Source organism: Catharus ustulatus, chromosome 31, assembly GCF_009819885.2.
Source record: "Catharus ustulatus isolate bCatUst1 chromosome 31, bCatUst1.pri.v2, whole genome shotgun sequence".
NCBI lineage: Eukaryota > Metazoa > Chordata > Aves > Passeriformes > Turdidae > Catharus > Catharus ustulatus.
The window spans coordinates 1,312,738-1,434,633 of record NC_046251.1 but is presented as its reverse complement, the minus strand read 5'-3'; the positions used below and the strand labels follow the sequence as shown (position 1 = coordinate 1,434,633).

General features: G+C 52.2%; 3 protein-coding genes across 3 annotated transcripts; 1 reads left to right on the top strand and 2 right to left on the bottom strand.

Moving 5' to 3' along the window:
* Positions 1–2,237: 2,237 nt before the first annotated feature.
* PFDN5 (prefoldin subunit 5) lies at positions 2,238–8,789 on the bottom strand. Its single transcript, XM_033083421.1, has 6 exons — positions 8,670–8,789; positions 7,038–7,140; positions 6,469–6,500; positions 5,538–5,612; positions 4,295–4,400; positions 2,238–2,462 (listed from the first exon to the last, which is right to left on the bottom strand). The coding sequence occupies exons 1-6, from the start codon at positions 8,739–8,741 to the stop codon at positions 2,386–2,388; spliced, it is 465 nt and encodes a 154-aa protein (XP_032939312.1). The 5' UTR covers positions 8,742–8,789; the 3' UTR covers positions 2,238–2,385.
* A 1,332-nt stretch (positions 8,790–10,121) lies between these two features.
* ESPL1 (extra spindle pole bodies like 1, separase) lies at positions 10,122–78,176 on the bottom strand. The gene is made up of 33 exons (XM_033083096.1): positions 78,032–78,176; positions 76,124–77,173; positions 74,604–74,708; positions 73,932–74,052; positions 72,832–72,968; positions 71,457–71,559; positions 69,159–69,249; positions 67,969–68,307; positions 66,241–66,400; positions 63,411–63,549; positions 61,075–61,214; positions 59,242–59,376; positions 57,486–57,602; positions 51,109–51,280; positions 47,904–48,029; positions 46,121–46,277; positions 44,548–44,657; positions 41,485–41,930; positions 39,778–40,995; positions 37,879–38,169; positions 36,708–36,975; positions 36,539–36,625; positions 32,328–32,541; positions 30,353–30,618; positions 27,198–27,325; positions 25,547–25,669; positions 23,982–24,143; positions 22,350–22,511; positions 21,317–21,421; positions 19,785–19,891; positions 18,252–18,335; positions 13,634–13,798; positions 10,122–10,863 (listed from the first exon to the last, which is right to left on the bottom strand). Exons 1-33 carry the CDS (start codon positions 78,113–78,115, stop codon positions 10,662–10,664), a joined length of 7,314 nt encoding a protein of 2,437 aa, XP_032938987.1. The 5' UTR covers positions 78,116–78,176; the 3' UTR covers positions 10,122–10,661.
* Positions 78,177–91,583: 13,407 nt separating this feature from the next.
* FIGNL2 (fidgetin like 2) lies at positions 91,584–105,949 on the top strand. The gene is made up of 2 exons (XM_033083082.1): positions 91,584–91,652; positions 103,785–105,949. The coding sequence occupies exon 2, from the start codon at positions 103,796–103,798 to the stop codon at positions 105,947–105,949; it is 2,154 nt and encodes a 717-aa protein (XP_032938973.1). The 5' UTR covers positions 91,584–91,652; positions 103,785–103,795.
* Positions 105,950–121,896: the final 15,947 nt, after the last annotated feature.

The following is a 121,896-nucleotide window of genomic DNA, read 5'->3' as shown; positions in this document are numbered from 1 at the left end:
TGGCGTTGGGGACACGGGGGGGACAGAAGGGACAGCCAGGGGGACACACACGGGTGGCACAGGGGACATGGAGGTGGCATTGGGGACATGGGGGTGGCACTGGGGACATGGGGGGGACAAATGGGACAAGCGGGGGACACACACGGATGGCACAGGGGACATGGGGGTGGCACTGGGGACAAGCAGGGGACAGAAGGGACAAGGGGGGGACAGAGGGGACAGCCGGGGGTGGACACACGGGTGGCACTGGGGACATGGGGGTGGCATTGGGGACACGGGGGTGGCATTGGGGACATGGGGGGGACAGAAGGGACAGCCAGGGGGACACACACAGGCGGCACACGGGACATGAGGGTGACATTGCGGACATGGGGGTGGCACTGGGGACACGGGGGTGGCACTGGGGACATGGGGGGGACAAATGGGACAGCCAGGGGGACACACACGGGTGGCACTGGGTACATGGGGGTGGCATTGGGGACAAGGGGGGGACAGAGGAGACAAACAGGGGACACACACGGATGGCACAAGGGACAGAGGGATGGCACTGGGGACACAGGTGGCACAGGAGACAATCGGGGGGGACACAGGGGTGACACAAGGGACAGCCAGGGAGGGACACAGGGGTGACACAAGGGACAGCCAGGGACGGGGGTGGTGGCACCTCCAGGCTGGCCAGAGATGTCCCCACAGCTTTTGTGTCACGGTTTGTCACCTCCCCCCCCCCCCGCCCGTGCTGGCTGTCAGCAGGGATGGTGACAGTGACAGTGACAGCGACAGACACCCCCCGGCTGTGCAGGGACACTGCCACCCCCGTGGGGACACGCTGGGGACACTGCTGGCACTGGGGGGGGCAGCAGAGCCCCCCTGCCCGAGCCGGGTGGGACACAGGAACCCGCGGGCCTGTCCCCAGCTTGTCACCACCCCGGTCCTGGCCCTGTCCCTGTCCCTGTCCCCAGCCCTGTCCCTGTCCCCAGACTGTCACCCGTCTTGTCCCCAGATTGTCACCATCCTCATCTCCATCCCCATTCCTGTTACCAGCCCTGTTTTTGTCCCCATCGCTGTCCCCTCCTGTCCCTGTCCCCATCCTTGTCCCCATCCTATTTTTGTCCCTGTCCTCATCCCCAGCCCTGTCCCCATCCCTGTCTCTGTCCCTGTCCCCTCCTGTCCCCATTCCCACTCCCATCCCCATGCCGTCCTGTCCCTGTCCCCATCCCCGTCCCCACTCCCATCCCTGTGTCCTTGTCCCTGTCCCCATCCCCGTCCCCTCCCGTCCGTGTCGCTGCCCCTGTCCCTGTCCCCATCCCTGTGTCCCCATCCCCATCCCCATCCGTCCGTGTCCCTGTCCCTGTCCCCTCCTGTCCCCATGTGCATCCCTGTCCCCATCCTGTCCCTGTCCCTATCCCCGTCCCCTCCCGTCCATGTCGCTGTCCCTGTCCCCATCCCTGTGTCCCCGTCCCTGTCCCCTCCCGTGCGTGTCGCTGTCCCCATCCCTGTCCCTGTCCCCATCCCGTCCCCATCCCGTCCCCATCCCTGTGTCCCTGTCCCTGTCCCTGTCCCCGTCCCCTCCCGTCCCTGTCCCCATCCCTGACCCTGTCCCCTCCTGTCCCTATTCCCATCTCCATCCTGTCCCTGTCCCCATCCCTGTGTCCCTGTCCCTGTCCCCGTCCCCTCCCATCCCTGTTCCCATTCCCGCCCCTGTCACCTCCTGTCCCCATCCCTGTCCCTGTACCCATCCCCATCCCCGTCCCCTCCCGTCCGTGTCGCTGTCCCTGTCCCCATCCCCATCCCCATCCCTGTCCCCTCCTGTCCCCATCCCCGTCCCCGTCCCCTCCCGTCCGTGTCCCTGTCCCCATCCCTGTGTCCCTGTCCCTGTCCCCTCCTGTCCCCATCCCCATCCCCGTCCCCTCCCGTCCGTGTCGCTGTCCCTGTCCCCATCCCCTCCCGTCCCTGTCCCCATTCCCATTCCTGTCCCTGTTCCTGTCCCCTCCCGTCCGTGTCGCTGTCTCCATTCCTGTCCCCATCCCTGTGTCCCCGTCCCCTCCTGTCCCCGTCCCCTCCCGTCCGTGTCGCTGTCGCCCCCTCGCGGTCACTGCCGGGAGCACGCGGCTGCCGGGGTGGGGCTCAGCCCCGACACGACCCCCCCGGGTCTGTCCCCAGATGTCCCCAAATGTCCCCAAACGTCCCCAAACCCACACCCGGGATCCCGCGGAGCCCCAAAACCGCCCGGAGCCCCCTGGAGCCGCCTCTGCTTTATTGCAGGGACTGGTACAAAACGGGGAGGGGGATTTGGGGTACGGGGGGGGGGGGGGTGCACCCCAAAACACTCGGCAGATTTTGGGGTGGGGGGGCTGCACCCCCAAACCCCCCCCGCAGGTTTTGGGGTCACGCCTTGGGTCCTGCCGGGCCCCCCTGAGGCGCCGTCAGCTGCTGCAGCTTCTGCGACATCATCTCCAGAACAGCTGGGGGGGAGCACGTCAGGGACACCCCGAAAACGGGGACATCCCAAATGGGGACACCCCGAAAAAGGGGCATCCCAAAAACGGGGCATCCCAAACACGGGGACACCCCATAAAAGGGGGACCCCAAAAACCCGGACACCCCAAAAACGGGACACCCTGAAAACGGGGCACCCTGAAAACGGGGACACCCCAAAAACGGGGCACACCAAACACGGGGCACCCCAAAAATGGGACACCCCAAAAACGGGGAAACCCCATAAAAGGGGACACCCCATAAAAGGGGATACCCCAAAAACGGGACACCCCAAAAACGGGGATATCCCAAACACGGGGCACCCCAAACACGGGGCACCCCAAAAATGGGGCACCCCATAAAAGGGGATACCTCAAACCCGGGACACCCCAAAAACGGGACACCCCAAAAAAGGGGGCACCCCAAAAACGGGACACCCCGAAAATGAGGCACCCCAAAAACGGGGCACCCCAAAAACGGGGCACCCCAAAAACGGGACACCCCAAAAACGGGGCACCCCAAATGGGGACACCCCAAAAACTGGATACCCCAAAAACGGGGCACCCCGAAAACGGGGCACCCCAAAAACCCGGACACCCCAAAACCGGGAACCCCAAACACGGGGGCACCACAAATGGGGACACCCCAAAAACGGGGCACCCCAAAAACGGGACACCCCAAAAACGGGGAGGGGGGAAAGGGGGGGAGCCCCAAAACCAGGGAGGGGATGGGAGAGGAACCCTGAGATTGGGGGAAGGGGGGAAAAGGGGAGACCCCAAAACCAGATTGGGGGGGGACCCCAAAATTAGGGAGGGGTAAAGGGGGGGAGCCCCAAAACCAGGGAGGGGCAAAGGGGAGACCCCAAAATCAGGGAGGGGGCTAAGGGGAGACCCCAAAACCAGATTGGAGGGGACCCCAAAACCAGTGAGGGGCAAAGGGGGACCCCAAAATTAGGGAGGGGGGAAAAGGGAAACCCCAAAACCAGATTGGAGGGGACCCCAAAACCAGTGAGGGGCAAAGGGGGACCCCAAATCCTGGGAGGAGTTAGAGATGGGGGGAAAATGGGTTTGGGGAGGGGTCAGGAGGGAATCTGGGACCAAGGACCCCAAAAGTGGGGAGGGAGGGCAGGGGGGGTTTGGGGGTCTCAGGGGTTTTTTGGGGGTCCCTGGGGGGTCCCTGGGGGATCTCAGGGGGTTTCTGGGCTTCCCAGGGTGTGTTTGGGGAGGTTCTGGGGGATCTCAGGGTGTGTTTGGGGTTCCCAGAGGGTTTCTGGGGGATCTCAGGGGGTGTTTGGGGTTCCCAGAGGGTTTCTGGGGGATCTCAGGGTGTGTTTGGGGTCCCCAGGGTGTGTTTGGGGTTCCCCAGGGGGTGTTTGGGATCCCCAGGGTGTGTTTGGGGTTCCCCAGGGGGTGTTTGGGATCCCCAGGGTGTGTTTGGGGTGTCAGGGTGTGTTTTTTGGGGTCCCCAGGGTGTGTTTGGGGGGGTTCTGGGGGTCCCCAGGGGGCTCTCAGGGGATTCTGGGGTTCCCCAGGGTGTGTTTGGGATCTCAGGGTATGTTTGGGGTTCCCCAGGGTGTGTTTGGGGTCCCCAGGGGGCTCTCAGGGGATTCTGGGGTTCCCCAGGGTGTGTTTGGGATCTCAGGGTGTGTTTGGGGTGTCAGGGTGTGTTTGGGGTGTCAGGGTGTGTTTTTTGGGGTTCCCCAGGGTGTGTTTGGGATCTCAGGGTGTGTTTTTTGGGGTTCCCCAGGGTGTGTTTGGGGTGTCAGGGTGTGTTTTTTGGGGTTCCCCAGGGCTCCCCCAGCCCCTCGTGGGACACCCACCCTGTTTCATGGCGTGCTTCTCCTGCAGGGCCGGTTGGATTTTCTCCATTTGCCGCGTCAGGAATTCGATTTTGCGCTTGAAAAACGCCCGGGCGTCGTCGGCTGACTGGGGAGGGAAATGGGAATGGGAATTGGGAAAATAGGGAAATGGGAATGGGGAATTGGGAATGGGAATGGGGGAATGGGAATGGGAAAGGGAAATGGGAATGGGGATGGGGAATGGGAATGGGGATGGGGAATTGGGATGGGAAATGGGAATGGGGAATGGGGAATGGGGAAAATAGGGGAATGGGGATGGGGAATGGGAATGGGGAATTGGGATGGGAATGGGGAATGGGGAAATGAAATGGGAAATGGAAATGGGAAAGGGGAATTGGGATGGGGATGGGAAATGGGAATGGGGATGGGAATGGGGAATGGGGAAATGGGATGGGAATGGGAATGGGAATGGGGAATTGGGATGGGGAAATGGGAATGGGAATGAGGAATGGGGAATTGGGGAATGGGGAATTGGGATGGGAAATGGGAATGGGGATGGGAATGGGGATGGGAAGGGGAAATGGGAAAGGGGAATTGGGATGGGAAGAGGAAAAGGGGGATGGGGATGGGGAATGGGAATAGGGATGGGGAATGGGGAAATAAATGGGGATTGGAAATGGGAATGAGAACAGGGGAATAGGAAATGGGGAAATAAATGGGGAGATGGGGATGGGAAATGGGGATGGGAATGGGGATGGGAAAGGGAATGGGGAAGGGAATGGGGATGGGAATGGGGAATTGGGAATGGGGAATGGGAATGGGGATGGGAATGAGGAATGAAAATGGGGAAATGGGGAAATGGGAATGGGAAAATAGGGGAATGGGAAATGGGAATGGGAAATGGGAAACAGGAAAGGGAAATGGGGATGTGAAAGGGGAATGGAAAATGGGGAAATGGGGATGGGAAATGGGGAATTGGGATGGGAATGGAGAATGAGAATGGGGAAAGGGAAATGGGAAAGGGGAAATGGGGATGGGGAATGGGGATGGGGAATGAGAAATGGGGAAATGGGAATGGGGATGTGAAACGGGGTAAATAGACTGGGAATGGGGACAGAGAGGAAATGGAAATGGGGAAAATGGAGAGGAATGGACGAGAATGGGGGAAACAGAACAGGAATGGGGAAATGGGGTGGGAATGGGGTGGGGAAGGTGGAATTGGGGGTCCCAGTCCCCCCCAAAGCCCCCCCAGCCCCCTCCCCACCTTCTCCACGTAGTAACCGGTGCCGACGTCCACCAGGACCGTGCGGACGTCCTGGAGCTTGCCAGGCACGTACATCTGGGGGGGGTCAGGGAAAATGGGGGTACAGGGTGGGGGACAGGGAAAACGGGGGTACAGGGCTGGGGGACAGGGAAAATGGGGGGTCCTATAGCTGTGGGGTCAGGGAAAATGGGGGCACAGGGTGGGGGACAGGGAAAATGGGGGTACAGGGCTGGGGGGGCTCCTAAATCTGGGGGAGCAGGGAAAATGGGGGGTCAGGGAAAATGGGGGGTCCTAAATCTGGGGGGGGGTCAGGGAAAATGGGGGGCATGGGGTGGGGGACAGGGAAAATTGGGGTACAGGGCTGAGGGGCAGGGAAAATGGGGGGTAGAAAGGGCTGGGGAGCAGGGAAAATGGGGGGCACAGAGGGTTGGGGGGGGGCTGCTAAATCTGGGGGATCAGGGAAAACAGGGGGTCCTAAATCTGGGGGGTCAGGGAAAATGGGGGGCAGGGGGCTGGGGGTCAGGGAAAACAGGGGGTCCTAAAACTGGGGGGTCATGGAAAACAGGGGATCATGGAAAATGGGGTCACAGGGATAGGGGGTCATGGAAAATGGGGGGCAGGGGGCTGGGGGGGCTCCTAAATCTGGGGGGACAGGGAAAATGGGGGGTCCTAAATCTGGGGGGGGTCAGGGAAAACAGGGGATTATGGAAAATGGGGTCACAGGGATGGGGGGTCATGGAAAATGGGGGGGCTCCTACACCTGGGGGGACTCCTAAATCTGGGGGGGTCAGGAAAAATGGGGGGCACAGGGCTGGGGGGGGGGGTGCTCCTGCATCTGGGGATCATGGAAAATTGGGGGTGTGGGGCTGGAGGGGCACAGATCCCTCCCCAGGATGGATTTTGGGGGGTTCCAGGAGCAGGAAAAGGATACAGAGCTGGTGAGAGGCACCAGGAGATCTTTCCCTGTGGAAAAAGGGGGGGAGGTCAGGAGAGCTCCAGGACACCCCAAAATCCCTCTGGGGTCTCCCTGGGTTTGGGGATCCCCCTCAGAATTTACCTCCCCCCTTCAGGATTTGGGGAACCCCTCAGGTTTGGGGATCCCCATCAGGATTTGGGGAATCCCCTCAGAATTCACCTCCCCCCATCAGGATTTGGGGATCCCCCCTTCAGAATTTTCCTCCCCCCTTCAGGATTTTGGGGCTCCCATCAAGATTTGGGGACCCTCCCCAAACTTTTGAACCCCCCTCAGGATTTGGGGGTTCAATAATAATTTAGGACCCCTCCCCACATCAAGATTTTGGGCGACCCCACAGATTTTGGGGAGGATTTGGGGCCCTCCCATGAAAATTTGGGCTCCCCCAGAACTCAGGGATGTTCCACAGCATTTCCAGCTCCCCATTGGAATTTGGGGGCTCCCTCCAGATTTTGATCAAGATCTGGGGAACCCTCCCAGGGGATTTTTTGGGGAGGATTTGGGGTTTTTTTTGGGGGGTCCCTCACCCTCGTTGCCCTTGTGCAGAACGTTCAGGCACTCCTTGGACTCCACGAATTTGGTTTGCACCATCTTGAGCTGGGCCAGGGATGAGGACAGGAATTCCACCTCCTGTGGGGGGAATTTGGGGGGTCCTGGGGTTTGGGGGATCCTGGGGTTTGGGGGGAGACCCCCAGAATTTCGGGGGAAACCCCAGGGATTTTGGATTTGGGATTTTTTTGGGGCTGGGGGTTCTAAAGGGGGGTGACCCCCACAGGGTTGGGAATGGTCCCAAAAAGATGAGGAGGGAGAAAAACGTTTTTTTTTGGAGGGGTTGTAACTGAAATTTGGGGGGATCCCAAGTCAGGGGGGCAGCCAGGGCCTCCCCAACTGCAGAGACCCCCCCAGACCCCCCCAAATTCCCCTCCTGAGCCACCCCAGGCCTCGGGACCCTCCTTTAGAGCTCTGAGACCCCAAAATCCCCCAAGGCCCGGCCTCAGCCAGGACCCCCAAAAAAACCCTCAGACCCTCAAAAAACCCTCAGACCCCTAAAACCCCCCAGACCCCCAAAAAACCCTCAGACCCCTAAAACCCCCCAGACCCCCAAAAACCCTCAGATCCCCAAAAAACCCTCGGACTCCCAAAACCCCTCAGACCCCAAAAAAACCCTCAGACCCCCAAAAACCCCTCAGAACCCCAAAAAACCCTCAGACCCCAAATCCCCCCAGACCCCCAAAACCCCCAAACCCCCCGGGATCCCCTCAGGACCCAGCCCCAGCCAGGACCCCAAAAAAACCCTCAGACCCCCAAAAAAACCCTCAGACCCCCAAAAAAACCTCAGACTCCCAAAAACCCTCAGACCCTCAAAAACCCCCAGACCCCCAAAAACCCTCAGACCCCAAAAATCCCTCAGATCCCCCAAAACCCCCCAGACCCCCAAAAAACCCTCAGACCCCAAAAACCCCCCAAGGTCCGGCCCCAGCCAGGACCCAAAAAAAACCCCCAGACCCCCAAAACCCCCCAAATCCCCGGGATCCCCTCAGGACCCAGCCCCAGCCAGGACCCCCAAAAAACCCCCAGACCCCCAAAAAACCTTCAGACCCCAAAAAACCTTCAGACCCCAAATCCCCCCAGACCCCCAAAACCCCCAAACCCCCCGGGATCCCCTCAGGACCCAACCCCAGCCAGGACCCCAAAAAAACCTTCAGACCCCCAAAAAACCCCCAGACCCCCAAAAAACCCTCAGACCCCAAAAACCCCCCAAGGCCCGGCCTCAGCCAGGACCCCCCAAAAGACCCCCAGACCCCAAATCCCCCCAGACCCCCAAAACCCTCGGGATCCCCTCAGGACCCGGCCTCAGCCAGGACCCTCAAAAAACCTCCAGACCCACAAAAAACCCTCAGACCCCCAAAACCCCCCCAGACCCCCAAAACCCCCGAAATCCCCTCAGGACCCGGCCCCAGCCAGGACCCCCCAAATCCCCAGAATCCCCTCAGGACCCCCCAAACCCCCAAATCCCCAGAATCCCCTCAGGACCCTTCCCAGCCCCTCCCTGCTGCAGCCACACTCCCCCCACAGCCCCCCCACAGGACTCCTCGCTCCTCCCGACCCCCCAGCCCTTCCCCAAACCCCTTTCCCAAGTCCCTCCGAGTTCCCCGGACCTGCTCCAGCTGCCCCTTGAGCATCTCGAGCTGCTGCAGCCCCAGCTCCCCCACACTAACGGTCTGCGCCATCTTGAGCCGCCCGCCCTCAGCCGGGGGACGGGACAGTGAGACAGCGCCCCCTGCCGGCCGGGAGGACCCGGAAATGGTGCAGTGAGACAGTACCCCCTGCCGGCCGGGAGGACCGGAAATGGGACAGCGAGACAGCGCCCCCTGCCGGTCGGGAGGACCCGGAAATGGCGCAGAGAGACAGCGCCCCCTGCCGGCCGGGAGGACCGGAAATGGGACAGCGAGACAGCGCCCCCTGCCGGCCGGGAGGACCGGAAATGGGACAGCGAGACAGCGCCCCCTGCCGGCCGGGAGGAAAAGGAGGGGTCCAGGAAAAATTTGGGGGGATCCAGGAAAAATTTGGGGGCTCTAGAGGGATTTGGGGGGGTCCGGGAGGGATTTAGGGAGGTTCGGGAGGGATTTAGGGGTGTCCAGGAGAAAATTGGGGGGTCCAGGAAGGATTAGGCAGGGGGCACAGAGAGATTTGGGGGGGTCCAGGAAAAATCTGGGGGGCTCTAGAGGGTCTTGGGGGTGTCCAGGAGAGATTTGGGGGGGTCCAGGAGAAATTTTGGGGAGTCCAGGCAGGATCTGGGGACCCAGGCAGGATTTGGGGAGGCCCAGAAGAGATTTGGGGGGTCCAGGAGAAATTTGGGGGGGCTCTAGAGGGTCTTGGGGATGTCCAGGAGAGATTTGGGGGGTCCAGGAGAAATTCTGGGGGGTCTAGAGGGGTTTGGAGGGGTCCAGACAGGATTTGGGGAGGCCCAGAGAGACTCAGCAGAGCTCAGTGCAGAGGCAGCAGCTTTATTGTTGCAAAACAGGCAAATAAACATAAATTTTTTAAAAATTTAATTAAAATTTTTATTAAAATTAAGGCAGTTCAAACCCTCCCCTCCCCTCCTCCAGACACCCCAAAAATCCCCGCGGGGGTGGGGACCCCCAAAATCACAAAGGGGGGACCCCAAAGGCCACAAGTGGATCCCAAAAGTGATGGGGGACCCCCAAATTCCCCCAAATTCTCCCTTATAAATAACGGGGGGACCCCAAAAATAACCGGGGCTCCCCCCAAAGTTCACTCCAGGCAATGGGGGAGACCCCAAAGGTGACAGGAACCCCCTAAAGGCAAAAAGAGGACCCCAAACCTTCACTCCAGGATATGAGGGCATCCCAAAATTAACAAGGGGACCCCCAAAGCTGAGCCCAGGTGAGTCTGGGGTCCCCAAAGGTGACAAAGGAACCCTAAAGGGTGAGTCTGGGGACACTGGGAGACCCCAAAGTTCAGCCCAGGTGGGTCTGGGGGCACTGGGGGGACCCTAAAGGTGACAAAGGGACCCCCAAGCTCAGCCCAGGTGGGTCTGGGGTCCCCCAAGCTCAGCCCAGGTGAGTCTGGGGGAGCAAACCCTCAGCCCAGGTGAGTCTGGGGGTCCCCCAAGCTCAGCCCAGGTGGGTCTGGGGGTCCCCAGAGCTCAGCCCAGGTGGGTCTGGGGTCCCCAAAGCTGAGCCCAGGTGGGTCTGGGGTCTCCCAAGCTCAGCCCAGGTGGGTCTGGGGTCCCCAAAGATGACAAAGGGACCCCCCAAGCTCAGCCCAGGTGGGTCTGGGGTCCCCAGAGGTGACAAAGGGACCCCCAAAGCTCAGCCCAGGTGAGTCTGGGGTCCCCAAAGGTGACAAAGGGACCCCAACCCCTCAGCCCAGGTGGGTCTGGGGTCCCCCAAGCTCAGCCCAGGTGAGTCTGGGGTCCCCACAGGTGACCAAGGGATCCCCAAAGCTCAGCCCAGGTGAGTCTGGGGGCACTGAGGGGACCCCAAAGCTCAGCCCAGGTGAGTCTGGGGGCACTGAGGGGACCCCAAAGCTCAGCCCAGGTGAGTCTGGGGGTCCCCCAAGCTCAGCCCAGGTGGGTCTGGGGTCCCCCAAGCTCAGCCCAGGTGGGTCTGGGGTCCCAGCCCCCCTCAGCACAGACTCACTGGCAGCCCATAGGCCACGGGGGCGGCTCCAATGAGCGATTTGAGTCTGGGGGCTTGGCGGGCCTGGGCCAGCTGGGCCAGCAGGGGGGTCCCAGGACCCCCCCCCAGCCACCCCCGCAGCAGAGCCTCAGCCAGGCGGTCCAGGTCCCGGTCTGTGACATCCCAAAGGTTCCCCAGCACCAGGGGGCTGCAAAATGGGGAGGGGGGAGATGAAAATGGGGGTGGGAACAGAGAGAGACCCCAAATATACAGAGAGAGACCCCAAATAGAGACCCCAAATACACAGAGAGGGACCCCAAAATGGGGAGGGGGGAGATGAAAATGGGGGTGAGAACAGAGACCCCAAATAGAGAGACCCCAAATACAGAGAGAGAGACCTCAAATACACAGAGACCCCAAATACACAGAGACCCCAAAATGGGGAGGGGGGAGATAAAAATGGGGGTGAGAACAGAGAGAGACCCCAAATACAGAGAGAGATCCCAAATACACAGAGATCCCAAATATAGAGACCCCAAATACAGAGAGACCCCAAATACACAGAGAGGGACCCCAAAATGGGGAGGGGGGAGATGAAAATGGGGGTGGGAACAGAGAGAGAGACCCCAAATACACAGAGATCCCAAATAGAGATCCCAAAATGGGGAGGGGGGAGATAAAAATGCGGGTGAGAACACAGAGAGAGACCTCAAATACAGAGAGATCCCAAATAGAGACCCCAAAATGGGGAGGGGGGGACAAAAATGGGGGATGAGAACAGAGACCCCAAATAGAGAGACCCCAAATACAGAGAGAGAGACCCCAAATACACAGAGACCCCAAATACACAGAGACCCCAAAATGGGGAGGGGGGAGGTCAAAATGGGGGTGGGAACAGAGAGAGAGACCCCAAATACACAGAGAGATCCCAAACAGAGACCCCAAATACAGAGAGACCCCAAATAGAGACCCCAAATACAGAGAGAGAGACTCCAAAATGGGGAGGGGGGAACAAAAATGGGAGTGAGAGCACAGAGAGAGAGACCCCAAATACAGAGAGAGACCCCAAATAGAGAGAGACCCCAAATACACACAGACCCCAAATAGAGACCCCAAATACACAGAGAGGGACCCCAAAATGGGGAGGGGGGAGATAAAAATGGGGGTGAGAACAGAGAGAGACCCCAAATACACAGAGATCCCAAATAGAGATCCTAAAATGGGGAGGGGGGGGACAAAAATGGGGGATGAGAACAGAGACCCCAAATACAGAGAGAGACCTCAAATACACAGAGACCCCAAATACAGAGAGATCCCAAAATGGGGGGGGGGGGGGGTGGTGAGAGCACAGAGAGAGACCCCAAATAGAGAAAGATCCCAAAATAGAGAGACCCCAAAACGGGGGGTGAGAGCAGAGAGAGACCCTAAACACAGAGAGACCCCCAAATACACAGACCTCAAATACACAGAGAGGCCCCAAATACAGAGAGACCCCAAAATAGAGAGACCCCAAAATGGGGAGGGGGGGCACAAAAATGGGGGGGTGAGAGCACAGAGAGACCCCAAATAGAGAGAGACCCCAAATACACAGAGACCCAAAAATGGGGGGTGAGAGAACAGAGAGAGACCCCAAAATGGGGGGGAATGGGAACCCACAGAGTGACCCCAAATACACAGAGAGAGACCCCAAAATGGGGAGGGGGGGACAAAAATGGGGGTGAGAACAGAGAGAGACCCCAAATAGAGAGAGACCTCAAATACAGAGAGACCCCAAAACAGAGACACCCCAAATACAGAGAGACCCCATATAGAGACCCCAAATATTGGGGGGTGAGAGCACTGAGAGAGACCCCAAAATAGAGAGACCCCAAATAAAGAGAGACCCCAAATAGAGACCCCAAAAATAGGGGTTGAGAGCACAGAGACCTCAAAACAGAGACACCCCAAATAGAGAGAGACCCAAAACAGGGGGGTTGGGAACCCACAGAGAGACCCCAAATACACACAGACCCCAAAAATGAGGGGGGTGAGAGCATAGAGAGAGACCCCAAATACACAGAGACCCCAAAATAGAGAGACCCCAAACACAGAGACCCCAAAATGTGACCGTGAGCACAGGAAGACCCCCTCCCCAAAATTAAAGAGTCACCCCAAAGTCCCAGAGAACCCCAAGAACTGAGCGCTCTGAGATCCCACAGCCCCCCAAAGCCACCCCGAAAGTCCCAGAACCCCCAAAACTCTCCCAAAATCCCAAAATCACCCCAGAACTAAAGACCCAGAGACCCCAAGGCCCAGAGCTCCCCCAAAACTGAGCACACAGAGTTCCCAAAGTTCCAAAACCCCCCAGGGAACCCCAAAACTCAGCACCCAGAGCCCCCAAAGCCCCCCAAGAACCCAAAATTCAGCCCCCAGAGCCCCCAAAGTCCCCAGAATCACCCCAGAACTCGGCACTTAGAGCCCCCCAAGCCCCAGAACCCCAAAAGCTCCCCAAAAGTCCCAAAACCACCCCAAAACTCAGCACCCAGAGCCCCCTAAAGCCCAAAAGTCCCAAAACCACCCCAGAACTCAGCACCCAGAACCCCCAAAGCCCCCCAAGAACCCAAAACTCAGCCCCCAGAGCCCCCCCAAAGCCACCCAAAAGAGTCCCAGAACCCCCAAAACTCCCCAAAATCCCAAAACCACCCCAAAACTCAGCACCCAGAGCCCCCCAAAGCCCCAAATCCCCCCAGGAAACCCCAGAACTCAGCACCCAGAACCCCCAAAGCCCCCCAGGAACCCAAAACCCAGCCCCAGAGCCCCCCCAAAGCCTCCCCCAAAAGTCCCAGAACCCCCAAAACTCCCCAGAAATCCCAAAATCACCCCAGAAATCAGCCCCAGAGCCCCCCAAAGCCCAAAAGTCCTAAGGGAACCCCAGAACTCAGCCCCTAGAGCCCCCCAAAATCCCAAAGTCCCCCCAGAACTCCCAGCCCCGCACTCACCACCCGGCCAGGATGAATTTGAGGACGGTCCCGGTGGGTTCCAGCCCCCCCCGGGGGGCGAGGGCGGCGCTGGAGCAGCCGAAGAGCAGCGAGACAGCGCGGCAGCGCAGGCGGGACAGGGAGAGCCCGTCCAGGAGCCGGGCACCGGCACCGTGACCGGCATAACTGCACCCAAAATAACCCAAATCAGCCCTAAAACTGAGCCTAAACCAGGCTGTGACCGTCCAGGAGCCGGGCACCCGCACCGTGACCGGCATAGCTGCATCAAAAAAACCCAAAAAAACCCAAATCAGCCCTAAAACTGAGCCTAAACCAGGCGGGACAGGGAGAGCCCGTCCAGGAGCCGGGCACCCGCACCGTGACCGGCATAGCTGGGGAGAAAATCCCAAAAAAAACCTAAATCAGCCCTAAAACTGATCCTAAACCAGGCGGGACAGGGAGAGCCCGTCCAGGAGCCGGGCCCCGGCACCGTGACCGGCATAGCTGGGGAGAAAAAAAACCCAAATCAGCCCTAAAACTGAGCCTAAACCAGGCGGGACAGAGAGAGCCCGTCCAGGAGCCGGGCACCCGCACCGTGACCGGCATAGCTGCATCAAAAAAACAAAAAAAAACCCTAAATCAGCCCTAAAACTGAGCCTAAATCAGGCGGGAGAGCGAGAGCCCGTCCAGGAGCCGGGCCCCGGCACCGTGACCGGCATAGCTGCATCAAAAAAACAAAAAAAAAACCTAAATCAGCCCTAAAACTGAGCCTAAACCAGGCGGGACAGGGAGAGCCCGTCCAGGAGCCGGGCACCCGCACCGTGACCGGCATAACTGCATCAAAAAAACAAAAAAAACCCCAAATCAGCCCTAAAACTGAGCTTAAAACAAACCCCAACAGGGAGAGCCCGTCCAGGAGCCGGGCACCCGCACCGTGACCGGCATAGCTGGGGAGAAAATCCAAAAAAACCCCCAAATCTGAGACTGAACTGATCCTAAATCAGCACTAATACTGATCCTAAATCAGCCCTAAAACTGATCCTAAATCAGCCCTAAAGCTGACCCTGAATCAGCCCTAAAACTGATCCTAAATCAGTCCTAAAACTGATCCTAAACCAGGCAGGACACGGAGAGCCCGTCCAGGAGTCACGCACCAGCGCCGTCACCCATGTCACCAGCTAGATCCCAAAAAAAACCCCAAACCCCCAAACCCGACCCCAAATCAGCCCCAAATCCCTCCAAAACGCAACCTCAGATCAGCCCCAAACCCGACCCCAAATCAAACCCCAAATCCCCCCAAAACCTGACCCCAAATCCTCTCTCAATCAGCCCCAAACCCAACCCCAAATCTTCCCCAAACCCTGACCCAAAAACGCCCCCCAAACCCCCAAAATCCCGACCCCAAATCCCCCAAACCCTGACCCCAAATCCCCCCCAAACCTGACCTCAAATTCCGATCTCAAATCCCCCAAATCCACCCCAAATAAACCCCTAAACCTGACCCCAAATCAGCCCCAAATCCAACCTCAAACCTGACCCCAAATCCCCCAAACTCAACCCCAAATAAACCCCTAAACCTGACCCCAAATCAGCCCCAAATCCACCAAATCCAACCCCAAATAAACCCCTAAACCTGACCCCAAATCAGCCCCAAACCCGACCCCAAATCCCCCTAACCCTGACCCCAAATCAGGCCCAAATCCAACCCCAAATCCCCATAAAACCAACCCCAAATCAACCCCTAAACCAGACCCCAAACCGCCCAAATCCAACCACAAATAAACCCCCCAAAACCCGACCCCAAATTCCCCCAAAACCCAACCCCAAATCCCCCAAACTCAACCCCAAATAAGCCCCAAAACCCAACCCCAAATCAACCCTTAAACCAGACCCCACATCAGCCCCAAATCTCCCCAACCCTGACCCCAAATCCAACCCCAAACCCCAACCCAATTCAGCCCCAAACCCAACCTCAAATCCCCCCCAAATCCCGACCCCAAATCCCCCAACCCTGCCCTCAAATCCTCTCTGAATCAGCCCCAAACCTGACCCCAAATCCCCCAAACCCAACCCCAAATCAACCCCTAAACCCGACCCCAAATCAGCCCCAAATCCTCCCAAACCCGACCCCAAATCCTCTCTGAATCAGCCCCAAACCCTGACCCAAAAACGCCCCCCAAACCCCCAAAATCCCGACCCTAAATCCCCCAAACCCTGACCCCAAATCCCCCCCAAACCTGACCTCAAATTCCAATCTCAAATCCCCCAAATCCACCCCAAATAAACCCCTAAACCTGACCCCAAATCAGCCCCAAATCCAACCTCAAACCTGACCCCAAATCCCCCAAACTCAACCCCAAATAAACCCCTAACCCTGACCCCAAATCAGCCCCAAATCCACCAAATCCAACCCCAAATAAATCCCTAAACCCGACCCCAAATCCCCCCGAAAACCCAACCCCAAATCCCCCAACTCTGACCCCAAATTCCCCCAAAACCCAACCCCAAATCCCCCAAACTCAACCCCAAATAAACCCCTAAACCTGACCTCAAATCCCCCCAAACCCAACTCCAAATCCCCCTAACCCTGATCCCAAATTCCCCCCAATCCCGACCCCATATCAGCACCAAATCCCTCCAAAACCCAACCTCAAATCCCCCCAACCCTGACCCCAAATTCCCCCAAAACCCAACCCCAAATCAACCCCTAAACCAGACAACAAAACGCCCCCAAACCCGACCCCAAATCAACCCCAAATCCCCCCAAACCTGACCCCAAATCCCCCCAAAACCCAACCCCAAATCAACCCCTAAACCAGACACCAAATCCCCCCCAAATCCCCCAAACTCGACCTCAAATCCCCCCCAAATCTCCCCAACCCTGACCCCAAATCCAACCCCAAACCCCAACCCAATTCAGCCCCAAACCCAACCTCAAATCCCCCCCAAATCCTCTCTGAATCAGCCCCAAACCCGACCTCAAATCCCCCAAACCCAACCCCAAATCAACCCCTAAACCAGACCCCAAATCAGCTCCAAATGCCCCCAACTCTGACCCCAAATCCTCTCTGAATCAGCCCCAAATCCAACCCCAAATCAGCCCCAAATCCCTCCAAAACCCAACCTCAGATCAGCCTCAAAACCTGACCCCAAGTCAAACCCCAAATCCTCCCAAACCTGACCCCAAATCCTCTCTCAATCAGCCCCAAACCCGACCCCAAATCAACCCCTAAACCAGACCCCAAATCAACCCCTAAACCATACACCAAATCCCCCCCAAACCCGACCCCAAATCAGCCCCAAATCCAACCCCAAACCGCCCAAATCCAACCACAAATAAACCCCCAATCCCAACCCCAAATCAGCCCCAAATCTCTCCAAAACCCAACCTCAAATCCCCCCAACCCTGACCCCAAATCCCCCAAACCCAACCCCAAATCCACCCCAAATCAACTCCAAATCTGACCCCAAATCTCCCCCAAATTAACTCCAAATCAGCCTCAAACCCGACCCCAAGTCAGTTCCAAACTCAACCCCAAATCAACCCCAAACCTGACCTCAAATCCCCCCAAACCTGACCCCAAATCAGCCCAAATTTCCTCCCAAACCTGACCCCAAATCCTCTCTGAATCAGCCCCAAACCCAACCCCAAATCCCCTGAAACCCAACCCCAAATCAACCCCTAAACCAGATCCAAAATCCGACCTCAAATCAGCCCCAAATCCCCCCAAACCTGACCACAAATCCTCTCTGAATCAGACCCAAACCTGACCCCAAATTAACCCCTAAACTCGACCCCAAATCAGCCCCAAATCCTCCCAAACCCGACCCCAAATCCTCTCTGAATCAGCCCCAAACCTGACCCCCAATCTTTCCCAAACCCTGACCCCAAATTCCCCCCAAACCCGACCCCAACCCTGACCCCAAATTCCCCCCAAACCCGACCCCAAATAAACCCCTAAACCAGACCCAATATCAGCCCCAAATCCAACCCCAAACCTGACCCCAAATCCCCCAAACTCAACCCCAAATAAACCCCTAAACCAGACCCCAAATCAGGCCCAAATCCAACCTCAAACCTGACCTCAAATCCCCCAAACTCAACCCCAAATAAACCCCTAACCCTGACCCCAAATCAGCCCCAAATCCACCAAATCCAACCCCAAATAAACCCCTAACCCTGACCCCAAATCAGCCCCAAACCCGACCCCAAATCCCCCTAACCCTGACCCCAAATCAGGCCCAAATCCAACCTCAAACCTGACCCCAAATCCCCCAAACTCAACCCCAAATAAACCCCTAACCCTGACCCCAAATCAGCCCCAAATCCAACCCCAAATCCACCAAATCCAACCACAAATAAACCCCTAAACCCGACCCCAAATCCCCCCGAAAACCCAACCCCAAATCCCCCTAACTCAACCCCAAATAAGCCCCACAACCCAACCCCAAATCAGCCCCTAAACCAGACCCCAAATCCCCCTAACCCTGACCCCAAACCCCCCCAAACCCGACCCCAAATTCCCCCAAAACCCAAACCCAAATCAGGCTCAAACCTGACCCCAAATCCCTCCCAAATTAACTCCAAATCCCCCCCAAATCCCAACCCCAAATCCCCAAATCCCCTTTGGTCTCTCACATGTAGAGGTCGCGCTCCCCCAGCGCCTCCTGCAGCTGCTGCGGGGTCGGGGCCGCGCCGGTGACCCCCAGCCAGCCTGGCTCGCTGGAATGGGGCAAAAAATGGGAAAATTGGGAAAATTAAAAATGGGGTGTGAGTCCCAGCCAGCCTGGCTCGCTGGAATGGGGCAAAAAATGGGAAAATTGGGAAAATTAAAAATGGGGAAATTGGGAAAAATGGGAAATTAAAAATGGGGTGTGACCCCCAGCCAGCCTGGCTCGCTGAAATGAGGCAAAAAACGGGGAAATTGGGAAAAATGGGAAAATTAAAAATGGGGTGTGACCCTCAGCCAGCCTGGCTCACTGAAATGGGGGGAAAAACGGGAAAATTGGGAAAATTGGAAATGGGGTGTGAGCCCCAGCCAGCCTGGCTCGCTGGAATGGGGCAAAAAACGGGAAAATTGGGAAAATAAAAAATGGGGTGTGACCCCCAGCCAGCCTGGCTCGCTGAAATGGGGGGAAAAATGGGAAAATTGGGAAAAATGGGAAAATTAAAAATAGGGAGTGAGCCCCCCCAGCCAGCCTGGCTCGCTGGAATGGGGGGAAAAACAGGGAAATTGGGAAAATAAAAAACAGGAAAATTGGGAAAGAATTTGGGGTGTGAGCCCCAGCCAGCCTGGCTCGCTGGAATGGGGCAAAAAATGGGGAAATTGGGAAAAATGGGAAAATTAAAAATGGGGTGTGACCCCCAGCCAGCCTGGCTCGCTGGAATGGGGCAAAAAATGGGAAAATTGGGAAAATTAAAAATGGGGAAATTGGGAAAAATGGGAAATTAAAAATGGGGAGTGAGCCCCAGCCAGCCTGGCTCGCTGAAATGGGGCGAAAAATGGGAAAATTGGGAAAATTAAAAATGGGGTGTGATCCCCAGCCAGCCTGGCTCGCTGGAATGGGGCAAAAAACGGGGAAATTGGGAAAAATGGGAAATTAAAAATGGGGTGAGAGCCCCCCCAGCCAGCCTGGTTCGCTGGAATGGGGCAAAAAACGGGGAAATTGGGAAAAATGGGAAAATCAAAAACGGGGAAATTGGGAAAATAAATAATGGGGCAGGATTTTGGGGTCCCTGTTGTGGTTTTTGGGTTCCCAGGGGATAATTTGGTGTCCCAGGGGGATATTTTGGAGTCCCAGTGAGGACTTTGGGGTCTCAGAGGATATTTTGGGGTCCTGGGGGGATATCTAGGGTCCCAGGGCAGATTTTGGGGCAGTTTTTGGGGTTCCAGGGTAGATTTTGGGTCCCTGGGGGGATATTTTGGGGTCCCAGTGAGGTTTTTGGAGTCCTGGGGGGATATTTTGGGATCCTAGGGAGGTTTTTGGGGTCCCAGAGGGATACTTGGGGTCCCCAGGGAATATTTTGGGCTCCCATAGAATATTTTGGGGTGGATTTTTGGGGTGGATTTTGGGGGTGGATTTTTGGGGGTGGATTTTTGGGGGTGGATTTTGGGGGTGGATTTTGGGGGTGGATTTTGGGGGTGGATTTTGGGGTGGATTTTGGGGTCACCTCTCGAACCAGGCCCGGAATCGCTGCTCGGTGCCGCCCAGGTCGCGCTGCGGGTTCAGCACGTAGAACGCGCGGGAGGGATCCACGCCCCGCTGCAGCACTGAGCCCTGCAGAGAAAAACATGGCACAGGTGTGCTCAGGTGTGCCCCAGGTGTGCTCAGGTGTGCTCAGGTGTGCCCCAGGTGTGTGTCCCTGTCCCCAGGTGTGTGTTCATGTCCCCAGGTGTGTGTCCCTGTCCCAGGTGTGCTCAGCACGTAGAACGCGCGGGAGGGATCCACGCCCCGCTGCAGCACTGAGCCCTGCAGAGAAACATGGCACAGGTGTGCCCAGGTGTGTGCCCAGGTGTGTGCCAGGTGTGTGCCAGGTGTGTGTTCAGGTGTGTCCCCAATCCCAGGTGTGTCCCTGTCCCCAGGTGTGTCCCTGTCCCAGGTGTGCTCAGCATGCAGAACGCGCGGGAGGGATCCACGCCCCGCTGCAGCACTGAGCCCTGCAGAGAAACATGGCACAGGTGTGTCCAGGTGTGTCCCAGGTGTGCACAGGTGTGTGTCCCCAATCCCAGGTGTGTCCCTGTCCCCAGGTGTGTGTCCCTGTCCCCAGGTGTCCCCAGCTGTGTGTGTCCCTGCCCCAGCTGTGTGTCCCCCTGTCCCAGCTGTCCCCAGGTGTGTGTCCCTGTCCCAGGTGTGTGTCCCTGTCCCCAGGTGTGTGTCCCTGTCCCCAGGTGTCCCCAGGTGTGTGTCCCTGTCCCAGGTGTGTGTCCCTGTCCCCAGGTGTCCCCAGGTGTGTGCCCCTGTCCCCAGGTGTGTGCCCCTGTCCCCAGGTGTGTGTCCCTGTCCCAGGTGTGTGTCCCTGTCCCCAGGTGTCCCCAGGTGTGTGTCCCTGTCCCCAGGTGTGTGTCCTTGTCCCCAGGTGTGCTCACCTGCTGTCCCAGGCCGTAGCTGAGCAGGAAGCGCAGCCTCGGGTGTGTGTCCCTGTCCCCAGGTGTCCCCAGCTGTGTGTGTCCCTGTCCCAGGTGTGTGTCCCTGTGCCGTACCTGCTGTCCCAGGCCGTAGCTGAGCAGGAAGCGCAGCCCTGGCAGGGGTGTGTCTGTCCCAGGTGTGTCCCAGGTGTGTGTCCCTGTCCCCAGCTGTCCCTAGGTGTATGTACCTGTCCCCAGGTGTGCTCACCTGCTGTCCCAGGCCGTAGCTGAGCAGGAAGCGCAGCCCCAGGGGTGTGTCCCTGTCCCCAGTTGTGTGTCCCTGTCCCAGCTGTCCCCAGGTGTGTGTCCCTGTCCCCAGGTGTGTGTCCCTGTCCCCAGGTGTGTCCCCCTGTCCCAGCTGTCCCCAGGTGTATGTCCCTGTCCCCAGGTGTCCCCAGGGGTGCTCACCTGCTGTCCCAGGCCGTAGCTGAGCAGGAAGCGCAGCCCCAGGTGTCTGTCCTTGTCCCCAGCTGTGTGTCCCTGTCCCAGCTGTTCCAGTTGTGTGTCCCTGTCCCCAAGGTGTCCCAGGTGTGTGTCCCTGTCCCCAGGGGTGTGTCCCAGTCCCAGGTGTGCTCACCTGCTGTCCCAGGCCGTAGCTGAGCAGGAAGCGCAGCCCCGGCAGCCGCGTCACCGGAACGTTCCGCAGGGTCCCGGTGCTCTCCCAGGGGAGGCGCTGCAGGTGCTGGGACAGAAACACGGACAGGTGAGGGGACAGGTGAGGGACAGGGACACGGACAGGTGAGGGGGGAGGAAGAGGAGGAAGAAAAAGGAAGAAGAAGAAGGAAAAGGAAGTTGGAGAAGGGAGAAGAGGTGGAAAAGGAAAAGAAGGAGGAAAAGGAAAGGAAAGTGGGGAAAAGGAGGAAAAGGAAGTATGGAGAAAAGGATGAGGATGAGGAGGGCGTGAGGAGGAAGACGAGGATGGGGAAGGGGAGGAAGACAAGGAGAAAGAAGATGAAGATGAGGAAGATAAGGAAGGAAGAGGAGGAAAGTGAGTAAGTGGTGAGGAAAATGTGAGGAGGAAAATGAGGAAGGTGAGGATGATGATGAGGACGAGGAAGGTGAGGAAAGTGAGGATGAGGAAGGCGAGAATGATAAAGGTGAGGAAGATGAGGTTGATGAAGATGAGGATGATGAAGATGAGGGTGAGGAAGATGAGGATGATGAGGGTGAGGATGATGAGGAAGATCAGGATAAGGATGTTGAGAGTGAGGATGCTGAGGGTGATGAAGGTAAGGGTGATGAAGATGAGGAAGATGAAGATGAGGATGCTGAGAGTGAGGAAGATGAGGATGGGGATGCTGAGGGTGATGAAGATGAAGGTGATGAGGATGAGGATGCTGAGGATGAGGATGATGAGGGTGATGAAGATGAGGGTGAGGATGAAGATGAGGATGCTGAGGATGATGAAGATGATGGTGATGAAGATGAGAGTGAGGATGCTGAAGGTGAGGATGCTGAGGATGAGGAAGATGAGAATGGGGATAATGAGGGTGAGGATGATGAGGATGCTGAGGGTGATGAAGATGAGGGTGAGGGTGATGAAGATGAGGAGGATGAGGATTCTGAGGGTGATGAAGATGATGAAGATGAGGGTGATGAAGGCTCCCCACCCTGTCCAGCAGCAGCACCAGGGTCCCGGTGCCGCCCCCCGGCCGCTCCCGGCGCCGCTCCAGGGCCTCGTCCAGCAGGAGCCGCGCGCGCAGCGGCCGCGCCGGGCACAGCGCCACGGCCAGAGAGGGGACAGCGGCGGGGGACAGCGCCGGCAGCACGGCCTGGGAGAGAGAGAGAGGGGTTAGAAACAAGAAATGTGGGGTCAGAAACTCGAAATGTGGGATTGGAACCACAAAATGGGGGGTGAGAAACTCGAAATGTGGGATTGGAACCCCAAAAATGTGGAATTGGAACCACAAAAGCAAAGGGTCACCACCCCAACTTCCAAACTCCCAAACTCAAAACGCCAAACTCCAAACCCCAACTCCCAAACCTGAAACCCCAAATCTCAATCCCCAAACCCCCAAAATCCAATCTCCAAACCCCCAAATCCCAATCCCCAATCTCCCAAACTCAAATCCCAAACTCCAAACCCCAAGCCTGAAACCTCAAATCTCAATCCCCAAATCCCCAATCCCCCAAACCCCCAGATCTCAATGCCCACTCCCCAAACCCCTAAATCCCAAACCCCCAAATCCCAAACCCCAAGCCTGAAACCCGAAATCTCAAATCCCAATCCCCAAATCCCAGTCCCCAAATTCCCAAGCCCCAATTCCCAAATCTCAATCCTCAAACCCCCACACCCCCATATCCCAAACCCCAAACCCCCAAATCCCCACTCCCCAATCCCCCAACTCCCAAACCCCCAGACCTCAATTCCCAATTCCTCAAACCCCCAAACCCCATAACCCAAACTCCCAATCCCCAAACTCTCAAACCCCCAATCCCCAAATTCCCCAACTCCCAAACTTCAATCCCCAAAACCCCAAACTCTCAATCCCCCAGATCTCAATCCCCAAACCCCAAATCCCCAAACTCTCAAACCCCTAATTCCAATCCAGAAACCCCCAAATCCCATACCCCAAAATCTCAATCCCCAAATCCCCAATCCCCCAAACCCCAATCCCCAAACCCCCAAATCTCAATTCTCAAACCCCCAAACCCCAATCCCCCAAACCCCAAATCCCAAACCCCCAGATTTCAATCCTCAATCCCCCATATCCCAATCCCCAAACCCCCAAACCCCAGCCCCCAAATCCCGCTCCCCAAAACCCCCAGATCTCAATCCCCAAGCCCCAAATCCCCAAACTCTCAAACTCCAAACCCCAATCCCCAAATCCCCAATCCCTCAAATCCCCAATCCCCACTTCCTAAATCCCAAATCCCCAAACCCCAATCCCCAAACCCCAATCCCCCAATCCCCCGTCCCCTAATCCCCAAACTCCAAATCCCAAACCCCCAGTCTCCAAACCACCAAATCCCCAAACCCCCAAACTCCAAATCCCAGTCCCCAAACCCCAAAATCCCAAACCCCAGTCCCCAAACCCCCAGATCTCAATTCCCAATCCCCAAACCCCCAAATCCCAATTCCAAATCTCAAACTCCAAACCTGAAACCTCAGATCTCAAACTCCAAACCTGAAACCTCAGATCTCAAACCCCAAATCCCAAACCCCCAAACCCTCAATGCCCCAAAATCCCAAATCCCAAATCTCAATCCCCAAATCCCAAACCCCAATCCCAATCCCGTACCCGCAGCAGGGCGGGCTCGGGGCTGTCCCAGCCGCACTCCCGCAGCTCCTGCAGCAGCTGGGACAGTTCCTGCTCCTCCAGGGGGGAGCTCTGGGGGTCCTGGGGCAGCAGCAGCCCCCTCCAGCACCCCAAAACCTCCGAGTCCAGGCTCTGGATCAGGCTCTGGCGGGGAGACACACAATGGGAATGGGATCCTGGCCCCAAAAACTACGGGAATATTCACAGGAAATCATAAAAGGAATCCCCAAAGAATCCCACAAGGAATCCCCCAAAAGAATCCTAAAAGGAAATCCTAAAAGGAATCCTAAAAGGAAATTCCCAAAAGGAATCCCCAAAAGGAATCCCACAAAAGAATCCCGAAAGAATCCCACAAGGAATCCTAAAAGGAATCCTAAAAGGAAATCCCCAAAAGGAATCCCAAAAGGGAATCCTCACAAGGAATCCCCAAAAAGAATCCCACAAGGAATCCCCAAAAGGAATCCTAAAAGGAAATCCCCACAAGGAATCCCCACAAGGAATCCCCCAAAGGAATCCCAAAAGGAAATCCCCACAAGGAATCCAAAATGAATCCCCCAAGGAATCTTAAAAGGAATCCCCTAAAGAAATCCAAAAGGAAATCCCCTAAAGGAATCCTAAAAGAAAATCCCCTAAAGGAATCTCCAAAATGAATCCCACAAAGGAACCCCACTAAAGGAATCCCCAAAAGGAATCTCCAAAGGAATCCCCAAAGGAATACCCCAAAAGGAATCCCCTAAAGGAATCCAAAAGGAAATCCCCTAAAGGAATCCTAATAAGAAATCCCCAGAAGTAATCCTTAAAAGGACTCCCCAGAAGGGAATCCCAAAGGGAATCCCAGGGTGGGTTATGGGGTGGGTCAGGCCCCCTTCTCAAGGGATTTTCCTGATATTTGGGGGTTTGGGAAAGTGGGAATCCCACAGAAAATCCCACAGGAATCCCAGGAAAAATCCCACAGGAAATCCCAAGGAAAATCCCATAGGGAATCCCAAGGAAAATCCCACAGGGAATCCCAAGGAAAATCCCATAGGGAATCCCAGGGAAAATCCCACAGGGATCTCAGGGGAAATCCCATAGGGAATCTCAGGAAAATCCCATAGGGAATCAGGAAAATCCCTCTGGGAATCCCACAGAAAATCCCACAGGGAATCCCAGGGAAAATCCCACAGGAATCCCAGGGAAAATCCCACAGGGATCCAAGGAAAATCCCACAGGGAATTCCAGGGAAAATCCAAAGGAAATCAGGGAAATCCCATAGGGAATATCACGAAAATCCCACAGGGAATCAGGAAAATCCCTCTGGGAATCCCATAGAAAATCCCACAGGAATGCCAGGGAAAATCCCATGGAAATCAAGGAAATCCCACAGGAATCCCAAGGAAAATCCCACAGGAAACCCAGGGAAAATCCCACAGGGATCCCAGGGAAAATCCCATGGGAATCAGGGAAATCTCAGGAAAATCCCACAGAAAACCCCACAGGGATCCCAGGGGGCACTCCCAGGCTGTATTTTTGGGGTTTTCCTCTGAGTTTTGGGGTTTTCTCCCCACCTGCATGCGCTGATCCAGGCGGGATCTCCGCTCCCACCACTCCCGGCGCTCGGTGCAGGCGTTGGCCTCGCGCTGCTCCCGCTGGATCTGCTCGAATTCCCGGAGAATCCCGCTCAGGGGGGCCTGGAATGGAAATGGGATCAGGGAATCTGGGTTTGGGGTGATCCCTTTTCCTTGATCCCAACCCCTGGGATTTAGGGTGACCCCTTTTTTGGGATTCTGGCCCCTGGGGTTTGGGGTGACCCTGCTGCTCCCGCTGGATCTGCTCGAATTCCCGGAGAATCCCGCTCAGGGGGGCCTAGAATGGCAATGGGATCAGGGATTCTGGGTTTGGGGTCAGGAATTTGGGGTTTGGGGTCAGGGATTCTGGGGTTTGGGTCAGGGAATCTGGGATTTGGGGTCAGGAATTCTGGGTCTGGGGTCAGGGAATCTGGGTTTGGGGTCAGGGATTTGGGATCAGGGAATCTGGGATTTGGGGTGATCCCTTTTCCTTGATCCCAACCCCTGGGATTTAGGACGACCCCTTTCTGGGATTCTGGCAATCTGGGATTTGGGGTCAAACCCTTTTTGGGATTCTGGCCCCTGGGGTTTGGGGTGATCCCTTTTCCCTGATCCCAACCCTTGGAATTGCAGGTGTACCTCACCCCAGGGAGAAGAGGAAGAAGAGGAGGAAGAGGAGGAGGAAGAGGAGGAAGAGGAGGAAGAGGAGGAAGAGGAGGAAGAGGAGGAAGAGGAGGAAGCCGCGATCCCAACCCTGGAATGGTCGGGGATCCCCAGCCCAAGAGGAGGAGGAAGATGAGGAGGAGAAGGGAAATGAGGATGAACAGGACAAGGAGAAGGAGGATGAAGACAAGGATGAGGATGAAGATGAGGACAAAGAGGAGGATGAAGATGAGGAGGAGGACAGGGGTGAAGATGAGGATGAAAATGGGGATGAGGAGGAAGATGACGACAGGGAGGAGGAGGAGGATGAAAACAAGGATGAAGAACCAGGATGAGCACGAAGAGGAGGATGAGGATGAGGGCAGGGATGAAGAAGAGGATGAGAAAGAAAATGAGGCTGAGGAGGAGGATGAAGAGGAGGATGAAGACAAGGATGAGGGGAAAGAGGATGAGGAGGACGAGGACAGGGATGAAGATGAGGATTGATGAGGAGGATGAGGAGGACAGGGATGAAAAGGATGAAGAGGATGAAGGTGAGGATGAAGAGGAAGATGAGGACAGGGATGAAGAGGATGAAGAGGAGGATGAGGATGAAGAGGATGAAGAGGATGAAGAGGAGGATGAAGAGGAGGATGAAGAGGAGGATGAGAATGAAGAGGAGGATGAGGAGGAGGATGAGAATGAAGAGGATGAGGACAGGGATGAAAAGGATGAAGAGGATGAAGGCGAGAAGGATGAGGATGGAGAGGATGAAGATGAGGAGGAGGAGGATGAGGAGGATGAAGAGGAGGATGAGGACAGGGATGAAGAGGATGAAGACGAGGATGAAAATGAGGATGACGAGGACAGGGATGAAGAGGAGGATGAGGAGGATGAAGAGGACAGGGACAAAAAGGATGAAGAGGATGAAGAGGAGAATGAGGATGAAGATGAGGAGGATGAGAATAAACATGAGGATGAAGATGAGGATGAAGAGGAAGGCCCCGACCTGGCCGCGCTCGGTGGCGATGCGCACGCTCAGGGGCTCCGAGCCGCGCTCCAGCCGGGTCAGCAGCAGCGTGTCCCCAACGGCCCCGGGGGTGGCACTGACCAGGGACAGCTGGCACACGGTCACACCTGGAGGGGACACCCCAAATCCATCACCATCACCCCAAATCCCATCATCCATCACCCCAAAATCCATCACCCCAAATAAATCCATCACCCCAAATCCCATCACTATCACCCCAAAATCCATCACCCCAAAATCCCAAATCCATCACCCCAAATCCCAAATCCCATCACCCCAAAATCCATCACCATCACCCCAAATCCATCACTATCATCCCAAATCCATCACCCCAAATCCCATCACCCCAAATAAATCCATCACCCCAAATCCATCATCATCACCCCAAATCCATCACCCCAAAATCCCTTCACCATCACCAAAAAATCCATCACCATCATCCCAAATCCATCACCCCAAATCCCATCATTATCACCCCAAATCCCTTCACAATCACCCCAAAATCCCAAATCCATCATCCCAGATCCATCACCCCAAATCCCATCACTCAAACCACAGTGACCCCTGTGGGACACCCCAAATCCCATCACTCCAAATCCCATCACCCCAAATAAATCCATCACCCCAAAATTCCAAACCCATCACCCCAAATCCCATTCCAGGCCAAACTCCAACCATTCCCACCCCATCCCAGGTCACCAAATCCCCACACTGGGAATTTGGGATTTCCCACACTGAAAATTTGGGATTTCCCAATCCTCACACTGGGAATTTGGGATTTCTCATTTCACACAGGGAATTTGGGATTTCCCAATCCTCACACTGGGAATTTGGGATTTCTCATTTCACACAGGGAATTTGGGATTTCCCACACTGGGAATTTGGGATTTCCCAATCCCCACACCATAAATTTAGGATTTCCCAATCCCCATACTGAAAATTTGGGATTTCCCAATCCTCACACTGGAAATTTGGGATTTCCCACAGCAGGAATTTGGGATTTCCCAATCCCCACACCAGGAATTTGGGATGTCCCAGCCCTCAAATTGAAAATTAGGGATTTCCCAATCCCTAAAGTGGGAATTTAGGATTTCCCACACTGGGAATTTGGGATTTTCCTGTCCACACTGGGAATTTGGGATTTCCCAACTGGAAATTTGGCATTTCCCAATCCCCATACCAGGAATTTGGGATTTCCCAATCCCTAAACTGGGAATTTGGGATTTCCCACACTGAGAATTAGGGATTTCCCAATCCCCACACTGGAAATTTGGGATTTCCCAATCCCCACACCATAAATTTGGGATTTCCCACACTGGAAATTTGGGATTTCCCACACTGGGAATTTGGGATTTCCCATTCCACACTGGGAATTTGGCATTTCCTACACTGGAAATTTGGGATTTGCCATTCCACACTGGAAATTTGGGACTTCCCTCCCTGGAAATTTGGGATTTCCCACACCAGGAATTTGGGATTTCCCATTCCACACTGGGAATTTGGGATTTCCCACACCAGGAATTTGGGATGTCCCAGCCCTCAAATCGAAAATTAGGGATTTCCCAATCCCTAAACTGGGAATTTAGGATTTCCCACACTGGGAATTTGGGATTTCTCAACCCCACACTGGGAATTTGGGATTTCCCACACTGAGAATTAGGGATTTCCCAGTCCCCACACCATAAATTTGGGATTTCCCACACTGGAAATTCGGGATTTCCCAGTCCACACACCATAAATTTGGGATTTCCCAATCCCCAAACTGGGAATTTAGGATTTCCCATTCCCCACACTGTGAATTTGGGATTTCCCAATCCTCACACTGGGAATTTGGGATTTCCCATTCCCCAAACTGGGAATTTGGGATTTCCCACACTGGAAATTTGGGATTTCCCAGTCTCCACACTGTGAATTTGGGATTTCCCAGTCTCCACACTGTGAATTTGGGATTTCCCAATCCCACACTGGGAATTTGGGAAATCCCACACTGGAAATTTGGGATTTCCCATTCCACACTGGGAATTTGGGATTTCCCACACTGAAAATTTGGCATTTCCCAATCCCCACACCATAAATTGGGATTTCCCAATCCCCACACCATAAATTTGGGATTTCCCAATCCCCACACCATAAATTTGGGATTTCCCACACCAGGAATTTGGGATGTCCCAGCCCTCAAATTGAAAATTAAGGATTTCCCAATCCCTAAACTCGGAATTTAGGATTTCCCACACTGGGAATTTGGGATTTCCCAATCCCCACACTGGGAATTTGGGATTTCCCAATCCCCACTGGAAATTTGGGATTTCCCAACTGGAAATTTGGCATTTCCCAATCCCCACACTGGGAATTTGGGATTTCCCAACCCCTAAACTGGGAATTTGGGATTTCCCACACTGAGAATTAGGGATTTCCCAGTCCCCACACCATAAATTTGGGATTTCCCAATCCCCAAACTGGGAATTTAGGATTTCCCATTCCCCATACTGGGAATTTGGGATTTCCCACACTGGAAATTTGGGATTTCCCAACCCCCACACTGGAAATTTGGGATTTCCCACAGCAGGAATTTGGGATTTCCCAATCCTCACACTGTGAATTTGGGATTTCCCACACTGGAAATTTGGGATTTCCCATTCCACACTGGAAATTTGGGATTTCCCAGCCCCCACACTGGAAATTTGGGATTTCCCAGCCCCCACACTGGAAATTTGGGATTTCCCACAACAGGAATTTGGGATTTCCCAATCCCCAAACTGGAAATTTGGGATTTCCCACAGCAGGAATTTGGGATTTCTCAGCCCCCAAACTGGAAATTTGGGATTTCCCACAGCAGGAATTTGGGATCTCCCAATCCTCACACTGGGATTTCCCACACTGTGAATTTGGGATTTCCCACTCCCCACACCATAAATTTGGGATTTCCCAATCCCTAAACTAGGAATTTAGGATTTCCCACACTGGAAATTTGGGATTTGCCACACCATAAATTTGGCATTTCCCAATCCCCATACTGTGAATTTGGGATTTCCCAATCTCCACACTGGGAATTTGTGATTTCCCAATCCCACACTGTGAATTTAGGATTTCCCACAGGGGAAATTTGGGATTTTCCATCCCCACCCCGCACTGACCGCTGGGAATCCTCTGCAGCTGCTCCTGGAACTTTTCGCGCTGCTCCGGCCCCAACCCCGAGGAGCTGAACTGGAAAAGCTCCTGGAGCTGGGCCAGGTGGGACTGGGAGTGCTGGGAGTGCTGGGAATCCTCTTGGGGATTTTGGGAATTTTGGGAATCCTGCAGGGAGAGGCCCTGGAGCTGATCTGAGATGTCCCCTCCGGTGTCACCTCCGGTGTCACCTCCGGTGTCACCTCTGGCTGCTGCTGTCGCTTTCCTCTGCTTCCTGTGGGGTCACCCCAAAATCCCTTCAGGTGGGGCTGGGGATTTGGGAGTGGGATTTGGGATGAGGATTTGGGGTGGGGAATGTGGGATGAGTATTTGGGGATTTGGGAGTGGGGATTTGGGAATGGGAATTTGGGGATTTGGGGACAGGGATTTGGGAATGGGGATTTGGGGACTTGGGGTGGGGGATGTGGGATGAGGATTTGGGAATGGGAATTTGGGGACAGGGATTTAGGAATGGGGGTTTGGGGATTTGGGGATGGGGATTTGGGGATGGGAATTTGGGGATGGGGATTTGGGGACGGGGATTTGGGAATGGGGATTTAGGAACAGGGACAGGGATTTGGGATGAGGATTTGGGAGTGGGGATTTAGGAGGGGGATTGGGGAATGGGATTTGGGAGTGGGGGTTTGAGGATTTGGGAATGAGAATTTAGGATTGGGGATTGGGGGACAGGGGATTTGGGAATGGGGATTTAGGAGTGGAATTTGGGAATGGGCATTGGGGATTTGGAGACAGGGATTGGGGAATGGGATTTGGGAACAGGGATTTTAGGAATGGGGGTTTGAGGATTTGGGAATGAGGATTTAGGATGGGGATTTGGGATAGGGATTTGGGGACAGGGACAGTGGGATGGGGACATTGGATTGGACACTGCAGGGCTGAAGGATGGGGGTGGGTGTCCACATGGAAGGGGACAAGGACACTGGACAGGGACACTGGACAGGGACACTGGGAGGGGACACAGGACAGGGACACTGACACTGGAAGGGGACACGGACTTGGACAAGGACACAGGACAGGGACACAGGACAGGGATGGAAGGTGACACAGCACAGGGACAGATGGGGACACAGGACAGGGAAGGTGACACTGGCAGGGACAGTGGAAGGGGACAAGGACACTGGATGGGGATGGGGACAGTGGACAGGGACACAGGACAGGGATGGAAGGTGACACAGCACAGGGACAGATGGGGACACAGGACAGGGAAGGTGACACAGGACAGGGACACTGGAAGGGGACACAGGACAGGGACACTGGAAGGGGACAGGGACACTGGACAGGGATGGGGACACAGCAGAGGGACACAGGACAAGGAAGGTGACACAGGAAGGGGACACAGAACAGGGAAGGTGACACAGGACAGGGACAGTGGAAGGGGACAAGGACACTGGATGGGGATGGGGACACAGCACAGGGACACAGGACAGGGATGGAAGGTGACACAGCACAGCGACAGATGGGGACACAGGACAGGGAAGGTGACACAGGACAGGGACACTGGAAGGGGACACAGGACAGGGACACTGGAAGGGGACAGGGACACTGGACAGGGATGGGGACAGTGGACAGGGACACAGGACAGCGATGGAAGGTGACACAGCACAGGGACAGATGGTGACACAGCCCAGGTGACACTGCCCAGGTGACACAGTACAGGGACAGATGGGGACACAGCACAGGGAAGGTGACACAGGACAGAGACACAGCCCAGGGACAGACGGTGACACAGCCCAGGTGACACAGCCCAGGTGACACAGCACAGGTGACACTGCCCAGGGAAGGTGACACAGCACAGGGACAGACGGTGTCACAGCCCAGGTGACACAGCACAGGGACAGATGGGGACACAGCACAGGTGACACAGCCCAGGTGACACAGCCCAGGGACAGACGGTGTCACAGGCCAGGTGACACTGTGACTCACCGTGCCCTGCCATGGACCATGGCCAGCAGCTGGTGGCGCGTGGTGACACTCAGGGACTCTGCCAGCAGCCCCGCGGTGGCCACACGGTCCCTGTCCCCAAGGGCCAGGGCCAGCAGCTGGCACAGCTGGGCATAGAGAGAGCCTGGGGGACAGTGACACAGCCAGGCCAGCGCCTGGCGCAGCAGGGACAGCACGGCCTGCAGGGAGGGGACACCTGGGGACAATGGGGACAGAGAGGGGACAATGGTCAGTGGGGACAGAGGGGACAATGGTCAGTGGGGACAGTGACACAGCCAGGCCAGCGCCTGGCGCAGCAGGGACAGCACGGCCTCCAGGGAGGGGACACCTGGGGACAATGGGGACAATGGTCAGTGGGGACAGAGGGGACAGTGTCCAGTGACAGCACGGCCTCCAGGGAGGGGACACCTGGGGACAATGGGGACAGAGAGGGGACAATGGTCAGTGGGGACAACATCCAGTGGCTGCACGGTCTGCAGGGAGGGGACACCTGCGGACAATGGTCAGTGTCCAGGGAGGGGACAATGGTCAGTGGGGACAGAGGGGACAATGGTCAGTGTCCAGGGAGGGGACAATGGTCAGTGGGGACAGAGGGGACAATGGTCAGTGTCCAGGGAGGGGACACCTGGGGACAGAGGGGACAATGGTCAGTGTCCAGGGAGGGGACACCTGGGGACACAGGGGACAACGGTCAGTGTCCAGGGAGGGGACACCTGGGGACACAGGGGACAATGGTCAGTGTCCAGGGAGGGGACACCTGGGGACACAGGGGACAATGGTCAGTGGGGACAACATCCAGTGACTGCACAGTCTGCAGGGAGGGGACACCTGGGGACACAGGGGACAATGGTCAGTGGGGACACAGAGGACAGAGGGGACAATGGTCAGTGTCCAGGGAGGGGCAAATGGTCAGTGGGGACAGAGGGGACAATGGTCAGTGTCCAGGGAGGGGACACCTGGGGACAGAGGGGACAATGGTCAGTGGGGACAGTGTCCAGGGAGGGGACACCTGGGGACACAGAGGGGATATTGGTCAGTGGTGACAGAGGGGACAATGGTCAGCGTCCAGTGACCACACAGCCTGCAGTGAGGGGACACCTGGGGACACTGGGGACAGTGTCTAGTGACCACACCACGTCTAGGGAGGGGACAAATGGGGACAGGGGACACCTGGGGACAGAGTCATCATTGGTCAACCCCAGATCAGACCCGAACTCCCCTAAAGATCCATCCCAAAATCCAACCCCAAATCCCCCCCAAGTCCAACCCCAAACTCCAACCCCAAATCACATCCAAACCCCCTAAAAATCCAACCCCAAATCAGACCCAAATCCAACCCCAGATCCCCCAAAACCCAAACCCAAATATCCCCAAACCCCAACCCCAAATGCCCCCAAACTCCAACCCCAAATCAGATCCAAACTCCCCTAAAAATCCAACCCTAAATCCCCCAAAATCCAACCCCAAATCCCCCCAAAACCCAATCCCAAATCAGACCCAAATCCAACCCCAAATCCTCCAAATCCCCCAACCCCAAATCTCCCAAAATCCAACCCCAAATCCCCCCAAAATCCAACCCCAAATGCCCCAAACCTCAACCCCAAATCAGCCTTAAATCCCCCTAAAAATCCATCCCAAAATCCAACCCCAACCAGCTCCAAATTCCCCAAAACCCCCAACCCCAAATCCCCCAACCCCAAATCCCCCAAAATCCAACCCCAAATCCCCCAAAACCCAACCCCAAATTCCCCCAAACTCCAACCTCAGATCCCCCAAACTCCAATCCCCAAATCCCCCAAAATCCAACCCCAAATTCTCCAAACTCCCATCCCAAATATCCCAAATCCCCCTAAAAATCCATCCCAAAATCCAACCCAAATCAGCTCCAAATCCCCCAAACTCCAACCCCAAATCAGATCCAAACTCCCCTAAAAATCCAACCCCAAATCCCCCTAAAAATCCAACCCTAAATCAGACCCAAATCCAACCCCAAATCCTCCAAAATCCCCCAACCCCAAATCCCCCAAACTCCAACCCCAAATCACATCCAAATCCCCCTAAAAATCCAACCCCAAATCAGACCCAAATCCAACCCCAAATCCCCCAAATCCCAATCCCAAATCCCCCCAAACTCCAACCCCAAATCTGCACCAAATCCCCCTAAAAATCCATCCCAAAATCCAAGCCAAACCAGTTCCAAATCCCCCAAATCCCCCAACCCCAAATCCCCCAAAATCCAACCCCAAATCCCCCAAAATCCAACCCCAAATGCAAAATCCAACCCCAAACTCCAACTCCAAATCAGATCCAAACCCTCCTAGAAATCTAACCCCAAATCAGATCCAAATCCAACCTCAAATCCCCCAACCCCCCACCCCAAATCCCCCAAAATCCAACCTCAAATCCCCCTAAACTCCAACCCCAAATACCCCAAATCCCCCCAAACCCCAAATCCCCCAAACTCCAACTCCCAATCAGCTCCAGATCCCCCAAACTCCAACCCCAAATCCCCCAAACTCCAACCCCAAATCCCCCAAACTCCAATCCCAAATCCCCCAAAATCCAACTCTAACCCCTCCAAAATCCATCCCCAAATCACATCCAAACCCCCTAAAAATCCAACCCCAAATCAGACCCAAATCCAACCCCAGATCCCCCAAAACCCAAACCCAAATATCCCCAAAACCCAACCCCAAATTCCCCCAAACTCCAACCCCAGATCCCCCAAACTCCAATCCCCAAATCGCCCAAAATTCAACCCCAAATTCTCCAAACTCCCATCCCAAATATCCCAAACCCCCCTAAAATCCATCCCAAAATCCAACCCAAATCAGCTCCAAATCCCCCAAACTCCAACCCCAAATCAGATCCAAACTCCCCTAAAAATCCAACCCCAAACTCTCCTAAAAATCCAACCCCAAATCCCCCAAAATCCAACCCCAAATCAGACCCAAATCCAACCCCAAATCAGACCCAAATCCCCCAACCCCAGATCCCCCAAACTCCAACCCCAAATCCCCCAAACTCCAACCCCAAATCACATCCAAACCCCCTAAAAATCCAACCCCAAATCAGACCCAAATCCAACCCCAAACCCGCCAAAACCCAACTCCAAATCCTCCAAATTCCCACCCCAAATCCCTCCAAATCCAACGCCAAATCTGCACCAAAACCCTCTAAAAATCCATCCCAAAATCCAACCTCAACAGCTCCAAATTCCCCAAACTCCAACCCCAAATGAGACCCAAACTCCCCTAAAGATCCATCCTAAAACCCCAACCCCAAATCCTCTAAACTCCAACCCCCAATCCCCCAAAATCCAACCCCAAATCCCCCAACCCCAAATCCCCAAATCCCCCAAACTCCAAACCCAAATCCCCCAAAATCCAACTCCCAATCAGCTCCAGATCCCCCAACCTCCAACCCCAAATCAGACCCAAACTCCCCTAAAGATCCATCCCAAAACCCAACCCCAAATCCCCCAAAATCCAACCCCAAATCCCCCAAAATCCAACTCTAAACCCCCCAAAATCCAACCCCAAATCACATCCAAACCCCCCTAAAAATCCATCCCAAACCAGACCCAAATCCATCCCCAAATCCCCCAAACTCCAACTCCCAATCAGCTCCAAATCCCCAAAATCAAACCCCAAATCCCCCCAAGTCCAACCCCAAACTCCAACCTCAAACCAGACCCAAATCCAACCTCAAATTCCCCAAAACCCAACCCCAAATTCCCCCAAAATCCAACCCCAAATACCTCAAACTCCAACCCCAAATCCCCCAACCCCAAATCCCCCCAAACCCCAAATCCCCCAAATTCCAACCCCAAATCCCCCCAAAACTCAATCCCAAACCAGACCCAAATCCAACCTCAAATCCCCCAAAACCCAACCCCAAATCCCCCAACCCGAAATCCCCCAAAATCCAACCCCCAACCAGCTCCAAATACCCCAAAATCCAACCCCAAATCCCCCAAACTCCAATCCCAAATCCTCCAAAAAATCCATCCCAAAACCCAACCCCAAATCCCCCAAAACCCCCAACCCCAAATCCCCCAAAACCCAATCCCAAATGCCCCAAATCCCCCAAACTCCAACCCCAAATCCCCCAAACCCCAACCCCAAATCCCCCAAACTCCAACCCCAAATCCCCCAAATCCCCCACCCCAAATCCCACCCCCAGCTTCTCACCGTCCTGGGTGGAGCTTTGGGGGATCCCCTCTGGATTTGGGGGATCCCTTTGGTCCCCAACTCCTGGAATTCCCTCCCTGACCCCACCTGCAAAAGATGGGGCGAAGTTTTGGGGTGAAAAAAACCAAATTTGGGGTCAGCAAGGTGAAAAAATCCCCCCCAAATTCACCTGGGGGCAGCGGGGGGAGCTCAAAGCTCATTTCTGCCTCCTCCTCCTCCTCTTCCTCCACGGCCCTCAGGGGATCCCTCTCCTCAAAATCCCCAAATTCCAACTCCCAGTTCTTCTTTTCCTCCAAAATTCCACTTTGGGCTTTTCCCCTCTCCCTCCTCTCCCTCCTGGGGCCTCTGTTCTCCTTCTGCTCCAGAGATTTTTGGGGTTTTTCCTTCTTTGTTGAAGTTTTTGTTTGGGGGATTCTTCTTTTTTCCAGATTTTCTGTTTTGGGGTTTCCTCTTTTTTCCTTCTTTTCCATGTTGAGACTTCCCAGTTTTTCCATTTTAGGGTTTCCCAGATTTTCCATTTTGGGGTTTCCCATTTCTTCCATATTTTCCATTTTGGGATTTCTTCTCTTTTCCAGATTTTCCATTTTGGGGTTTCCCAGTTTTTCCAGATTTTCCATTTTGGGCTTTTCCAGATTTTCCATTTTGGGGTTTCCCAGTTTTTCCAGATTTTCCATTTTAGGGTTTCCCAGTTTTTCCAGATTTTCCATTTTGGGATTTCCCAGATTTTCCATTTTGGGGTTTCCCAGATTTTCCATTTTGGGATTTTCTCTCTTTTCCAGTTTTTCCATTTTGGGGTTTCTCAGTTTTTCCAGATTTTCCATTTGGGGATTTTCTCTCTTTTCCAGATTTTCCATTTTAGGGTTTCCTAGTTTTTCCAGATTTTCCATTTTGGGGTTTTCCATTTTTTCCACATTTTCTAATTTGGGTTTTCCCCTTTTTTCCTTCTTTTCCATGTTGAGACTTCCCAGTTTTTCCATTTTGAGGTTTCCCAGATTTTCCATTTTGAGGTTTTTCCTTTTTTCCAGATTTTCCGTTTTGGGGTTTCCCATTTCTTCCACATTTTCCATTTCAGGATTTTCTCTCTTTTCCAGATTTTCCATTTTGGGGTTTCCCAGTTTTTCCATTTTGGGATTTCCCATTTCTTTCACATTTTCCATTTTAGGATTTTCTCTCTTTTCCACATTTTCCATTTTGGGGTTTCCCCTTCTTCCCCTCTTTTCCATTTTGGGGTTTCCCAGTTTTTCCAGATTTTCCATTTTGGGATTTCCCATTTTTTCAAGATTTTCCACTTTGGGATTTCCCATTTTTTCCACATTTTCCATTTTAGGATTTTCTCTCTTTTCCACACTTTCCATTTTGGGGTTTCCCCTTTTCCCCCTCTTTTCCAGAGCCCTTTGGGGGATGTCATTTCCCTTCTTTCCCAGATTTTCCTCGGGGTTGTTCCCCATTTTTTCCCTCTTTTCCCTTTTTTTGGGGGTCCCCAGCTCCTTCCTCGGCCGCCCCCGCCGCAGCCGGGCCCCAATTCCCGGAGAATTCCCGGGGGATTTTTGGGCACAGGATTTTTTCTGGGTGGTTTTGGGGGGATCTGGGGGAATTTGGGGCTCCTCAGAGTCGCTGTCACTGAAAGTCACCTGGAAAAGGGGGTGAAAAAACCCAAAATTTTCATTCCCAAATAATTTTTCCTCACTCTGTCAAAGTTTTTCCCCCCCTAAAATTTTCCTTCTTCTCCCAAAATTTCCTCACCAAAAGTTTCCCCCATAAACTTTTTCTGTCCCCCAAAATTTTCCTCTCCTCCAAAATTCTCTCTCCCAAATATTCTTCCTTTCCCAAAACTTTTCCTCTCCTCCCAAACTTTCCCCTCCAAAAGCTTTTCCACCCAAATTTTCCTTCCCAAGTTTTTCCCAAACTTTTTCCCCAAAACTTTTCTTCCCAATTTTTCAGTCCCCCTAAACTTTGTCCCCCCCCGAAATTTCCAACCCCAATTTCCATTCCCAAACTTCTCCTGATTTCCCTCCCAAAATTCCATTCCCAAAATTTCCATTCCCGAATTTCCACCCCCAAATTTCCAACCCCAATTTCCATTCCCAAACTTTCTCCTCCAAATTTCCATTCCCAAATTTTCCCTCCTCCCAATTCCCCCCTCAAATCTTTGACCCCCAATTTTCCATCTCAAAATCTTTGCCCCCCAAATTTCCAACCCCAATTTCCATTCCCAATCTTTCCCTGCCCAAACTTCCCCCCCAAATTTCCATTCCCAAATTTCGCCTCCTCCCAATTCTCCCCTCAAATCTTTGCCCCTCAAATTTCCAACCTCAATTTCCCTCCCCAAATTTCCCTTCCCAAATTTTCCCTCCTCCTGATTTCCCCCCAAAACTTTCCCTCTCCAAATTTCCCTTCCCAACCATTTCCCCCCAAATTTCCACCCCCAAATTTCCCTCCTCAAATTTTTGCCCCCCAAATTTCCAATCCCAATTTCCATCCCCAAACTTTCCCTCCTCCCAATTTCCATTCCCAAACTTTGTCCCCCCAATTTCCATTCCCAAATTTCCCTGCCTCACAATTCCCACCCCTCAAATTTTTGCCCCCCAAATTTCCAACCCCAATTTCCATTCCCAAACTTTCCCTCCCCAAACTTCCCCCCTAAACTTCCCTTCCCAACCACTTCCCCCCAAATTCCCAACCCCAAATTTCCAACCCCAATTTCCATTCCAAAACCTCCCCCCAAATTTCCCTTCCCAAATTTTCCCTCCTTCTGATTTCCCCCAAACTTCCAACCCCAAATTTTCCCTCCTCCTGATTTCCCCCTAAATTTCCCTTCCCAACCATTTCCCCCCAAATTTCCATCCCAAATTTCCCTTCCCAACCACTTCCCCCAAATTTCCTTTCCCAAACTTTTCCTCCTCCTGATTTCCCCCCAAATTTTCCTTCCCAATCATTTCCCTCCCCAAATTTCCCCTCCTCAAATCCTTGTTCCCTCAAATTTCCAACCCCAATTTTCATTCCCATATTTCCCTCCCAAATTTCCCTCCCCAAATTTTCCCTCCTCCTGATTTCCTACCAAAACTTTCCCTCCCCAACCATTTCCCCCCAAATTTCCATCCCAAATTCCCCTTCCCAAACTTTCTCTCCTCCCAATCCCACCCTCAAATCCTTTCCCCCTCCCAAATTTCCCTTCCCAACCATTCCCCCCAAATATCTTTACCCCCCCAAATCCCCCTCCCCAAATCCTCCAAACTCACCCTGATCCTGGACTTGACCCTGGCTGGGATTTTGGGGGCCCTGCGGATCCGGGAGCCGCCCCCGGGTGGGGAGGGCTCCTCGCTGAAGATGGTGAACGGGGTCCTGAGCCCCAGCAGCGATTTTGGGGCCACCCCAGATTTGGGGTGGGGGGTACAGACCCCCCCAGGCCTCAGCACGATGGGGGGCACCTCAGACTCTGAATCCCCCAGTGTGAAAACGTCCCCAAATTTTGGGGGTTTCACTTTGGGGGTCTTGGTTGTTTTGGTTTTGGGGGCTTTGTGGGTTTTGGGGGGAGCTTTGGGGGATTTTTGGGGTTTTTGAGGTTTTGGGGTCCAGGCTTGGGCTAGGATATCATCCATGGAGCGGCCCAGGGTGGTGGCCACGTGGCTGAGGGTGGACACAGCTTTGGCCAGCAGCAGAGTGGCCATGGCCACCCCCAGGCCGGCCACGGGGGGACTTTGGGAGCCCAGTAGGGTCAGCCCCCGCTCCAGCTCCTGGTCCCAAACTGGGCTGGACTGGGAGGGACTGGGCAGGCTCTGCTGGGCCAGGGTGGAGAAGGCAGCGGCCACCAGCTCGGCCAGAGGGCCTGGGGGGGACAGGGCCCTGTCCCTAAAGGTGGCACCGTGGCTGGGGTGGCCCTGGAGGGTGTCCCCATCCCTGGAGAGCACCAGCTGATCCCTGTCCCCAAAAGTGTCCCCATTCCCAGAGGGGTCTGGCATTTTCTTGTCCCCAGGAAGGTCCCCAAGGGTGTCCCTGGTCCTAGAGGGGTTCCTGATGGTGTCCCCGTTCTCAGAGGGGTCCTGCAGATCCCTGTCCCCATCCCTGATGGTGTCCCTGTGCCCAGAGCTGTCCCCAATTCCAGAATCACCCCACAGACCCCTGACCCTATTCCCAGAGCTGTCCCCACTCCCAGAGCTGTCCCCAATCCCAGAATTGTCCCCAATTCCAAAATCACCCTGCAGACCCCTGACCCTATTCCTAGAGCTGTCCCCATTCCCAGAATTGTCCCCAATTCCAAAATCACCCTGCAGACCCCTGACCCCACTCCCAGAATTGTCCCCATCCCCAAAATCACCCTGCAGACCCCTGACCTCATTGCCAGAATCACCCTGCAGACCCCTGACCCTGTCCCCACTCCCAGAATTGTCCCCAGTCCCAAAATCACCCTGCAGACCCATGACCCCACTCCCAGAGCTGTCCCCACTCCCAAAATCAACCTGCAGACCCCTGACCCTATTCCCAGAGCTATCCCCATTCCCAGAGTTGATCCCAATTCCAGAATCACCCTGCAGACCCCTGACCCTATTCCCAGAATTGTCCCCACTCCCAGAGCTGTCCCCATTCCCAAAATCACCCTGCAGATCCCTGACCCCATTCCCAGAGCTGTCCCCATTCCCAGAATTTTCCCCAATCCCAAAATCACTCTGCAGACCCCTGACCCTATTCCCATAATTGTCCCCAGTCCCAAAATCACCCTGCAGACCCCTGTCCTCATTCCCAGAATTGTCCCCATTCCCAAAATCACCCTGCAGACCCCTGACCCCACTCCCAGAATTGTCCCCACTCCCAGAATCACCCTGCAGACCCCTGACCCCACTCCCAGAATTGTCCCCACTCCCACAATCACCCCTATCCCCCCTCCCCAGAACCCCCCTGCCCTTTCTGTCCCCTCCACCCCCCTCCTCCCCCCTCACCCACCCCCACACCTCCCGTTCCAGCCTGGTGCCAGCGCTGTCACACCGGGCCAGCACCCCCCTCACCAGGGCCACCCCCGGGGCCACCTCCCCGGCCAGCAGCCACACCCGGGCCTGGCCCAGCAGCCAGCGCAGCCCCAGGGCCAGCAGGGCCGGGTCTGAGCAGAATGAACACCCACAGTTTGTGGGGTGGCTGAAGAATTCCAGAATTTTCTTCCTGCTCGGTCGGAGTTGGGGTGAAGCCGTGAGAGCGTCCGGGGGCTCCGGGAGCGCGGCCGGGGGCAGCTGGGCCAGCTCGGGGCCCTGCAGGAACTGCTCGTCCTCCTCAGTGGGGTTGGGGGCTTTGGGGTCGGCTTTGGGGTCGGGTCTGGGGTCCTGGGGGATCCTCCTGGCCATAAAACCCTTCTGGAGGTGGATGGGGGCACGGCGGCGAGGGTGGCGCTGAAGGGGTTTGGGGTCTGGAATGGGAATGGGGAGAGTTTGGGGTGTGGAATGGGAATTCAGAGAGAGTTTGGGGTTGGGAATGGGAATGGAGAGAGTTTGGGGTTGGGAATTGGGGAGAGTTTGGGGTCTGGAATGGGAATGGAGAGAGTTTGGGGTTTGGAATTGGGGAGAGTTTGGGGTCTGGGGTCGGGAATGGGAATGGAGAGAGTTTGGGGTTTGGAATTGGGGAGTTTGGGGTTTGGGGTTTGGAATGGGAATGGAGAGAGAGTTTGGGGTTTGGAATGGGGAGAGTTTGGGGTCTGGAATGGGAATGGAGAGAGTTTGGGGTTTGGGGTCTGGAATGGGAATGGGGAGAGTTTGGGGTCTGGAATGGGAATGGAGAGAGTTTGGGGTTTGGGGTCTGGAATGGGAATGGGGAGAGTTTGGGGTCTGGAATGGGGAGAGTTTGGGGTTTGGGGTGTGGAATGGGAATGGGGAGAGTTTGGGGTCTGGAATTGGGGAGAGTTTGGGGTTTGGGGTGTGGAATGGGAATGGGGAGAGTTTGGGGTCGGGAATGGGAATGGAGAGAGTTTGGGGTTTGGGGTCTGGAATTGGGGAGAGTTTGGGGTCTGGAATTGGGGAGTTTGGGGTTTGGAATTGGAATGGGGAGAGTTTGGGGTTTGGAATTGGGGACAGTTTGGGGTTTGGGGTGTGGAATGGGAATGGGGAGAGTTTGGGGTTTGGGGTCTGGAATTGGGGAGAGTTTGGGGTCTGGAATTGGGGAGTTTGGGGTTTGGAATTGGAATGGGGAGAGTTTGGGGTTTGGAATTGGGGACAGTTTGGGGTTTGGGGTGTGGAATGGGAATGGGGAGAGTTTGGGGTTGGGAATGGGAATGGAGAGAGTTTGGGGTTTGGAATGGGAATAAGGAGAGTTTGGGGTCTGGAATGCAAAGAGCTTGGGGTTTGGGGTCTGGAATGGGAATGGAGAGAGTTTGGGGTCTGGAATGGGGAGTTTGGGGTTTGGGGTCTGCAGTGGGGAGAGTTTGGGATTTGGAATTGGGGAGAGTTTGGGGTTTGGGGTCTGGAATGGGAATGGGGAGAGTTTGGGGTTTGGAATGCAAAGAGTTTGGGGTTTGGGGTGTGGAATGAGAATGGAGAGAGTTTGGGGTTTGGAATGGGAATGGGGAGGGTTTGGGGTTTGGAATGGGAATGGGGAGAGTTTGGGGTTTGGGGTCTGGAATGGGAATGGAGAGAGTTTGGGGTTTGGGGTCTGGAATGGGAATGGAGAGAGAGTTTGGGGTTGGGATCCTGCAGGGAATGATTGGTTTGGGGTTTGGGGTCTGGAATGGGAATGGAGAGAGTTTGGGGTTTGGAATGGGAATGGGGAGAGTTTGGGGTTTGGGGTCTGGAATGGGAATTCAGAGAGAGTTTGGGGTTTGGGGTTTGGAATGGGAATGGAGAGTTTGGGGTTTGGAATTGGGGAGTTTGGGGTTTGGGGCCTGGAATGGGAATGGAGAGAGTTTGGGGTTGGGATCCTGCAGGGAATTATTGGTTTGAGGTCTGGAATGGGAACGGGGAGAATTTGAGGTTTGGAATGGGAATGGGGAAAGTTTGGGGTTTGGAATTGGGGAGAGTTTGGGGTTTGGAATGGGAATGGGGAGAATTTGGGGTCTGGAACTGGGGAGAGTTTGGGGTCTGGAATGCAAAGAGTTTGGGGTTTGGGGTCTGGAATGGGAATGGGGAGAGTTTGGGGTTTGGATCCTGCTGGGAATGAGGGGAGAGTTTGGGGTTTGGAATTGGGGAGAGTTTGGGGTCTGGAATGGGAATGGAGAGAGTTTGGGGTTGGGAATGGGAATGGAGAGAGTTTGGGGTTGGGAATTGGGGAGAGTTTGGGGTCTGGAATGCAAAGAGTTTGGGGTTTGGAATGGGAATGGAGAGAGTCTGGGGTCTGCATGAATGGGGAGAGTTTGGGGTTTGGAATTGAGGAGAGTTTGGGGTCTGGAATGGGGATTTTGGGGTTTGGGGTCTGGAATGGGAATGGGGAGAGTTTGGGGTTTGGGAATGATTCCAATGGGAATTCAGGGAGAGTTTGGGATTTTGGAATGATTCCAATGGGAATTCAGGGAGGATTTGGGATCCTGCAGGGAATGAGGGGTCCAAAAACTTGGATCCTGAGCCTGATCCTTCCCCCATTCCCAGACTGGGATAACTGGGATTTCCCCACTCTCAGACTGGGATAACTGGGATTTCCCCCCTCCCAGACTGGGATAACTGGGATTTCCCTCATTCCCAGACTGGGATAACTGGGATTTCCCTCATTCCCAAACTGGGATAACTGGGATAACTGGGATTTCCCCATTCCCAGACTGGGATAACTGGGATTTCCCCCATTCCCAGACTGGGATAACTGGGATTTCCCCCATTCCCAAACTGGGATAACTGGGATAACTGGGATTTCCCCCATTCCCAGACTGGGATAACTGGGATAACTGGGATTTCCCCCATTCCCAGACTGGGATAACTGGGATTTCCCCCATTCCCAGACTGGGATAACTGGGATTACTGGGATTTCCCCCATTCCCAGACTGGGATAACTGGGATTTCCCCTCTCCCAGACTGGGATAACTGGGATTTCCCCCTCCCAGTGCTCACCAGTGCCCGGCTGCAGCAGGAACTGGGCGTGCTGGAGGTGGGACTGGCTCAGCTCCAGCTCCCCCTGCTGCAGCTCCAGCTGGGCCTGCAGCACCAGGAACCACGAGCACCTGGGGGAATGGGAAAAAATGGGGAAAAAATGGGGAAAAATGGGAAAAAAACAGGAAAATGGGGGGAAAATGGGGAAAACAAAGGGAAAATGGGGGAAAATGGGAGAGAAATGGGGGAAAATGGGGAAAAACAAAGGGGAAATAAAAGGGAAATAAGACCCCAGTGATCCCAGTGACCCCAGTCCCATTCCCACTGATCCCAGTGGCCCTAATCCCACTCCCAGTTACCCAAATCCTGTTCCCAGTGATCCCAGTCCCATTTCCAGTGATCCCAGTGCCCCCAATCCCACCCCCAGTGATCCCAGTGACCCCAATCCCACCCCCAGTGATCCCAGTGACCCCAATCCCAATCCCACTGACCCCTAATCCCATTCCCAGTGATCCCAGTCCCACTCCCAGTGATCTCAGTGACCCAAATCCCATTCCCAGTGACCCCAATCCCATTCCCAGTTACCTGAATCCTGTTCCCAGTGATCCCAGTGACCCTAATCCCATTCCCAGCGATTCCAGTGACCCCAGGCCCATTCCCACTGATCCCAGTGCTCCCAGTGCCATTCCCAGTGATCCCAATCCCGTTCCCAGTGACCCCAGTCCCATTCCCAGTGACCCCAGTCCCATTCCCACTGATTCCAGTGACCCCAGCCCCATTCCCCAATGATCCCAGTCCCATTCCCAGTGATCCCAGTGACCCCAATCCCATTCCCAGTTACCCCAATCCTGTTCCCAGTGATCCCAGTGACCCTAATCCCATTCCCAGTGATTCCAGTGACCCCAGGCCCATTCCCACTGATCCCAGTGCTTCCAGTGCCATTCCCAGTGATCCCAGTGACCCCAGTCCCATTCCCAGTGACCCCAGGCCCATTCCCAGTGCCCCCAATCCCACCCCCAGTGATCTCAGTGACCCCCAATCCCACTCCCAGTGATCCCAGTCCCATTCCCAGTGATTCCAATGACCCCAATCCCATTCCCAGTGATCCCAGTGGCCCTAATCCCATTCCCAGTGACCCCAGTCCCATTCCCACTGATCCCACTGACCTCAGTCCCATTCCCAGTGATCCCAGTGACCCCAGTCCCATTCCCAGTGACCCCAGGCCCATTCCCACTGATCCCAGTGGCCCTAATCCCACTCCCAGTTACCCAAATCCTGTTCCCAGTGATCCCAGTCCCATTCCCAGTGACCCCAGTGACCCCAATCCCATTCCCAGTGACCCCAATCCCATTCCCAGTGATCCCAGTGACCCAAATCCCATTCCCAGTGACCCCAATCCCATTCCCAATGACCCCAGGCCCATTCCCACTGATCCCACTGACCCCAATCCCATTCCCAGTGATCCCAGTGGCCCTAATCCCATTCCCAGTTACCCAAATCCTGTTCCCAGTGACCCCAGTCCCATTCCCAGTGCTCCTAGTCCCATTCTCAGTGACCCCAGTGTCCCCAGTCCCCCTCCCAGTCCCTCACTGACCAGCGGGCAGCCTGCAGGTGTCCAGCCAGGGTCAGTCCCTCGCTGCAGAAGGCCCTGGCCCTGCACAGCACCTCACAGTGTCCCAGCAGTGTCACCAGGCGCTGGCAGCAGCTCAGGGTGTCCCCCAGCACCTGCCACTTGTGCACCAGAGCCGGGCCTGGGGACAGCAACGGGAAACTGGGAATGCTGGCATGGGGACAGGGGGGGACAGGGGATAGGGACAGGGAGGACACAGGACTATCCCAGGACTCCAACCCCATTCCAGGGACCCCAATTCTCCCCAACTGACCCCATTCCCCCCATTCCTCCCTCATTGCCCCAATCCCCCCCATTCCCCCAATCCTCCCCACTGCCCCCAATTCCCATCCCACTGCTCCCAATCCCCCATCATCCCATCACCCCAATCCCATCCCATCACCCCAATCCCATCCCATCACCCCCATTCCCATCCACTTTCCCCAAATCCCCCCCCATCACCACCAATCCCCCCCATCACCCCCATTCCCCCCAATCCCATCCCACTGCCCCATTCCCACCCATTTTCCCAAATCCTTCCCATCACCCCCAATCCCCACATCACTCCCAAATCCCCCCCCATTACCCCCAAATCCCCCCCATTCCCCCATCACCCCAATCCCCCCCACCCCCAATTCCCATCTCATCACCCCCAAATCCCCCCCATTCCAATATTCCCCATCACCCCAAACCCCCCCACTCCCTCCTTATCACCCCAAATCCCCCCCACTGCCCCCATTATCCCCATTCCCCCCAAATCCCCCCTATTCCCCTCCATCTCAACCCCATCATCCCCAATCCCCCCCATCACCCCCAATCCCTCCCATCACCCCAATCCTCCCCATTGCCCCCATTCCCATCCCACTGACCCCAATCCCTCTCATCACCCCCATTCCCCCCCATTTCCCCAATCCCCCTCATCACCCCCACTGACCTCAATCCCCCCATCACCCCCAACCCCTAATTCCCCCCCATTCCCTCCCAATCCCCCCCATCACCCCCAATTCCCATCACCCCAAATCTCCCCCCATTCCCTCATCACCCCCAACCCCTCAATCCCCCCATCACCCCCACTCCCTCCCAATCCCCCCCAATTCCCATCACCCCCAATCTCCCCCCATTCCCCTCCATTGCCCCCAATCCCCCCTCAATCACCCCAATCCCCCCATTTCCCCCAAATGCCCCCCCTCTAACCCCACTCTCTCCAATCTCCCCAATCCTCCCATCACCCCAATCCCATCCCATCACCCCCATTTCCCTCCATCACCCCCAATATCCCCCATCCTCCCCAATCCCCCCACTGCCCCCATTAGCCCCATTCCCCCATCACCCTCAATCCCCCCCATCACCCCCAACCCCTAATTCCCCCCCCACTCCCTCTCAATCCCTCCCATCATCCCCAATTCCCATCACCCCAAATCTCCCCCATTCCCTCATCACCCCAATCCCATCCCACTGCCCCCATTCCCCCCCACTTTCCCCAATCCCTCATCACCCCAATCCCCCCATTCCCCTCCACTGCCCCCAAATCCCTCCCCACTGCCCCCATTCCCCCCAAATCCCCCGCCATCACCCCAATCCCCTCCATCCCAACCCCATCACCCCCAAAATTCCCATCACCCCCAGTCCTCCCCAATCCCTGCAATCACCCCAATCTCTCCACTGCCCCCCATCACCCCATTCCCCCAAACCCTCCCATCACCCCCAATCCCCCCATGCCCCCCAAATCTCCCCCAATCCCCCCCTCTCTCCCCCATCCCCCCCTGACCGCTGTCGGGCTCCTCCCCCTGCAGGCTCCGGGCGCTCCCCAGGACGTCGCTGCCCATGAGGGACACGAGGACGCTGCGGAGCAGCTTCTGGGCCTCCAGCAGGGCCACCTGGGGGGTGCTCCAGCCTGGGGACACAGCCTGGGGGTCCCTTGGTGCTCCAGGGCATCATCATCATCATCATCATCATCATCACAGCAGAGCTTCCCCAAATTCCAAACCCATTCCCCTTCCTCCTCCTCATCCTCCAGGGCCACCTGGGGGGTGCTCCAGCCTGGGGACACAGCCTGGGGGTCCCTTGGTGCTCCATCATCATCATCATCCTCATCATCATCATCATCATCATCATAATCCTTATCATCATCCTCGTCCTCATCATCCTCGACATCAACCTCACAGCAGAGCGTCCCCAAATCCCAACCTCACCCTTTGTCTTCTTCCTCATCCCAAACCCGCCCTTCCTCCTCCTCATCCTCCAGGGCCACCTGGGGGGTGCTCCAGCCTGGGGACACAGCCTGGGGGTCCCTTGGTGCTCCATCATCATCCTCATCACCATCATCATCATCATCACAGCAGAGCTTCCCCCACTCCCAAATCCATCCCTCTTCCTCCTCATCCCAAACTCTGTCTCCTCCTCATCCTCCAGGGCCACCTGGGGGGTGCTCCAGCCTGGGAAATGTCCTGGGGTTCCTTCAGTGTTCCAGGGCATCATCATCATCCTCATCATCCTCATCATCATCATCATCCTCATCCTCATCATCATCCTCATCATCATCCTCATCATCATCCTCATCATCACAGCAAAGCTTCCCCAAATCCCAAACCCATTCCTCTTCCTCCTCCTCATCCTCCAGGGCCACCTGGGGGTGCTCCAGCCTGGGGTTCCCTTGGTGCTCCATCATCATCATCATCATCCTCATCCTCATCATCATCACAGCAGAGCTTCCCCAAACCCATCCCTCTTCCTCCTCATCCCAAACTCTTCCTCCTCCTCCTCTCCATCCCCAAATTCCCTGCCTCCTTCTCTTCATCCCTCAAATCTCTCATCCCTTCTTCTCCTCTTCATCCCTAAATTCCCTCCTTCTTTCTCCGCATCCCCAACTCTTCTTCCTCCTCTTCATTCCCAAATTCCCTCCCTCCTCCTCCTCATCCCCAATTCCCATTTTTGGAAATTCCCATTCTCCCATGTTTGGGAATCCTGTTTCTCCCGTTTCTGGGAATCCTGATTCTCCCATTTTTGAGAATTCTCCCATTTTTGGGAATCCTGCTGCTCCCATTTTTGGGAATTCTGCTTCACCCATTTCTGGAAATTCTGCCTTTCCCATTTTTGGGAATCCTGCTGCTCCCATTTTTTTTAGGGAATCCTGCTTCTCCCATTTTTTTTTTGGGAATTCCCCTTCTCCCATTTTTGGGAATCCTGCTGCTCCCATTTTTGGGAATTCTGCCTCTCCCATTTTGGGAATTCTCCCATTTTTGGGAATCTTGCTGCTCCCATTTCTGGGAATTCTCTTCTCCCATGTTTGGGAATTCTGCTTCTCCCCTTTTTGTGAATCCTGATTCTCCCATTTTCGGGAATTCTGTTTTTTGGGAATCCTGCTTTTCCCATTTTTGGGAATCCTGCTTCTCCCATTTTTGGGAATCCTGCTGCTCCCATGTTTGGGAATCCTGTCTCTCCCTTTTTTTTGGGGGGGGAATCCTGCTGCTCCCATTTTTGGGAATTGTCCCATTTTTGTGAATCCTGCTGCTCCCATTTTTGGGAATTCTGCTTTTTGGGAATCCTGATTCTCTCATTTTTGAGAATTCTCCCATTTTTTTGGGAACCCTGCTGCTCCCATTTTTTTTTTTGGGGGGGAATCCTGCTGCTCCCATTTTATTTTTTTGGGGAATCCTGCTTCTCCCATTTTGGGAATTCTCCCATTTTTAGGAATCCTGCTGCTCCCATTTTTTTTTTTTTTTGGGGAATCCTGCTGTTCCCATTTTTTTTTTTTTTTTTGGAATTCCCCTTCTCCCATTTTTGGGAATCCTGCTTCTCTCATTTTTGTGATTCCTGCTGCCCCTATTTTTGTGAATCCTGTTTCTCCCATTTTTGGGAATCCTGCTTCTCCCATTTTATTTTTTTGGGACTCCTGCTCCACCCAATTTTGGGAATTCTCCCATTTTTGGGAATCCTGCTGCTCCCATTTTTGGGAATTCTGCTTCTCCCCTTTTTTCTAATCCTCATTCTCCCATTTTTGAGAATTCTCCCATTTTTGGGAATTCTGCTTCCCCCATTTCTGGGAATTCTGCTTTTCACATTTTTGGGAATTCTGCTGCTCCCCTTTTTGTGAATCCTCATTCTCCCATTTTTGGGAATTCTGCTTTTTCCATTTTTGGGAATCCTGCTGTTCCCATTTTTTTTTTTTTGGGGAATTCCCCTTCTCCCATTTTTGGGAATCCAGCTGCTCCCATTTTTGTGAATCCTGTTTCTCCCATTTTTGGGAATTCCCATTCTCCCATTTTTGGGAATCCTGCTGTTCCCATTTTTTTTTTGAATCCTGCTGCTCCCATTTATGGGAATTCTGATTCTCCCATTTTTGGGAATTCTGCTTTTTGGGAATCCTGTTTTTCCCAATTTTTGGGAATTCTGCTTCTCCCATTTTTGGGAATTCTGCTTCACCCATTTCTGGAAATTCTGCCTTTCCCATTTTTGGGAATCCTGCTGCTCCCATTTTTTTTTTGGGGGGGGAATCCTGCTGCTCCCATTTTTGTGAATTCTCCTTCTCCCATTTTTGGGAATCCTGCTGCTCCCATTTTTATTTTTTTTTTGGAGGGAATTCTGCTGCTCCCATTTTTTTTTGGGGGGGGAATCCTGCTGTTCCCATTTTTTTTTTTTTTTGGGGGGAATTCCCCTTCTCCCATTTTTGGGAATCCAGCTGCTCCCATTTTTGTGAATCCTGTTTCTCCCATTGTTGGGAATTCCCATTCTCCCATTTTTGGGAATTCCCACTCTCCCATTTTTGGGAATCCTGCTGCTCCCATTTTTTTTTGGGGGGGGGAATCCTGCTTCTCCCATTTTATTTTTTTTTGTGAATCCTGCTTCTCCCATTTTATTTTTTTTTTGTGAATCCTGCCTCTCCCATATTTTATTTTTGTGAATCCTGCTTCTCCCATATTTTTTTTTTGGGAATGCTGCTTCTCCCATATTTATTTTTTTGGAATGCTGCTCACCCTGCCGCTGGATCAGCTCCCTCAGTGGCGCTTTCAGCCGCGCCGGGGGCAGCTCCAGGAACGCGGCCACGAGCTGCAGCCCCTGGGCCCGGGCCAGGAACCAGCCCCGGGTGGCTCTGAGGGACTGGGGGTCACCCAGGGCCTGCAGCAGCAGGGACACGCCCTGCTCCACCTGGGAATGGGGGAAAGGGGGGGAAATGGGGAAAAATGGGAAAAAAAGGCAAAAAAAAGGGTTAAAATGGGATTTAAATGGGGGAAAAAAGGGGAAAAATGGGATTTAGGATCACAGTCCTGCCCATCCCAACCCCAGCAGCAGGGACACGCCCTGATCCACCTGGGAATGGGGAAAAGGGGGGAAATGGGGAAAAATGGGGAAAAAAAAGGGTTAAAATGGGGAAAAATAGGGTTAAAATGGGGGAAAATGGGATTTAGGATCACAGTCCTGCCCATTCCAACCCTGTCAACCCAATCCCAATCTCAGCAGCAGGGACACGCCCTCATCCACCTGGGAATGGGGGAAAATGGGGGGAAAATGGGAAAAATGGGGAAAAAAAGGCAAAAAAAAGGGTTAAAATGCGGAAAATAGGGAAAAAAATGGGGAAAAAAGGGTTAAAATGGGATTTAGGATCACAGTCCTGCCCATCCCAACCCCAGCAGCAGGGACATGCCCTGATCCACCTGGGAATGGGGGAAAAATGGGGAAAAAATGGGAAAAAATGGGTTAAAATGGGAAAAAATGGGGAAAAAATGGCGAAAAAATGGGGAAAAAAGGGTTAAAATGGGGAAAAATGGGGGAAAATGGGGGAAAAAAGGGTTAAAATGGGATTTAGGATCACAGTCCTGCCCAGCCCAACCCTGTCAACCCAATCCCAATCTCAATCCCAGCAGCAGAGACATGCCCTGATCCACCTGGGAATTGGGGAAAAAAAGGGGAAAAAATGGGGGAAAATAGTGAAAAAAAGGGGTAAAATGGGAAAATATGGGGGAAAATGGGGAAAAATGGGAAAAAAATGGAGAAAATAGGATTTAGGATCCTGTCCAGCTCTGTTATCCCAATCCTGTTTGTATTTCCCAATCCCAATCCTTCCACCTGGGAATGGGGGAAAAATGGGGAAAATGGAGAAAAAATGGGGAAAAATGTTAAAAAAATGGGAAAAAGGGATTTAGGATCACAGTCCTGCCCAGCCCAACCCTGTCAGCCCAATCCCAATCTCAATCCCAGCAGGGACACGGCCTGATCCACCTGGGAAACGGGGGGAAATGGGGAAAAATGGGAAAAAATGGTGAAAAAAAGGGGTTAAAATGGGGAAAAATGGGGGGAAATGGGGGAAAAAAGGGGAAAAAAAGGGTTAAAATGGGATTTAGGATCACAGTCCTGCCCATCCCAACCCCAGCAGCAGGGACATGCCCTGATCCACCTGGGAATTGGGGGAAAAATGGGGAAAATAGGAAAATATGGGGGGGAAAATGGGAAAAATGGGATTTAGGATCCTGCCCAGCCCAGCTCTGTTATCCCAATCCTGTTTGTATTTCCCCATCCCAATCCCATCCCAGCAGCAGGGACACAGCCTCATGCACCTGGAAATGGGGAGAAAAAGGGAAAAAATGGGAAAAAAAAGGGTTAAAATGGGGAAAAATGGGGGAAAATGAGGAAAAAAAAATGGGAAAAAAAGGGAAAAATGGGGAAAAAGTGGGAAAAAGGGATTTAGGATCACAGTCCTGCCCATCCCAACCCTGTCAGTCCAGCTCTGTTATCCCAATCCTGTTTGTATTTCCCTAATCCCAATCCTTCCACCTGGGAAATGGGGGAAAATGGGGAAAAAAAAGGTAAAAATGGGAAAAATTGAGGGAAAATGGGAAAAAGGGATTTAGGATCACAGTCCTGCTCAGCTCAGCTCTGTTATCCCAATCCTGTTTGTATTTTCCTAATCCCAATCCCAGCCCAGCAGGGACATGCCCTGATCCACCTGGGAAATGGGGGAAAGGGGGGGAAATGGGGAAAATGGGGAAAAAAGGGTTAAAATGGGGAAAAATGGGGATAAAAAGGGAAAAATGGGATTTAGGATCACAGTCCTGCCCATCCCAACCCCAGCAGCAGGGACACGCCCTGATCCACCTGGGAATGGGGGAAAAGGGGGGGAAATGGGAAAAATGGGGAAAAAAAGGGTTAAAATGGGGAAAAATGGGGATAAAAAGGGTTAAAATGGGATTTAGGATCACAGTCCTGCCCATCCCAACCCTGTCAACCCAATCCCAATCTCAATCCCAGCAGGGACACGCCCTGCTCCACCTGGGAATGGGGGAAAAGGGGGGGAAATGGGGAAAAAAAGGGGGGAAATGGGGAAAAAAAGGCAAAAAAAAGGGTTAAAATGGGGAAAAAATGGGGGAAAATGGGAAAAAATGGGAAAAAATGGGGGAAAAAGGGGTAAAATGGGGTGAAAATGGGGGGAAAATGGGGGGAAAATGGGGGGAAAATGGGGGGAAAATGGGATTTAGGATCACAGTCCTGCCCATCCCAACCCTGTCAGCCCAATCCCAATCTCAATCCCAGCAGCAGGGACACGCCCTGATCCACCTGGGAATGGGGGGAAAATGGGGGAAATGGGAAAAAAAGGGGAAAAAAAGGGTTAAAATGGGGGAAAATGGGGGAAAAAAGGGTTAAAATGGGATTTAGGATCACAGTCCTGCCCAGCCCAGTTCTGTTATCCCAATCCTGTTTGTGTTTTCCCCATCCCAATCCCATCCCAGCAGCAGGAACACAGCCTCATGCACCTGGGAAATGGGGAAAAAAGGGTAAAAATGGGGAAAAAATGGGGAAAAAAAGGGTTAAAATGGGATTTAGGATCACAGTCCTGCCCATCCCAACCCTGTCAGCCCAATCCCAAGGGTAAAAATGGGAAAAAAAGGGTTAAAATGGGGAAAAATGGGGAAAAAATATGGGGGGGAAAATGGGATTTAGGATCCTGTCCTGTCCAGCTCTGTTATCCCAATCCTGTTTGTATTTTCCCATTCCAATCCTTCCACCTGGGAAATGGGGGAAAAGGGGGAAAAAATGGGAAAAAAAGGGTAAAAATAGGTAAAAATGGGTAAAAGTGGGGAAAAAAAGGGTTAAAAAGGGATTTAGGATCACAGTCCTGCCCATCCCAACCCTGTCAACCCAATCCCAATCTCAATCCCAGCAGTAGGGTCATGCCCTCCTCCACCTGGGGAATTGGGGATAAAAGGGGAAAAAATGGGGAAAAAAGGGTAAAAATGGGGAAAAAATGGGGGAAAATGGGGAAAATGGGGGGCAAAAAGGGTTAAAATGGGATTTAGGATCACAGTCCTGCCCATCCCAACCCTGTCAGCCCAATCCCAATCTCAATCCCAGCAGGGACACAGCCTGATCCACCTGGGAAATGGGGAAAAAAGGGGAAAAAAGGGAAAAAATGGGAAAAAATGGGGGGAAAAAGGCAAAAAAAAGGGTTAAAATGGGTTAAAATGGGGAAAAAATGGGGAAAAATGGGGAAAAATGGGATTTAGGATCACAGTCCTGCCCAGCCCAACTCCAGCAGTAGGGACATGCCCTGATCCACCTGGGAATGGGGGAAAAGGGGGGAAAATGGGAAAAATGGGGAAAAAATGGGGAAAAAATGGGGAAAAAATGGGGAAAAAATGGGGAAAAAATGGGGAAAAAATGGGGAAAAAATGGGGAAAAAATGGGGAAAAAATGGGGAAAATTTTCAGGTTCCCCCCATCCCAAACCCTGTTATTTTTTGGGATCTGCCCCTGCTTGCCTGGTTCTGGAGGCAGCACAGGTGGCTCTGCAGCAGCAGCCCCAGGGAAAAAATGGGAAAAAAAAGGGAAAAAATGGGAAAAAAAATAGGAAAAAAATGGAAAAAAAATGGGAAAAAATTGCAAAAAAAAGGGATAAAAATGGGGAAAAATGAGGAAAAAAATGGGAAAAAATGGGAAAAAATTTTAAAAAAATTGAAAAAAAAATTGAAAAAAAATGGGAAAAAAATGGGAAAAAATGGGAAAAAAATTGCAAAAAAATTGCAAAAAAATGGGAGAAAAATAGGGAAAAATTTTCAGGCTCCCCTCCATCCCAAACCCTGTTATTTTTTGGGATCTGCCCCTGCTTGCCTGGTTCTGGAGGCAGCACAGGTGGCTCTGCAGCAGCAGCCCCGGGGAAAAAATGGGAAAAAATATGGGAAAAAATGGGAAAAAAATGGGAAAAAAATGGGAAAAAAATGGGAAAAAAATGGGAAAAAAATGGGAAAAAAATGGGAAAAAAATGGGAAAAAAATGGGAAAAAAATTGAAAAAAATTTTGAAAAAAAATTGGGAAAAAAATGGGAAAAAAATGGGAAAAAAATGGGAAAAAATGGGAAAAATTTTCAGGCTCCCCCCCATCCCAAACCCTGTTATTTTTTGGGATCTGCCCCTGCTTGCCTGGTTCTGGAGGCAGCACAGGTGGCTCTGCAGCAGCAGCCCCAGGGAAAAAATGGGATAAAAAAAGGAAAAAATGGCAAAAAAATGGGAAAAAATTTTTTAAAAATTTGAAAAAAATTTGAAAAAAAAGGGATAAAAATGGGGAAAAATGAGGAAAAAATGGGAAAAAAATGGGAAAAAACTGAAAAAAAAATTGAAAAAAAAATTGAAAAAAATGGGAAAAAAAAGGGAAAAAATGGGAAAAAAATGGGAAAAAAATTGAAAAAAATTTTGAAAAAAAAAAGGAAAAAAAAAGAGATAAAAATGGGGGAAAATGAGGAAAAAAATGGGAAAAAAAATGGGAAAAAAACGAAAAAAATTGAAAAAAATGGGAAAAAAATGGGAAAAAAAATGGGAAAAAAAAAGGGAAAAAAATGGGAAAAAAAAGGGAAAAAAATGGGAAAAAAATGGGAAAAAAATGGGAAAAAATTGGAAAAAAATTGGAAAAAAATTGGAAAAAAATGGGGAATAAAGGGGAAAAATGGGAGAAAAATAGGAAAAAACTTTCAGGCTCCCCCCCATCCCAAACCCTGTTATTTTTTGGGATCTGCCCCTGCTTGCCTGGTTCTGGAGGCAGCACAGGTGGCTCTGCAGCAGCAGCCCCAGAGGGAAAAAACAGAGAAAAAATTGGAAAAAATTGAAAAAAAATTGGAAAAAACCAGGAAAAAATGGGAAAAAAAAGGAAAAAAAATGGAAAAAACTGGGGAAAAAATGGGGAAAAAATGAAGAAGAAAATGGGGAAAAATGGGGAAAAAAATGGGGAAAAAAATGGAATAAAAAACGGAAAAAAAAGGAAAAAAATTGAAAAAAAATGGGAAAAAAATGGGGAAAAAATGGAAAAAAATTGGAAAAAAATTTCAGGCTCCCCTCCATCCCAAACCCTGTTATTTTTTGGGATCTGCCCCTGCTTGCCTGGTTCTGGAGGCAGCACAGGTGGCTCTGCAGCAGCAGCCCCAGGGAAAAAATGGGAAAAAAAAGGAAAAAAAATGAAAAAAAATGGAAAAAATGGGAAAAAATGGGAAAAAAATGGAAAAAAAATGGAAAAAAAAGGGGAAAAAATGGGAAAAAATTGAAAAAAAAAATTGAAAAAAAAATTGAAAAAAAATGGGAAAAAATCGAAAAAAAATTGGGAAAAAAATGGGAAAAATTGAAAAAAAATTGGAAAAAAATGGGGAAAAAATGGAAAAAAATTGGAAAAAAATTTCAGGCTCCCCCCCATCCCAGACCCTGTTATTTTTTGGGATCTGCCCCTGCTTGCCTGGTTCTGGAGACAGCACAGGTGGCTCTGCAGCAGCAGCCCCGGGGAAAAAATGGGAAAAAAAATGGGAAAAAATGGGAAAAAAATGAGAAAAAAATTGAAAAAAAATTTGAAAAAAAATGGGAAAAAAATGGGAAAAAATGGGGAAAAATTGAAAAAAATTGAAAAAAAAATGGGAAAAAAATGGGAAAAAAATGGGAAAAAAATGGGAAAAAAATGGGAAAAAAATGGGAAAAAAATGGGAAAAAAATGGGAAAAAAATGGGAAAAAAATGGGAAAAAAATGGGAAAAATTTCAGGCTCCCCCCCATCCCAAACCCTGTTATTTTTTGGGATCTGCCCCTGCTTGCCTGGTTCTGGAGGCAGCACAGGTGGCTCTGCAGCAGCAGCCCCAGAGGGAAAAAACAGAGAAAAAATGGGAAAACATTGAAAAAAAATTGGAAAAAAACAGGAAAAAAAATGGAAAAAAATGGGGAAAAAATGGGGAAAAAATGAAGAAAAAAATGGAATAAAAAACGGAAAAAAAAGGAAAAAAATTGAAAAAAAATGGGAAAAAAATGGGAAAAAAATGGGAGAAAAATAGGGAAAAATTTTCAGGCTCCCCCCCATCCCAAACCCTGTTATTTTTTGGGATCTGCCCCTGCTTGCCTGGTTCTGGAGGCAGCACAGGTGGCTCTGCAGCAGCAGCCCCGTGTGCCGCAGCAGCCGCGATTCCTCGGCGTCCCCGTCCCGCCCCAGGTTTGATTCCAACTCCTCCAGGAACATCTGGGGAAAAAAAATCCCACAAGGGTTTATAGGGGATTTTAGGGGTTTCAGGAAATCCTAAACCTGCTGGAATTTTTTTTTATTTTTTTTGGATTTTTGTAAAGTTCTAAACTCCATCCTGGGGGGGATTTTTGGGGAATTCTGGAATTTTCCTCATCCTGAGGGTTATTCACAAATTTGTCTGGATTTGGGATTTCCCTGGGTTTGGGATCCCCTGGATTTGGGATCACCTCTGATTTGGGGTGTCCCTGGGTTTGGGCAGGACATTCCCAGGTTTACCTGGATTTAGGATTTCCCTGGATTTAGGATTTCTCCTGATCTGGGATCCCCTGCATTTGGGATCCCCCTGGATTTGGGATTTCCCTGGGTTTGGGATCAACTCTGATTTGGGGTGTCCCTGGGCTTGGGCAGGACATACCCAGGTTTACCTGGATTTAGGATTTCTCTGCATTTGGGATTTCCCCTGATCTGGGATCTGCTGGATTTGGGATCCCCCTGGATTTGGGATCCCCCCAGGATGATTTAGGATCCCCCAGGATGATTTAGGATGTACCTGGATTTAGGATCTCCCCTGATTTAGGATGCCCCAGGATTTAGGATGTGCCTGGGTAGGACATTCCCAGATTTACCAGGATTTGGGATCACCCCTGGATTTAGGATCCCCCAGGATGATTTAGGATCCCCCCAGGATTTAGGATCCCCTGATTTAGCATGTACCTGGATTTAGGATCCCCCTGGATTTAGGATTTACATGGATTTAGGATTCCTCAGGATTTGGGATCCCCCAGGATGATTTAGGATCCTCCAGGATGATTCAGGATTTAACTGGATTTAGGATCTCCTGATTTAGGATGCCCCAGGATTTAGGATGTGCCTGGGCAGGACATTCCCAGGTTTACCAGGATTTAGGATCACCCCTGGATTTAAGATTCCCTCTGATTTAGGATCCCCTGATTTAGCCTGTACCTGGATTTAGGATCCCCCAGGATTTAGGATTTACATGGATTTAGGATCCCTCCAGGATTTAGGATCCCCCAAGGATTTGGGACCCCCTGATTTAGGATCCCTCAGGATTTAGGATCCCCCAGGATGATTTGGGATGTACCTGTGCCTGGGCAGGGCAGCCCAGCTGCAGCAGCAGCCTGCACAGCTGGCTCAGGGCTCTGGCTGCTCCCAGGGGATCCCCCAGGATTTGGGATCCCCAGGATGATTTGGGATCCCCCAGGATGATTTAGGATCCCCCAGGATGATTTAGGATCCCCCAGGATGATTTGGGATCCCCCAGGATGATTTGGGATGTACCAGGATGATGATTTGGGATGTACCTGAGCCTGGGCAGGGCAGCCCAGCTGCAGGAGCAGCCTGCACAGCTGGCTCAGGGCTGATTTAGGATCCCCAGGATGATTTGGGATCCCCCAGGATGATTTAGGATCCCCCAGGATGATGATTTGGGATGTACCTGAGCCTGGGCAGGGCAGCCCAGCTGCAGGAGCAGCCTGCACAGCTGGCTCAGGGCTCTGGCAGCCCCCAGGGGATCCTCCAGGATTTGGGATCCCCAGGATGATTTAGGATCCCCCAGGATGATTTGGGATGTACCAGGATGATTTGGGATGTACCAGGATGATGATTTAGGATGTACCTGGGCCTGGGCAGGGCAGCCCAGCTGCAGCAGCAGCCTGCACAGCTGGCTCAGGGCTCTGGCAGCCCCCAGGGGATCCCCCAGCCTCAGGCACAGCGCTCGCAGCAGCCGCAAACTCTGCAGGGCCTGCAGGGGCTGGGGAGGGAAAATAATCCCAAAGTCAGCGCCAAAAGTGCTCCAGGAACCCTGGGAAAACCTCCCCTCCTCTTCCTCCTCATCCCAAATTTCCTCCCTCCTCCTCATCCCAAATTCCCTCTTTTTCCTCATCCCAAATTCCCTCTTCATCCCAAACTCTCTCCTTTTTCTCATCCCAAATTCTCTCCTTTTCCTCATCACAAATTCCCTCTTTTTCTCATCCCAAATTCCCTCTTCATCCCAAATTCCCTCTTCCTCCTCATCCCAAATTCTCTCCTCTTCCTCATCCCAAATTCCCTCTTATTTCTAAATTCTCTCCTTTTTCTCATCGCAAATTCTCTCTTCCTCATCCCAAATTCCCTCTTCATTCCAAATTCCCTCTTCCTCCTCATCCCAAATTCTCTCCTTTTTCCTCATCACAAATTCTCTCTTATTTCCAAATTCTCTCCTTTTCTCATCCCAAATTCCCTCCCTCTTCCTCATCCCAAATTCCCTCTTCCTCTTCATCCCAAATTCCCTTTTCCTCCTCATCCCAAATTCTCTTTTTCCTTATCCCAAATTCCCTCTCATTTCCAAATTCTCTCCTTTTCTCATCCCAAATTCCCTCTTCATCCCAAATTCTCTCCTTTTCCTCATCCCAAATTCCCTCTTGTTTCCAGATTCTCTCCCTCCTCCTCATCCCAAATTCTCTCCCTCCTCTTCATTCCAAATTCCCTCTTCCTCATCCCAAATTCTCTTTTTCCTCATCCCAAATTCCCTTTTCATCCCAAATTCTCTCCTTTTTCTCATCCTAAATTCCCTCTTATTTCCAAATTCTCTCCTTCTCCCCATCCCAAATTCTCTTTTTCCTCATCCCAAATTCTTTTTCCTCATCCCAAATTCCCTCTTCGTCCTCATCCCAAATTCTCTTTTTCCTCATCCCAAATTCCCTCCCTCTTCCTCATCCCAAATTCCCTCTTATTTCCAAATTCTCTCCTCTTCTTCATCCCAAATTTTGGGATTTGGGGATTCTGGGATTTTGGGGATTCTGGAATTTTGGGGATTGGGGGTTTTGGGGATTCCAGAATTTGGGATTTTGAGATTTGGGGATTCTGGGATTTTGAGATTTGGAGGATTCTGGGATTTGGGGACTTTGGGGATTTGGGATTTTGGGATTTTGGGGATTTGGGGATCTGGGATTTCAGGGATTCTGGGGATTTGGGGCTTAGGGATTTTGGGGATTCGGGATTTTGGGATTTCAGGGATTTGGGATTTTGGGGATTTGGGATTCTGGGGATTTTGTGATTTCAGGGATTTGGGATTTTGGGCATCTGGGATTTTGGAGATTTGGGATTTCGGGGATTTTGAGATTTGGGGACTCTGGGATTTGGGGATTCAGGATTTTTGGGATTTGGGATTTTGGAATTTCAGGGATTTGGGATTTTGGGCATCTGGGATTCTGGGGATTTTGGGATTTCAGGGATCTGGGATTCTGGGGATTGGGGATTTCAGGGATTTGGGGTTTGGGGGATTTGGGATTTTAGGGATTTGGGGTTTTGGGGATCTGGCATTTTGGGGATTTGGGGATTGGGGATTTAGGGATTTCAGGGATTTTAGGATTTCAGGGATTTGAGATTTCAGGGATTTGCGATTCTGGGGATCTGGGATTTTGGGGTTCAGGATTTTTGGGATTTCAAGGATTTGGGATTTTGGGCTGACCTTGTTCTGGAGCTGGTAGAGGGAGCCCAGGAGCTGCAGGGAGCTCAGGGTCTGCTCGGGGCTGCGCACCTCAGGAATTCCAGGATTCTCCAGCAGCTGCTCCCACAGGGAAAAGGCTTCATCCAGGGGCTGGCACAGAGCTGGGGACAATCCCAAAAATCAACAAAGCTGTTCCCAAAGTGGGATCACCCTGGAAAAGTCATTCCCACCCTGCCAGGGGCTCGTGATTCCCAAAAAATCTCATCACTGGTTCTGGAAAGGCTCTTCCTGATCTGCCAGGATCCCAAAAATTCCATTCCCACCCCTCTAGGATCCAAAAAAACCCTTACTGATCTTCCAGGATCCCAAAAAAGCTCTTCCCAATCTACCATATTCCCAAAAATTCCCCTTCCCACCCCTCCAGGACCCCAAAATCCCCATTCCCATCCCTCCAGGACCCCAAAATCCCCATTCCCATCCCTCCAATGACCCCAAAATCCCCTTCCAACCCCCCAAGACCCCCAAAATCCCATTCCCACTCCTCCAGTGACCCCAAAATCCCCTTCCCACCCCTCCAGGACCCCCAGTGACCCCCAAATTCCCTTTCCCACCCCTCCAGGATCCCAAAATCCCCTCCCCATCCCTCCAGGACCCCAAAATCCCCATTACCATCCTCCAGAATCCCCAAATCGCCATTCCCACCCCTGCAGGCCCCCAAATGATCCCCAAAATTCCCCTTCCCACTCCTCCAGGATCCCAAAATTTCCCTCCCCACCCCTCCAGGACCCCCAAAATCCCATTCCCACCCCTCCAGGATCCCCAGTGATCCCAAAATCCCATTCCCACCCCTCCAGTGACCCCAAAAATTCTCCTCCCCATCCTTCCAGGACCCCAAAATCCTCTCCCCGCCCCTCCAGGACCCCAAAATTTCCCTCCCCATCCTTCCAGGACCCCAAATCCCCATTCCCACCCCTCCAGGATCCCCAAAATTCCCCTCCCCATCCTTCCAATACTCCAAAATCCTCATTCCAACCCCCCCAATGACCCCAAATCCCCCTTCCCACCCTTCCAGGACCCCAAAATCCTCATTCCCACCCCTCCAGGACCCCCAGTGATCCCCAAAATTCCCCTTCCCACCCCTCCAGTGACCCCCAAATCCCCATTCCCACCCCTCCAGGACCCCCAAATTCCCCTTCCCATCCCTCCAGGACCCCCAAAATCCTCCTCTCACCTCTCCAGGGCCCCCAAAATCCCATTCCAACCCCTCCCAGGACCCCCAAATCCCCCTCTCCATCCTTCCAGGACCCCAAAACTCCCCTTCCAACCACTTCAAGATCCCAAAATCCCCCTCCCCATCCTTCCAAGACCCCAAAACTCCCCTTCCAACCACTTCAAGATCCCAAAATCCCTCTCCCCATCCTTCCAGGACCCCAAAATCCTCATTCCCACCCCTCCAGGATCCCAAATGATCCCAAAAATCCCATTCCCACCCCTCCAGGACCCCCAAAAATCCCATTCCAACCCCCCCCAATGACCCCAAAATCCTCATTCCCACCCCTCCAGTGACCCCAAATCCCCATTCCAACCCCCCCAATGACCCCAAAATCCCCATTCCCACCCCTCCAGAACCCCCAAATTCCCCCTCCCACCCCTCCAGGACCCCCAAAAATCCCCATTCCAACCCCTCCAGGACCCCCAAATCCCCCTCCCCATCCTTCCAGGACCCCAAAACTCCCCTTCCAACCACTTCAAGATCCCAAAATCCCCCTCCCCATCCTTCCAGGACCCCAAAATCCTCATTCCCACCCCTCCAGGATCCCCAATGGTCCCAAAAATCCCATTCCCACCCCTCCAGGACCCCCAAAAATCCCATTCCAACCCCTCCAGTACCCCAAATCCCCATTCCCATCCCTCCAGGACCCCCCAGTGATCCCCAAAATCTCCTTCCCACTCCCCCAGTGACTCCAAATCCCCATTCCCATCCCTCCAGTGACCCAAAAAATCCCATTCCAACCCCTCCAAGACCCCCAATGATCCCCAAAATCCCATTTCAACCCCCCCAATGACCCCAAAATCTCATTCCCACCCCTCCAGTGACCCCAAACTCCCCTTCCCATCCCTCCAGGACCCCCAGTGGTCCCAAAATTCTCCTTCCCACTTCTCCATGACCCCAAAAATCCCATTCCAACCCCTCCAGTGACCCCAAATCCCCCTTCCCACCCCTGCAGGACCCCAAAATCCCATTCCCACCCCTCCAGGACCCCCAAAATCCTCATTCCCACCCCCCCCCAATGACCCCAAATCCTCATTCCCACCCCCCCAGGACCCCTCCATCCCCTCCCCCGGGGTTCTCTCACCGCAGTCCGAGCCCAGGCTGGCCCGGATCCCCTCCCCGGGCTGGGGCCGCTCCCCCTCGGGCTCGGACCCCGCCCCCGGCCCCGCCTCGGGGGGCTCCGACAGCTCCGGGTGCCGCCCCCGGCGCTCCCGGGCCACGCTCTGGAACGGGGAACGGGGAGAGGGGGTGGGAATGCACAGAATCCCAAAAAAACAAACGGGGGAATGGCTGGATTGACCAAAATCCCAAAAAACAAACGGGGAGAGGGGATGGGAATGGTTGGATTGACCAAAATCCCAAAAAAACAAACGTGGGAAGGAGTGGATTCCCAAAATCCCAAAGGTGGGAATGGCAGGATTGACCAAAATCCCAAAATCCCAAAGGTGGGAATGGCAGGATTGTCCAAAATCCCAAAATTCCCAAAAATCCCAAACAGGGAGAGGGGCTGGGAATGGCTGGATTCACAAAATCCCAAAAAAAAACAAATGGGGAGAGGGGATGGGAATGCACAAAATCCCAAAAAAACGAACGTGGGAATGGCAGGATTGACCAAAATCCCAAAATTCCCAAAAATCCCAAACGGGGAAAGGGGCTGGGAATGCCCAAAATCCCAAAAAAACAAACGGGGAGAGGGGGTGGGAATGCACAAAATCCCAAAAAAACAAACGGGGGAATGGTTGGATTGACCAAAATCCCAAAAAAACAAACGTGGGAAGGGGATGGGAATGCCCAAAATCCCAAAAAAACAAATGGAGAAAGGGGCTGGGAATGGCTGGATTGACCGAAATCCCAAAAAAACAAACGGGGAAAGGGGATGGGAATGCCCAAAATCCCAAAAAAACAAACGGGGAGAGGGGATGGGAATGGCTGGATTGACCAAAATCCCAAAAAAACAAACGGGGAGAGGGATGGGGATGGTTGGATTCACAAAAATCCCAAAAAAACAAACGTGGGAAGGGGTGGATTCCCAAAATCCCAAACGTGGGATTGGCAGGATTGACCAAAATCCCAAAATCCCAAAGGTGAGAATGGCTGGATTGTCCAAAATCCCAAAAAAACAAACGGGGAGAGGGGGTGGGAATGCACAAAATCCCAAAAAAACAAACGGGGAAAGGGGTGGGAATGCCCAAAATCCCAAAAAAACAAACGGGGAGAGGGGATGGGGATGGCTGGATTGACCAAAATCCAAAAATTCCCAAAAATCCCAAACGGGAAAAGGGGATGGGAATGCCCAAAATCCCAAAAAAACAAACGTGGGAAGGGGATGGGAATGCACAAAATCCCAAAAAAACAAACGGGGAGAGGGGCTGGGAATGGCAGGATCATCAAAATCCCAAAAATCCCCAAAATCCCAAAGGTGGGAATGGCTGGATTGTCCAAAATCCCAAAAAAACAAACGTGGGAATGGCTGGATAGCCCAAAAATCCCAAACGTAGGAAGGGGTTTGGGAATGGCAGGATTGCCCAGAATCCCAAAAAAACAAACGTGGGAACGGGTTGGGAACTCCAGGATTCCCCAAAATCCCAAAAATCCTGGGAAAAATCACCCTGGGAAGGGTTTGGAGCAGCCAAGGATCACCAGAATTCCCTAAAATCCAGGGAAAATCACCCTGGGAAGGATTTGGGAGATCCTGGGATCACCAGGATTCCCCAAAATCCCAGGAAAATCACCCTGGGAAGAGTTTGGGACACACAGGGAACTCCAGAATTCCTCAAAATCCCAAAAATCCTGGGAAAAATCACCCTGGGAAGGGTTTGGGAGATCTTGGGATCACCAGGATTCCCTAAAATCCCAGGAAAATCACCCTGGGAAAGGTTTGGGACACTCAGGGAACTCCAGGATTCCCCAAAATCCCAAAAATCCTGGGAAAAAAACACTCTGGGATGGGTTTGGGGCACCAAAGGAACTCCAGGATTCCCCAAAATCCCAGAAAAATCACTCCTGGGAAATATGAGTGTCCCAAAATCCCAGGAAAATCACCCTGGGAAGCGTTTGGGACACTCAGGGAACCCCAGGATTTCCCCAAAATCCCAAAAACCCTGGGAAAAATCACCCTGGGAAGGGTTTGGGAGATCCTGGGATTGCCAGGATTCCCCAAAATCCCAGGAAAATCACCCTGGGAAGGGTTTGGGGCACCAAAAGAACTCCAGGATTCCTCAAAATCCCAAAAATCCTGGGAAAAATCACCCTGGGAAGGGTTTGGGGCACGCAGGGAACTCCAGGATTTCCCCACAATCCCAGGAAAATCACCCTGGGAAGGGTTTGGGGCAGCCAAGGATCACCAGAATTCCCCAAAATCCAGGGAAAATCATCCCAGGGAAGGGTTTGGGACACGCAGGGAACTCCAGAATTCCTCAAAATCCCAAAAATCCTGGGAAAAATCACCCTGGGAAGGGTTTGGGAGATCCTGGGATCACCAGGATTCCCCAAAATCTCAGGAAAATCACCCTGGGAAGGGTTTGGGGCAGCCAAGGATCACCAGGATTCCCAAAATCTCAGGAAAATCATCCCAGGGAAGGATTTGGGAGATCCTGGATCACCAGAATTCCCCAAAATCCAGGGAAAATCACCCTGGGAAGGGTTTGGGACACACAGGGAACTCCAGAATTCCTCAAAATCCCAAAAATCCTGGGAAAAATCACCCTGGGAAGGGTTTGAGGCATGCAGGGAACTCCAGAATTCCTCAAAATCCCAAAAATCCTGGGAAAAATCACCCTGGGAAGGGTTTGGGAGATCCTGGGATCACCAGGATTCCCCAAAATCCCAGGAAAATCACCCTGGGAAGGGTTTGGGACACCCAGGGAACCCCAGGATTTCCCCCAAACCCCCCAAATCCCAGGAAAATCCCTGACCTTTTCCACCAGGGCCTCGAGGGTGCAGATGTGCAGCCAGAGCAGGGCCTGGGCGCGCTCGTCCAGGAGCCGAGCCTGGATTTGGGAATTCTGGGCTTGGGAATTGTGGGACAGCGACTCCAGCAGCACCAGGGACTCCTGGATGGCATCCAGGGCAGAGCTGTGGGGACAGGGAGCCCAAAATCCTGGGGATTGAGCCCAAAATCCTGGAGATTGAGCCCAAAATCCTGGGAACTGAGCCCAAAATCCTGGAGATTGAGCCCAAAATCCTGGGGATTCAGCCCAAAATTCTGGGGATTCAGCCCAAAATCCTGGGGATTCAGCCCAAAATCCTGTGCCCAAAATCCTGGAGATTGAGCCCAAAATCCTGGGGATTGAGCCCAAAATTCTGGGGATTGAGCCCAAAATCCTGAGCCCAAAATCCTGGGGATTCAGCCCAAAATTCTGGGGATTGGAGCCCAAAATCCTGGGAACTGAGCCCAAAATCCTGGGAATACAGCCCAAAATCCTGAGCCCAAAATCCTGGGAAATTGAGCCCAAAATCCTGGGGATGGGATGGAGGGATTTGGGATTGGGGGATTTGGGATTGAGGGATTTGGGATAAGGGGATTTGGGATAAGGGGATTGGGGGATTTGGGATGGGGGAGAATGGGATCAAGGACTTTGGAGAAAGGGGATGGGATGGGATGGAATAGGGGATTTGGGATAGGGAGCCTTAGAAGCAGGGGAATGGGATGAGGGACTGGGATGGAGGGGTGGGATTAGGATGGGATGGGATGGAGGAACGGGATCAGGATTGATGAGGGATGGATCAGGATTGGAATCAGGACTGGGATGGGATGAGGATGGAGGAATGGGATCAGGACTGGGATGGGATGGAGAATTTTCATCAGGATTGGGATGGAGGAATAGGATCAAGAATGGGATCAAGGAATGGGATCAGGACTGGAATCAGCATTGGGATGGGATGGAGGATTCGGATAAGATGCGATCAGGACTGGGGTGGAGGATTGGGATGAGGGATCAGGATTGGGACGGGATGGGGGGATTGGGGTCAGGATTGGAATCAGGATTGGGATGGGATGGAGAATTCAGATAGGATGGGATGGGGTCAGGACTGGAATCAGCATTGAGATGGGATGAAGGATTGGGATAGGATGGGATCAGGACTGGGATCAGGATGGGGAAATGGAATCTGAACTGGAATGGAATGGGATCAGAACTGGGATGGAGAACTGGGATGGGATCAGGATGGGATGGAGGATTGGGATGGGATGGGATCAGCAATGGGATGGGATGAGCAATGGGATGGGATCTGCACTGGGATCAGCACTGGGATGGGATCAGATGGGATGGGATCAGCAATGGGATGGGATCAGCAATGGGATGGGATCAGCAATGGGATGGGATCAGCAATGGGATGGGATCAGCAAAGGGATCAGGGATGGGATGGGATCTGCACTGGGATGGGATCAGGGCTAGGATGGGATCTGCACTGGGATGGGATCAGCACTGGGATCAGAGCTGGGATGGGATCAGCAATGGGATCAGAGCTGGGATGGGATCAGCAATGGGATGGGATCAGCAATGGGATGGGATGGAGGATTGGGATCAGATGGGATCAGCAATGGGATGGGATGGGATCAGATGGGATCAGCAATGGGATGGGATGGGATCAGATGGGATCAGCAATGGGATGGGATGGGATCAGACGGGATGAGCACTCACCAGTCAGTGTGGGGGCTGAAGCTGTGGCTGCAGAGCAGCTGGGCCAGCTCCAGCAGCGCCACCGCCCTGGCCAGGCTCCGGCCGGGCTCCCCCAATCCTGGAGTTTCCCCCAATCCTGGAGTTTCCCCCATTCCTGGGGTCTCCCCCATTCCTGGGCTCTCCCCCATTCCCAGGGTGTCCCCCAGTTCCAGCAGGTCACACAGGACGCTGTAGCGCTCCGAGGCCGTGGGGCCCCGCAGGGATTTGTAGGCCTGCAGCTCTGCCAGCAGCAGGGCCACCAGGGCGTCCCCAGGCAGGGATTGGGACTGGGATTGGGATTCCAGAGCGTCCCGCAGGGTCCTGGGGAGAGGGGTTGGGGTCAGAGAAACGGGGTCTGGATGGGGGTGTGGGATGGGAGGGAGCTCAGATCGCTGTCCTGGGAGGCTCCTGATTCCCCCATCCCAGATTCCATCCCACTGATCCCATCCCACTGATCCCATCCCAATCCCATCCCATCCCACTGATCCCACCCCATTCCCCATATCCCATTGATCCCATCCCAATCCCACCCCATTCCCCCTTTCCCACCCCATCCCAATCTCCCCATCCCAGTTCCAACCCTCTATTCCAATTTCCCCTCACAATCCCCTCATCCCATTCCCCCATCCCAATCCCAGACCCAACCTCCCTTCCCGCTCTCTCATCCCAATCCCAAATTTCCAAATTCCCCAATCCCAGATACCCAACTTCCCCAATTCCCCAATCTCCCAATACCCAAATTCCCCAGTCCCCAAATTCCCCAAACCCAAATCCCCCAATCCCCAATTCCCCCAATCCCCAATACCCAAATTCCCCGTTCACCAATCCCAAATTCCCCAATTCCCAAATACCCCAATTCCCCAATCCCCAAATTCCCTAAACCCAAATCCCCCAATCCCAAATACCCAAATTCCCCAATCCCCAATCTCCCAATTCCCCAAATTCCCAAAATCCCCCAATCCCAAATCCCCCAAATTCCCCAATCCCAAATTCCCCAATACCCCAAATCCCAAATCCCCAAATTCCCCAATCCCAAATCCCCAATCCCCCAATCCCAAATCCCCCAATCTCCAAATCCCCCAATCCCTATTTCCCCAATCCCCAATCCCAAATCCCCCAGTTCCCCAATCCCAAATCCCCAAATCCCCCAATTCCCAATCCCAATCCCTCACCTCAGCCTCAGCTCCTCCTCTCCCTGTTTTGCCGCCTCCACCTTGATCCGGGCCCAGAGCGCCACGGGCTCGGCCACCAGGGAGCCCAGGCTGGGCTGGGAGGGTGGCCCTGCCACCTGGGGACAGTGGGAACGTGTCACCAACCCCTGGGAACGTGTCCCCAACCCCTGGGAACAATGGGAATGTGGTCCTGGCACCTGGGGACATTGGGAATGTGTCCCCAACCCCTGGGAATGTGTCCCCAACCCCTGGGGACATTGGGAATGTGTCCCCAACCCCTGGGAATGTGTCCCCAACCCCTGGGGACATTGGGAATGTGTGTCCCCAACCCCTGGGAATGTGTCCCCAACCCCTGGGGACATTGGGAATGTGTGTCCCCAATCCCTGGGAATGTGTCCCCAACCCCTGGGGACAGTGGGAATGTGTCCCCAACCCCTGGGGACATTGGGAACATGTCCCCAACCCCTGGGAACAATGGGAATGTGGTCCTGGCACCTGGAGACATTGGGAGTGTGTCCCCAACCTCTGGGAATGTGTCCCCAGTCCCTGGGAGTGTGGTACTGGTACCTGGGGACATTGGGAATGTGTCCCCAACCCCTGAGAACATTGGGAATGTGTCCCCAACCCCTGGGAATGTGTCCCCAACCCCTGGGAATGTGTCCCCAATCCCTGGGGACAGTGGGAATGTGTCCCCAGTCCCTGGGAGTGTGTCCCCAACACCTGGGGACAGTGGGAATGTGTCCCCAGTCCCTGGGAATGTGTCCCCAACCCCTGGGGACAGTGGGAATGTGTCCCCAACTCCTGGGGACATTGGGAATGTGTCCCCAACCCCTGGGAACATGTCCCCAACCCCTGGGAACGTGTCCCCAACCCCTGGGGACAGTGGGAATGTGTCCCCAACTCCTGGGGACATTGGGAATGTGTCCCCAACCCCTGGGAACATGTCCCCAACCCCTGGGAACGTGTCCCCAACCCCTGGGGACAGTGGGAATGTGTCCCCAACCCCTGGGGATAGTGGGAGTGTGTCCCCAACGCCTGGGGACATTGGGAACGTGTCCCCAACCCCTGGGAGTGTGGCCCTGGTACCTGGGGACAGTGGGAATGTGTCCCCAACCCCTGGGGACATTGGGAATGTGTCCCCAAACCCTGGGAATGTGTCCCCAACCCCTGGGAGTGTGGCCCTGGCAGCTGGGGACATTGGGAATGTGTCCCCAACCCCTGGGGACAGTGGGAATTTGTCCCCAGTCCCTGGGAGTGTGGCACTGGTAGCTGAGGACATTGAGAATGTGTCCCCACACCTGGCAGGGTGTCCCCTGTCCCCAGCAGTGTGTCCCTGTCCCCAGCAGTGTCCCCACACCTGGCAGTGTATCCCCCAGCCCCCAGCAGTGTCCCCACACCTGGCAGGGTGTCCCCACACCTGGCAGTGTGTCCCCTGTCCCCAGCAGTGTCCCCACACCTGGCAGGGTGTCCCCAGCCCCCAGCAGTGTCCCCACACCTGGCAGGGTGTCCCCACACCTGGCAGTGTGTCCCCTGTCCCCAGCAGTGTCCCCACACCTGGCAGGGTGTCCCCAGCCCCCAGCAGTGTCCCCACACCTGGCAGTGTATCCCCCAGCCCCCAGCAGTGTCCCCATACCTGGCAGGGTGTCCCCAGCCCCCAGCAGTGTCCCCACACCTGGCAGTGTATCCCCCAGCCCCCAGCAGTGTCCCCACACCTGGCAGTGTGTCCCCAGCCCCCAGCAGTGTCCCCTGTCCCCAGCAGTGTCCCCAGCAGTGTCCCCACACCTGGCAGTGTGTCCCCAGCCCCCAGCAGTGTCCCCACACCTGGCAGTGTGTCCCCAGCCCCCAGCAGTGTCCCCTGTCCCCAGCAGTGTCCCCACACCTGGCAGGGTGTCCCTGTCCCCAGCCGTGTCCCCAGCAGTGTCCCCACACCTGGCAGGGTGTCCCCAGCCCCCAGCAGTGTCCCCAGCAGTGTCCCCACACCTGGCAGTGTGTTCCCTGTCCCCAGCAGTGTCCCCAGCCCCCAGCAGTGTCCCCACACCTGGCAGGGTGTCCCTGTCCCCAGCAGTGTGTCCCCTGTCCCCAGCAGTGTCCCCAGCAGTGTCCCCACACCTGGCAGGGTGTCCCTGTCCCCAGCAGTGTCCCCTGTCCCCAGCAGTGTCCCCAGCAGTGTCCCCACACCTGGCAGTGTGTCCCCAGCCCCCAGCAGTGTCCCCACACCTGGCAGTGTATCCCCCAGCCCCCAGCAGTGTCCCCACACCTGGCAGTGTGTCCCCAGCAGTGTCCCCTGTCCCCAGCAGGGTGTCCCCAGGGCCAGCAGCCACTGTGCCACGGCGTCCATGGCGCGGCCGTGCCGGCCCCGGCAGCGCCAGCTCTCCACCTGCAGCCGGAAACACCTGTGGAGCTGGGGGGGTGGGCAAACCAGTGTCACCAGTATGGCCAGGGACCAATCCCAGTGTCACCAGTATGGCCAGGGACCAAACCAGTGTCACCAGTATGGCCAGGGACCAATCCCAGTACAGCCAGGGACCAAACCAGTGTCACCAGTACGGCCAGGGGGCAAACCAGTGTCACCAGTATGGCCAGGGACCAAACCAGTGTCACCAGTATGGCCAGGGACCAATCCCAGTATGGCCAGTATGGCCAGGGACCAAACCAGTGTCACCAGTATGGCCAGGGACCAAACCAGTGTCACCAGTATGGCCAGGGGGCAAACCAGTGTCACCAGTATGGCCAGGGACCAATCCCAGTATGGCCAGTATGGCCAGGGGGCAATCCCAGTATGGCCAGGGGTCAAACCAGTGTCACCAGTATGGCCAGGGGTCAAACCAGTGTGACCAGTATGGCCAGGGGGCAATCCCAGTATGGCCAGGGGTCAAACCAGTGTGACCAGTATGGCCAGGGGGCAATCCCAGTATGGCCAGGGGTCAAACCAGTGTGACCAGTATGGCCAGGGGGCAATCCCAGTATGGCCAGGGGTCAAACCAGTGTGACCAGTATGGCACGGGTCAATCCCAGTGAGCCCAGTATGGCCAGGGACCCATCCCAGCGTGCCCAGGATGGCCAGGGATCCCAGTGTGCCCTGTACCCCCAGTACCCCATCCCAGTGTCCCCAGGACCCCCAGCATCCCCAGTATCCCACCCCAGTGTCCCCAGTACCCCATCCCAGTGTCCCCAGCACCCCCAGTACCCCATCCCAGTGCCCCCAGCACCCCCAGTACCCCCAGTATCCCCAGTGTCCCCAGTACCCCACCCCAGTGTCCCCAGCACCCCCAGTATCCCATCCCAGTGTCCCCCAGTACCCCACCCCAGTACCCCCAGCACCCCATCCCAGTGTCCCCAGTACCCCCAGCATCCCCTCCCAGTGCCCCCAGTACTCCCAGCACCCCCATCCCAGTGTCCCCAGTACCCCCAGTATCCCACCCCAGTATCCCCAGCGTCCCCAGTACCCCCTCCCAGTGCCCCCAGTACCCCCAGCATCCCCAGTACCCCCATCCCAGTGTCCCCAGTGTCCCCAGTACCCCCAGTACCCCCATCCCAGTATCCCCATTGTCCCCAGTACCCCCCCCAGTGTCCCCACCACCCCACCCCAGTGCCCCCAGTACCCCACCCCAGTGCCCCCAGTACACCCAGTACCCCACCCCAGTACCCCCAGCACCCCCAGTTCCCCCAGTACCCTCTCGGGGGTCACTCCAGGCCGGCCGTAGCCGTGTCCGGCCAGCACCGCCCGGCACAGGGGCTCGCACACGGCTCCGGCCGCTTCCGGAAGGTTCCGGCTCTGGAAGGCCTGGCCCAGGCGGAAGGCAGCTGCAGCTGTGACCAGAGTGACCCAAGGGACAGGGAGTGACCAAGGGACAGGGAGTGACCAAAGGGACAGGGAGTGACCAAAGGGACAGGGAGTGACCAAGGCGACAGGGAGTGACCAAAGGGACAGGGAGTGACCAAGGGGACAGGGAGTGACCCCCAGGACACGGAGTGACCAAAGGGACAGGGAGTGACCAAAGGGACAGGGAGGGGACACTGCAGTGACCGCTCCTCATCCAGGACAGGGAGTGACCCTCTGGACACCGGGGTGGAGACAGGGAGTGACCCCCTGGACACAGAGTGACCCCCAGGACACCAGGGTGGGGACAGGGAGTGACCCCCTGGACACAGAGTGACCCCCAGGACACCAGGGTGGGGACAGGGAGTGACCCTCAGGACACAGAGTGACCAGGACACCGGGGTGGGGACAGGGAGCCCTGGGGTGGCACTGACCACTGAGGATGGGGACAGGGGGTGGCACTGACCACTGGGGACAGGGAGCCCTGGGGGGGCACTGACCATTGGGGACACTGACCACTGGGGTGGCACTGACCACTGGGGACACAGAGCCCCCATGGTGGCACTGACCACTGGGGATGGGGACAAGGGGTGGCACTGGGGTCACTGGGGATGGGGACAGGGGTGGCACTGACCACTGGGGACACAGAGGTGGCACTGACCACTGGGGATGGGGACAGGGGGTGGCACTGACCACCGGGGACACAGGGGATGGGGACAGGGGGTGGGGACAGGGGTGGCACTGACCACTGGGGATGGGGACAGGGGGTGGCACTGACCACTGGGGACACAGGGGGTGGGGACAGGGGGTGGGGACAGGGGTGGCACTGACCACTGGGGATGGGGACAGGGGGTGGCACTGACCACTGGGGACACAGGGGGTGGCACTGACCACTGTGGTCACTGGAGATGGGGACAGGGGGTGGCACTGGGGACACAGGGAGTGGCACTGACCGGTGACATCGAGGAATTTGCCCCCCTCAGCCTCGGGCAGCCCCTCCAGCCCCTCCAGCATCCAGGTGACGCTCCGGACACAGCTCGTGGTCACCTGCGCCAGCTCCGGCCACTCCGAGGGCTGTGGGGACACCAGAGCCTCAGGGGACACCCCAGGACCCTCCTGCCCCAAATTCCAACCCCACATCCAACGGGAGAAGCTTCCAGAACCCCCTCAGGGCACCTCAACCCCAAAATTCCAGCCCCAGATCCCACGGGAGAGGCTCCCAGAGTGACTCCAACCCCAAATTCCAACCCCAAATCCCATGGGAAAGGCTCCCAGAGTGGCACCAACCCCAAAATTCCAGCCCCAAATCCCACAGGAGAGGCTCCAACCCCAAATTCCAGCCCCAAATCCCACAGGAGAGGCTCCAACCCCAAATTCCAACTCCAAATCCCACAGGAGAGACTCCAACCCCAAATTCCAACCCCACATCCAACGGGAGAAGCTTCCAGAACCCCCTCAGGGTACCTCAACCCCAAAATTCCAACCCCAAATCCCACAGGAGAGGCTCCCAGAGTAGTTCCAACCCCAAAATTCCAGCCTGAAATCCCACAGGAGTGGTTCCAACCCCAAATCCCACAGGGGAGGCTCCAACCCCCTGAGGGACCCGGATCCGTCCCCTGGGGTACCTGGCAATGTTGGAATATCTCGTGGATGGCGTTGGAGAAGAGCTGCAGGCTGTGGAACAGCAGCTGCTTCACCATCAGCTGCTCCTTGGTGGAGTCAGGGGGGACCTGGGGGTGGGAAAAGTGGGATTTGGGAATGCTGGGGTGGAGAAAATGGGATTTGGGAATGCTGGAGCTGGGATTGGGGTCAGGGAATGGGAAAAATGGGATTTGGGAATGCTGGGGTGGAGCTGGGAATGGGGAAAATGGGATTTGGGAATTCAGAAGATCCAGGAGCTGCTTGGGATGGATGTGGAAAGGGGAAAAGTGGGATTTGGGATCCAGGAAGGAAAAAAAGTGGGATTTGGGGTCCAGGAAGGGCAAGAAAGAAGGAAAGTGGGATGTAGGAGGCCAGGAGCTCCAGGAGCTGCTGCTGGGATGGAGAAATGCAGAATTTGGGGTCCAGGAAAGGAGAAGAGTGGGATTTGGGGTCCAGAAAAAAAGAAAAGCGGGATTTGGGGTCCAGGAAGGGCAGGAAAGAAGAAAAGCAGGATTTGGAGTCCAGGTGCTGCTGCTGGGATGGAGAAAAGTGGGATTTGGGGTCCAGGAAAGACAAAAATGGGGCTTTGGGGTCCAGGAAAGAAGAAAAGTGGGATTTAATGTGCAGGAGCTGCTGCTGGGATGGAGAAAAAATGGGATTTGGGGTCCAAGAGCTGCTGCTGGCATGGAGAAGAGTGAGATTTGGGACTCCCCAAACTCCAGGGGGGCTGCTGCTGGGATGGAGAAAAGCGGGATTTGGGGTCCAGGAAAGAAGAAAAGTGGGATTTGGGGTCAAGAAAGAAGAAAAGTGGGATTTGGGGTCCAGGGAAGAAGAAAAGTGGGATTTAATGTGCAGGAGCTGCTGCTGGAATGAAGAAGAGTAGGATTTGGGGTCCAGGAAAGAAGTGGGATTTGGGGTCCATGAGATGCTGCTGGGATGGAGAAGAGTGGGATTTGGGGTCCAGGAAAGGGAAAAAAATGGGATTTGGGATCCAGGAAGAAAGAAAAGTAGAATTTGGGGTCTAAGAAAGAAGAAAAGTGGGATTTGGGGTGCAGGAGCTGCTGCAGGGATGGAGAAGATGGGATCTGGGACTCCCCAAACTCCAAGAACTGCTGCTAGGATGGAGAAAAGTGGGATTTGGGGTCCAAGAAAGAAGAAAAATGGGATTTGGGGTCCATGAGATGCTGCTGGGATGGAGAAGAGTGGGATTTGGGGTCCAGGAAAGGGAAAAAAATGGGATTTGGGATCCAGGAAGAAAGAAAAGTAGAATTTGGGGTCTAAGAAAGAAGAAAAGTGGAATTTGGGATCCAGGAAAGAAGAAAAGTGGGATTTGGGATCCAGGAAGGTAAAAAAGTGGGATTTGGGGTCCATGAGATGCTGCTGGGATGGAGAAGATGGGATTTGGGGTCCAGGAAAGGGGAAAACTGGGATTTAATGTGCAGGAGCTGCTGCTGGGATGGAGCAGATGGGATCTGGGACTCCCCAAACTCCTCCTGCTCCTCACCTGTGCCAGCAGCCGCCGCAGCGCCCGCCCGTGGCCCTGGCAGAACCCACAAACACCAGGGAGCTCCTGGAAGCCGAGGGGCAGCTCCTGGCTCCTCCTGAGCACCTCCCCGAGCTGGGCCAGCACGAACTGGGAACATTCCAGCAGCACCCGCAGGATCCTTCCGGAACATTCCGCCCGCAGCGCCGCTCCCGCCCGGCACAGCGCCGGCCCCACGCCCTGAACTCCGGCCCCACCTTTGGCCACCGCCCTGCTCAGCTGGATCCCGGCCTCCAGCACCTCCAGAGGAGCTCCCAGAGAATTCCCAGCTCCTGAAAACCTTCTGGAATCTTCTAGGGCGTCCAGAGCGTCGCGGTGGCGCCGCGCTTTGCAAAGGTGGCGGCAGCGCTCCAGGGTGAGCTCCAGGTGGCACAGGGAGTGCTGCAGGTGGGGAGCTTCACCCTGCAGCGTGTCCAGCAGCAATTCCCTGAGCTGCCTGGCCAGGAAAAGCGGGCATGGAGCTCTCTGAGCCTCGTAGAGAGCGGCAGCGGCCGCGGCGTGCTGGGCGGTGTGCGAGGTGAAAAAAGGAGGTTGGAAAGATTCGCGGGATTCTCCATCCTGGCATTCCAGCAGCAGCAGGAACTGCAGGGCGCGCATCCTGGCGGTCAGCACCGCCCTGCCCTCCTCCCGAGGCCGCTCAGGCCCGGCCAGAGAGGGTGCAGCCCTCCAGAGGACGCTGAAGGCGCCGCGGGTGACGGCGGCCCAGTCGCCGCGGCGGGGGCAGCGCCGCAGCCGCGCCCGCAGCAGCTCGGCCGCGCTCCAGGCGTGCGGGCCCAGCCAGCCCGCGGCGTTGCGCAGCACGTGGAACAGGATTTTCTCCAGGTACAGGTGAGGGGGGTCGGGGACCAGGCTCAGGTAGGTGTGGGTGGCCTCCTGGGCCAGGGTGAGGAGCTGGCAGCCCTGGGCTAGCAGCCCGCCGGGCAGGGCCAGCTGCTCCACGCAGGTGCGCAGGGCGCGGTCGCAGTGCTGGACGCGGCGGGAGGGCGGCGAGGAGCGGCTCCGGAGGCTCTCCTGGGGAAACAGGGGGCTGGGGTCAGAGCTGAGACCCTCAAGAGGGACTTGGGGTCAGAGCTGAGACCTTTGAGGAGCATTTCTGGGGAAAAGAGGGATTTGGGGTCAGAGCTGAGACACTTCGGGGGATTTTCCTGGGAACAGAGAGATTTGGGATGAGAGTTGAGACCTTTGAGAGGGATTTGGGGTGACAGCTGAGACCCTTTGAGAGGTATTTCCTGGGAAAATAGGGATTTGGGGTGAGAGCTGAGATCCTTGAGGGGCATTTCCTGGGAAAAGGGGGATTAGGGTCAGAGCTGAGACACTTGAGGGGCATTTCCTGGGGAAAAGAGGGGTTTGGGGTCAGAGGTGAGACCCTTGAGAGGCAATTGGGGTCAGGGCAGAGTCCCTTGAGGGGCATTTCCTGGGGAAACAGGGGTTTGGGGTCAGAGCTGAGACCTTGAGAGGGGTTTGGGGTCAGAGCTGAGATCCTTGGGGGGAAATTGGGGTCAGGGCATAGGCCCTTGAGGTGCATTTCCTGGGAAAAGAGGGATTTGGGGTCAGAACTGAGACCCTTGAGGGGCATTTCCTGGGGAAACAGGGGTTTGGGGTCAGAGCTGAGACCCTTGAGAGGCGTTTTCTGGGGAAAGAGGGATTTGGGTTTAGAAATGAGACCTTTGAGAGGGATTTGGGGTCAGGGTAGAGCTCCTGGAGGGGCTTTTCCTGGGGAAAGAGGGATTTGGGGTCAGAGCTGAGATCCTTGAGAGGCATTTTCTGGGAAAAGAGGGATCAGAGCCCAGCCCAGAACCCCCAAAAAGAGGGATCACAGCCCAGAACCCCCCACAGGAGGGGTCCCAGCCCAGCCTCTCCCTGCCTCACCCGAATCTTCTCCAGGCGCTCCTCGATGCCGGCCCAGCCGTCCGTGCTTCCCTCCTTTCCATCCTTCTCGTCCTTCCCGGCCATCCCGGGGGCTTCTCCTGAGGGGCTTCCAGGTGATGCGGGGCTGGGGAGGAGCAAGGCGAGGTGTGGGACCCCCAGAACCCCCCAAATCCCCAAACCCTGCAGATTCCCAAACCCCAGCCCCGCTTCTTTGCCCTCTTAGCACCCCCAGCCCCAATTCCTGACACCCCAGCCCCACTGGGGGGTCTCCACCCCCTTTCCTTCCCCCCATCTAAGTCCCCATCCCCACTCCCCAGTCCTCTTTAGGGGTCAAATCACCCCCTGTCCCCCCGACCCCATTTCCTGACCCCCAGCCCCATTTCCAGCCTCGCCCCCATTCCCTGCCCCTCAGAGAGGCCTAGTCCCCCCCCACCCCCTCAGCCCTCCTGCGGCCTTCACCCCGCTCCCCTCACCCTCCCCCTGCCTCTCCCCGGCTCCCTGAGGGGGTCTCAGCCCCCCAAATTCCCTCCCGGGACCCCCAAATCCCCTCGGGCCGCGCCCCCCCCCCTCACGCTGTGCTGCTGCTCCACCACCCTCCGCCAGAGGGCGGGGCCCGCCGCGCGCCCGTTCAAACCTCGGCCGCAGCCAATCAGCGTGCGGCACCGCCTACAGCGTCCAATCAGCGTGCGGAACAGCTACGGTGTCCAATCAGCGTGCGGATCCGCCCCGTGACGTCAAATCAGCGCGCGGCACCGCCCCGCGCGGGGCTTCACGGGAGTTGTAGTCCGCGCGCTCGGTGGCGCTCGGTGTTTGTGCGCCTGCGCGGGGCGGGGCGGGGTTAATTATGGTAATTATGGGCGGGGTCAGAGGGGAGGGGGCGTGGTCGGGATTTTGGCGGGGCGGGGGGAGGGACCCACGTGTCGCTGTCCGTGTGTCACCGTCCGTGTGTCCCTGTCCGTGTGTCAGTGTCCGTGTGTCACCGTCCGTGCGTCCCTGTCCGTGTGCCACTGTCCGTGTGCCACTGTCCCCGTGTCCCCTGAGTGCACGAGGAGCAGGGCAGTGTCGCACAGCCACTGTCCCCGTGTCCCCCTGTCCTCGTGTGTGTCCCCGTGTCCTCCTGTCCTTCTGTCCCCATGTCCTCCCGTGTCCCCCTGAACTCGTGTCCCCGTGCAGTGTCCCTCTGTCACCGTGTCCCCGTGTCCCTCTGTCCCCCCGTGTCCCCATGCAGTGTCCCTCTGTCCCCATGTCCCCCCGTGTCCTCATGTCCCCATGTAGCGTCCCCTCGTCCCCCTGTCCCTTGCCCCCTGTATCCCTGTGTCCCCATGTCTCTCTGTCCCCTCTGTCCCCTCTGTTCCCCCTGTCCCCCTGTCCCGGTGTCCCCCTGATCCTCTGTCCCCGTGTCCCCACGTCCCCATGCAGTGTCCCCCTGTCCCCCTGTCCCTGTGTCCCCCTGTCCCGCTGTCCGGTGTCCCCCTGTCCCTCCCCCTGCAGTACCCGCGGCTGCCACCAGGGGGAGCCGGAGGCCGCGGGAGGCGCTTTTGGGGCTCCCTGAAAACAAATCCCGGACAAAAATTAAGGAATAAAAATCACTTATTGTTTATTTATTTATTTATTTATTTATTTATTTATTTGTTTGTTTGTTTGTTTATAACCCTGAAAATCCCCGGGAACGCCCCCAGCGCCGGGCACTCCGGGATCCGCGTTAATTAATCCACATTCATTAATCCACTTTTATTAATCCACTTTTATTAATCCACATTCATTAATTCACATTCATTACTCCACATTCATTAATCCACATTAATCAATCCACATTCATTAATCCACATTATTAATCCACATTAACTAATCCACATTCATTAGTATGAATTTATTAATCCACATTCATTAATTCACATTGATTAATCCACATTTATTAATCCACTTTAATTAATCCACATTCATTAATCCATATTGATTAATCAACATTCATTAATCCACATTAATCAATCCACATTTATTAATCCACATTGATTAATCCACTTTAATTCATCCACATTTATTAATTCACATTGATTAATCCATGTTAACTAATCCACATTCATTAATTCACATTAATCAATCCACATTTATTAATCCACATAAACTCATCCACATTCATTAATACGAATTCATTAATCCACATTAACTAATCCAGATTAATTAATTCACATTCATTACTCCACATTCATTAATCCACATTAACTCACCCACATTCATTAATACAAATTAATTAATCCACATTCATTAATCCACATTAACCAATCCACATTCATTTTCTGATTAAAAAAATAATATAATATAATAATAATACCAGGAGAGAGGTTTTTCTGATAAAAAGAATATAAAACAACAGCAGGAGAGATTTTTCTGATTAAAAAAATAAATAATAATACCAAGAGAGAGGATCTTCTGATTAAAAAAAAATTAAAATGATTATATCAAGAGAGAGGATTTTCTGATTTAAAAAATATAAAATAATTATACCAAGGGAAAGAATTTTCTGATTAAAATAATAATAATAATAATTATACCAGGAGAGAGATTTTTCTCACCAAAAAAAAAAAAAAAACCAGGAGAGAGGTTTTTCTGATTAAATTACCCCTGCCCAGCTCCAGAGATCAATTTTAATTTCATTTTCTGCTTTTTTATTACTTCCAGATTTTTTTTAAATTTTATTTTATTTTAATTTTTTTTGAGGAGTGGGAGCAAATCCCGACTCACAAATCTCCAGAATTCCCCCGAAGAAAAAGGAAAAATTTTTTCCCAGGTTTTTGTGGGAGGTTTTTGGGCAGGAAAATTCGGGATTTCCCCTCCCCCCCTCTGGAATTGAATTTTTGTGCCGCAGATGGAGCTGGGAAAAGAAAATGGATGGGGGGAGGCACCCGGGAAAAGTGATTTATTCTGATTTATTGGTTGATTTATGGGCTGATTTATTGTCTGATTTATTATATATTCATTCATCTGGTTGATTTATTCATCTGATTTATTATCTGATTTATTATCTGATTTTTAATCTGATTTATCCATCTGATTTATTATCTGATTTAATATCTGATTTATTCTGATTTGTTATTTGATTTATCAATCTTATTTATTATATATTGATTTGTCTGGTTGGTTTATTCATCTGATTTATTCTGATTTATCCATCTGATTTATTATCTGATTTATTAATCTGATTTATTCTGATTTGTTACTTGATTAATTAATCTGATTTATTATCTATTTATTCGTCTGGTTGATTTATTCATCTGATTTATTCTGATTTATCCATCTGATTTATTATCTGATTTATTTATCTGATTTATTCTGATTTATTAATCTGATTTATTATTTGATTTATTAATCGGATTTATTATCTGATTTAATATCTGATTTATTCTGATTTGGGATTTAATTTATCAATCTTATTTATTATATATTGATTTGTCTGGTTGGTTTATTCATCTGATTTATTCTGATTTATTATCTGATTTATTATCTGATTTAATATCTGATTTATTCTGATTTGTTATTTGATTTATTCATCTGATTTATTAGATATTGATTCGTCTGGTTGATTTATTCATCTGATTTATTATTTTATTTTTTCATCTGATTTATTCATCTGATTTATTATCTGATGTAATATCTGATTTATTCTGATTTGTAATTTGATTAATTAATCTGATTTATTATCTATTGAGTTGTCGGGTTGATTTATTAATCTGATTTATTAATTTTTTTTCATCTGATTTATTCATCTGATTTATTATCTGATTTATTCTGATTTATTAATCTGGTTTATTCTACTGATTTATCCATCTGATTTATTATCTGATTTACTATCTGATTTATTCTGATTTGTAATTTGATTAATTAATCTGATTTATTATCTGTTGATTTGTCTGGTTGATTTATTCATCTGATTTATTCTGATTTTTCCATCTGATTTATTATCTGATTTAATATCTGATTTATTCTGATTTATTATATGATTTATTCTGATTTTTCCATCTGATTTATTATCTGATTTATTAATCTGATTTATTCATCTGATTTATTCTGATTTATCTGATTTATTATCTGATTGATTTATCCATCTGATTGATTAATCTGATTTATTATCTGATTTCTTCAACTGATTTATTCAACTGATTGATTAATCTGATTTATTAATCTGATTTATTCTGATTTATCCATCTGATTTATTATCTGATTTATTATCTGATTTATTCTGATTTATCCATCTGATTTATTAATCTGATTTATTATCTGATTTATTCTGATTTATCCATCTGATTTATTATCTGATTTATTAATCTGATTTATTCAACTGATTGATTAATCTGATTGATTATCTGATTGAATAATCTGATTTAATATCTGATTTATTAATTCAAGGGAATTTCTGTTTTCTCTCAGAATTCAAAATTTCTGTTTTCCCCAGGATTCAGGAATTTTGTGTTTAACTCCAGCAGTTTCCAAACGCTGCCATCCCCTTGGAAAATGGGAAAAAATCCAAAATTCTTTTTTTGTGTGGAAGAGTTCCCTTGGAAAATGGGGTGAAAAATCCAAAATCTTCCTTGTGAGTGGGATTCCCCCTTAGAAAATGGGGGGGAAATTCAAAATTCTCTTTGTGAGTGGGATTCCTCCATGGAAAATGAGGTGAAAAATCCAAAATTCTGCTTGTGGAGCTTGGTGGGGTGAAAATGAGTTTAAAAAATCCAAAATTCTCTTTGTGACTGGGATTCCCCCATGGAAAATGGGGTGAAAAATCCAAAATTCTCTTTTTGTATAGGGAATCCTCTTGGGAAAAAAAATCCAAAATTCTCTTTGTGAGTGGGTGGGATTCCCCCCTGGAAAATGGGGATAAAAAATCCCAAATTCTCTTTTTGTATGGAGGAGTTCCCTTGGAAAATGGGGAAAAATCCCAAATTCTCTTTGAGAGTGGGATTCCCCTGGAAAATGAGGTGAAAAATCCAAAATTCTCTCTGTGAGTGGGGAATCCTCTTTGGAAATGGGGATAAAAAATCCAAAATTTTCTCTGTGAGTGGGGAATCCTCTTTGGAAAATGAGGTGAAAAATCCCAAATTCTCATTTTGTATGGAGGAGTTCCCTTGGAAATGGGGGAAAAAAAAATCCAAAATCCTCTTTTTGTGTGGGGAATCCTCTTTGGAAATGGGGGGAAAAATCAAAATTCTGCTTGTGGAGCTTGGTGGGGTGAAAATGAGTTTAAAAAATCCAAAATCCTCTTTGTGACTGGGATTTCCCCTTGGAAAATGGGGTGAAAAATCCGAAATTCTCTTTCTGAGTGGGATTCCCCCATGGAAAATGGGCATAAAAAATCCCAAATCGTCTTTGTGAGTGGGATTCCCCCCTGGAAAATGAGGTGAAAAATCCAAAATTCTCTCTGTGAGTGGGGAATCCTCTTTGGAAATGGGGTGAAAAATCCAAAATTCTCTTTTTATATGGAGGAGTTCCCTTGGAAAATGGGGTGAAAATCCAAAATTCTCTTTTTGTGCGGGGGTTCTCCTTGGAAAATGGGGTGAAAAATCCCAAATTCTTTTTTTGTATGGAGGAGTTCCCTTGGGAAATGGGGATAAAAAATCCAAAATTCTCTTTGTGAGTGGGTGGGATTCCCCCCTGGAAAATGGGGATAAAAAATCCCAAATTCCCTTTGTGACTGGGATTTCCCCCTGGAAAATGAGGTGAAAAATCCAAAATTCTCTTTGTGAGTGGGGAATCCTCTTTGGAAATGGGGTGAAAAATCCAAAATTCTCTTTTTATATGGAGGAGTTCCCTTGGAAAATGAGGTGAAAAATCCAAAATTCTCTTTTTGTATGGAGGAGTTCCCTTGGAAATGGGGAAAAAAAAAATCCAAAATCCTCTTTTTGTGTGGGGAATCCTCTTTGGAAATGGGGGGAAAAATCAAAATTCTGCTTGTGGAATTTGGTGGGGTTAAAATGGGGGTAAAAAATACAAAATCCTCTTTGTGACTGGGATTTCCCCTTGGAAAATGAGGTGAAAAATCCGAAATTCTCTTTGTGAGTGGGATTCCCAAGTGGAAATGGGGGTGAAAAATCCGAAATCCTCATTTTGTATGGAGGAGTTCCCATGAAAATGGGGATAAAAAAATCCGAAATCCTCTTTTCGTGTGGGGAATCCTCTTGGGGAAAAAAAAATCCAAAATTCTCTTTGTGAGTGGGTGGGATTCCGCCTTGGAAAATGGGGATAAAAAATCCCAAATTCTCTTTGTGACTGGGATTTCCCCCTGGAAAATGAGGTGAAAAATCCAAAATTCTCTTTTTATATGGAGGAGTTCCCTTGGAAAATGAGGTGAAAAATCCCAAATTCTTTTTTTGTATGGAGGAATTCCCTTGGGAAATGGGGATAAAAAATCCAAAATTTTCTCTGTGAGTGGGGAATCCTCTTTGGAAATGGGGATAAAAAATCCAAAATTCTCTTTTTATATGGAGGAGTTCCCTTGGAAATGGGGGAAAAAAAAATCCAAAATCCTCTTTTTGTGTGGGGAATCCTCTTTGGAAATGGGGGGAAAAATCAAAATTCTGCTTGTGGAGCTTGGTGGGGTGAAAATGAGTTTAAAAAATCCAAAATTCTCTTTGTGAGTGGGATCCCCCTTAGAAAATGAGGTGAAAAATCCGAAATTCTCTTTCTGAGTGGGATTCCCCCCTTGAAAATGAGGTGAAAAATCAAAAATTCTCTTTGTGACTGGGATTCCCCCTTGGAAAATGAGGTGAAAAATCCAAAATTCTCTCTGTGAGTGGGGAATCCTCTTTGGAAAATGAGGTGAAAAATCCCAAATCCTCATTTTGTATGGAGGAGTTCCCTGGGAAATGGGGAAAAAAAAATCCAAAATCCTCTTTTTGTGTGGGGAATCCTCTTTGGAAATGGGGGGAAAAATCAAAATTCTGCTTGTGGAATTTGGTGGGGTTAAAATGGGGGTAAAAAATCCAAAATTCTCTTTGTGTGTGGGGACTCCCCTTGGAAAATGGGGATTAAAAATCCCAAATTCCCTTTGTGGCTGGGATTCCCCCTTGGAAAATGAGGTGAAAAATCCAAAATTCTCTCTGTGAGTGGGGAATCCTCTTTGGAAATGGGGTGAAAAATCCAAAATTCTCTTTTTATATGGAGGAGTTCCCTTGGAAAATGAGGTGAAAAATCCAAAATCCTCATTTTGTATGGAGGAGTTCCCTTGGAAATAGGGAAAAAAAAAAATCCAAAATCCTCTTTTTGTGTGGGGAATCCTCTTGGGAAAAAAAAATCCAAAATTCTCTTTGTGAGTGGGATTCCCCTATAGAAAATGAGGTGAAAAATCCAAAATCCTCATTTTGTATGGAGGAGTTCCCTTAGAAAATGAGGTGAAAAATCCAAATTGGCGGCTCTGCCCCTCGCGTTAACCCCTGCGCTGCCGGCCGAGCACAAAGGGCTCTTGTTCCTCGTTCCTTGTTTCTGGTTCCCGTAACCCGAGCCGGGACTGGAACATTCCTCGGCCCCACAAAGGCGGAATTGGGAGCCTGGAATGCGGGAATGGGGCTGGGGGAGCCCGGGGGGAGCCCGGGGGGAGCCCGGGGGGAGCGGGGTTGGGATCGGAACCAGCCGGGAAAATCCGGGGGGACCCCCGGGACACGGGGGGGGAGGGGGAAACAGATGGGGAGGGGGCGATGGGGGAGAACTGGGAGCACTGGGAATGGACTGGGAGTGATGGGAATGGAACTGGGAGTGATGGGAATGGAGCTGGGAGTGATGGGGGAGAACTGGGAGCACTGGGAATGAACTGGGGGCACTGGGAATGAACTGGGAGTGATGGGAATGGTACTGAGGGCACTGGGAGTGGGACGGGGGGTGATGGGAATGGAACTGGGAGTGATGGGAATGGAACTGGGAGCGATGGGAATGGAACTGGGAGTGATGGGGGAGAACTGGGAGCACTGGGAATGCAACTGGGGGCACTGGGAGTGGGACTGGGAGTGATGGGAATGGAACTGGGGGCACTGGGAGTGGGACTGGGAGTGATGGGGGAGAACTGGGAGTGATGGGAATGGAACTGGGAGCGATGGGAATGGAACTGGGAGTGATGGGGGAGAACTGGGAGCACTGGGAGTGCAACTGGGGGCACTGGGAGTGGGACTGGGAGTGATGGGAATGGAATAGGGAGTGATGGGAGAGAACTGGGAGCACTGGTAATGGAACTGGGGGCACTGGGAGTGGAACTGGGAGTGATGGGGGAGAACTGGGAGTGATGGGAATGGAACTGGGAGTGATGGGAATGGAACTGGGAGTGATGGGGGTGAACTGGGAGTGATGGGAGTGGAACTGGGAGTGATGGGAATGGAACTGGGAGTGATGGGGGAGAACTGGGAGTGATGGGAATGGAACTGGGAGTGATGGGAATGGAACTGGGAGTGATGGGGGTGAACTGGGAGTGATGGGAGTGGAACTGGGAGTGATGGGAATGGAACTGGGAGTGATGGGGGAGAACTGGGAGTGATGGGGAAGAACTGGGAGTGATGGGAATGGAACTGGGAGTGATGGGGGAGAACTGGGAGTGATGGGAGTGGAACTGGGAGCACTGGGAATGGAACTGGGAGTGATGGGGGAGAACTGGGAGTGATGGGAATGAACTGGGGGCTCTGGGAGTGGGGCTGGGAGTGATGGGAATGGAACTGGGAGTGATGGGAGTGGAACTGGGAGTGATGGGAGTGGAACTGGGAGTGATGGGAATGGAACTGGGAGTGATGGGAGTGGAACTGGGAGCACTGGGAATGGAACTGGGAGTGATGGGAATCGAACTGGGAGTGATGGGAATGGAACTGGGAGTGATGGGAATGGAACTGGGAGTGACGGGGGAGAACTGGGAGTGATGGGAATGGAACTGGGAGTGATGGGGGAGAACTGGGAGTGATGGGAGTGGAACTGGGAGCACTGGGAGTGGAACTGGGAGCTATGGGGGAGAACTGGGAACGATGGGAGTGGAACTGGGAGTAATGGGGTAGAACTGGGAGCACTGGGAATGGAACTGGGGGCACTGGGAGTGGGACTGGGAGTGATGGGAATGGAATAGGGAGTGATGGGGGAGAACTGGGAACACTGGGAATGGAACTGGGAGCACTGGGAGTGGGACTGGGGGCACTGGGAATGGAACTGGGAGCAATGGGGGAGAACTGGGAGTGATGGGAACAGAACTGGGAGCACTGGGAGTGGGACTGGGAGTGATGGGAATGGAACTGGGAGCAATGGGGGAGAACTGGGAGTGATGGGAGTGGAGCTGGGAGTGATGGGAATGGAACTGGGAGCGATGGGAGTGGAACTGGGAGCCATGGGGGAGAACTGGGAGTGATGGGAATGGAACTGGGAGCGATGGGAGTGGAACTGGGAGTGATGGGGGAGAACTGGGAGCGATGGGGGAGAACTGGAAGCACTGGGAGAGAACTGGGAGCGATGGGAATGGAACTGGGAGCGATGGGAATGGAACTGGGAGTGATGGGAATGGAACTGGGAGCGATGGGAATGGAACTGGGGGCACTGGGAGTGGAACTGGGAGTGATGGGAGTGGAACTGGGAGTGATAGGAGTGGAACTGGGAGCACTGGGAGTGGATTTAGGATCTTTGAGGTTGGATTTAGGAGCGCTGGGAGTGGAACTGGGAGCACTGGGAATGGAACTGGGAGTGATGGGAGTGGAACTGGGGGCACTGGGAGTGGGACTGGGAGTGATGGGGGAGAACTGGGAGCACTGGGAATGGTACTGGGAGTGATGGGAGTGGAACTGGGAGCGACGGGGGAGAACTGGGAGTGATTAGAATGGAACTGGGAGCAATGGGAGTGGAACTGGGAAATGTCCCAGCAGGGCGGGGGTAACTGGGAATTCTCCAACTGGGAAATGTCCCTGATTTCAGTTTTGGGGGGCACTCCCAGCTCTGAATTCATTTTTGGGGGCTCCTGGGGGGCACTCCCAGCTCTGGTTTCAGTTTGGGGGCTGCTGGGGGGCGCTCCCAGCTCGGATTTCAGTTTGGGGGCCAGTCCCAGCTCGGATTTCAGTTTTGGGGGGCACTCCCAGCTCTGAATTCATTTTTGGGGGCTCCTGGGGGGCGCTCCCAGCTCGGATTTCAGTTTGGGGGGCACTCCCAGCTCGGATTTCCCCTCTGCACCCCCTGGCCGAGCGCTGAACCGGCGTTCCCAGGCTGCAGAGCCTTGTGTTAATTAACCGTTAATTAACCTTGCAAACACTGCCCCGATATCTCACCCGACCCTGCGGCTCCTGCGGCCCTCGGTGTGCAAAAACACCCCGAAAATACCCCAAGAGCGACCCCCACCTCAGATCCCCCCCCCAAAACTGAACCCCACCTCAGATCCCCCTCCAAAAATCCCCAAAACTGATGCCCACCCTCAGATCCCCCCAAAACCGAGCCCCACCCTCAGATCCACCCCCAAAATAACCCAGAACTGAGCCCCACCTTCAGATCCTCCCCCAAAGCCTCCCAGGCTGATTCCCAGCTCCACCCCAGCGTTCCCAAATCCCCTATCCCCATTCCCAAATCCCGTTCCCATTCCCATTTCCCCATTCCCATCCCAGCCCTTGGCCCACCCTCCCCTGCTCAGGGTGGGCACAGCATCATCATCTTCATCGTCATCCTCATCATCGTCATCATCATCATCATCATCGTCATCTTCACCATCCTCATCGTCCTCATCATCATCATCATTGTTATCATCGTCATTATCTTCATTATCATTGTTGTCATCATTGTGCTTTTCCTCATCGCCATCTTCATCATCTTCATTGTCCTCCTCCTCATCATCATCATCGTTACCATCATCTTCATCACCATCCCCATCATCATCATCTTCATCATCCTCCTCATCATCATCATCTTCATCGTCCTCCTCATTGTCGTCATCATTGTTATCATCGTCATTATCTTCATTATCATCATCATCATTGTGATCATCATCGCCATCATCATCATCATCTTCATCATCTTCATTGTCCTCCTTATTGCAATCATCATCGTCGTCATCATCATTGTCATTGCTGTCATCATCGTTATCATCATCTTCATCATCATCATCATCACCATCATCATCATCATCATCGTTGTCATCTTCATCACCATTATCGTCCTCATTATCATCATCTTTGTCATCGTCATCGTTATCATCATCGTTGTCTTCATCAGCATTGTCATCCTCATCATCATAATTGTCATCTTCATTGTCATCATCATCATCATCATCATCTTCATCATCATCACCACGGTCATCTTCATCATCCTCCTCATCATCTTCATCTTCATCTTCATCTTCATCCTCATCATCACAACCCCTGTGCTCATTCCCTCCTCAATCCCACAGCCACACATTTATTTAAATCATTTATTTAAATCATTTATTTAAATCATTTATTCTAAATCCTTTATTTAGATAATTTATTTAAATCATTATTTGAATCATTTATTTCAATCATTTATTTAAATAATTTATTTAAGACATACATTTTATTTATTTATTTATTTATTTATTTATCCTGACCCTGCCCAGCTCTGTCCCAGCTTTACCAGGACCGCGCCCATCTCTGCCCATCCTTGTCCATCCCTGTCCATCCCTGTGCATCTCTGTCCATCCTTGTCCATCCCTGTCCATCTCTGTCCATCCCTGTCCATCCCTGTCCATCCCTATCCATCCCTGTCCATCCCTGTCCATCTCTGTCCATCCCTGTCCAATCATCCCTGTCCATCCCTGTCCAATCATCCCTGTCCATCCCTGTCCATCCTTGTCCATCCCTGTCCATCTCTGTCCATCCCTGTCCATCCCTGTCCATCCCTGTCCATCTCTGTCCATCCTTGTCCATCCCTGTCCATCCCTGTCCATCTCTGTCCATCCCTGTCCAATCATCCCTGTCCATCCCTGTCCAATCATCCCTGTCCATCCCTGTCCATCCCTGTCCATCTCTGTCCATCCCTGTCCATCCCTGTCCATCCCTGCCCAGCTCTGTCCAGAGCGTAGCCCACTCCTCTCCATTCCCTCTCCATCCCTGCTCCTCTCCATCCATTCCCGCACCTCTCCTCTCCATTCCCGCCCCTCTCCTCTCCATTCCCGCACCTCTCCATTCCCTCTCCATTCCCTCTCCATTCCCGCTCCTCTCCCTCCATTCCCGCTCCTCTCCATTCCCTCTCCTCTCCATTCCCTCTCCATTCCCGCACCTTTCTCTCCATCCCTTCCCGCTCCTCTCCATTCCCTCTCCTCTCCATCTCCGCTCCTCTCCATCCCTTCTCCTCTCCATTCCCACACCTCTCCCTCCATTCCCTCTCCTCTCCATTCCCTCTCTCTCCATTCCCGCATCTCTCCATGCCCTCTCCTCTCCATTCCCTCTCCTCTCCTCTCCTCTCCTCTCCTCTCCTCTCCTCTCCTCTCCTCTCCTCTCCTCTCCTCTCCTCTCCTCTCCTCTCCTCTCCTCTCCTCTCCTCTCCTCTCCTCTCCTCTCCTCTCCTCTCCTCTCCTCTCCTCTCCTCTCCTCTCCTCTCCTCTCCTCTCCTCTCCTCTCCTCTCCTCTCCTCTCCTCTCCTCTCCTCTCCTCTCCTCTCCTCTCCTCTCCTCTCCTCTCCTCTCCTCTCCATTCCCTCTCCTCTCTATTCCTGCTCCTCTCCATTCCCTCTCCATCCTCACTCCTCTCCATCCCCACTCCTCTCCATTCCCTCTCCTCTCCATTCCCTCTCCATCCTCACTCCTCTCCATCCCCACTCCTCTCCATTCCCTCTCCTCTCCATTCCCTCTCCATTCCCTCTCCTCTCCATTCCCGCTCCTCTCCATCCATTCCCGCTCCTCTCCATCCATTCCCGCTCCTCTCCATCCATTCCTGTTCCTCTCCATTCCCTCTCCTCTCCATTCCCTCTCCATTCCCTCTCCTCTCCGTTCCTTCTCCTCTCCATCCCCGCACCTCTCCATCCTTTCCCTCTCCTCTCCATTCCCTCTCCATCCCCACTCCATTCCCGCTCCTCTCCATTCCCGCACCTCTCCATTCCCTCTCCTCTCCATTCCTGCTCCATTCCCTCTCCTCTCCATTCCCACTCCATTCCCTCTCCACTCCATTCCCTCTCTGTCCATTCCCTCTCTCTCCATTCCCACTCCTCTCCATCCCCGCTCCTCTCCATTCCCTCTCCATTCCCTCTCCATTCCCTCTCTCTCCATTCCCTCATCTCTCCATTCCCTCTCCATTCCCTCTCCTCTCCATCCCCGCTCCTCTCCATCCCCGCTCCATTCCCTCTCCTCTCCATTCCCTCTCCCTCCATCCCCGCACCTCTCCCTGCCCCGCTCCGTGTTCCCTCCGCTCCTCTCCGCTCCGCTCCGCCCCGCCGCACTCGGGGGCGGGCGGTGGGCGGTGGGCGGTGGGCGGTGGGCGGTGGGAGGCGGGGGGGCAGCCCCAGCCCAGGCCCCGGCCGCGGCCCCGGCCCCGGCCCCGGCCCCAGCCCCAGCCCCAGCCCGGCCCCAGCCCCCGCCGCCCGGGGCCGCCGCGCCCGCCCCGCATTGTCCGGGCGGCAGCGCAGGATGCGGCGCCCGGCTCGGCCTCCCGGGCTGCGCTGAGGGCCCCGCCGGCATGAGGAGGTGAGTGCGGGTCGGGCAGGGCCGGGGAGCATCGCCCGAGCCCCCCCGGGATGCGGAGCCCGTGCGGAGAAAGCGGCCGGAGCTGGGGAGGGGTCGCGGGAGGGGAGCGGGGCAGCGCCGGGCCTTGGGTGATCCCTGCCCTGCGACCCCCGGAGCTCCGTGACAAGAGCCGGGCTGTGCTGCGAGGGGAGCTGGGCTGAGCCTAACCCTGAGCCTAACCCTGAGCCTAACCCTGCCTGAAGGGCAGAGAGGGCTCACGGCGCGATTGTCCGTCCGTCCGTCCATGCATCCATCACTCCATCCATCCATGCATCCATCCCTCCCCCCATCCCTCCTTCCCCATCTCTCCCTCTATCCCTCCATCCCTTCATCCCTCCTCCCATCCCTCCCTCTCTCCCTTCCTCCCTCCCCTCATCCCTCCCTTCATCCCTCCCCCATCCCTCCTTCCCTCTATCCCATCCCTCCCTCTCTCCCTCCCTCCCTCCCGCCCTCCATTTATCTCCCATCCCTCCCTCCCTCCTCCCATCCCTCCCTCCTTCCCTCCTTCTCTCCGTCCCTCCTTCCCTCCCTCCATCCTCTCATCCTTCCCTTCATCCCTGCCTTCCTCTCCCTCCCTCCCCCCATCCCTACTTCCCTCCATCCCTCCCTCCCATCCCTCCCTCCTTCCCTCCTTCTCTCCATCCCTCCTTCCCTCCCTCCATCCTCTCATCCTTCCCTCCATCCCTCCCTCCCTCTATACTCTCATCCTTCCCTTCATCCCTGCCTTCCTCTCCCTCCCTCCCCCATCCCTACTTCCCTCCATCCCTCCTCCCATCCCTCCTCCCATCCCATCTCCCCATCCCTTCCTCCCTCCCTCTCTCCCATCCCTCCCTCCTTCCCTCCATCCCTCCTCCCATCTCTTCCATCTCTCCCATCCCTCCATCCCTCCTCCCTCCTTCTTTCCCTCCCTCCTATCTCTCCCATCTCTCCCATCTCTCCCATCTCTCCCATCCCTCCCATCCCTCCATCCCTCCCATCCCTCCCTCCCTCCTCCTCCTCCTCCCTCTCCCCAGAACAATGCCGCCGCTCCCGCAGCCGCTGTCGCACGTCAAGCGCACGCCGGAGCGCTCGCCTTCAAAACACTCACAGCGTTCAGGACCTGGGGCCGATTTTTACACAAAAATTTTACCCAAAATCTCCTTTATTATTATTATTATTATTTTGGGAAAGCGGAGTTTTTCCCTCAGTGGAAAAAGAAACCCGGGAAAGGTTTAAAATCACTTTATCCCGCGGATTCCGCTATAAATTCTCCCGGAGGCGCCATGTGCTGCTCCACATCACCCCCGCTTTTACAAACCACAAAACCCACATTAAAACCGCGCGGCTTTGTGACAGATCCCAGGAATTTCACACAGAATCGGCTCTTTGGTGCTGGATTTCCCGGTGGGAATTGAGATTTTTTTCCCTCTGTTTGCTCTGAATTAAACATTTCAGCGGGGGCCGAGGCCCGGCCGTTGTTTATCACGTCAAACATTTGTTTTAGCTCTCTCCGACAGAAGTGTGTTGACATTTTCTCTGGGGGGACTGCGGGGATAATGAATGGCACGTCCTTTATTGTGTTCCTGCAAAAAAACATCCCGGATTCATCCCGGGCTCGGCGTTTGTATCCCCGGTTTTCCCTGGATTATTGATTGGGAAAATATCGCTGCTGAAATTATGAGAGATGCAGAATTGTTTGTTTTTTGTGCTGGCGGCTGCTGGAGGGGTTTTTGTGGAGGTGGGATTTGGGGCCACAAAATTCCTGGGGTGGGGAATGGGGGAGAGAGAAAAAAAAATTCCTGGAGTGGGGAAATGGGGGAGAGGCCACAAAAAATTCCTGGAGTGGGGAAATGGGGGAACGACTCTGGGAACAACTTTGGCTGTGCCCAAATTCCAGGAGCAGGGAAGGGATTTGTGATTTCCAGATGGAAATTCCTGGATCAGGGAATGGTTTTGTGATTTCCAGATGGAAATTCCTGGAGCTGGGAAGGAATCTGTGCTCCTCATCTCAGAATTCCTGGAGCAGGGAAGGGATCTGTGACTTCCAGATGGAAATTCCTGGAGCAGGAAAGGGTTTTGTGCTCACCCAACTCAGAATTCCTGGAGCAGGGAAGGAATTTTGTGATTTCCAGATGGAAACTCCTGGAGCAGGGAATGGTTTTGTGTTCCCAAGCTCGAAATTCCTGGAGCAGGGAATGGGTTTGTGATTTCCAGATGGAAATTCCTGGAGCAGGGAATGGATTTGTGCTCACACAGCTCGGAATTCCTGGAGCTGGGAAGGTTTTGTGACTTCCAGATGGAAATTCCTGAATCAGGGAATGGGTTTGTGCTCACCCTGCTCGGAATTCCTGGAACAGGGAATGAGTTTGTGATTTCCAGATGGAAATTCCTGGAGCTGGGAATGGTTTTGTGCTCACACAGCTCAGAATTCCTGGAGCAGGGAATGAGTTTTGTGTTCCCAAGCTCGAAATTCCTGGAGCAGGGAATGTGTTTGTGCTTCCCAGTTTGAAATTCCTGGAGCAGGGAAGGGATTTGTGCTCCTCATCTCAGAATTTCTGGAGCAGGGAAGGGATCTGTGATTTCCAGATGGAAATTCCTGGAGCAGAGACAGATTTTGTGCTCACCCAGCTTGGAATTCCTGGAACAGGGAAGGAATTTTGTGATTTCCAGATGGAAATTCCTGGAGCAGGGATGGATTTTGTGCTCACCCAGCTCAAAATTTCTGGATCAGGGAATGGGTTTGTGCTTCCCAATTTGAAATTCCTGTAGCTGGGAAGGGATTTGTGCTCCTCATCTCAGAATTCCTGGAACTTGGAAGGATTTTGTGCTCACCCAGACGGAAATTCCCAGATCAATGAAGGTTTTTGCAATTTCCAACTCAGAATTCCCAGATCAATTAAGATTTTTGTGATTTCCAGCCCAGAATTTCCAAATCAATTAAGATTTTTACGATTTCTAGCTCAGAATTCCCAGATCAATGAAGGATTTTTTAATTCCCAACTCAGAATTCCAGGATCAATTAAGGATTTTCCCCTCCCCAGCTCAGAATTCCTAGATCAATGAAGGTTTTTAAAATTTCCAGCTCAGAATTCTGGGATCAATGAAGAATTTTTAATTTCCAGCTCAGAATTCCAGGATCAATGAAAGTTTTTTAATTTCCAACCCAGAATTCCAGGCTCAATGAAGGATTTTCTCCTCCCCAGCTCAGAATTCCCAGATCAATGAAGGATTTTTTAATTTCCAGCTCAGAATTCCCAGATCAATGAAAGTTTTTTTAATTTCCAGTCCAGAATTCCCAGATCAATGAAAGTTTTTTAATTTCCAGCTCAGAATTCTGGGATCAATGAAGGATTTTTTAATTTCCAGCTCAGAATTCCCAGATCAATGAAAGTTTTTAATTTCCAGCCCAGAATTCCCAGATCAATTAATGATTTTGTGATTTCCAGCTCAGAATTGCAGGCTCAATGAAAGTTTTTTAATTTCCAGCTCAGATTTCCTGGATCATTGAAGGATTTTTTAATTTCCAGCTCAGAATTCCAGGATCAATGAAAATTTTTTAATTTCCAGTCCAGAATTCCAGGATCAATGAAGGATTTTTAATTTCCAGCCCAGAATTCCCAGATCAATGAAAGTTTTTTAATTTCCAGCACAGAATTCTGGGATCAATGAAGGATTTTTTAATTTCCAGCTCAGAATTCCCAGATCAATTAAAGTTTTTAATTTCCAGCCCAGAATTCCCAGATCAATGAAGGATTTTGTGATTTCAAGCTCAGGATTCCCAGATCAGGAAAGGATTTTTTAATTTCCAGCTCAGAATTCCAGGATCAATGAAGGTTTTCTCCCTCCTCAGACCATAATTCCTAGATCAATGAAAGTTTTTTAATTTCCAGCCCAGAATTCCCAGATCAATGAAGGATTTTCCCCTCCCCAGCTCAGAATTCCCAGATCAATGAAAGTTTTTTAATTTCCAGCCCATAATTCCCAGATCAATGAAGGATTTTTTTAATTTCCAGCGCAGAATTCTGGGATCAATGAAGGTTTTTTAATTTCCAGCTCAGATTTCCAGGATCAATGAAAGTTTTTTAATTTCCAGCTCAGAATTCCAGGCTCAATGAAGGATTTTCCCCTCCCCAGCTCAGAATTCCCAGATCAATGAAAGTTTTTAAATTTCCAGCTCAGAATTCCAGGATCAATGAAAGTTTTTTAATTCCCAGCTCAGGATTCCAGGATCAGGAAAGGATTTTTTAATTTCCAGCTCAGAATTCCCAGATCAATGAAAGTTTTTTAATTTCCAGCTCAGAATTCCGGGATCAGGGGAGGATTTTTTAATTTCCAGTCCAGAATTCCCAGATCAATGAAGGTTTTTTAATTTCCAACTCAGATTTCCTGGATCATTGAAGGATTTTTTAATTTCCAGCTCAGAATTCCCAGATCAATGAAGGATTTTTTTAATTTCCAACCCAGAATTCCAGGCTCAATGAAGGATTTTCCCCCTCCCCAGCCCGGAATTCCCAGATCAATGAAGGTTTTTTAAATTTCCAGCTCAGAATTCCAGGATCAATGAAAGATTTTTTAATTTCCAGCCCAGAATTCCCAGATCAATGAAGGATTTTTTAATTTCCAACTCAGAATTCCGGGATCAGTGAAGGATTTTTAATTTCCGGTTCAGAATTCCAGAATCAATGAAGGATTTTTTAATTTCCAGCTCAGAATTCCAGACTCAATGAAGGATTTTCCCCTCCCCAGCCCGGAATTCCCGCAGTTCCTGCCCTCCCTTTGTTCTCCCGCATTCCTGCCCTGTGCCGTTATCATTTGGGCTGAGCAGAGCTCGTGTCCCGTGTGGATCCCCTTTCCAATCCCTCCTCTGCATTTTCTCCTCCCCCCTCCTTTTCCCAGCCCTTTTTTTGGGCCGGGAAATCTCCAGAGAAATTTGATTTTCCCTGTGGAATCTGGGATCCAGCTCAAGAACTCAGCTTCCACCTGCTGCACCCCTTTTTAAAATTTAATAGTTGTTAAATTTAAATTTTATAGCTGGGATTTGATGATGATTTTTGGTGCTTTTGTGTGATTTTTTTGTGTTTTTGTGTCATTTTTTGTGATTTTTTTTTGTTGTGATTTTGTGTAAGTTTTGGTGGTTTTGTGTGATTTTTGGGTGAATTTTTAATTTTTTTTTAATTTTTTTGTGATTTTTTGGGCATTTTTTTGTGATTTTTGGGGGTTTTTGGTGCGATTTTTTGTAAAATTTTTTTTGGTGCTTTTTTGTGATTTTTTTGGGGGCTTTTTGTGTAATTTCTTGGTGATTTTGTGTCATTTCCCGGAATCAGCAGAGTTGATTTTCCTCTGCTGTGTTTGCTGTGCAGCAAATTGGATTTTTGTGTGATGAGGTTTCAGTGCAGAAAAGTTGATTTTTCTGTGCCAAGTTGATTTTTCTTGATGAGTTTTCAGTGCAGCAAAGTTGATTTTTTCTGTGCAAAGTTGATTTTTCTGTGCTGTGTTTGCTGTGCAGCAAAGTTGATTTTTCTGTGATGATTTTTCTGTGCAAAGTTGATTTTTCTGTGATGATTTTTGTGTGCAGCAAAGTTGATTTTTCTGTGATGATTTTTCTGTGCTGAGTTGATTTTCCTGTGCCCAGCTGGTTTTCCTGGGGTGTCCTGGACCTGAATTTTGGGATGTCCTCCCCTGGCAGAATTTTGGGGTCTCCCTGGGTTGAGATTTGGAGATTTCCTGCCTGGATGAGATGCTGAGAATTCCTCCCTGGATGGAAATTTGGGATGGAATTCCAAATTCCATTTCCAAAGGATGGGGATGGAAGGGCAGGATTGGCTCAGCAGAAATTAGGGAAATGATGGAAATTGTGGAAATTGTGGAAATAACAGAGCAGGATTTGCTCAGATCCCTCCAAGGAGGATCCAAGGCAAAAAACACAATGGGACTGGGACATTAATTAATATTAATTCCTGGACAGGGTTGAGAGCTTCCCCAGTATCAACATTAATTAATATTAATTCATGGATGGGACTGGGAGGCTCATCAGTATCAGCATTAATTAATATTCATTTCTGAATTGGGCTGGAATGTTCCCCAATATCAACATTAATTAATATTCATTCCTAGATGGGGTTGGGATGCTCATCAGTATCAGCATTAATTAATATTCATTCCTGGATTGGGCTGGAAGGTTCCCCAATATCGTCATTAATTAATATTAATTTCTGGATGGGGTTGGAATGCACCCCAGTACCAGCATTAATTAAAATTAGTTATTAATATTAATGAGGTGAGGACAGGCTGGAATGTCCCCCAGGGTGGGTTGTGACAGTCCTGGTGTCACGGGTGGAGTGTGACACCTTCAGTGTCACAGTCGGGTTGTGACACCCCTGTGGGTTGTGACTGTCTCAGTGTCAAGGGTGGAGTGTGACACCTTCAGTGTCACAGTCAGGTTGTGACACTCACTGTGGGTTGTGACAGTCCCAGTGTCATGGGTCAGGTTGTGACACTCACTGTGGGTTGTGACACCTCCAGTGGAGTGTGACACTCTCAGTGCCAGTCAGGTTGTGACAGTTCTGGTGTCAGGGTCAGGTTGTGACACTCACTGTGGGTTGTGACACCCCCAGTGGATTGTGACAGTCCCGGTGTCACGGGTGAAGTGTGACACTCTCAGTGTCAGTCAGGTTGTGACAGTTCCGGTGTCACGGGTGGGTTGTGATATCCCCAGTGGTTTGTGACACCCTGGGTTGTGACAGTGCCGGTGTCATGGTCAGGTTGTGACACCCCTGTGGGTTGTGACAGTCCTGGTGTCACAGCCGGGTTGTGACACCCCCAGTGGATTGTGACAGTGCCAGTGTCAAGGGTCAGGTTGTGACACTCACTGTGGGTTGTGACATCCCCAGTGGCTTGTGACACCCCTGGTGTCATGGTCGGTTGTGACACCTCTGGTGGGTTGTGACACTCCTGGTGTCACAGTCTGATTGTGACACCCCTGTGGGTTGTAACCGTCCCTGTGTCGCAGGTGGGGTGTGACACCCTCAGTGCCACAGTCAGGTTGTGACACCCCCTGTGGGTTGTGACACCCCCAGTGTCATGGGTGGCTTGTGACACTCTCAGTGTCAGTCAGGTTGTGACTGTTCTGGTGTCATGGTCAGGTTGTGACACTCACTGTGGGTTTTGACATTCCCAATGGCTTGTGACACCCCTGGTGTCACAGCCGGGTTGTGACACCCCCAGTGGATTGTGACAGTCCCGGTGTCACAGTCGGGTTGTGATACCCCTGTGGCTTGTGACACTCTCAGTGTCAGTCAGGTTGTGACAGTCTCGGTGTCACAGTCAGGTTGTGACACCCCTGTGGGTTGTGACTGTCTCAGTGTCAAGGGTGGAGTGTGACACTCTCAGTGTCAGTCAGGTTGTGACAGTCTTGGTGTCACAGTCAGGTTGTGACACTCTCAGTGTCACAGGTGGAGTGTGACACTCGTCAGTCAGGTTGTGACACTCACTGTGGGTTGTGACACTCCTGGTGTCACAGTCTGATTGTGACACCCCTGTGGGTTGTGACTGTCCCGGTGTCACGGGTGGAGTGTGACACCCTCAGTGTCACAGTCAGGTTGTGACACTCACTGCGGGTTGTGACTGTCTCGGTGTCAAGAGCGGAGTGTGACACTCGGTGTCACAGTCAGGTTGTGACAGTCCCGGTGTCAGGGTCAGGTTGTGACACCCCTGTGAGTTGTGACACCCCTGGTATCACAGTCAGGTTGTGACACCCCCGGTGTCACGCATGGCGTGTGACACTCCCAATGTCACAGCCAGGTTGTGACAGTTCCGGTGTCATGGTCAGGTTGTGACACTCACTGTGAGTTGTGACACTCTCAGTGTCACAGTCAGGTTGTGACAGTCCCGGTGTCACAGTTGGGTTGTGACACCCCTGTGGGTTGTGACTGTCTCGGTGTCAAGGGTGGAGTGTGACACTCTCAGTGTCAGTCAGGTTGTGACAGTTCCGGTGTCACGGTCAGGTTGTGACATCCCCAGTGGACTGTGACACCCCTGGTGTCACAGCCGGGTTGTGACACCTCTGGTAAGTTGTGACAGTCCCGGTGTCAAGGGTCAGGTTGTGACACTCACTGTGGGTTGTAACCGTCCCTGTGTCGCAGGTGGGGTGTGACACCCTCAGTGTCACAGTCAGGTTGTGACACCCCCAGTGGGTTGTGACACCCCCAGTGTCATGGATGGCTTGTGACACTCTCAGTCAGTCAGGCTGTGACTGTTCTGGTGTCATGGTCAGGTTGTGACACTCACTGTGGGTTGTGACATCCCCAGTGGCTTGTGACACCCCTGGTGTCATGGTCGGTTCTGACACTTCTGGTGGGTTGTGACAGTCCCGGTGTCATGGGTCAGGTTGTGACACTCCTGTGAGTTGTGACACCCCCAATGTCACAGGTGGAGGGTGACACTTGGTGTCACAGTCAGGTTGTGACAGTCCCGGTGTCACAGTCAGGTTGTGACAGTCCCGGTGTCACAGTCAGGTTGTGACACCTCTGATGGGTTGTGACACCCCCAGTTGTCACAGGTGGAGTGTGACACTCCTGGTGTCACGGTCGGGTTGTGACACTCCTGTGGGCTGTGACACCTCCGGTGTCACGATTGAGTTGTGACAGCCGTGGTGTCCCGGGTGGGTTGTGACAGCTCAGCACTTGAGGGGACACGAGCAGCTGAATGATGGGACAGCGGCCTGGTGACCATGGAGACGTGGATGGCCATGGCTAGGAATGACCACAGAGCCATGGATGACCACAGATGACCACAGAGCCCTAGATGACCATGGAGTTCTGGATGACCATGGAACTGTGGATGACCACAGAGCTGTGAATGACCACAGAGCCCTGGATGACCACAGAGCCCTGGATGACCACAGAACTCTGCATGACCATGGATGACCACAAAGCTCTGGATGACCATGGAACTCTGCATGACCATGGACATGTGAATGACCATAGAGGTCTGGATGACCACAGAGCTGTGAATGACCACTGAGCCCTGGATGACCACAGAGCTCTGCATGACCATGGAACTGTGGATGACCGTGGAACCCTGGGTGACCACAGAGCTGTGCCCTGGCAGCTCAGCCTGGCACCCAAGGACTGGATGCTCCTCAGGAATGCTCCAAGGATTCACCTTGGCTGCCGAAGGGATGAGACCCCCCTGGACCCTCCCTGAGCCAGCCTTCCATCCCCATCCCCATCCTCATCCCATCCCCATCCCCATCCCTGTATCCTCCATCCCATCCCTGTATCCCATCCCATCCCATCCCATCCCATCCCATCCCATCCCATCCCCATCCCATCCCATCTCTGATCCCATCCCATTGCTGATCCCATCCCAGCTCTGATCCCATCTCATCACTGATCCCATCCCAGCGCTGATCCCATCCCAGTCCAATCCTGATCCTGTTCTCCCATCCCCATCTTGATCCCAGTCCTGATCCCATCCCATCCCATCCCATCCCGTTTTTCCCATCCCATTTCCATCCCCATCCCTCTTTTCCCATCCCATCCCATCCCATCCCATCCCATCCCATCCCATCCCATCCCATCCCATCCCATCCCATCCCATCCCATCCCATCCCATTATCCCATCCCATCCCCATCCCCATCCCGTTTTTCCCATCCCTCTTTTCCCATCCCCATCCCCACGCCGAGCCGTTGGACACCCTCAGCGCTACGCCCGCTCCAAACCCCCCGAACAAAAGCCCAGTTCAGACTCGCTGCTGAATAGATTAACAAGATTTCCATAATTAGGGCGGGCGGGAACAATGGGATTCTCCCTGCCCAGCCCCCCTGCCCGCCTTTGTCTTGTGCTGGGGATAATGGGCAGCAGCGAGGGTGGGAACCGGCCCGGCCATTTGGTCACTGGACAGTAATTTTCTCACACTGCCAAGGGGAGCATTGAAACATCTGTCCCGCTCCGCCACTCATTCACGTCCCATTTCAACCCTGACAGCTCCTCCCTGCCCTCCCCCTGCCGCGGCTTTGCCGGTTTTTCCATGGATTTGGGGTTTTTCTTCTCCCGAGCGCGTCGTGGTTTTAAGGGTTTGGAGGGGTTTGTGCGTTCCCTGCGCTTTGAAGCAGCTTGGGAATTTGGGGCTGGAGGAGCTGGACTGTCCTGGTGACACACCCCGTGGCGTTTGCCACCCTCTTTCAGTATTTTGGAACAGCAATTCCATCTCCAGACCCACCCCTAAATTCCATTTTTAACTGGTGTTGGAGCAGGGGGGTTTATTGCTGTCGTGGGCAGCTGCTCCCTGCCCTCAAAAGCCACCGGGATTTGCTGGGTCACTGCTGCTGTGGCCAGGAGTGGTCACAGGGCCCCCAAATCTCCCAGTCCAGCCTGGCATTTCTGGGGGACAGAAGTGCTGCACCCACAGAGCAAGAATGGAAACTGGTGGCGTTTTAATTCCTTCAAAAATTAAAATTAGGAAGGAAAACGCCTTATCAGCCAAATACTGATTTTTCCCTTTAGAATTTCTGGGTGTTTTTACAGCCAGAGCAGCTCCAGGAGCATTCCCTGTGTGTTTATCCATCAGGAAAACTTTGACAGTGACTGTAAATCCAGGAGGAGCGAGCCCAGCCCACACAGAGCCGCTGCCTGAATCCTCATGTGGGAGTTTGATAACCCGGAGTGGGATAAGTTAATTAAAGCATTGACTAATCTTATTGTGCTGAAAGGCAGCGAGGAGTGGGGCACGAGGTCCCCAAGGCTCTGGGGATGAGGGGGGACACTGGGGTGGGGACAGGGGACAATGCCACCACCCTGGGGGCTGGAGCAGAGACAGCAGCAGGAGGTGCCCGTGCTCAGGGGGGGTTTGGGGGGAAGAATTCCTTCACGGGAAGCGTTGTTGGGCTGGGCTGGGCTGGACAATCGTGGGGTGTGAGGGGACAAAAGGGACGTGGTGGAGTCACCGTGGCTGGAGGGACAGCTGGACGTGGCACTCGGTGCTGTGGGGGGGGTGATAAGGGGAAAAGTTTGGGCTCTGTGAGCTCGAAGGTTCTTCCTGACCTCACCAACCCTGTGTCAGAGTGGGGTGTTCACAGAATATCCAGAGTAGGGTGTTCACGGAATATTCAGTGACCTGTTCACAGAATATCAGAGTTGGGTGTTCACAGAATATCCAGAATTAGCTGTTCACATAATATCCAGAGTTGAGTGTTCGTAGAATATCCAGTGTGGGGTGTTCACAGAATATTCAGTGAGGTGTTCACAGAATATCCAGAGTTAGCTGTTCACAGAATATCCGAGTTGGGTGTTCACAAACATCCAGAATTGAGTGTTCACAGAATATCAGAGTTGAGTGTTCATAGAATATCAGAGTTAGGTGTTCACAAATATCCAGAACTGGGTATTCACAGAATATCAGAACTGGGTGTTCACAGAATATCAAAGTTGGATGTTTACAGAATATCAGAGTTGAGTGTTCACAGAATATCCAGTGAGCTGTTCACAGAATATCAGAATTGGATGTTCACAGAATATCTAGAGTGGGGTGTTCACAGAATATCAGAGTTCAGTGTTCACAGAATATTGTGAGTTGTTCACAGAATATCCAGAGTTGGGTGTTCACAGAATATCAGAGTGAGGTGTTCACAGAATATCAGGGTTGGATGTTCACAGAATATCCAGTGAGGTGTTCACAGAATATGAGAGTTGGGTGTTCACAGATTATCCAGAATTGGGTGTTCACAGAATATGAGAGTTGGGTGTTCACAGATTATCCAGAATTGGGTGTTCACAGAATATCAGAGTCGGGTGTTCACAGAATGTCGGAGTTGGGTGTTTACAGAATATCAGAGCTGAGTGTTCACAGAATATCAGTTAGGTCTTCACAGAATATCCTGAGTGAGGTGTTCACAGAAATCAGAGTTAGGTGTTCACAGTCTGGGGTGTGTTGTAACAGGACAGGGCAGTTTTTGGGCACAGGACTGGGCAGTTTTTGGGCACAGGGCAGTTTTTGAGCACAGGACAGGGCAATTTTTGGACACAGAACAGGGCAGTTTTGGGCACAGGACAGGGCAGTTTTTGGACACACAGAACTCCGTTTCCCACTCTCACCGTCCTGTCCTCCCCCCACAGCTCTGTCGAAGATGCACTGGTCACCAGAGCATGCCCAGTCCCTGAACCAGTGGCCGGAGCAGCACCTGGACGTTTCCTCCACCACCTCATCCCCAGCCCACAAATCCGAGCTGTACCCCAGCACCCGCCAGCGCTTCAACTACGCCTGGGCCAACGATGACATCTCGGCTCTCACAGCCTCCAACCTCCTCAAGAGGTACGCGGAGAAATACTCGGGGGTGCTGGACGCGCCCTACGAGCGCCCCACGCTCGGCGCCTACGGGGACGGAGCTTTCGGCCCCGTGAACGGCCAGAAAGGGGACGGCGAGCCCTGGCCGGGGGCTCACGGCTCTGACTTCCCTCTAGCCCCCATCCACGATGGGCTAGCCGGCAGCAAGGGCGTGGTGCCACCCTCCGTGCCCGCCGCTTCTCCGGTGGTGTCGGCGAATCTCAGCGAGCCCGGCTACCCCGGCAATTCCTGCGGGGCGGCTGCTGCGGGTTCCGGAGCTCTCGGTGCGTCTCAGGAGTACCCCTCAGGTTATGGTGGCACCTATTTGCCCTCTGGTTACTGCGCCCAGCCCGCTGCAGCGCTGCCGCCGCCTCCGCACCCTCCTGCGCTGCACAGCTCGGGGCTCCTGCAGCCCCCGCACCCCTCGCCTGCTTTGGTGCCAGGTTACGGCTCCTCGGGCCCGATGTACAACTATGCCAGCGGCAGCTACGCGCCCCAACCGGGCTATGGGAGCATCCACCCGCCCCACCCCACCCCGGCATCCTATTTGCCCTCGGGCATCGCCGCTCCCACCCCCATCCCGGCCCCGCCGCCCTCCGCCCGCCCGCCCGGCGTCCCCGCCTATGGCTACCAAAGTGCCGGGCTGGGCTCCCTGGCAGTGCCCCCGCTGGGCACGGAGGCGGCGGGCACGCTGAAGAGGAAGGCGTTTGACATCGGCGGTGATGATGATGGCGAGGGCAGGTACAGGAAATACAGCTACGAGCAGCCAAAGTCTCCGTACGCCCTGTCGGACAACGGCGAGTGCCGGGGCAACGGCTTCGGCAGCAGCGGCGAGTCCCCCCAGGTGGCCTTCAAAGCCGGCAAGCGGCCAGCGGGGACCGGCGAGGAGCACACGGGCAAGTTCGGCGGGCAGCAGATGAAGGGCATGGTGTCGCCATCCTACGGCACCAGGGACGCTGCGCTGAGGCCGGCAGAGCCCTTCGAGAAGTTCAGCCCGCCCTTGGCCAACGGCGAGCGCGCCGCCGAGCCCGGAGCCACCTTCCCGCTGAGGTTGCCCTCCAAAGCTTTGGGATTCCTGGACGAGCAGCCCAAGAGCGTGGACCCGCTGGTGCTGGAGCTGGTGAACACCAAGGTGGTGGAGCGGGGGCCGCCGGTGCAGTGGTCGGACATTGCCGGGCAGCTGTCGGTCAAGGCGGCCATCGAGGAGGAGCTGCTGTGGCCCATCCTGCGGCCGGGCTCCTACGGCGGCACGAGCCACCCGCTGCGGACCCTGCTGCTCTTCGGGCCGCGCGGCACCGGCAAGACGCTGCTGAGCCGCTGCATCTCCACCCAGCTGGGCTCCACGCTGCTGCGCCTCAGCGGCGCCGCGCTGCTCTCCACCTGGAAGGCCGAAGCCGAGAAGATCCTCCAAGCCGTGTTCTTGGTGGCCAACTGCCGCCAACCCTCCGTGGTGCTCATCACCGAAGCCGAATCCTTGCTGGCGGCGCGCTCCGCCGAGGACGGCGGCGACCGCCAACTCAACAACCTCAAATCCCAACTCCTCTCCTACCTGGACGACGTGGCCGCCTCGTCGGAGCACAACGTGGTGGTCATCGGCACCACGGCGCGGCCGGGTAGCATCGACGAGGCGTCGCACCGGCGTTTCGGCACGCGGCTCTACGTGGCCTTGCCCGACGGCGCCGCGCGGCGCCACGTGCTGCGCCAGGCGCTGGCCCAGCAGAGCTGCTGCCTGGGCGAGCGCGAGTTGGCCGCGCTGGCCCAGCGCACCGAGAGTTTCTCGGTGGCCGAGCTGCTGCGGCTGTGCCAGCACGCCGGGGCGGCGCGCCGGGCGATGCCGGGAGCGCCCAACGCGTATCAGGAGATGGAGAAGGCGCTGGGGAAAGTCGGCCCCGCCGCGTCCCAGAAGGAGCTGGACTTGTTCCTGGAGTGGGATAAGATGTACGGGACCAGGCACTGAGGGGCAGGGGGTGAGCCCGAGGGGGTGGGGAGGGGTTTGGGGTGGGGGTCGGGGGGATCTGAGTGGGCTTGGGGGTCCAGAGAGGCCCCGGATCCCTCCATGGATTTGGGATCTTCAGGGGCTGCAGGTGTGAGTGGGGTCAGAACACCCCCTGGATTTGGGGTCAGATCCCACTGTGGATTTGGGGTCAGATCCCCCCATGGATTTGGGATCAGATCCCTCCATGGATTTCGGATCGAATCCCTCTGTGGATTTGGGGTTAGATCCCTCCATGGATTTGGGTTTGGATCCCTCCATGGATTTGGGTTTGGATCCCTCCATGGATTTGGGGTCAGATCCCTCCATGGATTTGGGATTGGATTCCTCCATGGATTTGGGGTTGGATCCCTCCATGGATTTGGGGTCAGATCCCTCCATGGATTTGGGGTCAGATCCCTCCATGGATTTGGGATTGGATTCCTCTATGGATTTGGGGTTGGATCCCCCCATGGATTTGGGGTCAGATCCCCCCATGGATTTGGGGCCAGATCCATCCATGGATTTGGGGTCAGATCCCACCATGGATTTGGGGTCAGATCCCTCCATGGATTTAGGGTCAGATCCATCCATGGATTTGGGTTCAGATCCATCCATGGATTTGGGGTCAGATCCCCCCATGGATTTGGGGTCAGATCCATCCATGGATTTGGGGTCAGATCCCTCCATGGATTTGGGGTCAGATCCCTCCATGGATTTGGGGTCAGGTCCCCTCCATGGATTTGGGGTTGGATCCCTCCATGGATTTGGGTTTGGATCCCCCCCTGGATTTGGGGTCAGATCCCTCCATGGATTTGGGGTCAGATCCATCCATGGATTTGGGGTCACATCCCTCCATGGATTTGGGATTGGATCCCTCCATGGATTTGGGGTCAGATCCATCCATGGATTTGGGGTCACATCCCTCCATGGATTTGGGATTGGATCCCTCCATGGATTTGGGGTCAGATCCATCCCTGGATTTGGGGTCAGATCTCTCTGTGGATTTGGGATTGGATCCCCCCATGGATTTGGGGTCAGATCCCCCCATGGATTTGGGGTCAGTCCCCTCCTCCCAGCCCCACTCCCCTCCCCTTTCCCGTTTCCCACTCTGGGTTTTCCCCTCTGTGCTTTTTGGGGAGCCTGGCCCACGACTCAGGATTTTCCTATTTATTATTTCCCGACCCTGGAGGTGCCCTGGCAGATTTTGGGCATCGGGATCCGCTCCAGGCTCGGATCCAGGAGCTCCCCCACCCACCCAAAAGCTTTATTGTTGTTTTTTTTTTATTTTAATTTTTTAAAAATTCCTTTTATTATTCCCAACAGAAATACCTCGGGTGTCTTTGGAGCCCCTTCTCACCTTGATCAGGGAATTTCACCCCAAAACAAGAAGGTTGCACCCCAAACCTGGGGGTTACACCCCAAAATCTGGGTTTTATACCCCAAAATTTGGGTTTTACATCCCAAAATTTGGGTTTTACACCCCAAAACCACGAGGTTTTGGAGTAAAATGCTGTAGATTGTTGAATATCCTAGACTTGGGTTTTTATTTTTGTAAGGTCTGTAGTATTTTTTTTTGTTGTTTGTTTGTTTTCTTTTTAACTACTCAGGAAAAGAATTACCTCAGATAAAAAAAAAACCTAAAGAATGTTTTTTTAAAAACACTTTTTACCTTCTCAGAAAAAGGAAAAAGGAGATTTTTTGGAAGAGTTTTCCCCACCTGGGACAAAGCTGCCTCCTGATTTTGCTTCCAGAGGGGGTGAAGAAAGGAAGAAATAACAGGAAATAAAAAAAAAAATAAACTTGAAGCTGTTTCAAAGATGAAATTTGAATGTATTTCAGGTGCTTTCCACATGTATTATGCCATAATTTTATTTGAGATTTTGGAGGGTTTGTTTTGGCCATGGTTTATTGTAGAGATTTGTGGAGTAATGTGTCTTCAATGGAAATTTAGTGCTGTAGGTTGGGAGCTGGCGCTGGCACCACTTTTTGGAGCAGATTGGGCAAAAAATTTCCCCTCAAAAAAATAAAAATAAAAATAAAAATTTTAAAAAATAAAAATAAAAGCCCAGCAGGGCTGAGCCCCCTTTGCACAGAGCCCACCCACTGCCCCCTCTTTGCTTCATTTTCCCATTAAAAATAATAATAATTTTAATTTTTATTATTTTTAGTCCTCCCTTAGAGGAGCCCCCCCAAACCTCAGGGTCTCAGATCCCTCCCAGGGGTGTCTGCCGGATTTTCCCCAATTTTTTCCTCCATTTTTTGCCCATTTTTTCCCCAATTTTGCTCCAATTCTTCCACAATTTCCCCCCAATTTTTTCCAAATTTCCTCCCAAATTTTCCTCATTTTCCCCCAAATTTCCCCCAATTTTCCCAATGTTTTCCCAATTTTCCCAAATTTTTCCCAAATTTTTCTCCAAATTTTCACTATTTTTCCCCCAATTTATCCCAATTTCCCCCCAAATTTTCCCCCATTTTTCCCAATTTTCCCCCAATTTTCCCCAGTTTTCTCCCAATTTTCCCCCAATTTTTCCCAAAATTTTTCCAAAATTTCCCCAATTTTTCCCAAATTTTTCCCCCAATTTCCCCCAATTTTTCCCCTAATTTTTTCCAAATTTTCCCCCCAATTTTTTCCAAATTTTCCCCAATTTCCCCCCAATTTTTCCCTTTTTTTTTTCCATTTCTGATCCCAGGCCATTCCCCCTTTGCCTCCCACCTCCAAAAAGTCGTGCTGGCTTCCTGAAGACGAATTAATTATTAATTATTAATTATTATTATCCTATTTGTACCCGCTCTGTAACCATTTCTACCTCATTTTTTTGCAAGGTATTTGTACATGCAAATATTTAATTCGTGTCTTGTTGATGTCTGGGACAGACAAAGCTCTAGGGCTGGGACGGTCTACCTCAAGAAATGCTGTATTTTAAAAAGAAAAAGGAAAAAAAAAAATTATTACACAGTATTAAAGAGATTACCTGAAATCTGCTCTCGTTGGAGGAAGTCTGCTCATTTTAATGTATTTTTTTATTAATTTTATATTTTTAATTTTTTTAAATATTTTTATTTTTGTTTTTATTTTTATTTTTTATTTATAATATTTATTTATATTATTTAATTATTTATATTTATTTATATTTATTTATATTTATTTTTAATTTTTTTTATTTCTATATATGTATTGATAGATGTTCATTTCTTTTATATTTACTTATTTATATGTATTTATATTTATTTGTTTATACTTAATCATTTATCTTTATTTATTTATATTTATTGATTTGTATTTATTTATTTACCTTTATATTTATCTTTATTTATCTTTATTTATTTTTATTTATTTATATTTATTCATACTTATTTATTTTATATTTGTAGATTTTTATTTATTTCTTTATCTTTATCTTTATAATCTTTATATTTACCTTTATCTTTATTATCTTTATCCTTATCTTTATCTTTATTTATATTTTTAAAATCTATTTATATTTATTTATTTATATTTGTTTACATTTATTTATATGTATTTATATTTATTTGTTTATATTTAGTCATTTTTGTTTATTTATTTTTATTTTCTATTTCTTTCTTTATATGTTTATTTATTTATTTATTTATTTATTTTTATACCTTTAAATATATTTCAATATATTTAATTTTTTTTGATTGTGGGGTGGGATTAGGAGTGAAAAAGAAGGCAGGTTGAAAATTTAAAAGGAAAAGGCAGAAAAAAAGGAGAAAATTTATTAAGAATATAAAGAAAAGAAGAAATTGAGGGTGAAGATTTTAACTCGGCTTTGTCGCCACCGCGGGGTCTTTGTCGCCACCCGGCGGCCGCGGGGGATGGGAATTCCAAAATGAGGGAATGGAAATGGGAAATTCCAAATGAGAGAATGGAAATGGGAAATTCCAAATGAGGGAATGGAAAATGGGAATTCCCAAATGAGGGAATGGGAAATCCTAAATGAGGGAATGGGAATTCCCGAATGGGGGAAGGGGAAATGGGAATTCCCAAATAAAGGAGTGTAAAACGGCAATTCCCAAATGAGGGAATGTAAAACGGCAATTCCCAAATGAGGGAATGGAAAACGGGAATTCCCAAATGAGGGAATGGGGAATGGGAATTCCCAAATGGGAGAAGGGGATTTGGGAAATCCCAAATGAGGGAATGGGAAATCCCGAATGGGAAATGGGAATTCCCAAATGGGGGAATGGGGAACGGGAAATCCCAAATTAAGGAATGGCAAACCGGAATTCCCAAATTAAGGAATGTAAAAGGACAATTCCCAGCTGAGGGAATGGGAAATGAGAATTCCCAAATGAGAGAATGGGGAATGAGAACTCCCAAATGAGGGAATGGAAAATGGGAATTCCCAAATGGGGGAATGGAAAATGGGAAATTCCAAATGAGGGAATGGAAATGGGAATTCCCAAATAAAGGAATGTAAAATGGCAATTCCCAACTGGGGGAATGGGGAATGGGAATTCCCAAATGAGAGAATGGGGAATGAGAATTCCCAAATGAGGGAATGGGAAATCCCGAATGAGGGAATGGGAAATCCCAAATGGGGGAAGGGGAAATGGGAATTCCCAAATGGTGGAAGGGGGAATGAAAATTCCCAAATGAGAGAATGGAAATGGGAATTCTCAAATGAGGGAATGGGAAATCCCGAATGGGAAATGAGAATTCCCAAATTAGGGAATGGGAAATGGGAATTCCCTAATGGGGGATTTGGGAAATTAATTAAGAAATATAAAACGTCAACCCCCACCTGAGGCCGCTCCCGGAACGCGACACATCCCCGAGCCCCCGGCACAGGGAGCTCGCCCGGGACTCGCTGCTCTGTGAGGTCAGGGCGGATCCACAGCCCGGGCCAGCCCAGAACCGAAACCCCGAGCCCTGCTTGCCCCGAACCCCGAGCTCCGAGCCCCGCTGGCCCCGAACCCCGCTGGCCACCAGCCCCGAGCTCCGTTGGCCACGAACCCCGAGACACGAGCTCCCGTCGGCCCTGAGCTCCGTTGGCCCCGCTGGCCACCAACCCCGAGCTTTACTGGTCACCAGCCCCGCTGGCCCCGAGCCCCGTTGGCCACCAGCACCGAGCCCCGCTGGCCCTGCTGGTCCCGAGCTCCGCTGGCCACGAGCCCCGCTGGCCACCAGCTCCGAGCTCCGTTGGCCCCGCTGGCCACCAGCCCCGAGCTCTACTGGCCACCAGCCCCGCTCGCCACCAGCCCCGCTGACCCCGAGCTCCACTGGCCACGAGCCCCGCTGGCCACCAGCTCCGTTGGCCCCGCTGACCACGAACCCCGAGCTCCGCTGGCCCCGAGCTCCGTTGGCCCCGCTGGCCACCAACCCCGAGCTTTACTGGCTACCAGCCCCGCTGGCCACGAGCCCCGCTGGCCCCGAGCTCCGTTGGCCCCGCTGGCCACCAACCCCGAGCTCTACTGGCCACCAGCCCCGCTGGCCCCGAACTCTGCTGGCCCTGAGCTCCGCTGGCCACGAGCTCCGAGCTCCGCTGGCCCCGAGCTCCGTTGGTCCCGCTGGCCACCAGCCCCGAGCTATACTGGCCACCAGCCCCGCTGGCCACCAGCCCCTCTGGCCCCGAGCCCCACTGGCCCCGCTGGCCCCACTGACCACCAGCCCCGCTGGCCACCAGCCCCGCTGTCCCCGAGCCCCGCTCGCCACCAACCCCGCTGGCCACCAGCCATGCTGGCCCCGCTGACCCTCTCGCTGCTCCTGCTGGCCCTGCGTGGCCACTGCGACGACACCGTGGCTGCCACCGTGGGCCGGCACACCATGGCCCGCATGGCCGAGCTGCTGGCCAGCCCCGAGTGCCACCAGCTCCGCGCTGAGCTGGACAGCCCCGACGAGGAGCTGGAGATCCCGGAGGAGCCCGGAGCTGAGCCCGCAGCTGAGCCCGAACTCGCCCCCGCTCGCCGCCGCCGCTCGCCCCGCGGCCACCGGGGATGCTCGGAATCGCTGCGCCAGTGGCTGGAGACAGCGGGCGAGGTGACAACCTGGGACCGCCTGGTCCGCGCCCTGCACCACATCGGGCGCTCGGACATCGCCAGGGAACTCGGCAAAAATCTGAACCAGGACCGGAGCCTGGAGCTGCGGGAGAACGTGGAGGGTTACAGCCGGAGCGTGCGGCACCTGAGCGCGGCTCAGCTGCGGCCACCGCGGGCCAGGAGGGCTCCGGAGCCCGGCGAGCTCCTCCTGGAGCGGCACCGACCCCCCCTCTACAGCCGGGAGCTGCTGGGTTGGGTCCGGCCCGTGGTTCTGGGCGTGCTGGGAGCCTTCATCACCTCCGTCATCCTCACGGGCACGCTGATGTACTGGTGCCACTGGAGGAGGCTGCTGGGTGATTGAGGTGGCTCCCAGTTTGGAGGGGAAAGGAAAACCAGTAAAGCCCCGTGGAGGGGTTGGAAAGCTGAGATGGGCTCTGTGTGTTCTGCTGGGCGAGGAGGGGATGGTGCTTGGCTAGTCCAGGTGGCCACCACTAGCCCTGGCCACCGTGTGGGAATGTCCCTGTCAGAGCTGGGCTCAGAGCGGCCAAAAAAATCCCAAATTCCAGCGGGGGAAGGAGCAGAGCGCTGGAATTCTCTGGCTGGGGCAGTGCTGGGGTTAATTATGGGGAGAGGTTAATTAATGACAGTCATGACCTGAGCGAGGGCTGTGACAGAGGCGTCCTGGGGACATCCTGGGGACATCCCGGGGACATTCTGGGGACATCCTGGGGGCATCCTGGAGACATTCTGGGGACATTCTGGGTAACTTTCCCGAAGCCAGAGGCTTGGTGGAGCTCTGGGTTTCTCTTTTACTCTTTTTTCTCTTTTTTTCTGGTTTTTTTTTTTTCCTCTTTTTTCTCTCTTTTTCTCTTTTTTTTTCTCTCTTTTCTCTTTTTTCTCTTTTATTTTTTTTGGCCCAGGGACTCCCAGCGAGGCTCGGATGGGGTTTGTGACACTGCCGGAGCTGGGCAGAAAATTGCAGAGGGAAAACTCTGAACGCTGAAGGTGTAAAAATCCTAAATCCAGGAATCCAGGGGCAGCTGGACCCGGCTGGGATCCATCCCTGGGGTCTCCCTGCTGCTGAAATCCTGGAATCAAAGCTGGGGGAAGAGATTTGAAAATCCTGAAATCAAACCTGGGAAATCCTGAAATCAAAGCTGAGAAATCCTGAAATTAAAGCTGGGAAATCCTGAAATCAAACCTGGGAAATCCTGAAATTAAACCTGGGGGAAGAGCTTTGGAAATCCTGAAATCAAACCTGGGGGATCCTGAAATCAAAGCTGGGAAATCCTAAAATCAAAGTTGGGAAATCCTGAAATCAAATCTGGGAAATCCTGAAATCAAACCCAGGGGAAGAACTTTGAAAATCCTGAAATCAAACCTGGGAAATCCTGAAATCAAACCTGAGAAATCCTGAAATTAAACCTGGGGGATCCTAAAATCAAAGCTGGGAAATCCTGAAATCAAACCTGGGAAATCCTGAAATCAAAGTTGGGGGAAGAGCTTTTAAAATCCTGAAATCAAACCCGGGGGATCCTGAAATCAAAGCTGGGGGAAAAGCTTTGGAAATCCTGAAATCAAACCTGGGGGAAAAGCTTTGGAAATCCTGAAATCAAACCTGGGGGAAGAGCTTTGAAAATCCTGAAATCAAACCTGGGAAATCCTGAAATTAAACCTGGGAAATCCTGGGCTCAAACCTGGGAAATCCTGAAACCAAACCCGGGGGAAGAGCTTTGGAAATCCTGAAATAAAACCCGGGGGATCCTGAAATCAAAGCTGGGAAATCCTGAAATTAAACCTGGGGGAAGAGCTTTGGAAATCCTGAAATCAAAGCTGGGAAATCCTGAAATCAAACCTGAGAAATCCTGAAACCAAACCCGGGGGAAGAGCTTTGGAAATCCTGAAATCAAGCCCGGCGAAGAGCTCTGGGTGCCACCACAGCCACCCCGTGTGGCTGAAACCAGAATTAAACCTGAATTTTGAGTTAAGGAACGGTTTGCATCAACCCAACCTACAAGAGTTTAAAATGGGGGGTGTGGAGCTCTAGACAAACTTTTAAAATGCTGTTTATTGATACAGCAATTTATTTATTATTTTAAAATGCTGTTTATTGTACCCAAATGATGCAGCAATTTATTTATTATTTTAAAATGCTGTTTATTGATACAACAATTCATTTATTATTTTAAAATGCTGTTTATTGATACAGCAATTCATTTATTATTTTAAAATGCTGTTTATTGATACAGCAATTCATTTATTATTTTAAAATGCTGTTTATTGATACAGCAATTTATTTATTATTTTAAAACACTGCTTATTGATACAGCAATTCATTTATTATTTTAAAATGCTGTTTATTGATACAGCAATTCATTTATTATTTTAAAATGCTGTTTATTGATACAGCAATTTATTCATTATTTTAAAATGCTGTTTATTGATACAGCAATTTATTTATTATTTTAAAATGCTGTTTATTGATACAGTAATTCATTTATTATTTTAAAATGCTGTTTATTGATACAGCAATTTATTTATTATTTTAAAATGCTGTTTATTAATACAGCAATTTATTTATTATTTTAAAATGCTGTTTATTGATACAGCAATTCATTTATTATTTTAAAATGCTGTTTATTGATACAGTAATTTATTTATTATTTTAAAATGCTGTTTATTGTACCCAAATGATGCAGTAATTTATTTATTATTTTAAAATGCTGTTTATTGACACAGCAATGTATTTATTATTTTAAAATGCTGTTTATTGATACAGTAATTCATTTATTATTTTAAAATGCCGTTTATTGATACAGTAATTTATTTATTATTTTAAAATGTTGTTTATTGCACCCAAACGATGCAGCAATTTATTTATCATTTTAAAATGCTGATTATTTTATCTAAACGATGCAGAAATTCACAGATTGTGGGTGACAAGAGCCCAGCTCTGGGTTCCTCTGAAGCCTTTTCTAGTTCTGGTTACAATTTATTATTTACTTTTCATTGTGGATCGTTTTAATACGTAACAACCAATCAATTTAGAGTTTAAATCAGCAGCTCCAAGAAGGAGCAGGAGGTGTTGGATGGATTCATTCTGGTGCCCCACGATGCTCCAGGGTGCAGCAATTTGGGTTTGCAGGAACAGGGCAGCCAGAAAATTCTGGGATCAACTTTGAGTTGTGCCTGGGGGGTTTCAAAACCCTGAATTCCTCCCCAGCCCCCCCAAAATAATTCCAGGATTCTCCCTCAGGGCAGATTCTCCTCACATTTCAGACTCCCAGGATCTGAGGGGAGGATTTTGGGGACAGAAGCGCAGGGCAGGCAGGAGGGGTTGTTAAAACAAGAGGGACAAAAATTCTTTATTGCAAATCCCGAAGTAAAAAGTTGTGCGGGACAAAGGAATTCCAAAAGTTCAGCCCGTCCCTGACTCGCCTTCCTGCCCCCAGCTCCATCCCAGTTCAACCAGTTAAACCAGTGAGTGTGAAACGGGGAGAACTGGAAATGCTCCATCCCATTTAAACCAGTTCAACCAGTGAGTGTGACACTGGGAGAACTGGGAATGCTCCATCCCAGTACAACCAGTGAGTGTGACACTGGGGAGAACTGGGAATTCTCCATCCCAGTTCAACCAGTACAACCAGTGAGTGTGACACTGGGGAGAACTGGGAATTCTCCATCCCAGTTAAACCAGTGAGTGCGACACTGGGGAGAACTGGGAATGCTCCATCCCAGTTAAACCAGTGCAACCAGTGAGTGTGACACTGGGGAGAACTGGGAATGCTCCATCCCAGTTAAACCAGTTAAACCAGTGAGTGTGACACTGGGGAGAGCTGGAAATTCTTCATCCCAGTTCAACCAGTGAGTGTGACACTGGGAGAACTGGGAATGCTCCATCCCAGTTAAACCAGTTCAACCAGTGAGTGTGACATGGGGAGAACTGGGAATGCTCTATCCCTGTGCCCAGTTCAACCAGTACAACCAGTGAGTGTGAAACGGGGAGAACTGGGAATTCTTCATCCCAGTTAAACCAGTACAACCAGTGAGTGTGACACTGGGGAGAACTGGGAATGCTCCATCCCAGTTAAACCAGTAAGTGTGACACTGGGAGAACTGGGAATGCTCCATCCCAGTACAACCAGTGAGTGTGAAACAGGGAGAACTGGGAATGCTCCATCCCAGTTAAACCAGTACAACCAGTGAATGTGACACTGGGGAGAACTGGGAATTCTCCATTTCTGTGCCCAGTTCAACCAGTACAACCAGTGAGTGTGATGCTGGGGAGAACTGGGAATGCTCCATCCCAGTTAAACCAGTAAGTGTGACACTGGGGAGAACTGGGAATGTTCCATCCCTGTGCCCAGTTCAACCAGTGAGTGTGACATGGAGAGAACTGGGAATCCTCCATCCCAGTTCAACCAGTAGAACCAGTGAGTGCGACACTGGGAGAACTGGGAATTCTCCAGCCCTGCACCCAGTTAAACCAGTTCAACCAGTGAGTGTGACACTGGGAGAACTGGGAATTCTCCAGCCCTGCACCCAGTTAAACCAGTACAACCAGTGAGTGTGACACTGGGGAGAACTGGGAATGCTCCATCTCTGTGCCCAGTTCAACCAGTACAACCAGTGAGTGTGACACTGGGGAGAACTGGGAATGCTCCATCTCTGTGCCCAGTTCAACCAGTACAACCAGTGAGTGTGACACTGGGGAGAACTGGGAATTCTCCATCCCAGTTCAACCAGCGCAACCAGTGAGTGTGACACTGGGAGAACTGGGAATGCTCCATCTCTGTGCCCAGTTCAACCAGTTCAACCAGTGAGTGTGACACTGGGGAGAACTGGGAATGCTCCATCTCTGTGCCCAGTTCAACCAGTACAACCAGTGAGTGTGACACTGGGGAGAACTGGGAATTCTCCATCCCAGTTCAACCAGTACAACCAGTGAGTGTGACACTGGGGAGAACTGGGAATTCTCCATCCCAGTTCAACCAGTACAATCAGTGAGTGTGACATGGGGAGAACTGGGAATTCTCCATCCCAGTTAAACCAGTTCAACCAGTGAGTGTGATACTGGGGAGAACTGGGAATGCTCCATGCCAGTTAAACCAGTAAGTGTGACACTGGGGAGAACTGGGAATGCTCCATCCCAGTTCAACCAGTGCAACCAGTGAGTGTGGCACTGGGAGAACTGGGAATTCTCCATTTCTGTGCCCAATTAAACCAGTACAACCAGTGAGTGTGACATGGGGAGAAGTGGGAATTCTCCATCCCAGTTCAACCAGTTCAACCAGTGAATGTGACACGGGGAGAACTGGGAATGCTCCATCCCAGTTAAACCAGTACAACCAATGAGTGTGACACTGGGAAAACTGGGAATGCTCCATTTCTGTGCCCAGTTAAACCAGTGAGTGTGACACAGGGGAGAACTGGGAATTCTCCATCCCAGTTCAACCAGTTAAACCAGTGAGTGTGACACGGGGAGAACTGGGAATGCTCCATCCCAGTTAAACCAGTAAGTGTGACACTGGGAGAACTGGTAATGTTCCATCCCTGTGCCCAGTTAAACCAGTGAGTGTTACACTGGGGACAACTGGGAATTCTCCAGCCCTGCACCCAATTCAACCAGTACAACCAGTGAGTGTGACACTGGGGAGAACTGGGAATGCTGCATGCCAGTTAAACCAGTGAGTGTGACACTGGGAGAACTGGGAATGCTCCATGCCAGTTAAACCAGTAAGTGTGACACTGGGAGAACTGGGAATGCTCCATCCTTGTGCCCAGTTCAACCAGTTCAACCAGTGAGTGTGACACTGGGAGAACTGGGGATCCTCCATCCCTGCGCCTGGTTCAACCAGTTCAACCAGTGAGTGTGACACTGGGAGAACTGGGAATTCTCCATCCCAGTTAAACCAGGATGAAGGGCTATAGGATGAGGAATTACAGGGGTAAAGGGTTATGGGATTGGTGAGGGGTTACAGGTGAGGGGTTTAGGATGAGGAGTTAAAGGTGAAGTGTTATAGGATGAGGAATTACAGGTTATAGGATGAGAGGTTTAGGATGAAGGGTTATAGGATTGGGGTTATAGGATGGGGGGTTACAGGATGAGGAATTAAAGGTGAGGGGTTACAGGGATGAGGGGTTATAGGATGAGAGGTTTAGGATGAAGGGCTATAGGATTGGGGTTTTAGGATGAGAAATTAAAGGTGAGGGGTTAAAGGTGAAGGGTTACAAGTGAGAGGTTTAGGATGAAGTGTTATAGGATGAGGAATTATAGGTTATAGTATGAGTGTTATAGGATGAAGGGTTATAGGATTGGGGTTATAGGATGAGAGGTTTAGGATGAAGGGTTACAGGATGAGGAATTAAAGGTGAGGGGTTACAAGATTAGGGGTTATAGGATGAGGGGTTTAGGATGAGGGGTTTAGGATGAGGAATTAAGGTGAGGGGTTACAGGATGAGGGGTTAAAGGTGAAGGGTTACAAGTGAGAGGTTTAGGATGAAGAGTTATAGGATGAGGTGTGAAAGGATTAGGGGTTAAAGGTGAGGGGTTACAGGATGAAGGATTACAGGATGAAGTGTTACAGGTGAGGGGTTGCAGGATGAGGGGTTATAGGATCGGGGGTTTATAGGATGAGAGGTTTAGGATGAAGGGTTATAGGATGGGGGTTATAGGATAAAGGGCTATAGGATGAGGAATTACAGGATTAAAGGTGAAGGGTTATGGGATTAGGGGTTACAGGTGAGGGGTTACAGGATGAGGGGTTATAGGATGAGGGGTTAAAGGTGAAAAGTTATAGGATGAAGTGTTACAGGTGAGGGGTTGCAGGATTAGGGGTTATAGGATGAGAAGTTATAGGATGAGGGGGTTATAGGATGAGGAATTACAGGTGAGGAATTACAGGTGAGGAGTTACAGGATGAGGGGTTATGGAATTAGGGGTTACAGGATCAGGGGTTATGGGATCAGGGGTTAAAAGTGAGGAGTTACAGGATGAGGAATTAAAGGTGAGGGGTTATAGGATGAGAGGTTATAGGAAAGTTCAGGAAAGGAAAATTCAGGATAGGATGGGGGTTACAGGATGAGGAATTATAGGATCAGGGGTGACAGGATCAGGGGTTACAGGATCAGGGGTTATGGGATCAGGTTTTATGGGATCAGGTTTTATGGGCTATGGGGTTACAGGATCAGGGGTTACAGGATCAGGGTTTATGGGATCAGGTTTTATGGGATATGCGGTTACAGGATCAGGGGTGACAGGATCACGGTTTATAGGATCAGGTTTTATGGGATATGGGGTTGAAGGTGAGGGCTGCAGGGTGAGCAGTCTCAGGCTGAGCCATCCCACATCATCATCCTCCCCTGCCAGAGCAGATCCTGCACCTGCCTGGGCCCCACATTTTGGGATTTTCCCCATTTTGGGGGTCCTCACCTGCCTGGGCCCCACATTTTGGGGCTCTCCACATTTTGGGGTTTTCCCCATTTTGGGGATCCTCACCTGCCTGGGCCCCACATTTTGGGGTTTTCCACATTTTGGGGATCCTCACCTGCCTGGGCCCAACATTTTGGGATTTTCCCCATTTTGGGGGTCCTCACCTGCCTGGGCCCCACATTTTGGGATTTTCCCCATTTTGGGGGTCCCGACCCCACAGACCCAGCTGGGGCTGAGCCCCCCAAACCCCAAAACCCCAAAACCCCAAAACCCCAAATCCCTTCCTGCACCTCACCCTGCTCCCCAACCCCCTGGAGGAGGCACAGAGGGGGAGCAGGAGTGAGGAAAGAACTGGGACACCAAGACAACCTTCCCTTGTACAGTGAAAAGGGTAAATTTTATTTTATTTCATTTCCTTTTGGCTTATAGTAATCGGTAATCATGTTGGGTAAGAGCCACCATGCAATTTCTAATACACTAATCTTCACTATTGAGCTTTTACAGCTTGAACAGGTTGTTTGGTGTTGTTTTTTTTTAATTTTATTTTTATTTTTGCAGCAGAAAAATCACTCAGGTGTGGCCTCTATGGAACACCATGGGGTTACCTGAATTTTATTTTATTTTTTAATTTTTTTTTCAATGTTGGTTTCTGTATTTTAAGAGTGAATAAAGCAGCTTGGACTGGCATTTCATTAATGCACTTTGGGAGTCACAAATTCACCCAGAAGGGAAATTTTAGGGGTGGGGGAGGGAAGGGAATTCCTTGGTGTGGTTGTGAATTTTGGCTGCACCTTCCTAACCCCACTCCCCTCAACCTGGATCCCAAAACCCCAAATCCAAAATGGGAATTCCCTGCTGGGATTTGGAGATTTGGGCTGGGGACACACCAAGGTCCCTGAGAAATTTTTTTGCCCAAAATTTCCTCCAACTTTGGCTTCACCCAGTGAAGACCCTGAGGGGAGAAAAATCTGCCCTGGGGAGGAAACAAAAAATAAAAAAATCAAACCCCAAACACCCCCTGAATTTTTTTTTTTTTAAATCAGAAAAACCAACTCCAACCAACACCCAACTCCTCCCTCCCCTTCACTCAGCAACCAGACTGCTAAAACCTTTTAAAAAAAAAATAAAAATAATATATACCCAGAGTTTGAAGGGACTTTTTTTTTTTATTTTAAAGTCATGGAGCAGCTTCATGAGTTGCCAGCACAAAACGCCAACGCACCAAGACTCAGCCCAGCCTAAGAACAATTTAAAATTCAGCCAAATCTTGCATAGAAGTGGTCGACTTATTGCACATTGGAACCCAAAAATAGACACTTCTGCTGCTGCAAATATCACTTGCAAGAAAGCTTTTGTTAAAAGCTATTTTAGTTTGGAATTTATTTTGTTGTTGTTGTTGTATTTTTATTTTTTTTTTTTTTTGTCTTTGGGGGATATTTCCTGGCTATCTAAAATCTAAGGACAACAGAAAAATCTTAAAAAAATAAAAATAACCATGGACAATGGCATAAGCCAGAAGCCATTCTATAATTTTTTTTTGTAGTTCTTTGTATTTACAAAAAGGCATGCCAATAAAATAAAATGATATATTACAGTATTTATAATATTCTCTTAAAAAGTTCAACCACACTTTTTTTCAGCTATTTTTTTTTCCTTTTTCGTGTTATTTTTTTTTGTGCTGTTTACAACATAGCCTGTACATATGTATGTAATTTATTTTATTTTTTTTTTGTTTATTTGTGATTTTATTTTTGATTATTTTACATCCCATCCTAGGAGCAATGGGGGCAAGGCAGGACAGGGAGGTCCCTGGTGTGGAGCAGAGCTGTGGCCACCCCCAGGGTGCCAAGGTGGCCCAGCTGGCTGCTGGATGGCTTCCTGCTTGGGTTTGGTGTTTTTTGGGGCGTTCCTGTCCTCCTCTGGGTTTGTGGCACTCTGCAAACTCAGATTCATCCCTCATCGAGCTCTGCTCTCTTGGGTTTTTTGGGGTTTTTTTGGGGGTTTTTTTGGGTTTTTTTGGGTTTTTTTGGGTTTTTTTTGGGTGTTGGTTTTTGTTTTTAATGTCACCCCTGCAGTGACCTTTGGCTGCCCCTCGCTGGTGCCACCGCCCTGGGTGTGGAAAGATGTCCCAGCCTGGGAGGGGCTGGCCTGAGACGTGGCTGGGGACACCCGGGGGGGCTGGGGACATCCGGGGGGGCTGGGGACACCCAGAGTGAGCTGGGGACACCCAGGGGGGGCTGGGGACACCCGAGGACAGAGCTGGGGACACCCCAGAATGGGGCTGGGGACACCCGGGGGGGCTGGGGACACCCAGGGTGGGGGACAGAGCTGGGGACACCAGGGTGGGGCTGGGGACACCCAGGACAGAACTGGGGACACCCAGGATGGAACCCAGGAGTTGGGGACACCCCACGACAGAGTTGGGAACACCCAGGGTAGGGGATGGAGCTGGGGACACCCAAGACAGAACTGGGGACAATCAGAATGGGGCTGGGGA

Bases quoted from the DNA above. Each gene is read 5' to 3' on its own strand.
- PFDN5 (XM_033083421.1), bottom strand. From the start codon at position 8,741: ATGGCGCAGACCGTTAGTGTGGGGGAGCTGGGGCTGCAGCAGCTCGAG. The intron at 6,501-7,037 runs GTGAGGGACCCC...CTTTTTCCACAG, and splicing joins TCTGCACAAGGGCAACGAGG to GGAAAGATCTCCTGGTGCCT. The intron at 4,401-5,537 runs GTGGGGAGGGGG...TTCCCTCCCCAG, and splicing joins CCGGTTACTACGTGGAGAAG to TCAGCCGACGACGCCCGGGC.
- ESPL1 (XM_033083096.1), bottom strand. From the start codon at position 78,115: ATGGCCGGGAAGGACGAGAAGGATGGAAAGGAGGGAAGCACGGACGGC. The intron at 61,215-63,410 runs GTGAGAGAACCC...GATTGTCCCCAG, and splicing joins CAGCCTGGGCTCGGACTGCG to CTCTGTGCCAGCCCCTGGAT. The intron at 44,658-46,120 runs GTCAGTGAGGGA...CCATTCCCCCAG, and splicing joins CACCTGCAGGCTGCCCGCTG to GTGCTCGTGGTTCCTGGTGC.
- FIGNL2 (XM_033083082.1), top strand. From the start codon at position 103,796: ATGCACTGGTCACCAGAGCATGCCCAGTCCCTGAACCAGTGGCCGGAG.